Source organism: Artibeus jamaicensis, unplaced genomic scaffold, assembly GCF_021234435.1.
Source record: "Artibeus jamaicensis isolate MK-2021 breed Jamaican fruit bat unplaced genomic scaffold, CSHL_Jam_final contig_1803, whole genome shotgun sequence".
NCBI lineage: Eukaryota > Metazoa > Chordata > Mammalia > Chiroptera > Phyllostomidae > Artibeus > Artibeus jamaicensis.
The window spans coordinates 5,102,195-5,220,451 of record NW_026521356.1 but is presented as its reverse complement, the minus strand read 5'-3'; the positions used below and the strand labels follow the sequence as shown (position 1 = coordinate 5,220,451).

At 48.0% G+C, this 118,257-nt stretch overlaps 3 protein-coding genes and 1 long non-coding RNA gene across 6 annotated transcripts; all 4 read right to left on the bottom strand.

The window, feature by feature from the left end:
* Positions 1 to 6,656: 6,656 nt before the first annotated feature.
* On the bottom strand, positions 6,657 to 27,047 carry BNIP5 (BCL2 interacting protein 5). Its single transcript, XM_037146192.2, has 12 exons — positions 26,812 to 27,047; positions 20,258 to 20,892; positions 19,266 to 19,385; positions 17,652 to 17,716; positions 17,176 to 17,413; positions 16,137 to 16,268; positions 14,881 to 14,942; positions 13,499 to 13,739; positions 12,527 to 12,658; positions 11,455 to 11,519; positions 9,867 to 10,094; positions 6,657 to 8,328 (listed from the first exon to the last, which is right to left on the bottom strand). The coding sequence occupies exons 2-12, from the start codon at positions 20,886 to 20,888 to the stop codon at positions 8,293 to 8,295; spliced, it is 1,950 nt and encodes a 649-aa protein (XP_037002087.2). The 5' UTR covers positions 20,889 to 20,892; positions 26,812 to 27,047; the 3' UTR covers positions 6,657 to 8,292.
* Positions 27,048 to 49,672: 22,625 nt separating this feature from the next.
* Positions 49,673 to 56,338, bottom strand: LOC128628317 (uncharacterized). The gene is made up of 3 exons (XR_008392684.1): positions 56,167 to 56,338; positions 50,928 to 51,043; positions 49,673 to 50,069 (listed from the first exon to the last, which is right to left on the bottom strand). It is a non-coding gene; the product is annotated as an uncharacterized LOC128628317 (long non-coding RNA).
* A 4,942-nt stretch (positions 56,339 to 61,280) lies between these two features.
* ETV7 (ETS variant transcription factor 7) lies at positions 61,281 to 81,445 on the bottom strand. 3 transcript variants are annotated; one of them, XM_037146234.2, is made up of 8 exons: positions 81,356 to 81,445; positions 79,793 to 79,928; positions 69,620 to 69,784; positions 69,093 to 69,218; positions 67,192 to 67,422; positions 65,754 to 65,896; positions 64,101 to 64,201; positions 61,281 to 64,003 (listed from the first exon to the last, which is right to left on the bottom strand). In XM_037146234.2, exons 1-8 carry the CDS (start codon positions 81,359 to 81,361, stop codon positions 63,886 to 63,888), a joined length of 1,026 nt encoding a protein of 341 aa, XP_037002129.2. In that variant the 5' UTR covers positions 81,362 to 81,445; the 3' UTR covers positions 61,281 to 63,885. The 3 variants fall into 3 exon arrangements, with proteins under 3 accessions (XP_037002129.2, XP_053527324.1, XP_053527328.1); XM_053671349.1 differs by lacking the exon at positions 69,093 to 69,218; XM_053671353.1 differs by lacking the exons at positions 79,793 to 79,928; positions 81,356 to 81,445 and having other exon boundaries at positions 69,576 to 69,713.
* Positions 81,446 to 83,651: 2,206 nt separating this feature from the next.
* PXT1 (peroxisomal testis enriched protein 1) lies at positions 83,652 to 108,412 on the bottom strand. Its single transcript, XM_037146190.2, has 3 exons — positions 108,241 to 108,412; positions 91,379 to 91,509; positions 83,652 to 84,069 (listed from the first exon to the last, which is right to left on the bottom strand). Exons 1-3 carry the CDS (start codon positions 108,410 to 108,412, stop codon positions 83,965 to 83,967), a joined length of 408 nt encoding a protein of 135 aa, XP_037002085.2. The 3' UTR covers positions 83,652 to 83,964.
* Positions 108,413 to 118,257: the final 9,845 nt, after the last annotated feature.

Below are 118,257 nucleotides of genomic sequence, written 5' to 3'. Positions count from 1 at the left end.
TACTCAATCGACATTTATTACCTAGTGAGTGCCAAGCACTCTCCTGGGCTCTGGGGAAATCAAAGATGAATTAAACTCGATCCCCAACTCTTAAGAGTTTATCTTGAACTTTGAACTTCAGACCAAAGGCCAGAATAAAACCTACTAATTTGGTGAACTAGGAGCTCCATATAAACCAAGCCTCAATTTTTTTTCTTTTTCTTTTACTGAACCATAACATTGTTAAAGGCACATACCTACATACATACGTACCCGCAAACTCAAAATGCCAGCCTCAAACACAAACCAAGCCGGGTGTCATCTATAATTATTTTCCTGGATTATCAAAGTATTCTTCTAAAGGGACAGAACTACATTGCTATTTAGTTTGCTTCAAGGCTTTATCGTTCAGAAAAATCCCCAATCCTTCTAAGGGACATCCTTCCAGGTTGTTCCTGTGCTGGGTGGGGGTCCCTGGGTGGGTGGGGGAGTGTTAGGTGGACGAGGTCGGAGGCTTGCCCGGGGAAGGTGGGTGCTTTGCAGGTCGGGGGAAGCAGTGCAGTGGGGAGGAGATTCTCAGAGCTGCTACAGGAAGGAGGGCAGACCCACAGGGCACTTTCTGGATTAATGGTTGGGCAGGGAGCATGCTGGTCCAGCAGACAGTCGGGGGTCCCTGGTGGTCACTGTGTCGGTGCAGTCTGGGATTATTCTCATTCTGTTCCTTGGTGTCCATGTCCAAGACCTCCGTGACCTTTGGGTGTCATATCTCTGACCCTAGGTTGTAAGAATGCAGGCTGGTCTACGGTGGGTGTGGGGAAGCCTTCCTGGCTGGGAGCCATCTGGGAGCCAGCTCCCGACTCAGGTGCCCTGATTCCTGGGCCAGCCTCTTCCCACACATCAGGGCAGTGGGAACTATGCAGTTCAACCAGAGCTATTATGGTTGGCAAACTTCTAGGAATCAAGGTGCTTTATAAAAAGCAGACAATGATGAAAACAAATAAAACAGCACTCACAAGCTGTGAGAGACACCGTAGTCAGTGGGTCACATATGCTGTGTCCATTGATTTATAGCACAGGCTGCGAAGCTGCCTGGAGGCGACCCACCGTGGATGATCTTAAGCAACTCTGTACAGATTCACCGCTCTGAGCGTCAAAGACCAGGGTAGGGCGCAGAAAAGAGAAGCTCAAAAATGTTAGACATAGAGAAGGAGGAGTGAATTGCTCATTTCTTCCCAAAATGCAATCTCAGGGACACGGCCACGTCCGTGGGCTAGTCCTGCGTAAACTGCTGGTCCCCAGCTGATATCCCTCACAACAAAGACAAGAGAGGCTGGAATGAGAGCTACAGTGTAGGCGTTCCATACGTTAATGTGTGTGTGAGTGTGTGTGCATGGGCACACACTTTAAATCAGACCTTCAGATTTATACTCTGATGTTGTATTAGTTGGTTATTGCTGCTATGATAATGCTGCACAACAACCGACCTCCCTGCACCCCAGATCTGAGTGCCTTACAAAACAAAACTTTTCTGTTTCTGGCCTATGAGATGCAGGGGGTAGCTCTACTTAGGCAACAGGCTGGGGTCAAGTCCGCTCTCTGGCCCTTTCCTGCCCAGACCAGCAGTTACGCCAGAACTGCCCTTCTCCAGAGCATGGCTACACACATGTGTCAGCATAGTTTTCTCTGTAGGAGGCCAGCCCGTCTGTCCTCCCACAGAGTTCAGTGTTTCCATCTCACTCGGGTGGCCTCAAAGTTGAAAGAGGAGAAATTGAGAGACTGCCTGCAGGCTACGACGGCAAGTGGAGGAAGTCCATCTTGCTGATTGCTACTCAGATCCTCCTAATTGTCAGCCTTTTAAAATATCCACCACTTAGAGCCTCTCCTCTGAGTTACTGTGCAATTTCTAACTATTCAAATGTGAATATAACAACAGCTAAAATGTCTGTAGTATTTACTGCGTCCTAAGCACTGTGGCACAGAGAGGTTAAGTAACATGCTCAAAGTCACACAGTGGGTAGGTGGCGGAGCTAGGATCTGAATCCAGGGGCCTGTCACCAGCATCTGTATGTTGACCACAAAGTGATATAACAACCCAGATTAGCCACCCAGAGCTGGAGTGAGAGTTGGAAGTCACAGGGTCTAGGCAAAGGCCTGGAGTTGCACTGGGAGGTGCACAGGGAGACCTGGCAGGCAGGCCAGGCTGCCGTGCCAAGGAGGCTGGACTTTACCTGTGGTGCTGGGCAGTCGTCATGGGGTGTAAACAACAGAACAACACAGTCAGATTTGAAAATTATCCAGTAATGTGCAAATTACATGCCAGCATTTCTCCAAGATGGGTTCAGCAGGTGTCTTCCTGCAGCTTCCCAGAGAGGGCAAGTGACTTGCCCAGCATCACACAGCAGGGGGAAGAAGGTTTGGAATTCAGGTCTTCCCTTCCCCAGGTTTCGTCTCCTTTCTCCTCACACTTCCCCCATCCAGGTCTGCTCCCTGCCCACTCAACTATTCTGTGCTCTCCACTTCCAAGACTGTTTGGGTCACCGCCGGGCCTCATCCCAGCAGGATCCAGGAATGCAGTTGCCCTGAGGTGTGGACCACCCTGGGTGTGCCTGGAGGCTGGGCACTGCCTGCCTTGTCCCTAGTTGCTGGGGCGACCCTTGAACACCATCAACCCAGTGTCCCTTCTGCCCCCAACCTGCCTCCTCCTGGTCACAGTCAAGGCCAACACTAGTTCATAATGCCTTGTGCCCTAAGAAAACAGCGTGCCTTCCTTGAGAACTTGACTGCCAGCTGCTGGAAGGTTGTTCTAATACACTGATTTCGTTAAAGCAATAGACTACTAATTGCTAGAAATCTGTGTGAATGATATACAAAGCTACAAAATTGTGAAAATAATATATAGAAAGCAATACAAATGACATACAACATAAATATGTCCACAGAGTGCCCGCCCCTTGTGTTGGCGGTGTGACATTGCAAAACTGTGCTCAGCACCCTGGGGCCACTCCGCCTCTTCTCCTTCTGGAAAACCCAAATATTAACTGGACTGTGTAAAGCCAGTAATGTGTCAAACTCTCTTTGTCAGCCCCTGCTGTGCAAATGGGATTCTCCATTTGCAAAAGACCCTTCTAACTGGCTTTTGGTGTGAAAGGGAAGCTCCAATTTGTACGCATCAGGTTGGCTATAGCGGGGCCTGGCTCCTTGCTTGGACTGCCCAGGGGTTATGAATCTGTGAGGAACATTCTGGGTTGGAGACCAGGGGGAGGAAGTCCCAGATGAGGGACTTAGACATGACGAATCTGTGTCTTCCCCCAGGACGCTGTGAGCTGAGAGAGAAAACTTGAGCTGGAGCAGGAGAGAACCTGACGGCCCCAATGCTGAGGCTTCGCCCCTCTGTTCTCAGATGCTGACCGCTCACCTTGGCCTTTTGGGGGCCAGAACAACATCTACTATCAAGCCTGTTGGTGCAGGGGGTCCTGCTTCTCCTGGGAGACCAACTTCTTGTCTGAACATCCTCTTAGCTTCCCTGTGGGCCTTCCAACCCTTCCACTACCCTGCTCTAGACGGACAGACAAGGACAGACATGCATGTGGACTGGAACTGAAGAGCACTCCTGGCTGGCGGGGCTCAGCGCCTCCCTCCCAAGCCCTGCCTGAGTTTGCTTCTTTGAGATGGGCCAGATCAGCCCTAGCCTACAAGTTCTATCTGGCCCGCAGAGTGCAACCCTGGGGGTCAGGCAGGCCTGAGCCACGGGCATTTTCCTGTGGTGTCAAAAAACAGGTTCTTTTGTTTTGTTTTAATTGACACAGCATACTAAGAGCTCAACTTGGAACTCCTGGACTCTGCCTCGGCCACTTGCTGGAATCCCCTGATGGCACTGAGCTGGCGTCAGCCTTCCAAGCTCCCCGGGGACTGTCTGGTGCAGCCGTGTCCAGCTGGCGGCCCTGGACCTTCCTTGAGTTCTGGTGTGGTGCTAGAGGAAACTGAGGGGTCAGACACCTCTGCCCCTCCTGTCCCCGAGCCCGAATGAGGGCAGACTCTGCTGTTCACAACAAAGTGAATATGTTCCACGATAAAGACACCTTCGGCCTCAGTTTTTCCAGCCTGTTGAGAAAAAAATTACTCCCTCTGCTCCCCAGAGTGCACACAACCTCCTGCCCCAGCCAGGCCCAGTATGGGAGCCCAGGCTGTCCCCAGGCCTCAGACGCATTTGCCTAACAAATCCTGGAACACACATCCGAGGGGGCTGGGTGGGAGACAGCCTGGAACTGGGCTGGGGCACCTGGGAGGACTCTTGCAAACTTAGCCGTGGAGGGTGGGGCCGTTAGGGCCAGGAGCCTTAGGGGAGCCTACTTTTATCAAGCAGAGTCAAGGCTCTGGCGTCCTTGGACCCCCTGCCCACTCTGATTCTGTGGTCCAGACCGGTGAAGGGAAGCACCCCAGTTCTGTGGAGTGACCTGCCTGGCCACAGGCCTTTACTCCAGGAGTGGCCTCGCCTTTGGCAGGTGGCCTTGTGCCCAGAGACCTGAGACACAGGAACCAGGGGAGGGAGCGGAACAGTGCCGCACGGCTCAGAAATGCGCGCGGCTTGGCGTGCAAGGGAGGAGCAAACGTGGCGCTAGCCGCTCTTGTGCCCGAAGCCGCCCTCGTGTTGGTTCTAAGTATCAGTAGAGCCCTGGGATGTTTTCCTTCATTTTGCTGAATTTCCTATTTCCCCACTTTGAGGTGATCAAGAGAATTGTTCTTGCGTTAGTTCCAGGGTTGCCAGGTGAAATACCAGAAGCTTTAAGTTTGAATTTCAGATAAACAGTGAATAGTTATTTAGTATAACTATGTCTCCAGTACTACAGCTATTTTTTGTGTGTATCTGAAATTCAAATGAACTGGGCCCCCATATTTTTATTTGCTAAATTTGGCAACCCCTAATTAGTTTCTTTCTCCTTTTTATGCTTAAAAAAAAAACCACTAATGGATTGTTTTTGTTTGGGTTTTTTAAATATTTATTTATTTATTTATTTAGAGAGGGAGAAGGGAGAGAGAAAGAGAGAAACATCACGTGAGACCGGACCCACAACCCAGGCGTGTGCCCTGACAGGGAATCGAACCAGTGACCTTTTGGTTCACAGGCCAGCACTCAACCATCTGAGCCACGCCAGCCAGAGCTCTTGGGTTGTTTTTTTGATGCCATAGTCACCATGCTTTGAAACTGGGATGTCTCACTGGTGCCAAGGCCAAGGCCAGACACTCTCTGGTTTCCCGACAAGCATAACTGAATGACAGCTGTGGTGCTGCTCGCGCTGCGACCCTGCTAACACCCCGCACTCGACCAGCTCCCGGCTGCCCCATTGTCTCTGACTCACCCACTGTGCCTCCTGACCTCTCAGGCTGAGAAATTAGGTTAATTATGTCTTGATGTTACTTGCCGACCTTTTAAGAGCCGTTCAAAGCAGCCAGGTCTGCCACGCACCCCAGGGTTCTGGGAAGCCTCCGTGGTGGGACTTGAAGGATGCCCACTCCCACGTGGTGTCCACTACCCTGTACTCCCACTGACACGAAATTCCCACAGCCAGTGAGGTCCGTCAGCATCCTGCAGGTGGGGTTGTGTCCTTTACATCAGACCCCGCACATGGTACGTGCTCAATAAATCCTGGCTGAATAAATGAACTCATGGACTGTTCTGTCTGTAGCTGACCGTGTGGCCTTGAAGGAGGCTCCCCGCAGGCTGAGCCGTAGCCTCCTCATCTGGGAGATGAGGGTGGTAACACTGCCCCCTGCTGTCCTCAGAGCATCATGGTGAGCCCTCAAGGCTTGGGGAATGGGAATGTGGTTTGAAAAGCAGTCGGGCCGCCACCCCAAAAGGCCGCCTTACCCTGAAAGCCCCTGGAAGAACTCACATGCTATCTGAGGGAGGGCAAGGAGGCCTTTAGTGCATTTCAGTGGAGACCACATTTTCCAGACCCCGAACTAGGCACTATATTCTGTCAATTCTATCCCTCTGTTCTGAGGGATAGAATTTAGGGACTAATAAAACAGATGATAGCGAATCAGGGCTGGCCCATGTTTGCCTGGAAATATAATTAATTGTCACCTTAAGAGTCACCTTAAGAATGAGAGATCTGGAGGGCAAGTATCTTACCCCCAAAGTCATCAGCCAACGGGCGGCGTTAGCCCGGGGAGCACTTATTTTTCACTGGCTCAGCAAGGCGACTCCCCAAGGATGGGGTGCCAGGAAAGCACCCAGAGAGGGTCCCCAGGCGGGGACCAGGAGGCACCTGACAGGCCCAGATGTGGCCGGTGGGCCCCGTCTTGTCCCATTGCGAATAATCCAGGTGAGACCTCTGGGCAAGTCAGTTTCTTTATTTGTGCAAACAACACAGTCCAAACATGAGAGAGAGATGTCAGCCCTGGGAACTCATACCGAACACACGGATCAAAGACCATCATTTCACCAGAGAAACTACATACAGAAGGTTCCTGACCCGCATTTAAAACTGACTCCTATCCTTCACATTCTGGCGCTGTAGCCCTAAACACCGCCTAAAATAAATCCATAAATAGCGCGCCTCTCTCACACTTCTTAGAAGCAACAACACTAAGTGACTTTCAGAATATGCTTAGTTGAAAATCCTGAACTTTGCCTCAGGTTTGAGGTCAGTCCCATCTAAGCACCAAGGCCTGGATTGGTTCCCGGCCCCACAGTGGTCGCCACAGGTTCCACACCCAACACCACGTCCTTCCAGGGTGACAGGACTGAGTTTGCCGTCCAGGTGTTAACTCCCTCTCCCCCATGGCCACGTGCTCCAGGCAGTGTCATGCACGGGGGTAACAGGCACGTGGGAAACACGTGCACTGGAGTCCAGCTCCTGAAACTGTTCAGTGGTAGAAGGCGGAGCCCCCAACAGCCCACACCTCACCTTTGGACAAAAACAAAAAGGAGGCCCTTTCTCAAGACCACTGGCACCGGCTGGAAAACTGTCGCCATAAATCTACAAATCCACAACGTCTAGGAAGAGAACAGCACGTCCTGGGCCGTGGTGCTCTTGAGCGGAGCACGCCGTGCGACCATCCGTGGTCGTCCAGCTCGAAGCCCTCCCCGGTTCCCTGAAAACTACCGGACTGGGCCTGTAATACAAATGACACACGTGGACATGGGGCTACGTAGTTTTCAGACCCTTCACATTCATGTTCTCACTGACTCTTGGCAAACCCCCACAAGATGCGAGAGCTGAAAGGCACCAGCTTCATTTCCCTGGTGATGGAATTACAGGACACGGGTTCGGGAGGTTTCTGAGACCAGAGATCCCCAATCCACAGGTCCTCCCTATAGCTGGGCCTGCAGAGCTCCTGGGGGGATCTACAAATCCTATGGGCAGTAAGCACTGTGAGCTGAATAAGTTGTGTGTTGCCTATGGACGCACACTTTTTTAAACGCATCCGGATGTTCTGATGAGAGATTAAACAAAAACGTACTTTTAAAACTAAAGACTCGTTAAAACCAACATTTGAAAACATGTCAGCAAGTCTTCTATATGATAGTGGCATGTTTTTAGTTCAGTGAATCAAGCAATAGAGACATAAGATTAAGGGTTTAGTAACTCTTAAATAAAAGTAAAAACCTGAGGGCGCGTTAAGTCGGCACTGGGGTTGTCAGAAGAACGCAGGGCCTTCGGGTCCTGGCCTGACTCTCCAGACCATGCTTGTCAAGGCAGCGGCCCTCTTTCCTCCCGCCCCACAGTTTAGGGACGGAATCACTGGCTGTGCAACTCCAGCTGAGGAGCAAGGCCTCCAGTGAACATCGAACACACTGCCCAGATCTTAGGAGTTCTCCACCATTTCACTCATTCATTCATTGGGTGAGTGCCTCCAGCTCAGTGGGGAGGGTATATTTAGTCACAGAGTAAAACACTCACTACCCTATTTAGATAGATTTTAGCAATATAGAACCAGAAGGCATATGATGGGTCACCTCGTCCAGCCCAGAGCCCAAGGTCTGGAGAGGACAGGGGCACACAAGGCCTTGTAGCAAGTTTGAAGCAGGTCAGCAGTTGGATGCTCGAGTCTCCTAACTCCCAGTCCAGTGCTTATTTCTCCCGGCACGGTCTCTGCCTCTGGTCCTCAGGAAGAATGCTTTGTGCATCCTCAGTCTCAATAAGCCCGTGACGACATGAGGATGCAGAATGGTCGTCGACTCTTGTCTGCAGTCATTTCCGAGAAGCCCTGAATCAGGACAACTATGAAGCATCCTCAGGGTGTCCTGGCTAAAGCCACCAGTTGTTTGGATTGTTCAAGAGCATGCTTGAGTGTGAAGCACAGCTTTCAATCTGGACTTTGGGCCTCAGGGCTTGTGATGTTCTGGGAAGAGAAAAAGAATAGAAGTTTTAGCCAGAGCCCGATTATTTGTAAGTTCCACTCTGGTAACAATGGACTTCGCAGTAACCCATCAACACAGCATACCAGTTCCCCCTCTGGGTCTTTGCTCACACAGCACCTTCTGCCTGACATGTCCTTTCCCTACATCTACAGCTTCTCCATCCTCAGAATCAATGCCTGCCACCTCCTGGAAGTCTCCCAGAACCAATTTGATTTATTGGCCTCCATTAACACTAATTGGGCATTTAATTGATATTAAATTTTGTCATCAGTAAACATTCCGTCTTCTCCACTGGCAGAACATTCCATAGACCCTCACAGAGCCTTGTGTACTGTCTACAGGTCGAATGAATGAATGGATGAATGAATGAAACCAGAGGATGGGGTCAGGGCTATTGAGGGTGTCAGAACTCATGTTTCCATGACGTCTCTCCCAAAGAGCTCAGATTGTTCCATAAGCTATTACCTAATCCATCTTAGGGGTCAAACTATCTATGATACACCCATTCTCCAGGAGAAGCAGTGAGGCTGAGAAAAGAGAGGTCTAAGGTCACAAGGAGTTCTCAGCGGAAAACAAGCCAAAGCTGTGCACAGCACTGGAATAACAAGGTACAAGGGTCACAGAGAAAGACCAGCTTTCTTGTAAGGCTCAGCCCGTGGCATCTGAAGCTCATTCCCGGAGGGGAAGACAGCCTGTGAGTGGTGGGGACAGCACTCTGGTTTTCCAGGCTGCAGGAGTTCTGGGTCTGCGCGTCCCACACCAACAAACAGACATTTCTGTCCTTTAAAGTCTCGCACTTGCTCAGTAGCTTCTGCTCTGTAGAGCGGGGTCGGATGTTTGTAAGCAGGTTATCTTCAATGGATTTGAAAGGGGAAGGGAAAATTGTTCATCGGGGTCCTCCAGAAAACACGTGAAAACTCAGACTTTTGAAAAACAGTGATAAGTATTGTTTCTAAAGAGAACATCTCAGAGCCGTGGGCGAGGGAAAAGCATGAAAACAATCAGAAGAGAGTAATTGCAGAGGGGCAGCTACTGTTCATCCTCCCGCCAAAGTCAGGATGCGGCGCCTCCAGGAAGCCCTCCTAAAGCAAACAGCCCATGGGGCCTTCTCATCTACCTTCACCCCTTATTTGAATGTGATCTGACCTTGCTTTGCTATTTAAATTTTATGGCAATTGCAAGTTGGGAAGCCACACAGCAGAATCCATGAAATAACAAGATGGCCAGCTTAGCTAGCAGCCAGCCCAGCGTTCCGTGCTGATGTCAGAGAGCATGAAAACGCGCACGGTTAGACACCGGGGCCAGTAAGGAAAATGCAAGTAAGGCCAGTGAGGGTGTGGGGAAAGAAAACCGTCACCGTGGCGTAGGACGGTCCCAAAAGGCCTCAGCAAGCAGGTGGTCTTTGAGCTGGACCCCAGAAGCCCTGAACTGGGCCGGGCAGAGGGGACAGTAAGCAGATCCTGTCCTGACCACGACCGTGTCCTCGCTGACACCCTTGTGCCTCATCGCTGTTTCTTACCTGCTGGGCCTCCCAGTAGGGGGACTGGGGGTAGCGCAGGCCCATCAGGCTGAGGACATTGTGACAATTGTTGGCCAAGCCAAAGGCGAACTGGTAGGGCCTCTCAGCGTGGTTCCTGTCAGACTGCGGCGAGCGGACGCCCTGTCTACGCAGGGCGGTGGTCAGCTTTAGAAGGGACGAGTCCGGGAGCTGGTAAAAAAACCTCTTAAAGCTGGGGTGCCGCCTGATCTGGAAGCAGAAACGAAGGCAGGCCATCAGTGTTGCTGGCAGGTGGCCCCCCCCCCCGACCCACAGCCAGGCGGGGTGTGCCTCATTATCCCTGGGACGGGCTCCCGGGTTCAGTTTCTCCACCGCCCATAGCCCACAGCCGGTCAGCATCCGTGCTGCAAGGCCCAGCTGCAAATAGCAGGACAAAGTGGGGGGAAGTGCAGGTCTTTGGACCCAGACGACCATGTTTAAATCCCATCCACTCGCTGTGTGACCTCTCTGAGCCTCTGCTTGGTCATGTAGAGAGGGGAGGAATAACACCCCCCACCAACTGTTGTTGGGGGAGGGGATTAGGTGAGGTGGTTTATGTGAAATGTTTTGTCAGCATGCATGTGCATGAGTTTTAGTTCCCACCCTGAACCTCCTCTTCTTCATACTTAAATGTCAGGTTGGGCTCCCCATGAGGCCGACCCAGAGACGAGGTCTGGGGTGAGCTCCTACATGTTGAGAGTGACCCCGGGAAGCACTGGTGGGCAATGCAGACCCAGGAGGAGGGTGGGAAAGCAGCCATGACACAGGCCGGCGACTGCAGCCCCCCCCCGCGGGGAACTCCAGGAACCAGCTCCTCAGAGTTCTCCCCGCCCCGGGGCGAGGAGCCGGGGGCTGTGTGCACAAGCTCCTAGCAGCCATTGGTTGAGGGCTGCTCCTGGGGAGGGAGAGGGTGTCCATTCTAACCTTCGTGTGGTGGCCAAGTGGCTCTGGGGCCAGTGCTCAGGCAAACATGTGCAGGCTCCGGCCGTGGGAGGCGGGCTGAACACCGTCGGGCACCTACAGGTCCTCCGGCTGATCGCTGCGTCAGTGACCTGAGCTCACACCCCTTCATGTGTGACATGTGTTTGTTTCCCCACGTAGAGGGAAAACCTCCCCATGTGAGGTTTTGGGGGACAGGGAACTGTCTGTTGTAGGCTACCTTGCAGGGGAGGGAAATCTAAGAGCTTCAGAGAATTGGAGACCAAATAGATGCTGAAGGGCGTGCCAGGGCTGACCCCAACTCGAATCCCTCCAGACCCAGGGAGGAGGCTTCCCGGAGGAGGGTTTGGGTTGGGGGAGGTCCTGGCTGGCCTGGGAGCCACATGAGCTTCATATTATTTTAAACTAACGTTTATCTCACTGCAGTGTGTGTGGCATTTTCTATATATGCACTAAACTTTGTCAAGTAGGTATTTATCTCCGTTTTGCAAAAGAGGAAACTGAGGCTCAGACAGGTGAACGGACACGCCCAAGGTCAGCCAGATGCAGAAAATGGGGATTGAACACAGGTCTCAGTGGTGGGTTGATGAGGCCCCTGGGGTTGCCCTTGGGGGGACTAGGTAGTTCTTACCTGCTCCCCCAAATGGCCATCCACTTCTTGGAGAAGGGCCACCAGCTTCTGGATGATCAGCTCCTCTGAGGAAAGTGAAGAACGATTGAGAGACTGTTGACAAGTTCTGCAGTAACACATCTACGGGTTACAACTACTGTGTCTCTGAAACAGAGCACACGGATCCGTTGTGAAGGGCACAGAAAAATCTCCCCTCAACGAGAGCTGCAGCATGAGAGCTTCGTTTAGGTTTGCTTTATGGAAGCAGAAGGGACTTCGGGCTGTTGCGCTTCACCTGAAACCATTAGACAGATGGGAAAACTGAGACCTCCCAATGGCCCTTATCCAGGCTACCGAGTAGCACAGTCAGGAATGGGAGCTGGGACCAGGAGCAGCTGATCAGAATTCGGGAAGGGAACTCCATGGCTACCAGTGGAGCGGGAATGTGCCCAGCGGCCAGGGCTACGAGCAGCGCTCTGCAGGTGGTCGCTTGTACCAAGGGCTAAATATTGAGGAAAATTGTTAGCCCACTGTTATGAACTGGCAGCTTGAAATCGGCCCCAGTGAGGATGTTTATGCCACAGAAATCCCCAAAGGCTACAGATCGGGGCTTCCCTTCTTGGCGCAGCACCTCTAAAAACTTGTTTGCCAGTTTGCCACTGATTATGAGACCAGAGCAAGCGAGGGATTTAACGAAACATTCAAGCAAACCACAGGGGTAGGGTGGGGTGAAGTTATATCCCACCTAATAGACGGGTGTTCTCTACCTGAAAAAGGCTCCTCACTCCAGCCCTGTCCCAACAGCCCCAGTTGGCAGGCCAACCCTCTCTCCTCCCCGCCCTCAGAGTCTCCTGGATGTTCGTCAGCAGCCCTCCCAGGTCCCCGCTCAAGTGCGGCCTGTGAGAGAAGCATCAGTCAGTTGCCTCTCGAGCGCCTCCAATGGGGGAACTGGCCCGCAGCCAAGGCACATGCCCTGACTGGGGGTGAAATGAGTGACCCTTGGCTTTGTGGGACAATGCCCACCAGCCAGGGCCTCAGGTCTGGCCTGTGAACTCCACGGAGCACCGTCCCAGGGGACAGAGATGGTACTCACTAGATTCACACGCCCCGTCTGGCAGAGGTCTCCCTTCCAGCTTGTGGCTTCCGGCCTGGGAGGATGCTTCTGAGGAGCCAACTTGTCCCCCTTCTGCAGGCGAAGACTCCTGGTACTCAAGACCCTCCAGCTCTGAGGGCGAAAAGGAGCTGGTGTGAGTGTGTTGGCACCTGTCTCAAGTCCACAAGCACGTCACTGCGCCCAGGGTCTGACAAGCAGCCGTCCACGGGCACTGGCACGAGACAGGGGTCCTGGTTTCCAGGCTCCTGGGGGAGCCCCAGTTCCCTGGACCCACCTCAGAGGAGTTGACTGGACTCTATTTGCCCCTCCAGAAATCTCATTTTTCCTTCCACCAACCCCCTCTGCCTCCTCTCTGCCCAGGAGGAAGACAAGCAGGCCTGCCAACAGGTGAGTGCCCTTCCCTTTAACTCTGCGAGGCTCTGCCGATTCACTTAGCCTGTCGGAACCTCACCGTCTCCATCTGGTCGATGGGAGTAACAAGACTGGCCTCTCAGGTTTGCGAGCTGGTTAAATGAGATGATGTGTGACAGTGGCACGGAGTGGACGCTCCATAAACGTCATGGTGATCACTATAAACCAGTGGGCCTCGTGCTCGGGTGCAGTGAAGGACAACCCAGGGCATGTCCTCCTTCATCAAACCTGGCTCTGTGTTCTATTAGCTTCCCAGGCGATTCTGATGCACTCGTCTAATGTACAGACGCACTGTTCTCATACCACATTCGCTTCTAAATGTGTGTGCGGTGGAATGGGGGAGTGTGTTGTGAGCGGTGGGTCTGGGCAGCAGCCTACTCCTCTCCCCTCCCCACGGTCCTCTCACACCTCCCCACTCTGCTCAGAGCAGAGAGCAAAGTCAGGACTGAATGAGAGGCCACACAGTAGGCCAACCGCTGCCCTAGAGGAAGCCTGGGGTCAGAGGCAGCCTGTTACCATGACAACAGCAGGCCTACTCACCAAGGCTGCTGTCGATAGAGGGCTGATGGCCTCTGACACACAGGGGCAGATAGCTGGGCCTCTTGAGCAGCTGGGACTCCGGGCTGGTGGCACCTGCCGCTCCCCCTCTCTTGGGCTCCTTGGAGCCATGTTTCTTATGAGAAAAGACTTTTATGAAGCTGGACTTTCTCTCTTGGGACTTCTTCCTGTAGGGCGGGGTCAGGTGTTCCGCAGCCGCCTCTGGCTCCTGGACGTGAAGTTGCTGCAGGCCAGAGGAGAGAGATTGAGTTACCGCCCTTGACTTTGAGGAAATTGCAAGTGAGCTGGGGAAAGAAACCCACATCCCCTGAAACCAGAGAGACCCACTGTGGCCTAGAGGGTGTGGCCCAGAAAAAAAAGCCACTGATGCTCAGAGATGGGAAAAGGAGTGTCCGACAGCCTCAGGGAGGAGGGGGGTCAGTGTTGTAGACCACTCTGCCTGGTTTTAGGAATTGTATCTCTACCCCTTGTGGCTAAGGGTGAGGGACAACCTTTGGAATGCCAGCCACAGGAGACAAAGCTTGTCTCTGGTAGCAAACGCTGCCTCGGTTTCCTCTCCCTGCCCCCAAAGCTTGGTTGGAAGTCAATGACAGGTAAGACCCCTCAGAGGAGGGGCAACCTAAGCCAGACTCGATCACTTGGGAGGCCTTCATGGAAGGACTCAAGGGGGCTGCAATGAAGAGCAATAGACTCTCGTGCCCCAGCTTTAAGATAGCCCAAGTCCCCATGTTCTCTGGGAGAAGCGCTTCCTGGCTCTAATCCCCTTAAGCCTGAATACCTGATGGGGAGGGGTGCAGCTCCTTGCCTGGCCAGAGCGTGCCCTGGGGGAAAATCTGGCACCACAAAGACTTGCTGATAAACCTGTGAAATCTGCTCTTCTAAGAGTGCTTTCATTCATATAATAAGGGTCCGAGAGGAAATGAGTGTGTCTCCCAAAGTTTCTGCAACTCTGTTCCTGACAGACACTCACTCAGACTGAAGCCCTCAGATTTCTTTGAAATGTTATCTACTGTTGGATCCTTGCTGCCCTGTATTCCTGTGAATTACAACCCAATAAAAGCCCTGGAGCAGGGGGCTCGGGGCCTTTTTCTTTTCGGAGAAACTGGCTGCTGCTGTCCTTTGTCTCCCCTGAGAAACTGGCCACAGCCCACTTCTCCACCCTAAGCAGAACCCATCATGTCTCTGTCATATTCATTTTCGTCCATGGCACTCAGGGGGACTCACGAGAAAGTTGCTCCCACAGGTCAGGAGCAAGGTTCCAGCAAGACATAGGATTGGGGGAGACGTGGGGAAGTCATTACCCCGGGCAGTGGCCAGGGGGATCCACAGTGAGGGTCAGAGTTAGCGGGGAACATCCTCCTCACCTTCTCTCCCTCCTGTTCCTCCTCATCTTGGAGTAGTGCGATGATCTTCCGGATAAATTTTTCTAAAAAAGAACACAGTAGCTGCTTACACTCTAGTAAAAGAAAAACATTTCATTGGTCAGTCTTCATTTCCTAACGCCCTGGGTGGGTGATTCTCATGGGTCTCTAGAGTGCTAATGAGCTTGCATTTGTGGCCGTCTGGGACCTGACCCCCTGGGGACCCACCATTTCTCAGACCTGGCCTGAGGGCGGGCTGGTTTCACCGGGACACACTCCTTGTCCATTCCCAGTGAGGGCACAGAGGAGCCGCCCTCAGGTGTAAGGAATAGCACAGGGACCCTACTTGGTTCCCCTTCACATTTGTTGTGAAAAGCAAACAAGGCCAAATGGAGTTAGGGGAAAGCAGGTCTTTTTTTTTTTTAATTGATTTGAGAGAGAGAGAGAGAGACATCAATTTGTTGCTCCACTCATTTATGGATCAACTGGTTGATTCTTATGTGTGTTCTGACTGGGGGTCGGACCCACAGCCTTGGCATGTGGGGATGACGCTCTAACCAACTGAACCACCCAGCCAGGGTAGAAGCAGATCTTTAAGAGTGTCTTCAGACACGTGGAGCTGACAGCGAGTACGATTCTACGATGGGCTCCGCCAATGATAAAACAACAATGATGACGGCAGCTACCATTTGTTGAGCTTCTCTCCTACGGCCCCCACCTCATCCTATCCTCTCTACCTCTCCCGGGGCTCTGAGCAACCACAACGATAATAACAATAAGTGACAGCTAACATTTTATTAGCTGATAACAGGTACTGCTCTAAGCACTTTATCTGCATTCATTCATTTAGCTCCTCCAACAGAAGTCAGTACTGTTTGTATCCCCATTATACTGATGAGGAAACTGAGGCCAGAGATGAAGCAATGTGCCCAAGTAAACGTGGTTGGAAGAGGTCAGAGTCCAAATTCAAACTCAGGCCCTGAAGCACACTGTCTGCAGAGCTTGAGCTGGGGGCCAGTGCCTGTGGCTAATGTCGGCCCCACCAAGGAGGGCATTTCACGGGAGGCCAGACAGGGTGAGTAACAGCAGTCTGGCTCCGCACCTGGGCTCAGGGGCCCCACGCCACCTCCCCAGCCCACTGCACTCAGCGGGAGGTCAGGACGAGTCTCTGCCTCTTTCTGGTTGTTCCTCTTCTGCAAGTGGTGGGACGGGCTAAATGTTTTCCAAGGGGCCACTGGGAAAAAGGGAGGGGTACTGACGGCATTCCAAGGCTCTGTCCAGCTGCAAGTTCTCTCTGGGTGCCCGGCTTCCAGCTTGGGTGGAATGTTCGAAGGAATTTGGACCCCCACGATCTGTAGACAAGGCCTCTTGGACTTCAGGTTCTTCCAAGCCTGAGTAGCACAGTGAAATGGTGTGTTTTGTTAGTTCCAAGGCTGTTAGCTACGGCAGAGATGTTAGCGCAGCCGCCACCACCCACTCCGCGGCCGGGTCACGGTGGGGTGAGCCAGGGTGGACGTGAGCTGCTGGGCAGGGCCTTTCACTTCCACACCTGGCCTCCTGGGCTTCACTCCCTCGCCTCCCTCCGTGAACAGCCTCGCCCCTCCATCATCTTGGCTCATCCACTGGTTGGAGAGTAAACGCCACAGAATGAGTTAACACATCTGGCCAGAAGGCCCTGCATGACAGTTCACTCTTTGGTGTCAAATATCACCCCCTGTTTTTTAAAATGTAAGTTACCCTGTCCAGGATGACCTGCTAGGCTGTTCCTCCCTGACCATCTTTTCTCCCAGGCCCTCCTTTCTCCCTGGTCTCTGGCTCCATCACTGATAGACCGTGACCTTGAACACATTGTTTTACCTCCCTTAAGTGTCGGTTCCCTGATCTGTAACATGGGGATACTAAAATGGCTGAGGGCAAGTCCTGTGTTACAGGCCAGGAGACGGAGGCACAGAGACGGAGGATGACACAGAAAGTACAGCTCGGAGCCCAGGTCTCCTGCCTCGCAGTCCCCACTTTCTTCCCGCCTGGGCTCCGCACCGCAGAGAGACGAGGACAATGGGGGTCCTTAAACACAATTGTCATGGGCTTTCGCGAACTTGTCAAGGCAGTGAGGTTCCGTGTGGCCTGCTGGCATCTCCTTCTCCTCCCCAGGGCCCCCCCCCCCCCCCCCCACTGCTCAAGGAAGAGCAAAGGGTCAATTGGCCCTGCTGCTCTTCCAGTGGCTGGTTCCAGCCCTGGGGAAGCTTCCAGAGCTGGAGGCAGCTGCAGTGTTGCTATGGTAACGGTAAGCCTGCTCACCAAGGCTGCTGGAGATGGAAGGCCGATGGCCCCCAACACACAGGTACAGAAAGCTGGGCCTCTTGGACGGCCGGGACTCCGGGCTGGAAACATCTGTGGCCCCCGCTCTCTTGGGCTCCTCAGAGCTATGTTTCTTGTGAGAAAAGCTTTTCTTGAGGTTAAACTTCTCCTGGGATTTCTTCCTGACGGGTGGTGCTGGGTTTTGTGGAGCCGCCTCTGGCTGAAAGGCTAGAAGTTGCTGTGGGGAGATGAGAGGAACTGAGTGCAGCCCCTGACCTTGAGGAGAGAGGAAAGCTCCCTGAGAAGCAACTCGAGACCCCAGGCAAAGGAGGCGACAGAGCCCTCAGCAGGGCAGCTGGGAGGCCTGGAAGGACCCACAGGCTTGAGCAGGAGGAGGAGGGGCAGAGGGAGAAGGAGGGTGGGTGGAGGAGGAGGCAGCAGGCCCCTGGGAATCTTCCAGGCAGTTGGCTCCTCACCTCTTTCTCCCACCGGTCTCCCACTTCTCGGAGCATCTGCACTATCATCTGGATGATAATTTCCTCTGGAAGAAAGTGAATGTACCAGTTAATCTTTCTAGATGCACAGAGAATGCTTTCTAACCGCTCTCTCGGACTTCTGAGACCAACTGGGCCCTTCTGTGTTAAATGAGGGTCCTCCTAAAAGAAGCTCTTCAGGCCACAGAAGTGGCAGAAGCACCATATCCCAGAGGCTGGTCCCTCTGAGGGAGGGCTGGAAGGTCCACAGGAAGGGCTCTAGGCCAAAGAAGGAAATTTCATGTAGGAAATACTAGGTCAGTCCCTCAGACACTGAACTTGTGCCCCACTATTTCCTTAGAACTTCACAGATCTGTGAGTATCTGCTTTGGGTTCAGCAAGCCGTGTGACCTTGGGTAAAGTTCCTAATCTCTCTGGGCCTCTATCTCTTCTCCTGTGAAATGTGGATCAGAATCCTTGTTCTGCTTCCCTTGGAAGACTGTCAGGCCATCCCATGAGGGGCTGTGCTTGGAAACACTTTGCAAGACTAATGCTGACATTCCAACCTGCAATTTGCCGGTGGAAGCCTGGCCTAAGGTGGGGCTGGAGGAAGGCAGGGCTGCAGCCCACGTGACACAGGCAACCTGCCGCAGTGACACCCCTGCCACACCACCGAGTCTTCACAGAGAAGCCACAAGCAACATCAACGCTTTCCCTTCCTACCCCACCCCACCTCTGCAAAGGCAATCGCTCAGAGCGCCCTCTGCCAGCTGCCAGCTAGCTGATGGGTGCACACGGAAGGAGGTGCACATGAGAATCCCTGTTTCCAGGGCGTCTGCGGACCGTTTCACCCCTCACCCGCCCCCCTCACTTCTCTCATCTGTAAATCCTTCCTGGCTTTTACTCCTTGACTCAGTCTACCAGACAATTTCCTCTCATGTCAGAAAACAGCATGTAAAATAAACATCCTTCCCAGTAACCACCTGAGCACCTTTTAGTTATTCTTTGACAGACAAATTTGAATATCCTCTGTTTCATATCTTTAAAAATATGCCTGTTTTTACAGGGAATTAGATTAATGGAACATTATGGATTTTATTAGGGGCAATAACCGGAATGTGGTTGTCTATGAGACTGTCCTATTTCTTGGTGACCCGTGCTTAAGTATTTAAGAATGAAGCATTATTTTACTAAAAATGGTTCAGCAACAAAAGTACATGCAAAAAAGTATGCGTGCACACAAAGCAAATATGGCCAGCTGTTAACTATGAGTGTGCATAGAACTATTCTTTCCATTCTTCAGTATATTCAAATATATATATAAATTCTACATTCCTCTAAATTCCTTTCATACATTTAAAGACACACACAAAAAGTCCCATGCTTATAAACACACAAGCAGGAGCACCTGCCAGTGGCCATTCTAACTCCCAAGTCTCCCTTCTGTGAAACTTGAAAATAAGTAAATGTGGCCAGAAACACCATAAGGGGCAAGATCAGCACGTGCATTCTGAGAGCGGCCACTGAAGCCCTAAGCGGTCGTCCAGAGCAGTCTGTCTCATTGGGCAGGGGCTGCCCCAGCTGCAGGCAAAGAGGACACAGTAGATTCTGACTCACTGTCAAGCTTTTTGAGCTCCTCTTCCTGACAGCAGCCTGTGGCTTGGGAAGAAGGCCCCCAGACGCCAGCATCCTGGCCTTCAGTGAGCAAGGACTGGTGGAGATCAGCAACCTCCCCGCCTGGAATAAAGATGAAAGCAAGTGTGGGTGCGGTGGGGGGCACAGGGGTATGTCAGTAACGTTCTTCTGACACAGGAAACAGCACAGAATTCCCAGGAGGGCACTGCTGTAGCTCTAATCCTGACCAAAACTTCAGAAACACACCAAGATTTCCATCTGAAAAAAGGCTGCCTCAACCCAGACCTCCTTCCCTCCACTTCCCAAAATATCCTGGATCTTCCTTGAGTGTCTTCTCTCCATTTTAACATGCTCACTTTTCGATGCTACAGGGCAAAGCTCCATCTCCCTCCACATGGCTGTGGGCAAGCAACTCCAGGATGCTAGGAGTCAGAAAAGAAGGGCACCTCGGGGACCAGCTCCTTCTTTTTGCAAAGGAGGGATCAAAGGTTCCAGAGACGAGCAGCAACTTGCTCAAGACCACACAGCAAGTTTATTCCCGAGGGAGCCAAGTCTAGCAGCGGCAGCCCAGGAGCTGGCTCTGTCTCCCTCCCTGATGCCCTGCCCCAGCCCTCACAGGGGGACTATGTGGAGGGTTGGGCTTCCATCCTCGCCTCCCTCCCGGCCTTCGGCCTTCGCCTTTCTCCCTGGTCCACATTTAGAGCAATCAACAACGACAGCTATCATTTACAGAGCACTTTCCATGTGCCAGCTCTGGGCCTCGCCCCCTCCCAGAGTTCAGAAAGTTAAGGCTCAGAAAGGAAAGTCACCAGCCCCTAGTCACACAGCTAGTTGGTGGTAGAAATGCCTCAAAGAAGCTACACAGTGCCTTCCAGGTCCCCTCTTTTGAGAGGTTTGAGGACCCAGCTTAGTGCACACTAGCCCTTGGGGGTGGGGCAGTGGGGTTACCATAGAAACAGGCACGTTCTGCTCACCCCTGGGTCCCAGCCCCTGGTCAGCCTCTTCAGAGCCCAAGACAGCAGCTGTCTTGGGCAGCGCTGCCTCTTGGCTTTCAACTTCCTGACCTTGGACCCCCTTGGCTTGCTCATCAACATGTTTCTTGTGACTATGTTTCTTGCGGCTGGCCTTCTTGTCGTGGGCTTTCTTTTTGGGAGCTGGCTCCCCCAGAGACTCAGAGGCTTCTGCGGGCTGGAGGAGGCCCTCCTTCCCCTTCGCTCTCTTGCTGGCCTTTTCTCTGGTCTCCTCAGGGCCCGTCCTCAGGAATAAGTTCACTACAGTCTTCAGCAGCCCCTGCTGCATCCAACTCTGGGCCTTGTCCTTCTTGGAGTCCTTCAGAGGCCTCTGCTCACTGGGGAGAAACTCCTTGGTCCCCTCCTGGCTGAGGGCTGTGCCCGTGGCTCCTGAGGCCTCCGAAGCCCTTCGGCTCTTCGGACGCCTGCTCCCGTCACTGGCATTCCTTGGAAGCTCCTGTCTGGAAAGGGTAGTGGGCAGGGAGGGGCACTGGCAGCCCCACGGCTCCGAGTCCTTCCTGGGGTTCGGTGATCTGTCCAGAGACCTGGCTCTTCTCTCAGACAGGGGCTTCCTGGGGCCCCGTGGACTCTCCATTGTGCTACAACCAAAACAAACAGCTCCCTTAGAAGAGCCACTGAGACCACCCGGGGGGAGGCCCCCCGTGCTGACTGGTGTGCGCGTACACCCTGCCCACCAACCCAGGGATCTCAGCTCTCAAGGCGCTCGCTGGCCCATTTCACTCCTCAACAGCCCTGAGGGGGGGAGGCGTGTCCTTGCCCCCATTTTCCAGGGGAGGAAACTGAGCCACGGGATGTCACACCCCAGGTCTAACTGTGCCCTCCCCCTCCCACCCCTCAGCCCCCAGAAGAAACACAGCCCTGCCAACACCCTGATTCGAGTCCATGGAGACTGGTTTCAGACTTTGGACCAGAACTGTGAGACAGGTACTTCATGTCTCTCTGAAGCCACGGAGTGCGTGCTATTCTGTTCCAGCAGCCGCAGGAAATGCCCTTACCTGAGGCCCAGGCCTGCCTTTACCGGCCTTGGCACTGGGGCAGCTCACACGCATTTCAGGCCCAATAGCCTCAGTTGTCCTGGGCCTGTTACTGGCTTGTCTGTCTCATTATCTGCTAAGAGTATTTCCCAAGACAGCTCAGTAAATGGCAACTCTGTTCTTCCAGTTGCACAAGACAAAAACGTGAAGTCACCCTGGCTCCTTGTTTCTCTCACTCCCCAAATCTGATCCACCAGCAAAGCTGGTCGGCTCCACTTCCAACCGCGTCCAGACCTCAGTCAGCCATGTCCCCTCACCTCCACCACCTCCGACTTACCTAAATATTATGTATGTATTTACATCTTACCTCCTGCACTTACTGATTCATTTATTTTCAAATGTATTCTATTACTATGTCCAGCTTAGAGATGAGAGTAAGAATCTAAAGTTGTGATTTCAGATGTGGAGGAGTTCGTGTGAACGTGAGGCAGATGCATAAAGAGGGAGATACACAGAAGCGTGGTGGGGGGACAAGGGGAAGTCTGAAGGTGACAGTGACATTCACAATGCCTTCTCTCCTTCAAGCACAGGTCTGGGAGGAAGGACCAGGCAGACGGCCAGTGACCAGCAGCCACCGGCCACCGCCAGCACTGCTGAGCGTCCGCGTGTGCACAGCCTCGGAGGAAATGTCAAAATGGGCCAGGGAGAAGGCGGGCGGCTCGGAAGGCTTTATCTGCTGTTTAATGTCCCTTAAGAGGCACCTCTGAGTTACACAAAAACCTGTAGCGATACATGTTGTGCCTTACGTGAGGCGCAGGCTGATGTTCTGGAAAACCTCGGAGCCTGCCTCAGGGTCGTGCCCTGGAAACAGAGTGGAGCAGGATAAGAAGAAATCCTAGGAGAGAATATTTTTCTTTCCTCTCATTTACTTTTTTCAACAAACATTTAATAAGCTCCTATATGTACCAGAACTGTGCCTCGTGCTAGGGAAGTAACAATGACCGAGATGCAGGCAGCCCCTCCAAGAGGCTGTTCTCCAGGCAGGTGGGAGCAGGGCGTGAGGGAGCGGGGCTGTCAGCGTCTCCCTGGTCCGCCTCTCCTTAGTGACGCGTGGTTTAAACAGAAGGAAAATTTAGGTGAAGCTCTATTTGATTTTAAAGTCCAAGGAAGCCGGGCCGGAAAGATTTGCTGAATGGTGTCAGGGCCCTCACTGATTTTCCTGAACGTTCCTGTGACCACACGGTGAACACACCGACACCCTTTTGGACTCAGCCCCTCTCCCTCCCGTGGGAACTTGGCCTGCGGCACACAAAGGGCAGGAGCAGCCCTCCCTGGCTAATGAAAAAAGAGGCGCAGTAATCTTTTCAAAACCTGTCGTTGCTATGGAGACTGTTTTCGCCATTGCTGGTGATGGCAGTGTTCTCCCGCATTCGAAGGACATGCTGCTACTTCTAATCAGAGCATCTCTCATCACCAGCAGTGATGTTTTTTCAAGAACACTGTCTTGATTTGGCCACCGCCTCCCTGGAGCAGCAGTGCTCTGAGCCCAGGAGGAAGTCTGGGAGAGGGGAGGCGCAGCTGCAGCCGCAGAGGCGGGGAAGCAGGACGGTGATGTGAAACCCTGGCCACAAGAGAGTGTTTCCCAGTGAAGAGAGACTCTGGGACCTCCCACGGCCTCCTAATTCCAAATCCGTTCCCCTCCTCCTCTAAGCTGCCGGAGCATTTGCTACCATACACACCCTCTTCTTCCTGCAAACTCTTTCCCCTCTGGGCAGCTGTGACTAAGTTCAGCCTGGCTCCCCTCCCACTTGTCTGATGCTCCTTCTCCTTCAAGTTCAAAGAGTCTGCCTTCCAGCCTTGGGCCCAGGGTTAGGAGAGTGTGGCTGGAGGGCAAGCCCATCCACTGCAGGCAGACCCTCTGGAAGAGCCTCTCTTGCCCACGTGTCCGTGGACTTCAATGCCTCTAAGCCCCGAGAAGTCTGTGTTTTCTCTTACGCACACGCCAGATTCTATGTGTGCTGAAATGAGATCCTTCCAGACTTTTGATGCCTTGTCCAGAATTCATCAACTTGAGACTTTCTCTTTCCTTCCTCTTTTTTCTTGTTCTGTGCCCCTGTTTTGCCTGAGGGGCCACCCACATGCCACCTGGCTGTGGGGGAGGGACACGCTTCCAGACCAGGAACCCCAAGACAGCCGCAGATTCTCACAGCAGGAAAGCCCAGCTGCTCTTGTAAACCTGTTCAGTACCTGGGCAGAGCGTGGGTGCAGAGCGAAGTTCAAGTCTGCTCACAAACACCCAGGTGATCTACAGACCCAGGCCCTCCGATAAGACACGCCCACAGAGCTGCCCCTGAGTCACTGTGGAGCCAAAGTCTGCCGATTTTCCCCAAGCGTGTGCCATTCGGGTTTATTATCTTAGTATACGCTGACCTCATCTGAGCGTGATTCTCTCATTTACTCATCCCGCTGGGTTACTCTGTAACCGCTCTGGCGCCAGGCGGGTTTCCTAGGCTTGCCGCACGGTCCCCACCCCTGCGCCCCACACGGCAGGACCCAGCAGAAAACCAGCTACCGTGTGCGTGGCACACGTGTGGGCCCCGCCGTGTCAGCGCCCTGGGACACCGTGCTCTGCATGGAATGCTTGTGTCCCTCCCCCCAAATTCATCCTTAAATCCTAAGGTCCGGAGAGTCGGTGGGGACCGGAGCAGGTGGGGCCTTTGGCAGGCGACTAGGTCACTGGAGCAGAGCCCCTGTGAACGGATTAGTGCCCTTACAAAGGACACCCCCGGCGGCCCCCTTGCTTCTTCCATTACATGGGGACCCAGAGAGAGGTTGACTGTCTGTGAACCGGGAAACCTGCACCAAGCACTGGACCTGCCGGCACCTCAGTCTTGATCTTCCGGCCTCTATATCTGTGAGAAATACCCCATTTTTCAGAATATAAGACGCACTTCACCCCAGATTTGGGAGGAAAATGGGGGTGTGTCTTATAGTCTGAATGTAGCTTGCCTGGCGCGCTGAGGTGTGGGGGCGGCAGCCTATGTTATTTATGTTATTAAATATTTTACCACATTTTTGCTTCAAAAAAATTTTTCCTCCTCTAAAACCTAGGTGTGTTTTATGGTCCGGTATGTCTTACAATCCAAAAAGTTCAGTGTCTGCGGTTTACAAGCCACATGGTCTGTGGTCATTTTTGTCACACAATCACACTCGCACACACTGCAACCTGCAAGGACTCATATCATAGCACGTAGTATTTTTCCTGCCCCAAGTTCAAAGGAATAATTATCTGAGAATTTGCTTGCCGTCTGCCTTCCTAACTCAGGTTCCTGGGAGAGGACTGGAGCCTGCCTGCTCCCCTGCCTTGTCCTCGCTGTCCGGGAGGTTCTCGGTGATGGAGGAAGGGATGAATTGATACACAGACGGGCGCACACGACCAGCTCACCCGTGTGCGGTCACCCGGCACCCAGAACGCCCTTTCCTCTGCCTTACCTCCTCCCATCCTGGCCCCGCCCCGGCAATCAGACAGGCTGCAGAGGGAAGTGGAGGCTCTAAAGGGTTAAGAGACTTGCCCAACGTCCCACAGCCTGAAGCAGACAGAGTTGGTGCTTGACTCTACTTCTCTGGATCCTAAATTCTTTATTCTCTCTCCTACACCAAGGGGCCTCCAGTAAATGCAGATACACTCACACAGACTTAGAGGTGAGCAAATCTGCTATTTCACACCGATGGAGATAACTACATCTACGCACACACCCACTGTGACCCGAACACGCTGACTCGCAGCACGTGTGCCCCGGAGGCAGAGACTGTGAACTTGGGGCAGGGCTCACTCGTCCCTGGCCTGCAGGGTCAAAGCTACGCCCTGAGCTCAGGTTTGTCTCTCTTCAGCACAGGTGGCCCCACTGACACTCCAAAGCCCTAGAGTGAAAGCCATTCGCTGTGGAGCTCAAAGCCTTCAGCCCTGGCTCCCCCAGTGGTGTGGGTCCCCCCACAGGTCCCACCTCCCCATGTGCAGGGGGCAAGGGGCCTCCTGGGGGAGACACTCAACCCCCACTGGCCTGACTCTCTTGGGGGACAAGGTGGTCACCTCTTCCCTCAACACTGGACGCATCCCGCTCCCAGGTCCGGCTCCCAGGTATTGGATGGTGACAACTCCATGTATTCCTTCTCCTCAGTGGGGTCCCTAGCAGGGTCCTGTGGGACCTGACAAGGACTGGCCCCACCTCCTGCTGTGTAGGACTCCTTTCTGCCCCTTCCCCGGAAGACAGACGTGCGGCCCCCGTTGGAACACCTCCTGCAATGGGAACTCACTGCCCTTGGAGGCAGAACAGTCTGTGGTCAGCCAGCATGGGTTTTAAGGAAAGTTCTCCTCACACCCCTGAGCAGAAGTCACGCCACCCCTCGAGTTCCGCCTGTTCCTGTCCTTAAGCCCTGATTGTCCAGGTCTCTTGAGTCATGTTGCTTCTAGACCCCTTGCCCTTCCCTGGGTCTTTCTGCACCTAAAAACCAGAGGCCCGGATGGAGGCTCCTGGTCCCATGGGGCTCTGCCCATGGAGCCTCGGGTCACGGGGTCATCTGAGCAGCCACGTGACAGCACTGGGGCTGTGGGCTCTGCCCGGGCTGCCCCACGGCTCAGTGTGAAGTGTGGCCTTTGACCATGTGCCTGCTCCTCACTGTTATCACCAAACTACCACCTGATGCCTGGTTTCCAGAAGGTTGGGGATTTGCACTTTTGAGGAGTTTTCAACCCCCCCACCCAAGGATGAACCGCCTAGTGGTGAGCATAGGCACTGTGAGCCAGCAGCGGGCAGACTTGGAGTGAGGCAGTGGGGCGTCACTCACAAAGTTGGAGAAGGTCAGCGCCCACCACCGCCCCCCTCCATCCAGCACTGGGGCTTGTGCTCCGGGGGGCCCACATGCCACCCCACCCGCTGTATATTTTATCCCAGATCCCAGTGTGATGGTTCCCTCCAGTCCCAGTCAGAGCAGCAGGCCCCCAGAATGCTTTTCATAAGATCTCCTGTCCTTGAACTAACTTCCCCAAACCCTAAAATCCAAACCTGGATTCAACCGTAGGCAATGATATCACTTCCCTTTTAGATGTTTTTCTTTAGCACATATCTTCTCAGAAAGTCTGTGCTCTGGCCTGTACAACACCCCACAGAACAATGAGGCATGGGACGCCACCCCACTCTGCAAACGAGAAAACCGCGTCCCAGGAGAGTGTGTGCCTTGCCCAGGGTTTGCTGGGCTAGTGAGCCCGGGGCTGGGACCCGGGTTTGGAGCTTATCGGTCCAGGTGTGTTCAGAGCTCCCCCACGACACCCGACTGAGATCACGTCATCCAGCCCTACTCCGTCTTTCTAGGGATGAAGAAACCCAGGTCTGGGGAGGCCCGGCGAGCTAGAAGCAGTGATGGGACTGGACCCAGGTCTGACTCCTGGCTCTACACTACTTTCAGAACCCCAAATTACTTACACACCGCTCCAGCCCCCTAAGGAAAGAGAATCGTTCAACCAACCTTGGACCCCGAAAGTCACTTCTGTCCCAGGACACCCTTGGTTAGGACCTCCGGACCAGGCGGCTCTGCGTCGGGACACTGAGAGGCTGAGCAACCCCCTGTCTGCCAGAAGTCGTATCCAGTGAAGGGCTGTAGGCCCAGCTCCCCCAGGGAGAAGATGCTGCTATGGACGCTGCCAGTGTCCAGAGTGCCTCAGAGGATGCTCTGGTCACGGTCCTATATAAGCACCTCCCGAGAGCTGAGCTCACGGGCAGCGGACCCAGGAGCCGCCCACTACACCTCGTCCAGTCCTGTCCCCTGGCTGCTTCTCACTCCTCCAAAGATAAGAGGCTTACCTCAGCTGCCCCAGGGGGGAAAAAAAAAATGAAAACCAGTTTCGATTGACAACTTCCTTATTACACTCAAACCCAACAAGAGACCAGGGCTCAGAAAACAACTCTGGCCTGGCTGGAGGCCGGGCCTCGGAATGAAAAAACAAGTGCTGCGGAAAACTCATGTGACTGGAAAAAGGAGGACATAGTTTTATCATGTCCACACCTTCCCTCAGTTCTCTCTGAAGATGCCAAAGAGAGGAGAGTCTAGAAAGAAAAAATGGAACCAATAAGCTCCCTGACCTTGAGACAACACTCAGCTGGAGTGGACGAGGGGCACGTCTACCGAGCCCTGCTGCTCTGAGGGGAGTCGCCAGGAGTCTTGGAGGAACATTCGAACAAGTCTTTCAGAAATCACATTTTCACTTTCTGTGGCACTGGAATTTTTTTGTAGATGGAATACATACATGTTTATTATCAGAAAAGAAGAACTAGTCTTCTTTAAACCAGACCAAAAAGGTCAGAAATTTTATTTTGGTTAACTGAAATTACAAATTACAGCCTCCAGGGTGCAAATGCAGACATATTTACAAAATGATTCAAAAATAAATATTGAAAGTGCTGAGCTTTAGAGTTACCCACAGCTGGAGGCGCTCACCGGCCAGCCGTGGGGACACGCGTCTCTGAGCTTGTTTCCCACTCGAAGATGAGTCCTCTTGTTTATTTGACAAAACTATATATCTGTGTGTCGTCCAACGGTGATTGGAAAGAAAAGAAGACAGTGTGCTCAGTGCGCAGCACAGGGCTGCACACAGTCTCCCAGCAGAGCTCTTCTTGCTCCGTTCACACCGCCACAAACAGGTTTGGGTCCAGCCACGTGCTGGGCACCGTCTCAACGCTGAATTTAGAGACTGTATCAGCTCAAGAGCCCACGTGAGCTTCAAGCAAGGGTTCAATTAGACCCTCCGTTTCATTTATTTAACTGAACTGTGTTTTCCTACCCACCTCCTCTAAGCCCTGTGTGCCTCACAGGGGCCGCTCCGCAGTCACAGCCCTGGCCAGCCCTCGAGGGGCTCACCGTGCAGCCGGGACCGGAGGACACAGAGAGAGTCTGAAAGCGGGTGGAGGGGCAGGGGGAGTAGCTGTTTTGTGGGTACAGAGAATCAGCGTGGGAAGATGTGCACGTTCTAGAGATGATGGTGGAGATGGTTGTACAACAGAGTGAACGAACTTAACACTGCTGGGCTGTAGACTTACCCATGACTAAAGTGGTCAATTCTATGTTATGCCTATTTTACCACAACTTAAAAAAGTCAGATGGAAAGGCGGGCAGAGAGCCACTGGGGGTGGGGAGTGGGAAACCCTGCGCGTGGACCCACCCCAGCCCTGCCCTCCACATCCACAGGTGCTCACAGGAGGGAGCGTCCTCCGGGGCTGTCCTGGGCCTCGGCCGCCCTCTCGAACCAGGCAGAGGGGCAACCTGGCCGGGTGCTTAGTGCCCATCAAAGACCAAGCCTCAGGCATTCGTGAAGAGACACTCGGCCTGTGTCCGGGGCTGGCTCCATGATGGGAGCAGCCTGGAGCCCAGTGAAGAGGAAGGGCCCCACGTTCAAATGTGTGAAGGATTTCCAGACAGAGACCGGGAAGCGTGAAGCCAGGCGGAGGCCCTCCTGAGTGTGGCCCTGTGCAGGCCACGCAGGGGACACTGATGGGGACGGTTCCTAACCAAAAGCTGTGAGGAAGGATGGCCGGAGAAGGAGGAGAGAAAGATTTGAAAGAAAATATTTTTAAAATTTTAATTTGAGTATAACATGTAAAACTGCACAAATTGTAACTATACAATCCAATGAATCTTCACAAAGGGAGCAAACAAACCTGTGTCACTGGGACGCAGACTAAGAACCGAAACATTCCCTGCGCCCCCCACCCTCACGCTTCTCACGGGCACCACTCTCCTGCCTTCCAACAGCTTAGGTCATTTTTGCCGTTTCAGAGTCTTACGGAAATGGAAATCAGAGTCCTTATTTCTGATTTGCCCATTGTTTCTATATGCCCAGCTTTTTCTTCACCGTGTCTCAGGTTAACGAGACCCCCCCACGCTGCTGTGTGGAGCTGTGGCCGGAAATTCTCAGCTGACAACACCAGGGTCGACGAGGCTGTGGGGCGACCAGGGCTCCCATTCCCGACTAGTGGGCGTGGAGATGGTGCAGACACCGCGGAAAATGAAGGGGCGACTTCTACCAAAGCTGAATGGACACCCGCCAATGACCCAGCGCTCCTCTCCCAGATGCACACGCAACACAAGGGCACGCACATGCCCCCAACAACGTTCCCAGGAGCGAGGTGTCAGCACTCTTTGCGACAGCCCAAAACGCAAGAACCTGAAACTACCCAAAAGCCCAGTATCAGTGAAGTGAGCAAATGGTCATATATTCACAAAATGGAGAGTTTCCTTTTCCTGAGAGTCTGTATGTTTGTTTAGAAAGATTATTTTCCCTCTGTGTGACCTGGAAATGCCACATGGGGACATAGAAATAAACTTGGTCTTGAGTGGAAATGAAGGAATCAATAGTGTGGTTCCGAGTGACGCGTTTAAAAGAGAAAGAATTTCCACAAGAAACACTCAACCCGCCCTGGGTTTGGAACCTCTTTTCCCAGAAATCTGCCTCCATCCTGGCAAGAAAATTTGCATTATGGAAATTAGCACCTGCCTTTGGTGACTTCCAGGAGCAAAGAACAAGTGTGTGAACACCCGTCCTTTGCAGGGCCACACCCTCTACTGGGAATCCACCAATTCAAAGTCCAGCCCTGACACTGTGCTTGGGCTTCCCACCACCTGAGCCTCCTGGAGACCTGTCTTCGAGACCAAGGTCCCCTGGCCAGAAGGTGGTCTCAGAATGCTCTTTTGGTTCTTGGGCAAAATGACTGAATTTAGGTCTTATGCCTAAACTGCCCAATGAATCTCAATTTCCATCCACACCCCACTGCCTCAGTGCCTTTTCCTGTCTCTCCAGTGGCTCCCAGAATCTCCCTGTTCTTCAGTTGTCCCCAAGTCCCCACTACAAGTGGGCAACCCAGTTGACCATCATGACATCTAGCAGCTGTGACATCAGATGGAGCCGCACGGTCCCCAGCTCCCAGCCCCAGTGGGCACACTAGTTACAGCATTAACAACAGCAGTCCTTTGTGAAATGTTTACCCCATGTCATGCCCTGTACTAAGACCTTTTCTATTTGTTACCTAGTTTTACCCTCATAATGTTTCTAAAATAGACATTGTTTTATTTACAAATTTGAAAGTGATGCTCAAAAAGGTTAAATGCTTAAGTGACGCTGCTAAATGGCAGATTAAGACCTGTCAGTCAGTCTCCAAAGCATGTCATTAACCATGGCACTCCACTGTTAATCCGAACCTTGGTTTTCACATCTGTGCCTGGGAATAAATGATATCAGACTCACAGGATTGCTCGGAAACTTCAAGGAGTCCCTGCAAGTAGGTAGTGCCAGGTTTGGTGCAGCAGTTTTGTGCTGATGCTCATCTCCTCACGATCACAAGACGGCTGCATATATCCCTCTGCGTCACCCTCACAGTGCCCTTCAGAGGTTGACAAGAAGGGCAAGGTGATAGTGTCGTGGGTGGCTTCACTTTTAAGCTGAAGAGTTTTCCCAGACATTTCTCAGGAGATCTTTCCTGTGTCTGATTGGTCAAAACTAGTTATACGACCGGCCCTAGCTGCAAGGGAGGCTGAGAAAATGAGTGGGTGGCCAGGGAGAAAAGGGTTAGAAACAGAGTGGGCTGTCCCTGACATGGCAGTGTGGGCAATCCTCATACCTGTGGAAATGATTTTTCTATGTTTTCCTCACTAGACCATGAGAACCTTCAAGACCAGGACCTCCTCAAGTTTTCCTGTGTATCCTCAGAACTTAGCCCAGTGCTCAGCATTAAGAAGGTGCTCAACAATTCCCACTGAATGAATGAGTGAATAACTGAGTGAGTGAATCAATCAATATTTGACCTTCCACCTTCCTTGCTTATACCACCAAGAGCCTGTACATAGGCAATTGTTTATTCATATGCGAACTAAATTCGGGCTTATACAAATAAGCCTATAATGCCAATATCTCCCAGTTCTCCCAACAAGCCATTATACCTCTGGCCATTGGACATGCTGTTCTCTTTGCCCAGAACATTCTTCCCTCGCCTCCAAACTCTCTCACCCATCTGCACATGGCTGGCTCCTTCTCGCTGTCCAGGTCCCTGCCTAGATGTCACCACCTCTGAGACGCTTTCCCTGGTCTCCCCAGTGTGGCTGAGAGGCCTCTGCCAGTCCTCCTGACCCCCCACATCCTCGCACTCGCCACCCTGGGTTGTAACTACCTCCTTAGCAGGATAGCAAAGACCCATGGGAACCAGCACAGTACAATCTTCACTGGTAGAGTCTCCATAATCTTCTACTGATTGGATCACTTATACCAGAGGTAAAAAGCAACACTCTTATGTTAGGGGACAGATGGCAAATATTTTCAGCTCTGTGGGCCATATGACTTAAGTTGCAATTATTTAACTCCGCGGCTGGCGTGAGAATGAGGCCTTAGAGAACATGTAAGCAAATGAGTGTGGCTGAGTTCCCACAAAACTTATTTCTGGGCACTGAATTTGCATTTCATATAACTTTCATATGACATGAAGTATTATTCTTTTAAAAATATTTTCGACCAGCTAAAAATGTAAAACCCATTCTCAAAGGCTCTTGGCTCTGAGACATACAAAAGCAAGTGACAAGCCACAATGTGCTGACCCTCATTATCACCAAGCCACAGGCTTCAGATTTCCCGGGTCAGGGCACAGCAAGGTCACCTGGAGCAATGGTACAACAGTATTTCTTAATGTCAAGCAGAAATTCAACTTGAAAAGTACACTAAATAACTTAGCCATCCTCCATGTAGTAGACAATATTTTAAGAAGTCCAGGTAAGTTAAGAGTAAGGAACTGTTACTGTCAGGAAACCATGTCACTAAGTTTAAACAAAACTGTTTGACAATTTTGTCCTGGCTGGTCTGGTTCAGTGGATTGAGTGCTGGCCTGCGAACCGAAAGGTCACGGGTTGGATTCCCAGTCAGGACACATGCCTGGGTTGCTGGCCAGGTCCCCAGTAGGGGGCGTGTGAGAGGCAACCACTCAAAGTACCTCTCACATATCCATGTTTCTCTCCCTCTCTTTCTCCCTCCCTTCTCCTCTAAGAGTAAAATCTTTTAAAGTAATAAAATCTTTTTCGAAAAAACTATTCGACAATTTCCATATGCAATCCCAATGGGGATTTTAAACACTGGGCACAAAAAGATATTTCTTCTTTATGATCAAAATTATTGCTCATAAATAATATCCAAAATATTGTTTAGGTAATGAAAGTAACCACCGGAAAAACTGAAGACAAGTTCACTGAGGCTGGTTGCCTCCAGGGAGTGGGCACGGGGTGGGTTTCCTGCACAGCTAGGTGTGTTGTTAAACTGGGTTTCGTGTGTCACTATGATGCATAAAATGTTAGTGAGGCCATGGAGAAACAGGGACTCCCACACTCTGGTGGGGGCGGGCGGGGGCAGGGGGACCGGCACAGCCATTCCTGACAACAGTCAAGCAGTTAGCCAGACCTGGGTCCCTGTCCTGGACGTAGCAATTCCCCTCCTAGAACGGCTCACACAGCTCCTTCAGGGCATGAGAGCAACGGTGTCTGCCACAACACTCTTCCAGGTACCGGGGAGTTGAAAGATGCTGGGGGAAGGGCAGAAAAAATGTCGTGGGTGCACACCCTGGACAACTGCTTACAAACTGGAGATATCGAACGGGATGAACACACAGCAACGTGGAAGTACCCTAAAAATACAGTGTTCGGTGGAGAAAGCGACAGAGTGAGAGGTACCAAATAATGTTATGTAAATTAAAAATACAGTGACAAAACAACAATACAAGTTGACAAGAACACATACAAAAAGACATTCAACACACAAACTGAGTTGCTTTGGGAGAGAAAGAAATAAATGAAATAAACACATACAAAACTCTTACTAGAGGGGGCCTTGCATAAGTTCATAATTGGTTAACATTGTTCTCAGAACTCCTAACCAATGCAGTAAAACATGAAATATAAATAAACATTACAAACAAAAGGTAAATAGGTAGGTGGATGGGTAGACAGATATGGATGTGGATATAGATGATATAGATATAGATAGAAGCAGCTTCTAACTTGAGCAGCTTCTGACTGCAGAGCTCTTTTAAAAAATCCTTTCAAATATTTTATCAGGTTTCACTAGGACAAACAGTAAATACTCCTGGCAGCACTGAACAACCCCGTGGACCCGAGATGCATCCCTGCCGCGGACCAGCCTCGTCAGGAGAGGGGAGGGGGCGGAAATGAGTCAAGGACGCAGGGAGTCAGGTTGGAGAGGTCTCAGCATCCCGCTGAGCCTCGAACTCCGTTTATTCAAGGCTTTTATTACAATTATGGGGAATAAGCAGGAGGGGGCTGTACCCAAGCTAGTTTTTTTGTCCTTACTGCAAAGCTACTCCACGGAACAACAGGGGGACACAGGGTGCTATCAAAACTTCTCTGTTTATCAAGCACCGGTGCATGACCTACCCTTCTACAGGGAAACAGGCTGTTTAGCTTTCTTGGGAGACCTATTGTCTAGCCACAGCAGGTTCCAGGCAGGGAGCCAAGCAAGGTGGAGAGAAACAGTGCCACAGGCAGCAGCGGCCTTGCCAGCTGGCCCAGGCCCCCCGGCCTTGCCAAGGGGGGCTTACGGTCACGTCTCCACGAGCAGTAGCTATGCCGGCCTGACCCCCTGGCTTTGCCAAGGGGGCTAGTGGCGCCCACACATCCCCAAAGAGGTTGCAAAAGACACTACCCTCCTACTGTGCAGAGCCGCTCCCGAAGATAACCCAAAGAAAGAAAGACTTGGAAATCCCTCTAGGGCCTGACGACAGGCCCTGGCTGCCAGTGGGGTGAGGCCCACATTTCTGCCCAGCCACATTTTGGGGTCTCCCGCCTCATGATTGACAAGCTAGCATCTTGGGATACACAATACGACAAACAAGAAGGTAATAGTTGTCCCTGGGAGAGAAAGGACCAATAATCAGTGGCTCTGGATTTGGAAAAGAACGGACGATATGAAATATTACCTTCGTCTCTCAACTGGGCACTACAGACAGAGATTCGGCAGGAGGGCTGACTCTGGTGCAGACACTCGCCCTTCACTGGCTTCTGCCTGTTTTTCCAGGACCCAGTGTGTAGGCTCCGAAGCAAGTGGGGTTTAAAGTAGGGAGTGCAGCTCTGGTATCTACCAGAACTTAGCAAGGTTCTTCCTTAATTTTAATTTTAGTTTCCCCTTCGTTGTCTAAGGAAATAAGTAGTAGCAGTTTATCAGAAAATTCCTCAGGGTCCTGTCAGCCCTGGGAGGGGCCCATACTTCAAAGGAAGAGATGGATGTCTGCAAGTCCACTAACTTGGTGACTTTTGTTTATGGTCACACAGTCCTTTCCGAGTGGAAAGACAGTTCAGACAGATGACCAGCAGCATGGGAGCTCACGGGGGGGGTGACTGAGAGGGGCAGTAGGAATCACGTCAGTCTTGTAATCTTTCATGGTACCTCTTATATCTTGAGTTTTTCATTAACCTTTGTAATTAATCTTTCAATTAAGCTATTTTGGAATTTTTTAAGTTTTTTGGAGCCTTCTGAATGCCAATTAGAATAGCTATCCCCTTGGGAACCTTTGCTTTCAAGTGCACTTCTTAAATGAATAATCTTGTCTAATTGTAACATTTCCCATAATGGCCACTGTACTTCTAGGTCATGTTCAGTAAGACTGGTCTGTGCACATGAGGAAAGACCATTTTTTTTTTTTATCAGGCAGGGTTTCCAAAGAGGGGCTACCTATAAAGTATTCAGATGACCAGCAATCCCATTTTTTTATAGATTTCCTGGGAGCAAAGGGGAAAAAAATCCTAGATAGCCTAAGGGGTATGTGTAGGGCTGGAATTTGGGTTTTGTTTGATAGTGTGCCTTTTATGAGATTCTACTTTTTCCTAGTGACAGCCTTGTCTAACTCATGACCAATTACTTTCATTGCATGGAATTTTCTTGTGGGTGGTAAGCACCCTACTGTAAAACTTGCTCGTCTGTGACCACGTCTTCCTCATAGAGGAGTCTTCTGCTTCAGAGGTGATCATCTCCCACATGAAGGCGGCAAGTGCTCTAGCAGCAGGTAGGTGCTCAACCTGTGCCCACCAATTTCAGTTTTAGTTTTGCTTTCAGGAAAACCCACAAATTTAAATCTAAACCAAGCACATTCTAATTCAGAAACTAAATGAGTCCTCACCAGTAGGACAATCTGTCCTTACCCAAATCTCTAATAAAGTTGGAGAGTTTGACCAGAAGGAAAGAGCTCAAAACCCAAGAGAAGACTCACCAAACCAAAAGCAAGAGGCAATTCACAGCAGCTCTGTGCTCAGGGAGCTCAGGGCAGGGACCTTCCTCGATTCTGAGGGTCATCTCCTTCACATACCACTTCTGACACTATTGAAAGTCAACCTAGGCAAGGAGGTAAACTAGGGCAAGCTAAAAAAAAACTCAGAAATTTAAGTTTATTTAAAGATAGAAGAAGAATTGCAACTCTAGAAACACATACTGTAGCAAGCTACAGGTGAGTCCATTGAAGGTTTAGGTTGGGCTGTAGTCACAGGTGAGGAGTGGGAAGAAGGGGAAGTCCAGCCAGAGTGCTTGTAAGCACTAAGTTCATTGGCTCGAGGATGGGAAGAGATTTTTGGTGGATACTAAGTAGTCAGGAGATAAGTCTCCATTTTCTGCAGATCAGGCTTTTAATGGAACTCAGTCTTAGTTCTTAAGTTCTATTCTTCTGAAGGTACATACATGAGATTCTCCATTCATATCCTCTGGTGCCATTTTAGATTGAATTCCCTATATAGATATAGATATGGATAGGAAGGAAATATTATCTGCCGCGGACCAGCCTCGTCAGGAGAGGGGAGGGGGCGGAAATGAGTTAAGGACGCAGGGAGTCAGGTTGGAGAGGTCTCAGCATCCCGCTGAGCCCCGAACTCCGTTTATTCAAGGCTTTTATTACAATTTTGGGGAATAAGCAGGAGGGGGGCTGTACCCAAGCCAGTTTCTTTGTCCTTTCTGCAAAGCTACTCCACGGAACAACAGGGGAACACAGGGTGCTATCAAAACTTCTCTGTTTATCAAGCACCGGTGCATGACCTACCCTTCTACAGGGAAACAGGCTCTCTAGCTTTCTTGGGAGACCTATTGTCTAGCCACAGCAGGTTCCAGGCAGGGAGCCAAGCAAGGTGGAGAGGAACTGTGCCACGGGCAGCGGCCTTGCCAGCTGGCCCTGGCCCCCCGGCTTTGCCAAGGGGGGCTTACGGTCACGTCTCCACGAGCAGTAGCTATGCCGGCCTGACCCCCTGGCTTTGCCAAGGGGGCTAGTGGCGCCCACAATTATCACTTGTAAAAATATAATTACATAGCCATAAAATTGGGATCAACTGAATTACTTATGAAAATTGGAATTAATAAAACAAAGGAGGCTGTGTGTCAAATAAATACACAAAACATCAAGTTTTAAAATTTAATGTTATTTACTATATTTTCTATTTACTTTATTTCTATATAATTAGTTAGAAGTTGTGATGACAGAAAATATCTCAGCCACAATAGCAATTAAAAAAAATTTAAATCTTGTTTTGAGGGGATTCTGGTCAAGACAGAGGTATAGATAGACATGCTTTGCCTTCTTGCTCAACCACAAGAAGAATCACAACTAACCTCAAAACAAAAAATACCCAGAACTGCCAGAAAATGAAACTGTATGAAAGTCTGACAACCAAGGATTTAAAGAAGCCATATTCATGCAGCCAGGTAGGAGGGGCAGAGACAGGGACACAGGGTGGAGAAGACACAGCGTGGTACTGGAGAGATGGCGGCAGCAGTGGTGAAATGGGTGGTCCCAGGTTTACATGTAGTGGATAAAAACCAGGAGGCATACCTTGAGAACAAGTGATCCCAACCCCAACCCAGGCCACCGTGCAGCCCAGGGTTCCAGCACTGAACCTCAGAGCCTCATAATTTCTGTCTATAAAAACCAGTGGGAGTTAGGGAGGTGGAAGAAACTGCCGGTTTCTCAGGAGATTCCATATAAAGGACCTGCGTGACCTAGAATGTCTGCAAACCCACCCACTCTGAGAAGCACCACCAGGACCATAGTGAGAAGGGCATCAGGCACATATGGGAAGTGGGTGAAATGACTGGACATGGGGCAGTGCCGGGCAAGCCTCCAGAAGCCAGGCAGCAGCACTGTACCCTTGCTGATCCCTTCACCACATACAGAGCCACAAAGCAGTGAAGTGGTTTCACCACCACGGTGAATACTCAAGGCTTCAACCCATACAACCTAACAGGTGCACTAAGACAGGGAGTCAAAGCAGCCCTACCTAATACACAGAAACAAACACAGGGAGGCTGCCAAACTGAGAAGACAAAGAAACATCACCCAAATGAAAGAACAGAACAAAACCCCAGATAAAGAACTAAACTAAATGGATATAGCCAAGCTATCAGAGGCAGAATTCAAAACACTGGTGATCAGAATGCTCAAAGAACTCATTGACTATGGCAAAAGCATAAGGAAAGAAATGAAGGCTACAGAGAATGAAATAAAGAAAAATTCACAGGAAACGAACAGTGAAGGGAAGGAAGTCAGGCTCAAATCAACAACTTGGAACAAAAGAAAACAAGCATTCAGCCAGAACACAAAGAAGAAACAAGAATTCAAAACAACGAGGAGAGTATAAGAGGAGTCTCCAAATGTGCCAACAACCAAATCATACCAGATATGGGATACCAGAGGGGTACCAGAAGAAGAGGAAGAGCAAGAAATTGAAAACATATTTGAAAAAGTAATGAAAGAAATCTTCCCTGATTTGGCAAAGGAAATAGACATACGAGTTCAGGTAGCACAGAGAGTCCTAAACAATTGAACACAAAGAGGACCACACCAAGACATATCATAACTAGAATATGGCCAAAAGTGAAAGATAAAGAGAAAATCTTAAAAGCAGCCACAGAGAAGCACAGTCACCTACAAAGGAGTTCCCATAAGACTAGCAGCTGATTTAAGGTTTCTCAAAAGAAACCTTACAGGCAAGACTGGATGGGCAAGAAGTATTCAAAGTGATGAAAAGCAAGGACCTACAACCCAGATTACTCTATCCAGCAAAGTTATAATTTAGAATGAAAGGGCAGATAAAGTGCTTCCCAGATAAGATCAAGGTAAAGGAGTTCATCATCACCAAGCCCTTATTACATGAAATGTTAAAGGGACTTATGTAAGAGAAAAGAGAAGATCAAACCTATGAACATTAAAATGACAGCAAAATCCCAACTTGATCTAAAAAGCAACTGAATCTAAAAAATGAAACAAAAACAAACTAAGCAAACAACTAGAACAGGAACAAAATCACAGAAATGGAGATCACATGGAGGGTTATCAGCAGATGGGGGAGGGGGAGAATGAGGAAAAAGGTACAGGGAATAAGAAACATAAATCATAGCTACAAAATAGACAGGGGGATGTTAAGAACAGTATATGAAATGGAGAAGCCAAATAATTTATATGCATGACCCATAGACATGAACTAAGGGAGGGAATTGCTGAACGGAATAGGAGTACTTGGAGAGTGGGGCAAAGGGGGAAAAATTAGGACAAGTGTAATAGCATAATCAATAAAATATGCTTTTTAAAAGTGTTTATTTTAGGCCCTGGCTGGTGTGGCTCAGTGGATTGAGTGTGGGCCTGCAAACCAAATAACCGCGGTTTGATTCTCAGTCAGGGCACATGCCTGGGTTGCAGGCCAGTTCCCAGCAGGGATCGCACAAGAGGCAACCGTACATTGATATTTCTCTCCCTCTCTCCTTCCCTTACCCTCTAAAGATAAATAAATAAAATCTTTTAAAAAGTAGATAAAAACTACTTTTATCTTAGAGGAATCTTTTGGGAAATAAAGTCTAGTAAGGAAAAAATATTTGAGGTTCAACAATTCTTTACATTTCAAATCAGCTTCTTTTTCTTTTTTAAAGCCTATTTTATTGATTATGCTATTACAGTTGTCCCAATTGTTCCCCCTTAGCCCTTCTCCACCTGGTAGCTCTATTCCCTCCAACAATACCCCGCTTAGTTCATATCCATGGGTCATGCATATAAGTTCTTTGGCTTCTTCATTTCCTATACCATTCTTAATATCTCCCGGTCTATTTTGTACCTAACAATTCTGCTTCTTTTTTTAAAGTATATTTTCTTGATTATGCTATTTCAATTGTCCCGTTTTTTTCTCCCTTTTATTCTTCTCCACTTGCATTGCCCCTCCCACCTGCCCTTAGTTCATGTCTATGGGTGGTTATACATATAAATTCTTTGGCTTCTCCATTTCCATAGTATTCTTAACACCCTCCTGTCTATTTTGTACTTACCATTTATGCTTCTTACTCTTGGTAATTTTCCCCCTTGTCCTCCCCCTTCCCTCTTCCCACTGATAACCCTCCATGTGACCTCCATTTCTGTGATTCTGTTTCTATTCTAGTTGTTTGCTTAGTTTATTTTTGTTCTTTTGGTTCAGTTGTTGATAGTTGTGAGTTTGTTGTCATTTTAATGCTCATAGGTTTGATCTTTTCCTTTTTCTTAAATAAGTTCCTTTAACATTTCTTGTAATAAGGGCTTGGTGGTGATGAACTCCTTTAACCTGACCTTATCTGGGAAGCACTTTATCTGCCCTTTCATTCTAAATTATAACTTTTCTGGATAGAGTAATCTGGGTTGTAGGTCCTTGCTTTTCATCACTTTGAATACTTCTTGCAAATCCCTTCTTGCCTGAAAATGTTCTTTTGAGAAATTTGCAGTCATATGGGAACTCCTTTGTAGGTGACTGTGCTTCTCTGTGGCTGCTTTTAAGATTTTCTCTTTATCTTTCACCTTTGGCCATATTCTAGTTATGATGTGTCTTGGTGTGGTCCTCTTTGTGTTCAATTGTTTAGGACTCTCTTTGCTACCTGAACTTGTATGTCTATTTCCTTTGCCAAATCAGGGAAGATTTCTTTCATTACTTTTTCAAATAAGTTTTAATTTCTTGCTCTTCCTCATCTCCTTCTGGCACCCCTGTGATTCAGATGTTGTCATGTTTGGAGATATCCCAGTGGCTCTTCATTCTATCCTGGTTTGTTTGTTTTTTAATCTTTTTTCTTATTACTGTTCTGATTGAATGTTTTTTTCTTCCTCATGTGTTCCAAATTGTTCTAATTCTCTGCTTCATCCCCTGCACTCTTGGTTCCCTGGAGATTTTCTTTACTTCACTTAATGCAACCTTCATTTCTGCCTGGGTCTTTTTTATGCGGTTGCAGTATCCAGTGATTTCAAAACACTGATCACCAGTGTTTTGAACTCCGCCTTTGACAGCTTGGCTATTTCCATTTAGTTTAGTTCTTTATCAGGGTTTTTTTCCTGTTCTTTCATTTGGGCCAGATTTCTTTGTCCCCTCAACTTGACACCCTCCCTGTGTTAGTTTCTGTGTATTAGGTAGAGCTGCTTTGACTCCCTGTAGCATGACTTTTATTTAAAAAAGCACCTATAAATTGCTTGGGGTGGAGCCTTAAGTTATCACCAAGGTGGAGCAATCCGTTTTCCTGCTCCGTGGCTTTGTGTACGGGAGGGCTCGGAGAGGGAATGATGCTCCTGCCTGGCCTTGGGACATTGCCCGGGAGGAAGCTCTCTCCCTGCACTCACCCTCTCGCCAGTCACCTCACTTTCTCTCCATATGCCATTTGTGCCCTTCCAGCTATTTCCCTGGTGCTGAAACCCGGAGAGGGGGGTCTGTGTGGGTCCTAAGGCCATTGCTGGCCCTTGAAGAGGAGTCTTTTGAGAATCCCACAGTTTCTTCTGCTGTCTCACCCTCTCTGATTTTTAAAGCCAGAAGTATGGGGACTTACCTTCCTTGCACTGGAAGCCTGGGCAGGTGGTATGGTCTTGGGTTGGGGTCAGTCTCTCCCACGGTATCCCTCCTGATTTTTACCCACCACACGTAAATATGTGGCTGCCCGTTTTGCCACCCCTCCTACCCATCTGGATGAATGTGGCTTCTTTAAATCTTTGGTTGTTGGACTTCTATACAGCTCCATTTTCTGACAAGTCTGAGTGATATTTGTTTTGCAGTCTAGTTGTAATTTTTCTGCAGTTGTGGGTGGAGGCGAAGTGTGTTTACCTACGCCTCCTTCTTGACTGGAATCTCAATTCAGCATCTTCTTCAAACTGGCCTTCAGCCAATTTCAGTTACTTAATTTAAAATTGTCCTCAATATTGCCCTGGCTGATGTGGCTCATTTGGTTGGAGTATCATCTCATAAACAGAAGGGTTACAGGTTTGCATCTTGGTCAGGACACATAGCTGGGTTGTGGGTTCGGCCCCTGGTTGGAGCCCTTTAACAGTAAACTCCTTTGCGGCCTTGGCTTAATGATTCCAAAGTAATTACTTTGATTTTGGCAGGATTTGAGTTTGGGCTTTTATTTGTTTTGTTAGCATTCAGGTTTACTTTTATAGGAGTATTTGGCTGTGGAAACTCAGACTAAAGAGGCAGCAGACTCTGAAATCACCCTTCAAAAGCTTTTCCACAATAACAATTCAAAGATACTCTCATTGTTCCTAAGAAGAAATGTATGAGGCCTATAAACAACACGAAAACATCCATACACTTGAATGGAAAGCTTATGAAAAAAGTTTTAATTCTCTCCTGGTTATTTCATGGTCTACCCGCAGAGACTGCCCACAAGCTGAACCAGAGAGCAGGTTCTTCGGACCATCCTGAAGTCCCAGAGAATGAGATCCGATGGTAGGATCTCGGGCACCAGGCACCAGGCCCAAGCGGAGAGGAGCCAGTTTCGGGGAAGAGGTGGACCTTTGCACTGGTGAGTGGCAGCCACCCTCCCAGCAGGGAACCAGAAAACAAGATTTTTAAGGTCTTGTCTTATCAAAACAAGAGCCTGCTGACAGGCAGCCCAGCCCATCAGGTGATTTCTACTGCGCTGCAATGGTAAACACAGGTCTGCGCATGACTTACAATACCAGAGGCCCCATAAAACCCCACGCCTTGGAGATCCGTCACTGTTTTGAATAAGCTCTTCAGGTGTCCCTTCTGGAGAAAATAGCATAGCATCATTCATCATCGTCGTCGTCACTTTCAGAGACGGGAACATTCATATATGCTGTTCCACCATTTGCTTTTTTTTTTGTTTTTTGTTCATGTTCTTGTGTTATCGCCACAATAAATGTTGTCTTAAGGGAGTTTTTAGCCAAAGAGCCAGGGAGACTCCCTTCTCCCTTCCAGGCCCTAAATAGTTACTTTTGTTAACTTGGTGAGTGAGAGTCTTCAAATTCTAAGAGACAGTTGATACTCAGGAGGAATGTTCAGCCACATCCCATATTTTATGCAAAGTGACATTAAGAAAATTGCATTTTACCAACACTGGCTTCTCAGCTGTCAGCTGATGACTTCTGTCCTTGAAACTTTCACGCACTGGAGTGGGACTTGCAGCCCCCTCCCCCCTCATCCCAGGCAGGCAGGGAGGAGGCAGGGCCCGAGGAGGTGGACCAGAACCAGCTCGTCCACAGCGAGCCACCTCTTTTAAACCCAAGGCTGTTGACAGCTAGGACATTTCAGGTTCATTTCCCTTTCCTCACTGCGGGCACTGCAACTTAAGTAGAATTCTCATAACTTAATGGAAGACATGGAGACTAGAGAACATCCCATGCCATTAGTCTAATTCCTTGATATAATTAAATTATACGAATTATCTTACAGAACAAAATCGACCTAGGCCTTGCTGTGCCATTCGGTCTGAATCACGGCTTTGCCAGTTCCAAATGTCCATGGACAAGGGTGGCATCACCACCTGGCAAAGGGCCAAGAGACCCAGCTCTGCACCTTCAAGAGTGTCCAGGTGTCCCTGGACGTCAGGACTCACAGATCTACGTCTCTACATTGGCTGTCTAGCATTCCAATGTATTTATTCATCCAAAGCCCACTGCTTATCATTTGGATTTTCCCCAAGATTTTGTAGGAGTCAGTGCTTTGGAGGATACCTTTATAAACATATTTTTCCGTGTCTGTGAAAACATTTTTGAAAGGTGTATTCTCAGAAACAGAGTGGCTAGGTTGCAAGGGAGACACATTTAATTTTCCTTCCAAAAGTTTGCACCTCTATACCTCCAGCTCTAGTCTGTGCGTGGGTCCCAGAGGGGCCTACTGAGCCTGTTCCCTGTTGAGGATTGGATGAGCCACTCTTGTTTTAATTTGCCTTTCTTTGTTAATCTTGAAGATAAGCATCTTCTCAAATGCTTCTTGGCCTCTGAGTTTGTTCTTGAGCGGCTGGGGGGTTTTTGTTTTAATATTCAACTTACCAAGTATATTGTTTCCTCCAGGAAGTGCTCATTGTACACAAGAGAATACACGGAAGTTGTTGCTTCCTACACCACACAGGAGCCAGCGCCTCACGCCCTACGGAGAAAGTGGTTGTTCAGTTCAGGCTCCGCCAATTGTAAAGCACTCAGAGCTGAATACCAGGACTCCTCAAAGGAAACGCCTTCTCGGGCTTCCCAGGGCTTGGATCACAGACAGGGCTTCAGGTGATATATGTATAGACTCCACAAATGGGAAAAAAGTCATTTCACACTGCAAATACAAATTTTATACAAAGAAAAGCATCCTCTGTTGTTTAGCTCAAGTAAGTATTGAACTAAATTAAATGTTAAAAATCTTGATAAATGGAGGCCAGCCTTAATGGATTGACTCCGTTCACTCTGTCTCAATCTCCTCCCAGGGAAGCAGCCCTTCCTTTTACCATTGCAGGGGCCAGAATGGTAAAAAGCTCACTTCCCAGACTCCTTTGCAGCTATAGCTTCAGATGTGAATTTGGATCTGACAATTAGATGTCCTGGCCCAAGACATGGGAGGAGCAAGTGAGATGGGGTTACCTTCTTGTGGATCCAGCTGCTGCTGGGACAAAGTCAGGAGAAGTTATGTATTTTTCAGCATCGTTCCAGCATGTGGGCACCCCCTCATGGAGTAAGGATGGCCCCCACTGTCTGGTGGTGATGTTCCAGAACATTCTTTGAAGGCCCCCTTGGAACCCACTCCTCCAACCCTTCCAATGACTTTGTAAACCCTTGATTCCTTTTCTACTAAAATTAGCTGACAAAGTGTCCATTTCCTTCAACTGAACCTGACTGGTACTTACAAATACTTATCTTGACCGAGCTGTTCAAGATACAAGAAAGGAAAGTCTAGACAAAGGGCAATGATGCCATGAATCATGTTTCCTTTAATCAGATGCCTCTTCCTGGTAGAAAGAAAATTTGGAAAGTACAAAAAAAGGCAGAAAGAAAGAAATGAAATTATCTGTTATTACACAAGAGTCAAATATTGATGAAAAAAAAAGTCAGTCCCTCTGAGATTTGGGTTCTAATTGGCCAGCTGCTGCTGCTCATTTGAAAGCAGAGTCACCAGCCCCGCCAAGGAGAGCCTGGGCTGGCTTTGGCACAAACACTTAACGTCTAACATGAGACTGCTAGGCCTCTTCTTTCCACCTTTTGTCCAAGGCCAAGGTTGCCTTCCATAGGCCTCATTCATCTGTGTCCAGGAGAAAATAATAATTCTAATAGCTGTCATTTATTGAGTACTTTAAGCTACCAAACAGTTCATCCTCATAAGAACCCTACAAGGTAGGAATTAATTTCATTTTAGATGAGAGGCTCAGAGTCCTAACATTCCACGTTTTGTAAGAGGTGAAAGCAGGCAGTTCTAACTCACGACCATCAAGATTCAAAGCCTGCGTTTTCACCCTTATGCTGCATCTCCTGCCCATAGTCCTAGAAAAGTGCCCTTGACCTGCCGTGTCTTCGGGGAAGGTGAAACTCTAGAGAGGCTCAGTTTTTCTCTTTAATAAGTTTTATCGATACCTAATTCATAAAGAGACATGTCATAAAGTTCACCCTTTTAAATTGTACAATTCAATGGTTTTTAATTTATTCACAGAGTTGTGTATCAATCATCACTATCTAATTTTAGAACATTTTCATCACTGCAAAAAGCTATCCCACACCTATTAACTCACTCACCGTTCATCCTGCCTCCACCCCCGGTGGCCACTAATCTGTGGTCTGTCTCTGTGAATTTGCCTGTTCTGTACATTGCACATAGATGGAATCCTGCAATATGTGGGGTTTTGTACAGTATTTGGCTTCTTTCACTTAGCATGTTTTCATGGTTCATTCATAGGATAGCATGTATCAGAACTTTGTTCTTTTTATGGCTAAATAACATTCCACTGTATAACTATACCACCTTTGTTAATCCATTAATTAGTTGATGGACATTTGGGTTGTTTTTTTACCTTCAGCTATTATGAATAATACCACTCTGAACATTTGTTCACAATTCTTTGTGGACATATATGTTCAACTTTCTTGATTGTGTACGTAGGAATGAGGGCACTCGATGCTATGGTAAAGCTACACTAGCTTTTCGAGAAACCACCAAACCATCTGCCACAGCAGCTGCACTATTTTATATTCATCCCTGCAATGTGCGAGGGCTCCAATCTCTCCACATCCCCTCCAACACTTGGTATTGCCCATCTTTTTCATTATAACTATCCCAGTAGATGTGAAGCAGCTTCTCACTGTGGTTTGACCTACATTTACCTCATGACTGAGCATCTCTTCATGGGCTTATCAGCCATTTATTTATCTTCTTTGGGGATGTGTCTATTCAAGTCCTTTGCTCACTTTTAATTTGGGTTATTTGGCTTTTTATTATTGGGTTGTGAGTGTTCTGTATGTATCCTGGATGCCAGTTCCTTGTGAGATGTATGTTTTAGAGCTATGTTCTCCAATGTTTGTGTCGTCTTCTCAGTTTCTTTTAAATGTGATGAAGTCAATTTGTCTATTTTTTTGTTGTTTGTGCTTTTGGTGTCATATTTAAGAAACTATCGCCTAATCCAAGGTCATGAACATTTACTCCTATGTTTTCTTCTAAGAGTTTTATAGTTTCAGTTCTTGGAGTTATGTCTCTGATCCATTTTGAGTTAATTCTTGCACATGGTGTGAGGTGAGGCTGCAGCTTCACTGTTTTCCACATGAATACCAGTTGGTATTCTTTTGAAAGACTATTTTTGAAAGACTATTTTCCCCCCTATCAAAAATCAGTTGCCATACATAAATGGGTTTATTTCCAAATTCTCAGTTTTATTTTACCAATCCGTATCTCTATTCTATGCCAGTTCTACATTGTTTTTAATCACTGCAGCTTTGCAGTGAGCTTTGACATTGGGAAGTGTCGGTCCTCCAACTTTGGTTTTCTTTTCAAGATGGTTTTATGTATCTGGGTCACTTGCAATCCTTTATGAGTATTGGGACCAGCTTTTCTAGTTCTGAAAAAAAAGAAGAAGTTGGAATTTGTGTAGGAATTACACTGAGTCTGTAGATCAGTTTGAAAAGTGTTGCCATCTTCACAATGTTAAGCCTTCTGATACATGAACATGGAATGTCTGCACATTTATTTAGATCTTCCATTTCTTTCAACAGTGGTTTGTAGTTTTCAGAGCCTAGTTTTTGCACTTTAAGTTTATTCCTAAGTATTTTAATTTTTGATACTATTATAAATAAAATTGTTTTAAAATTTTATTTCAGATTGTTCATTGTTAGTGTAGACAAATACAACTGACTTTTATAGATTAATTTTGTATCCTGAAACCTTGCTGAACTCACTCATTAGCTCTAGTAGATTGCTTTCCTTAGGACTTTTTATATACAACATCATGTCCCCTATGAACAATCTGGATGCCTTTTACTGATTCTTAACAAGGTTTATCAGGTCAAGGAAGTTTTCCTCTAATCTTCGTTGGTTGAGTATTTTCATCATAAACGATTTGGACTTTGTCCAATGTTTCTTCTGTGCCTATTGAAAGGACCACGTGGCTTTTGTCTTTCATTTTATGAAGATGGCATACGACTGTGATGCTCACACACTCTTGATCCATGCATGCCTGAGAAAACCAGAATCATATTCAAACCCAGGCCGTTGATCCCGGCAGGTGGAGACCGTACACAATGGGACTGGTGATTATTACTGAGAATCTTTGATTCCACCCAGTTAAAACTCTTGAACTCCAATGCAGAAGTCCCTCTGATTCATCCCAAGGGAGATCCCCTCTCTGCTTGAAAACCTCTAGTGACAAGGAACTCACGTCTCAGGACAGAAATGTGTGCCAGGCCCAGAAGTGACCTTGAAAGGTCCCAAACAACCCTTTGACTAAAAATTACACTTCCTCCTCCAAATGAAGTCAGAGCTTTCTCATCTGCACAAGACAAACCACCTTAAGGGGGAAGACATCTATTAGAAAGCAATTGGGGTTGTAATAAAATTGAAGGGCAATCCACAGGATCAGGACAGCTCAGAAATCCCAAGGATTGGAACTAGGAGGCCAGACCCTGTTGGGACCTCGGCCCACCTTCCCTCTGCTCTGGCTTCCCCTCATGGCAGAGGACATGGCCACCACCAGTCTGGGGATAACTTCCTTGGCAGAAAGTTAGAAAAATTCCAGGGAAGGACTCTAACGGGTCACGTGCCATCTCTGTGCCAATTGCAGTGATCAGGGGGAATGAGCCACTGTCAGTGACCTTGCCTGGGTTACAGGGCCCTCAGCCATTGCCAAGGACAGGATGGAGTGTGAGAGGAGCCATTCCCATATGCAAAATCAAGTATTAGCAGGATGGCAAGAGGAGCTGATACCTGTTTTACTCTCTTAGGGTTTCGGCGTTGAAGATGGATGTTTCAAGTACAGACCTGTTATTGAGGGACATCACAAGTTAACTTATCAAAGTACAAAGATAACGCAGAGAAGCTATAAAGGGCTGGAACCCAGAATAGGACAGGTGTTAGTCTGCTTGGGCTACCATAACAAAGTACTGACGATTGGGTGGTTTTAAGACCAGAAATGTACTTTCTCACAACTCTGGAGGCTGGAAGTTCAAGGTGAAGGTGTTTACTTTCTTCTGAAGCCTCTCTCTGGCTTTCAGACTGCTGCCTTCTCGCTGCGTCCTCACATGGTCTTTCCACTGTGTGAGCACCTACCCCTGGTGTCTCTCTGGGTCCTGATCTCTTCTCTTTATAAAGCACTGGTCCCATTGGATTAGGGCCACACCAAACGGTCTTGTTTTTGCTTAATGACCTCTTTAAAGGCCTCATCGCCAAACACAGTCACATTCTGAGGTACCTGGGGTTGAGCCTTCAACACATGACTTTGGAGGGGACACAATCCAGTGCACGAAAGGAAGTTAGGAGAGGATGCATGACAGGCAATTGATTGTGGGCGTACCTCTCTTCTGGCGCCAGAAAGAGAAAGTTGCGTTTCAGTTCATAGGTAAGGAGCCAAGTAGCTCAGGGCAACTGAGATAATATATGCGGCTGGAGGGGCTACTGAAGGTCAGTTGAATGCACTTCCTGGCCCAGCCCCTCATTTTATGGATGAGAAATTGGGGTGCAGAGAAGAGACATTGCCTAAGGCCACATGCCCAAAGCCATACACACAAACAGCCTATGGGAAGAGGCCCAAAAGCAGAGCCCAGAGGAAAAAGGGCAGAGGCAGCTGGCTGTCACTAAAAAGGCCTTTCTGCACCCTGGGGAGTGTCTGCCTGTCTGTGTGCCCACACGCAGCTGGTCACAGCAGGGGACAGATGGCACACTCATTCTGAGCCACATGTACAGTTAGTAATGAAACCATTTACAAGGGTGAGGGCAGAGTGTAGGGAATAACAAATGACGATGCTTTTTCCTGGACCAGCAGCACTGGGAGTTGTCACCGCTTTGCCTGAAAGGACACATAGAGAAAATGGAGACGCACCAATTGAAGGGAGTGACTGGGGCGTGGGGGGGAGGGGCGGGCGGTGACAGAAGCTGGCCCTTCAGTGGAGGAACATCGCCAGGCGGTGGAAGCTGGCGAGGGACTGCGGGATACTGAGGGGCACTCAGCCACACTGTCCTCTGATCTTCTGCCAGTGGCTTTCTTGACAAACCCCCCTAGAAGCAGAGGACAAGGGAGCCCGCCGGTACAGCCCCACAGGTGAGGAGCCTCCTGGCCGTGGAGCAGGAGGAAAGGGGTGGAGAGCGGTATGAATAAAAATGGCAAACCTTTCAGAAGGAGCAAGGAACATATTTGCTATTGTTACAGAACAAGAGATGGGGGGGCAATATTTGGCCCACCTAGGGATGCCAAAAACTGCTACACAACAGGGGTCCCTCCCAAGGACGGAATACTAATATTTACTGGGCTCTTCTGTCCGCCGCCAATTGGAAAGACATCTCTCAATGCCAGAGATTTGTGAAAAGGAAACAAAATGTTTATTTAATGCTATTTAGGCTTAATGCCTCCACTAAAATATCAAAGTCTTTTAGGGTATACACCTACACCCACACAGCTCTCCCTTCTCCCACTGTTCCAACTCCGGGTGCCGTAAATGAGGAAAAGAGCACACGTCTGTGTTTCAGGCCGCTGGCACCACCTGCTGTGTCACTGTGCAGGCTCTCGAGTTAATCCAAAGTACTGTGGTACCCTTTCATGGTCCACTGGCAAGAGTTCTTTGTACCCATTTTTCCAGTCAAAGTCTCTCCTGCTTCCCAGGCCACGCAGCCAAATGGAGCACCCCAAGGCCGCATGGGCCTCTTTTACCAAAGCTGCAGGGGTTTGCACTCCACCAAAAGCATGTGTCTTTCTTCTTCACCTGGCTGCAGGGATCTCCATTCTGGCAAAGCTGCGTGGTTTTCCCTTTCACCTGGGAAAGAGGGGGTCCGCACTCTGCTGAAACCACGTTGCTCTCTCCTCACCTGAGTTATCCCCTCATGTCCCGGAGCCAATCTTTTCCAAGCTCTCATGCAGGCACTGTAACTTGGGGGAACTGCCCCCAGTTACATCCTGGGTAGAAGCCACTCCCTTCTCCCTGGCTCAAAACTTGGCCATAGCTATTTAACATATCTATGAAACCAGTTAAAGGTTATAGATATGTTAAATAATCATTCCAGAGGTTAGCTGCAAAACTGTTGCAATGCAAAACAGCTCTCAATGACCCTGCTCCATTTGTCCCTTCCCCCTGGGGGAGGGGTGGTGAGGACATCTTATATGTCTCTCCAATATTCCTATACACTTTGAGTTCTGGACACCATTCCAAATCTTTTTTTGCCCCCCCCCCCCGGCTGCACCCTGTATCAGTATTGCAGCTGCCTGATTCTGGCAGTGAAATGTGGGCAGAAATGATGGATGCGTCCCCCCTCAGTCTGGCCCATTCAAACACCTTCCCAGTCCTCTGTGCTGTCTCTTCCCCCACCTGCTGGCTGGAGGTCAACCTCCAACATGGAAACCACATGAGGAAGAGAGTAGCGCCTCCACCGGCCTGGGTCCCCGCCCCACCAACCAGCCCTGGGTGACTGAGAAACAAGCGTCCATCACGCGAAGCCCCAACATTCCCGTTTGTCTGCGGCAGCGGTGAGGCACGCAGTAGCTCCTTCCCTCCCACCGGAGGAGCGGGGTCATCGGGACCGGCTGCCTCAGGAGGGGAGCTCCATTTCCATCCCGGCACCTCTCCCCCGCTGCACGGTCGGGTGAATGAATTCGTATGATCAGAAACGCACTTCACCTTGCTCATGATGACGGTGTAGTTGAGCCTCCAGCCTTCGTTTCTGTTCTGCGTCCCTTTGGGGACCTTCCGCTGTCAGATCTAGGTCAGACCTCCTCCTCTTTTCCTTTTTGTGGCTAAGAAAGTCCCAAGTTGGTGAATTATTCACTGTTCAGCCAGGAAAACATAACCTTTTTTAAAAAATCACTTTAGACTTTCATTGGCGGTGCCCCTTCCACAGTTTGGAAGGGCGTCCGGATGAAAGCCGGCCCCAAGCCCTGCGGGCTGCCCGGCCAAATCTGATTTCCAGCTTCCCTGTCCTGGAAACCGGGTTGCACTGTTGATACAGGGTGCAGCCAGGGGGCCCCCCAAAAAAACAGATTTGGAATGGTGTCCAGAATTCAAAGTGTATAGAAATATTAGAGAGACATATTAAGATGTCCTCACTTCCCCCCCCCCAGGGGGAAGGGATGAATAGAGCCAGGCCATTGAGAGCTATTTTGCATAGCAACAGTTTTGGAGCTAACCTCTGGAGGAATGGTTATTTAACATATCTATAACCTTTAACTGGTTTCATAGATATGTTAAATAGCAGTGGCCAAGTTTGGAGCAGAAGGGAGAAGGGAGAAGGTAGTGGCAGGGACTCAAGATGGGAACTAAGGGCTGCTCTCCTGAGTGAGAAAGGCTTGGACTCAGGAGGATGTAACTAAAGTCTGCACTCCTGAGTGAGAAGGACTGGGACTCAACTTGGGAACTAGGGTCTGCGCTCCGGAGTGAAGAGTGCCTGTGTGGGAGCTTGGAAAAGACTGGCTCCAGGACATGAATGGTCCCCGCTTGGCCAGATGGAGAGAGAGCCAAGCGGTTTCAGCAGAGTGAGGACCCCCTCTAGGTGAGGTGAAAGAGGGAGCCACGTGGTTTTGGCAGGGTGTGGACCCCCTCTTTCCCAGGTGAAAGGGAAGAACCACGCAGCTTTGCCAGAAGGGAGATCCCTGCAGCCAGGTGAAGAAGAAAGCCACATGCTTTTGGTAGAGTGCGGACTCCTGCAGCTTTAGTAGAAGAGGCCCACGCGGCTTTGGGGTGCCCCCTTTGGCCACGGGGCCTGAAAAGCAACAGAGACTTTGACTGGAACTGGGTACAAAGGACTCTTGCCAGTGGACCATGAGAGGGTACCACAGTACTTTGGATTAACTCGAGATCCTGCACAGTGACACAGCTGACGGTGCCAGCGGTCTGCAACACAGACGTGTGCTCTTTTCCTGATTTACGGTACCCGGAGTTGGGACAGTGGGAGAAGGGGAGCGCTGTGTGGGTGTAGGTGTATACATAAAGGACTTTGATATTTTAGTGGTGGCATTAGGCCTGAATAGCATTAAATAAACATTTTGTTTCCTTTTCACAAATCTCTGGCTTTAAGAGATGTCTTTCCAATTGGTGGCGGACAGAAGGGCCCAGTAGATTTTAGTATTTTGGTTTTCGGGAGGGGCCCCTGTTGTATAGCAGTTTTGGGCATCCCTGGATGGGCCAAATATTGTATTGCCCCTCCCTCGGACCTCCTCCTCCTCTTGTTCGGTAACACTGTGATGCCCCGAGGGCTGGTGGGGAGAAAAGGCCTCCTCAGCTGTGTCGGAATTTCTCCGGAGAGTTGCGCCCCACTCCAGCCCCCGCCCCAGGCATCTGGTCCCTGGGATTCTGACGTGCACCCCACCCCACCTACACGTTGAGAACCCGAGCGTGTCACTGGCTGGACAGCGTGACCCTATGACCAAGGGGAATTCCTTTCTGATCGGACTGGCTGGGATTTCAATGTCGTCTGGGGAACGCTGGGGCTTTCCAGCCAGAGCAATTTCAACAATACAAGGCAAGTCCTTGAAGTGGGATGTTTAGATGGGCCTGGCCTGGAGTGTTTAGAGGTCCGGTCAGGAGACTTTAGTGTTGGGAACCGCTCTGCCTGGTTTCAGGAATTGTAACTACTCCCATGGCTAAGACCGAGTGAGCGACCTCCGGAATGTGAGCCACAGGAGACAAAGCTTGTCTCTGGTAGCAAACATTGCCTCAGCTTACCCCTGCCCCCAAAGCATGGTCAATGTCCATGACAGGTAAGACTCCTCACAGCGAGGGTCAACCTAAGCCAGACACGATCACTTGAGAGGCCATCAAGGAAGGACTCAGGGGGCTGCGACAAAGAGGGAGTGATGGACCCTTGTCCCCCCCACCCCGCTATTGGGAGAAGTGCTTCCTGCTCTAATCCACTTAAGCCTAAAAACCATGATAGGGAAGGCGGTGCAGCCCTGTGCTGGAAAGGGCAGGTTCCCCGGGTGATCAGGCCTAAGAAGGAATATGTAAAATCCTGTGAAACCTGCTTCGTTTAGAATGCTCTCATTTAAATGATAAGGGTCCAAGCAAAAAGTTCGTTCCTCAAAGTTTAGTGGTTCTTTAGCTATCTGACCCTGACTGAGAATTAGCCCTCATAGTTCTTTGAATGCTATCTATTGTTTGATCCTGACCTGTATTCTTGTGCAAATGAACCCAATAAAAGCCCCTTGAAGCAGGGGCTTTTGGCCCTTCCCCTTTGAGGGATCGGCCACCTTTCCTCCCAAAGCAGGTCATGTCTTCGTAGTGTCTACTTTCATCCGCGGCAGACAGGGAGACTTTGCGGGCAAAGTTGCCCCCATATCTAGCGCCCGGGACAGGGACCTGATGGTTCGGGACCTGCTTCGAACCAGAGGCTATGAGCCAATGCCATAGACAGCATGCCTAAGGGACAGAAATGAGCACTTCATCCCCAGAGGGACCAGGGGCAACTCTCGGTAAGGCCCCGGGTGGGGGAGGTTACAGATAAGAGGAAAGGTTACTGTTACCGCCCCTTGAGTGGTTTTCTTATCCAGAGGCCAGGAGGCCACGAGCCAACGCCAGGGACAGCACGCCTTAGAGTATGGAAATTGGTGCTTACTTTCATGCGTGGCGGGTGGGGAGGGGGGGGCACTTGAGGGCAAAGTCGCCCCCACACTTTAGGGTTTAGCTGTGGCTCCTCCACAGGCCAAGGACAGGTGTGGAAAGGCAGGGCTCGGGGCAACCGGTATCCCTCCGACCTTCCCGGCCACAGTGCGCCTGCCCGTTCGGGCTGCGTCGCACTGCGCCCAACCTCCGTGACTCTCAGGCAGGACTCCGGCCGTGGGAGCCGAGGCCGCGTGGAAGGGGGACCACGGGAAAAGAGTTGTAGGTGCCAGAGACTCGCTCCTCCTTCACGTGCTCTTCACGTCTCTGGTGGCTCAGGGTGAGGCTGCCCCTTTGCATGACTCTCTCAGTCTCTTCCGGGCACTTGAGCTGCAACTTTCTGTTTATTCCACGGACTTCCTTGCCGCCGTATTCCCCAGTTTCTAGAACGATGCCCAGCATATACGGGGTGGGGCAAAAGTAGGCTACAGTTGTGAGTACCCAAAACACAGTTTGTTCTGGTATTGTTATTTATTAATTATTGTATTATTTTCCATACAAATAACTGTAAACCTTACTGCCCCACCCTGTAGTAGATGCTTAATAAATACTTGTTAAATAAATGAACACATTCTTTCATTTGAGGTTTCTGAACAACTTAATGTGGCACACAGAGCAGAGGGTGCTGGTATTATTTCACAGGTGGGGAAACTGAGGCCCAGAAGTCTGACTTCACTGAAGTCACTAGGGAATGGACAGAGCCTTAGGCCTTCTGATTCCTTCAGGGCCTGCGTGTGTGGGACAAGGGTGGACAGGCTTTTCACACCCTTGGCCTGTGTCCCAGACTTGTCAAAGGTCTTACTGGGAAACGCAATGACCTCACACCTGTCAGGTGGCTGTCATCAATAAATCAACAAACAACAAGTGCTGGCCAGGATGTGGAGGAAAAGGAACCCAGTGCACTGTTGGTGCCCATGTAGACTGGTGCAGCACTGTGGAAAGTAGTATGGAGTTACTAAAAATAAAAATAAAAAATGGAACCGCCTTATGATTCAGCAATTCAACTTCTGGGAATGTATCGGAAGAAACCCAAAACACTAATTTGAAAGACTATAGACACCCTGTGTTTATCACGCAGCATTATTTACAGTAGCTAAGACTTGGAAGCAGCCCAAGTGCCCATCAGTAGATGAGTGGATATAAAAGCTGTGGTACATTTCACAGTGGAATATTACTGAGCTGTAAAAAAGAAGGAAATCTTACCCTTTGCGACAATGTGGTTGGACCTGGAGAACATTATGCTAAGTGAAATAAGCCAGTTAGAGAAAGACAAGTACCATATGATTTCACTCCTATGTGGAATCTAATAAACAAGATAAACTAACAAAATAGAAACAGACTCATAGATACAGAGAACAAACTGATGGCTGTCAGAGGGAGGAGTTTGGGGGGCCGGGTGAAAAAGGTGAAGGGATTAAACAAACAAACAAAAACACCCCATAGACACAGACAACTGTGTGGCGATGCCCAGAGGAAAGGGGTGGGGGGGTAGAAGAGGGTGAAGGGGAGATGAATGGTGAAGGAAGGAGACTGGACTTGGAGTCCCAGGCCCAGGCACCCCCAGGAGTCGGAGAGGTCTCTCATACTGGGAGGAATTATTAACGGGACTCAGGGGCTGCTGAGGAGTGCCCTGGGATTGGAAGGGACACTCCTTCCCAAACTTCCCCAAACGAAGACATCTGAGAGCCCACTTTGAGTGGTGTACACACAATACAATATACAGATGGTGTATCATAGAATTGTACACCTGAAACCTACATAATTTTATTAACCATATCACCTCAATAAATTCAATTTAAAAATTTAGAAAAAGCCCTGGAGAGTGTGGCTTAATGAACTGAGTGCTGGCCCGTGAATCAAAAGTTCGCCAGCTCAATTCCCAGTCAGGGCACAGGCCTGGGTTTCGGGGAGATCCTCAGCTTGGGGCGTGAGAGAGACAACTGATCAGACAAACATCTCTTAAACATCGATGTTTCTCTCCCTCTCTTTTTCCCTCCCTTCCCCGCTCTCTAAATATAAATAAAACCTTAAATTAAGAAAAAAATTGATTTAGAAAAAATAAAAGAGTTCATTGGGGCCTCTGCTCAGAAAGTAAATAAATTACTCAGGGATACAGTGAAAATCAAAAGGCATAAGTGATTCCCAGAAAAGAGACTGGGAAGGTAGTAACTTCAGAAACCATTGACCCGTGGGTTGGGAAAGGGTAACATCATTGAACAGGTGGCTTTCTGGTACCTTCAGTTCCACCCTTACTCATGCTACTTACCCTGCCCCTGGAGGCCCTGGCGGTAAGCTCCCTGTCACTGGAGGTGTTCAGGCAAGGCCTGAATGTCTACTTATGGGTTGTGCCTGAGCTGGAGAGTAGTACTCACATCCCAGTAGAGGCAGGCATGCTGTCTTCGGCAGCGAACAGCAGTCCCCATCACCAGCCCAAGACGTTTTGCGCCACCTGGTGGACATAGGTTTAAACTGCAGACCCTTTCATGGAGAGGGCCTGTTTCCCGGAATCCTAGGCAATGAAGCCAGACTACAGTCTCTTACAGTTTCAGAAGGCGCCCCCGCACGGTTTGTGAGAGCTCCGCTGGGCCGCAGGCACAGGCTGCGGGAGTCGGAGAGGTCTCTCTTACTGGGAGGAATTATTAACAAGACTCAGGGGCTGCTGAGGAGTGCCCTGGGATTGGAAGGGACACTCCTTCCCAAACTTTATTCCAGATTTTTGGGTGACAGCCCGGGAAACTACCTGGAGGAGGGCAGGAGAAGACTCATTTGTTCATTCTGCTCATCTCTGTTCCTCGGGGCGGGGGGGAGGGGGGGTCTGAATTCTCCTTGCCCAGACCTCAAAGTTCCCAGCAGCAGAGTTCATTTCTGCATGAGCCTCTATGAATCACCAAAGAACACACACAAATACCACCTCCCGCCAAAAAATCCTTGTTTTTGCTCCATGCACATCAGATTCTGAAAGATTTTGTCTACCAAAGTGCATATTTTTATATTTGTTTACCATTAATTGTGTTTATTGTTTACTGTATTATTTGTTGTCATCAAAGGCTTTGCACTTGCAGTAGAAGCCGTGACGAGCCTCATGTGTTAGCATTTCCTCATGGAGTTCACAAAATCCGAGCAAAAACGAAGACACCTGAGAGCCCAGTGTGCCGGTGCAGCCCCGCCTACGCTGAGTATGGAACCCTGCTCGGCCCTCCCCGCAGACTAACATGCCCGGGTGGGGCCCTGAGGGGGCACACTCCCTGCCTGTACTGAGCCCCTGTCCCAGGAGAGCTGCTCCTCTCATCATTTCTCGTTCTCAATTCATTTCGTTCTAAGGGCATAGTTTTAATCACCCCAAGCCTAGACCTGGGTGTCAGAGGAAGCCAGGCTCCCATGACGTGCTGTGGGGAAGCCCCCAGCACAGGCCTGGGACCACGCTTCTCCATCAAGTCTGCTGGGTGAACAGCAGGCGCCCCGTGGACTGGCATCAGCAGTGTGGTTTCCTCCTCACAGAGCAGCTGCCCAAGAAGTGGAGCATGTGATGTGGGACTGCTGTTCCCCGTGGGTCATATACAGGACAGCCCCTCCCTCTCCTGAAAGGCTCCTTCCTCTCGCTCGGGAGTCTCGGCCCCACCCTGGTCTACTTCCCCGTCTTAGGGAGCCAAGCTGACCCAAGCACACCCCTGGGGCACCTTGTCCTCCCTCCAGGACAGGCCTCTGCAGTCAGCCTCCTCCCGGTCCCCCCGTACCCGCATTCTCCCTGAGCCCTCGGGATCGGATGACCCACTGCCCTCCCCACCTCCACGCCTCACCCTCCAAAAGGGAAAGCAGAGCAGAAGCCTGATGATCCTCCCTGGGGACGCTTTCCCTGGACCTGCCAAGCAGCATTCACCAGTGCCACTTTGTCACCGCCGGCCCGGGGGCACCCGTCCATTGCCCCTCACTCACAACGTCTGCTCGACAGCTGCCTCCTCAGTGGTGAGGGGACGCCCAAGGGCAGAGCCCTCACCCTCCTCACTCAGGCGGTTAACTCACAAGGGTTTGGGAATTTTTTAAATTAAGGTTATGTCCTGGCCAAGTAGGTCCCGATAAGAACATCATCCCAATAGGCCAAGGCTGTGAGTTCGAGCCCCGGTCAGAGCACATACAAGAGTCAACCAGTAACTGTGTAAATGACTGGGGCAACAAGTCAGTGCCTCTCTCTCTCTCTCTCTGACTCTCCTTCCCCTCTATAAAAATCAATAATTTTTTTAAAAGTTAAGATTATAATTTTAAATGTTTAAAATATGCCTGTTCTGATTTCAGGACAACCCACTTTCAACTCCTCACCCTAACCTTGGGGCCACCCTGGTGGCAGCTTAGCTCAGAGGTCCCAGGAGTGGCCAAGCCAGTGCGGGGAAGGGGACCCGACCCCAGCCTTGGACCAGCTCCAGATGAGCCAGCACCACCTTTGCCTCTGCCACCAGGCACTGAACGGTTCGCAGACACCAAGCCCTTGATCTGCAAATGTATGTGTTTTCTGTGTGTCTCTAAAACTGTTGACCTAATAAACCAGGTCACTCATATGTGGAATATAATCAACAAGATAAACTAACCAACAAAATAGAAACAGACTCATAGATACAGAGAACAGACTGATGGCTGTCAGAGGGAGGGGTTTGGGGGGCCGGGTGAAGAAGGTGAAGGGATTAAACAAGCCAAAAGCACCTCACAGACACAGAGACAGCATGGTGTTTACCAGAGGGAGCAGGGTGGGGGGATGCTGAAAGAACACTTGAGTAGAAAACGTGGATTAGCGGTCACCTCCAGGCAAGGTGGAGACGTAGGCAGACGTGCTTTGCTTCCTCACACAAGTAAAAGAAAGATGACAGAGAAGCAGAAAACAACCAAAACTGTGAAAAATTGAACTGTGTAGAAGTCCAACAAACCAAGGAGTTGAAGAAGAAACATTAATCCAGACTGGTAGGAGGGGCAGAGACAGGAAGCCAGGGCAGAAGGATGTGCAGCCAGGTGGTGGGCCAGGTGGGCAAGGTGGTGGCCGGTGGACAGGGATACCCCACATTCGTGTGCAGATACACCAGGAGGAACAACTGGGCAGTGAGTATACCATGCAACGCAGGGCCTCAGCTCAGGAAACTCAACTTCAAAACTTCTGGCTGTAAAAATCTGTGAGGGTTGCAGAGGCGGGAGAAACTCCCAGACTCACAGGAGAGTCCTAGAACCTACACAAATCCACCCACCCAGGAATCACCACCAGAAGGGCCCAATTTGTTTACGGGTAGCAGGAGAAGTGATTGAAAGCTGGCGAGAGCCGACCAAGCACCACCGTTCCCTCTCTGACTCCTCCCGCCCCACACAGCACCACAACACGGTGAAGTGAGTTTCCCTGCCCTGGTGAATACCTAAGTCTCCTCCCCTTACAACGTAACAGGTGTGCCAAAACAAAGAAATATGGCCCAAATGAAAAATCAGATTAAAACCCCAGAAAAAGAACTAAGTGATAATGAGATAACCAAGCTACCAGATGCAGAGTTCAAAACACTGATAATCCAGATGATCACAGAAATGGTTGAGTACAGACACAAAGTACATGAAGAAGTGAAGGCTGTGCAAAGTAAAATAAAGCACAATTTACAGGGAACCAACAGTGAAGGGAAGAAAACCAGGCCTCAAATCAACAATTTGGAATGGAAGGAAGAAGTAAATATTCAACTGGAACAGAATGAAGAAACAAGAATTCAAGAAAATGAGGAGAGGCTTAGAAATCTCTGGAACAACTTTAAATGTTCTAACATCCAAATAATAGGGGTGTCAGAAGAAGAAGAGGAATAGCAAGAAACTAAAAGCTTATATGAAAAAATAAGGAAGGAAAACTTCCCCAATCTGGAAAAGGAAATAGACTTCCAAGAAGTCCAGGAAGCTCAGAGAGTCCCAAAGAAGGTGGACCCAAGGAAACACACACCAAGGCACATCATCATTACATGAGCCAAGATTAAAGATAAGGAGAGAATCTTAAAAGCAGCAAGAGAAAAGGAGACAGTTACCTACAGAGGAGTTCCCATCAGACTGTCAGCTGATTTCTCAAAAGAGACCTTACAGGCAAGAAGGGGCTGGAAAGAAGTTTTCCACGTCATGAAAGGCGAGGACCTACATCCAAGATTGCTCCATCCAGTAAAGCTTTTATTTAGAATGGAAGGGCAGATAAAGCACTTCTCAGATAAGGTCAAGTTGAAGGAGTTCATCATCACAAAGCCCTTATTATATGAAATGTTAAAGGAACTTATCTAAGAAAAAATCAAAACTATGAATAGTACTATAAATAGAACTATGATATAGTACTATAATAGTACTATATCTATAATACTATATCATAGTACTATTCATAGTTTTGACAACTCACATATTCATAAATGACAGTACCATTCATAAATGACAACTCATGGCTATCAACAACTGAATAAAAAAACAAAAACAAACTAAGCAAACAACTAGAACAGGAAGAGAATCACAGAAATGGAGATCACATGGAGGGTTATCAGCAAGGAGGGGTAGTGGTGGGGGAATGGGGGAAAGGTACAGAGAAAAAGAATCCTAGATGATAGCTACAAAATACACAGGGTGAGGTTAAGAATAGTATGGGAAATGGAAGCCAAAGAACTTATATGTACGACCCATGGACATGAACTAAGGCGGGGGAATGCTAGGGTGGGGTGCAGGGTGGAAGGGGATAAAGGGGAGAAAAATGGGACACCTGTGATAGCATAATCAATAGAATATACTCAAAAACAGAAAAAGAAAATGAGGATTAATGTCATGGGGAGGGACCAGAGGAAGAAGTCGGGAAAGGTTGTCCCCACTAGAATCCTGCACAAGAACAACAGCGGGTCCCCAGCATCAACCCGACTTCCTGCAGTAAGAATGGAAGACCTGGCGGGGCCACCAGGGGTAGAGAAAGTGCTACACAGTGTCCGTCTTACACAGTGTTCTATGTCAGTCCTATCACAGTCCTATGCTGGGGGAAGGCTGGAGTGGAGCTTCTTTGTGAGGGAAAAGGACTTTCTCAATACGAATCGGTGTCGTGCTCATAGATGCAGAGACCGGACGCCAGATGCCAGAGGGGAGAGGGTTGGGAGGACTGGACGAAAAAGGCTAAGGGATTAAACTGGCAGTTACAGAAGAGTCACGGGGATGGAAAGCGCACATAGGGAATTCAGTCAATAATATTGCAGTAACTATTGTGAGTCTGGTGCTAGCGGGTGTGGGAACAGTTATTAGAGTATATTATATGTTCATCTGACCACCACACTGTACACATGAAACGAAATACAAAATAATGTCAAATGTAAACTGTAACTGAAAATTTAAAAATTTTTAATAATTTTTTTTAAGGACCCATGTCAGGGAGAAGATGGAGGAGCATGAAGCCCGTGCTCCTGGGCCGATGCTGTAAACGGCTTAACCGGACGCGCACAGTGACTGGTATCGTCTATTTTGTTAATGACCTTCTTACATTACACTTTTTCCATAAATTCTTTATTTACTGTTGACATTAATGTAATCTGGCAAAAAAAAAGACATGATTGGCTACTTTTTCAAACCATGAAATATATTTTCTGCTTTTAAAAATTATTTGTGAGGGGGCCCTGGCTGGTGTAGCTCAGTGGATTGAGCGCAGGTCTGCGAACCAGAGGATCGAGGTTCAATTCCCAGTCAGGGCACATGCCTGGGTTGCAGGCCAGTTCCCAGCAGGGGATGCACGAGAGGCAACCATACATGGATATTTCTCTCCCTCTCTCCTTCCCCTCAAAAGATAAATAAATAAAATCTTAAAAAAATTATTTGTGAGGAAGTCCATTTTGACATGTACTGTTTTCAGTGACTCATGAGTTTTCAGGAATCTAATTTGTAAAAAAAATGGAGTTAAACGCACAGCCTCACCTGATGCCAGGTACACAGCAGGTGCTCACTTATTGCTCATAGAATGAAGAGCTGAAGAATCCCTATATTCCCGGCAGCCAGGTGTCTAGTGCAGAGCACGGCCTAATGGGCCCCAGAGGTTGGGAGTGGGTGGAGCCGGAGGAGACCCCAAGGACCGGGGACCTGGGGTGCTGAACTCTAGCCAAGCCCACCGCCCACTCCTGGCCCCAAGAGTCCCAGTGCGGGGCGAAGACGCAGTCCCTAGGATACGCAGGTGTTTTCAAACACTGACACACCAGCAGGCAAAAGCCAACATCGTAACTGGCAGAAATGACCTATGATTCTGGTATCTTATTTAAACCTCACATCTTGGACCCATGAAAAAGATGTGAGACAAGAAGGAATGAGGCAACGTCACTGGGCAGCAGGCTATGCTGGACAGTGTGACCTTGGGCAAGTCACTCCCCACCTCTGACCTCAGCTGTGCTGTTTACAAAAGGAGAAGTTGGACAAGTTCATCTGGACAGTCCCTACCACTCGTTACGCAGTTGTGGGTTAGAGATGATGAGAAAGGCTACAGGGTGTGGGTCCACCCTGGACCAAGGTCACGGAGAGAAAACAGTCTCGGGGAAGATGGAAGGGGCAAGGGTCTCCTGCTGAACCTATTTGCTAAGACCCCTGCCTGGCCCCTTTGGATGTGGAATTGCCGAGAACCCCAGATGGGACTCAGCCAGGAGTTTCCCTGCTCACGAGCTGTCACAGTGTTGAGTCCCAAAGTCCAAGAATCTTTATCAGCGTCCCCTGTGCAGTGACTCAGGACAACACAGGTTCAGCCAGACAGGGGTTTTCTGACAATCGGGAGGCAAGAGGCACAGGCGGTTCCTCCTTCCAGGAAAGCAGATGCAAACCCAGGGAGTTCTGTTTTCGATTATGTGAAAACACTCCCTTCGCTTTGTCCCCTCCCAGAGGTGCAGGGGCAGAAGCTCCGCCCCTCGGGATGCCCCAGTCAGGACGTGGGGGTGGGGGGGGAGGGGCAGAGCCATTTTCACACTTTTAGAGCAGCTTTTGGTTGGCAGGGTTTTCTTAGTGTGAGTAAGCGCTCTTACAGAGCAGGCAGGCCCTGAACATGGCACGAGTGTTGTCTTACTGAAGTTTTCTGCTTCTGTGAGGCCGGTCAGGACGGCATCCCCATTTTACAGGTGAGAACCCTGAGGCTCCAGAGAAGTGGAATGACTGGCCCAAAGTCACATGGCAGATTCAGGTGTAGGAGCGTAGGAAGCCACAGGGAGAGACGTGGCCACCTCCACTGGTCACAGTCACAGAGTCACTGAAGGACTGAAAACTGAGGACAAGGGGACTGCTCCTCGAAGATGCCAGGGGCAGAGAGGCAGGGCCATGACCTCTGCTTGAGAAACACCCAAGACACGGGACGTTGCCAACAGAAAACAGGGAGGCAGCACCGGGTTTGGGAGAGACACCCAGCCCTGCAAGTCTGTTTTCCCACCTTTAAACCTCACGGGCTTGGCGTGTGAACTGGACCCGGAGCACAAGGCCTGCACACAGTAAGCACTTCAATGTCAGGTCGAATGATTGTTATTGTTACTAAAGGTTGACAAAGCAATTATCCTTTGTCTGTTTCACACATCAGATCCCTGGGGTGGGTTTTCATGAGCACACCCCTCTGACAGATGAGGCAAGCTGAGGCTCAGTGGGAACACTCTGCTTCCTTCTTCTGTGAACTGAAGCGGTTGGCTGGATGCCCTACCACAGCAGGTAGCCAGGGGTAAGGCAGGGAGGAAGTTCATGCCCGGTGCCCCCACTCAGCCCCAGGGCTTCCCCACCCAAAGACTGGTGCCTCTACCACGTCCTGGGTGTGAGCCTCCCGGTTCTCGGCAGGTCCAGGTCCCCCAGGCAGCGTTACGGTCCGAGACAACAGCTGAGATCCTGTGAGTTGCAAAACCCGCCCGGCGATCCTACTGCCCTGCTGCGTGGCCGCCCTGCCTGCAGGAGGCCATGCAGCTCGATGCTGCCTTCATGGGAGACTCAGTCTCCGGCCCGTCGGTGCCCGGAGTCCACTCGCCCCTCACGGAGAGACTTCTAGCATCTCCTCCTTGAAGTCCACCTTGTCCTGCTCCTGGCTCTCCAGCTGCTCCTGGCGGCTGCCCTTGTCCTCAGTGATCTCCCCAGGTATCTTCAGAAATCTGGAATTCAGGTCCCAGCTGCAAATCAGCCGCTGCCCCAGCTGTGGAGGCTTCCAGCCCTGCTTCCCCTCCACACCTCGACTCCGAAGCTACTCACCTGAACAGAAGTTTCTGCCCGGGCTCCTTCTTAATGATGTTCAGCTTATAGTAGTGGCGGAGGGCACGTGACATCTTCTCATAGGTCATGTTCACCCGGTTCTGGAAGGCAAAGCAGCCCACATCACCCCCCACTCCCCACCCTCAGTTTCCACACCTGGAGGGGAGCAGCCCGGGGTTCTGTGGGGGCACATGACAGTTCTCCTGAGTTTGGAAGGAGGAAGTCAGAGGAAGGTCTGGAAGAAATGGGGTGATTCTCTCGTCTGTCTGGGAACCATGGGGCAGGAGCAAATCACACGTTGCTTTTAAATAGCAAATGCCACAAGCAGTAACAAGTACATACACAATTAGTTGGAAATGTAATCAGAGACACGAGGGGCCACGAGGGCCAGGTCACCTCTCCCTCTCTGAGGGGCCGGCAGGGCAGAGGAGGGGCAAAGCGGCCGGGCTTTGGGGTCGGGTTAAGCCCCAGCTCCACCATTTGGCAGCTCTGCACCCACGGGTGAGTTTCTTTACCTCTCAGAATCTGTGTCTCTGATTATAAAATGAGGATAAGAGCATCTGACTTGCAGGGAAGAATTAAATTGCTGATCCACTGAGCACAGTGCTTGGGATGCACTGTGCACTCACCGGATGGGTTTACTACTCTGAGCCACACACACACCCCGCGCTGCGCGGCGACTGGACCAGGTAGGCGCACCCGAACTTGAGTCGTTTGCACCCTTCCAGCCACCGGCACTACTGGGAGGTGACAAAACAGAGGACAGAGCTACAGTCTGGGTTGGAGACCCCACTCTGCCACCTCCTGGCTACAGACAAGTTGGTAACCGGATCTGTCCCCAGTGGCCCCATCTGATAATGTCTGCTCTCACCAGGCTGGTGCGAGGGTGCCATGCGTTAAGACAGGCAAAGCCCCAGAGCAGTGCCGGCCAATCAAATGCTATACCATCTTAGGAAATGCTACATACCGCAGATTATCATTATTGTTAACAGTTGTCTATAAAAGACTCATTTTTTTACTTAAATGAATTAATTTATAGATAAGGACACTTGCTTTATATCACCACTGTATGTCATGAGATTGACATGATAGTTAAAATTTTAAACCCTAATTCTTACTAAATTTTATCCTAATTTTATTACTAAAGTAAATACTTAGCTATTAGAATCCCCTGGCAGACTCCCATTTAGGAGCGGGCACTCCTTGCGCTGGGAATGCTGGATTCAGGGATTCCCAGGCCTTCTGGGCCCTGACACCGGACGCTCCCACAGGGCCTGGGACTTGGGTTTCTGTCCTGGCTTTTCCCAGGGAACCAGCTTCCTCACCTCGGGGGAGGTGGCCGACCACCCCCACAGCATACAATGTGCAATGCACTTAAACCCGCTTTGAAAGGGTGCAGTGCCAAGCAAAGGTGGGACTAAGCGATTAGAAGACGAGATTCCCAAGTTCCAGGAATAGTTCCCACCATCAGGAAGAAACCTGTCTGTCCCTCAGGATGTCCCAAAATGAAAGGACCCCAACCTTTCCTGGAGCTGCAGGTGAAGCCCCATCAGTTCGGGACTGTGCCCTGGTGCTAAGGGGCCCACTCTGACCGCCTGGCCCTGCCCTCCTCTGGCTATGTGGAGACCGTCCGGCCCGCTGGCTGAAGTTCACCTTGTGGTTTCCCCAGAGTCTGGCGAGCCCATTAGGATCCACAACTCGGAAAATCTTGGCGTTCTTGTCTTCCCACCTGATGTAGGACTTGTACCTGGCGTCAGAGAGCAGCTGGTACACGTAATCCCACAGCAGCCGGCAGTCTGCAATTGAGCACAGGGGTGCGGACAGGGCACTTACCCGGAGCTGTGAGGATGGCCATTAGAAAGGCTCTCTGGGGCCCCTGCCGCTGGGGGCCCCGTGTGCAGCAGGATGGTGAAGATGACGGTATTGACAGAAACGAGGGGCCCCTTACTCATTGTCCCATTCAATCACCCAAACTCTAGGGAGTATCTATCTTTGTCCCCAGGAAGAGATGAGGCAAAGGGCTCAGACAGGTACAGATGCATCCGAGGCACTCAGCTGCTGCGGGCAGAGCAAGGAGTCTAACCCAGCTCTGCAGACCACAAAGCCGATGCCCTCCCCTCAGGCAAAGGCGGCTCCCAGGCCCTTCTCTGCCCCTGGGCCAGTCACTCAGCCCTGTGGGCTCTGCTAGATCAGGCTCCAGCATCCACCTCCATCCTAACAGGGGAGTCAGGAAAGCCAAATGTGCCATTGTGGGGGACAAACAGCAGAGGGAGCCCAGGAGCACCAAGATTTCTCTTCCGCTACCCAGGCCTCCAGGCCGAGGTCCCCACAGGGTGTGCTGCGAGCGTGAAATAACACAGTAGACAACAAAACAACCCTCAGCACAGTGCCTGGGGCGGAGTGAGCATTCAAACAATGTTAAGCATTATCATTTTAAAAAACTCAAATAATTGTGCTTTAGAGATTCCTAGTCATTTCCAACCCAGAAGCCAAGCTCCTTCCCCCTCTATGGTAGCACAGTGGCCCCAGCATGGCTAGAAACCACCCTTTGGTGCTCATCTGTCAGTCTGTCTGCTTGCCTGTCTGTTAGTCAATCCTTTAACAAGAAATGCAGAACGGAAGTGTATCACCTGGTTGGAGCTCGGGCTCTGGACCAGACTGCCTGGGTTCACACCCCGACTCGGCCCTCACTGCCTGTATGAACGTGGAAGGTCACGCCACGCCCCTGTGCCTCGTTACCTGTGACGGGGCTAACAATAACACCAACCTCAAGGGCTGTCGTGGGCTTAAATAAAGAACCACCCCTGGCACATAGCAGGTGCTCAACTATTTAAAAATTGGTAAGGTTTTAAATGCTAATCTGACTGACAGTCTGACTATGACTGGTCTGTCCTGCTCTGGTGACAGAGTGGGCTTGGCAATCCCAGGTGGCACTGCTCATGTGGCCGGATTGTGGCCAGAGCACAGGACAGTCTCCCCACGCCCCTGCCTCCCAGCACAGATGGATCCTCTCGTCCCCAGAGCAAACCCACCCTCCTCCTTGTCACCTGTGACCTGGCCCCAGGCCAGGGGAGCACAGCCTCCTACCCACCTGCGATCCTGCCGTCGACGGGGGCCTTCGGCACCGTGGGGAAGGAGCAGACGCCCTCGGCCCTACAGCCGAGCTCCGCACAGTGAGATAAGTTGAGGGAGTCCTCCCTGCCAAGGGGGCACCTGGCCAGGCCAGAGGCATCCAGGTGACTCAGGCAGTTGGTAAGCCCAAGATCTGGTGGCTGCTGCAGGAGGCCTCTTTGGGGGCCCACCTGGGAAGGCCTGGTCTCCTCTGCAAGCAAACGAGCACCATTGATTCTGTGGAACCAGAGCCTCCCCCAGCCCCGGCCCCCATAGTGAGCTGCCTGGGAGCCCAGTGGGGCAGCACTCCTGCCCATCTTCCTGCATCCAGCCCCCTGTTAGAAGATCAGGGGGGCAGTGGAGGGGAGGGCCAGACAGACCCGGTGCTAACCCCAGCTCCCAGACAAGTAACGGTCTCTCAAGCCTGTTCCCTCATTTGTAAAATTGTGCACAAAGCAAGGGGTGACAGAGCCAGGTCTGGGGCCCAGGTGCCCTGGGTCTCACTCAGTCCAGTGTCTTCTCCATCCACCCAATAAGTATTTATTGAGAACCTTCTATGAACCAGGCATTGTTCTAAGAATCCTGGGGACATATCACTGGACCCCGCAAAAGCCCCTGCCTTCATGGAGCTTATATTCTAGTTGGGTGCGGAAAGAGATAGATGATTAAAATGAAAAAGTAAAACAGTATATAATATGGGGAGTGAAAATAAAGCACCATAACGCAGATAGGGAATCCTGGGAAAGGCGCAGGTGCACGTTGGTCAGGGAAGGTCTCAGTCACACGTTAACGTTTGGACAGACAGCTGAAGGAGGGCGATGTGGGCATCTAGGGAAGGGACTGACAGGCAGAGGGAACAAGTGCAAAGGCCCTCAGGCAGGAGTGTCTCTGGCTTGTTCACTGAGGAGGCCAGTGTGGCTGGAGCAGCGTGAGCAAGGAGGGGGTAGCAGAGGATGGCAGCGTGTCACGAGGTCATTGTAAGGAGTGTAGCCTTGACTCCGAGAGAGGTGGGAGCCACTGGAAGGTTTTGAGCAGAGAAGTCACACGACCTAATGAATCTCCAGCTGCTCTGTTGAGACCAGATCATTGGATATCAAGAGTAAAAGCAAGGAGACCAGCCAGGCAGTTCCAGGCTAGGAGAGAAAGAAGACAAAGAAGACATCCAACATTTTGCCCAGAGCAGCTGGAAGGAGGCAGGACTCAGGTGCCCACTCTAGGAGTTGAGATGCCTGTTCAACGTCCCGGTGGAGGGTGGGGCAGGCGGTGTGTGGTGCTCCAGTCTGGGGCTCAGAGAGGCCCAGGTATACATGGGAGTCACCGGCACTAGATGGCACTCCCGGCCCGACACCCAGTGAGATTCCCCAGGGCTGAGTGGAGATGGAGAACAGGCTCCCTGAGCTCTGCGGTGCCCCAACATGTACAAGTAGCAGAGAGGAGGAGAAGCCAGGAGACTGAGAAGGAATGACCAGTGGGGCGTCCTAGAAGCCAGAGGAACAGGGACGGACGACAGCCTACTGAGTGGGAGGCTGTGAGAAATCACAGTGAGTGGACTAGTCATCCCTAAGTTCAGGTCCCTGGAGACCCCGACAGAGCCGTTTCCATGGAGAGATCAGGAGAAAAAGAAACAGAACCATACAAACAACCCTTTGCTGTGGAGGAGAGCAGAGAAGTGAGAAGAGAGGCAAGGCCTGTTAGCCACAGGACTGCACCACGGGCTGCCTGTCAGAGTATCCCGGGGGGGGGGGGGGGTTGAGGGGCAGGGAGCAGATAGGGAGCTCCCACACCCCTGCCTCTGTCGTGATTTTGCCTGGATGGAGCCCTGCCCTCCCGGTGAGGCCGATTTGGGAGAGGGTCTCAGACTTCCGCTAAGGGCCTCCTCACCTTCCAGGGAGTAGGGGCAGTACCGACTGGGCATCTTCTGCCTAAAGGCCCCTCCAAACAAAGGGCCACATACCAGGGCTTGCCGCTGGGTCTTGATGTACTGGAGCAGCTCATACAGGACATCACCTGGGGTGGGGCAGGAGGGGGCTGCTGACCAGGCTGGGTGGGGAGGCCCTGCCTCACTCCCCCTCAGTCACCTGCCTCTTGGGTGGCTGCATGTCCTGTCACAAGCTTCCTGCTGATGGAGATGGGAGGCAGTAGTGCGGTAGGGGAGACAGGGCCACAGGGAATGGGCTGGAAAGTGAGGGGGCAGGACAGACCCCTGGGGCTGGAAAAACGGCAGCCAAATTGACTCCTCTGCTGCTGGCCAGCTCTGGTGGGAACCAGCAGGCAAACATTTATGGAAAGAGTGGTGTCGGCAGTGCTGGGAGGTGAGCATGATCCTCAGCCAAACGTCCCCTCCTTCTCTCTCCCTGGGCCTACCTGGGTTTCCATCGGTTTAGAGCAAAGCCAGTGAGTTTCCAGACCTGAACCTGGCGCGCGGAACCGGAAGTCGTCCTTGGTGAGGAGGCAGAGGGCGCGGCCGTTCATCTCGAACCCGTGCTCGCTCGTGCGCTGCAGAGAGTACTCCTGCTCCGCCCAGCGCAGCCAGTGCAGCACGTCCTCCCGGCTCCAGAGCGCGGGCTGGATCCCTGCAACCACAGCACACGGCTGGGAGCAGGCCGGGGCGACGCTCTGCCCCAACAATGTCTCATCCTCCCCTTCGGGCCCTTGCTTGAATGCCACCTCCTCGAAGACGCCCACCCTGAACACCCCATCTGAGCAGAGGCTCTCCTGCTCTCCACCGCCGGTCATCGTCTCTGTCACTGTGTCCTGTTCTTTTCCTTCCCTTCCCTTTTTATTTGCACTTTACACGAGATATAATCATATGTTTCTGTTTATCATTATCTATGCATTATGAATGTATTCACTTATTTTATTTGGGGATCCCCTGCCACCCCCTCTTACCCCGGCCTGTCTTCTGATTATCCATTTAGCAAATGCTCACGGAGGACTGCTCTGCGCCAGGCACTGGTCTGGGTGTGCGGGGCAGCCCGTGCATGTGTTCCGGGACAGTGCCCGGTGCCGAGCAGGTGCTCAGTAAACATGTGTCAAATGATCACACGAATGACCAGCAAGTCCTACAAGGAAGGCGTTACTGCTACTGTTTTCCAGATGCGGAAACTGAGGCTCCCAGGGGCTAAGCGACACGGAAGCCTGAGGTACAGGCGGGTCTGGAAGTGGGTCTGTCTGGCCGCTGTTCTCTTCTAGTCCGTCTGCCAGCTCGGATCTGGGTTTGCTCAGGTAATAGCCCAGGGGCAGAGGAGGCTCCACCCACCTTTAGGCGCACGCACATGCGCGCGTGCATGTGTGTGTGTGTTATCTCTGGCAAGGCCCAGACCAGCGGTGGTCTTCTTGTACTCCCCAGGTGCTCCTGCTCTGCCTTGGCTGCCTGCTCCTAAGGCCAACTACGCACCTCCCGAGCCCCGGGCCGTAGCCTGACCCCCCCGCACCCTTGGCACTCGTGCGGTCCTGGACCCCTTCCTCCACTAACAAGATTTTTCAGTTACATTCTATGACTGCATTGATAGGTGAGTACATCATATATATTAAAACTTTTTCTTTTACCTAAAAGTTTTTTTCCTCTGATTTCAAAAGAAACTGGAATATTTTCATGGTCTTCTAAAAGTACTGGGGCCCGGGCACTGAGCTTCCGTGATAAGTCAGCCTGGGGCTTTGCTGTGCGTGGTGCGGCCCCCACAGAGCTCTCCGGCCCTCGCAGCGCCCCCGGCTGTGTGAGAGTGGAAGGAGCCCGGGGCTCCCAGGCCGCGGGGACAGGTAAGAACACCGAGGCAGGGGGAGAAGCAACTGTCCACCCCACACCCTCACAGTGACAGAGGCGGAGCCAACCTCTGGCTGCCTTGCTCCCAAAACAACACACGAGATAAAAGTATTTATGTTTTACAAAAATGTGGGTCATCTGCTGATTCATTCATTCAGCCAGTATCTCCCAAGCACTGGCCGTGTGCCAAACACCATGCCACTGCTGGGGACAGGACACAGATCAAGGCTGGCAGGAGGGTGGGGCCCCGGCAGGCGAGACGAGCCAACAACAGTCTGATCAGCGACACTGAGGAAAAGTGCACCGTGCTCCGGACGCAGGAAGCAGGGCAGCACCGCCCAGCTTGGGAGGAGGACAGGCCTCCCTTACCTTACCTTATTTTGGAACCTGAGAGTGAATAAGGAGAAGAATAAATGTCTGAAATAGACCAAAAAGATATTTAAGAGGGGAAAAAAGAATAGAGGTGACAAATGATCTTTGTGGTACCACATACCACAAAGTCATGTAATTGAGATCTGATACCGTTAAATTAAGAGTGACAAGAAGCATTGGAAAAGAAGGAGGAGCCGGAGGGTTGTGTGTGTGGAGGTTAAAGTGCCCGCGGTGGGGTTTTATAGTTCAGTGGGAGAGGACCGACCATTTAACACGCGGTAAAACCACAGCTGGCTCTCCACGTGGAAGAGCACATTTGAACCCTCACCTCCCCAAAATTCACAAAAATCACAGAAATTGATTCCCAATAAATTAAGGCCTAGTGAAAACCTCACTGGATGTAGAAATAAGGAACCATACACACTACGCAGGGTGAGGAGACCTCAGCCATGACAGGACACTCAGAGGCTGCGATGGCGTTGATTTGTGTGTGTGTGACAAAGATGGCACGCACAAGCTAAAAGGGACAGGTTTCGGGGAGATGCCTGCAGATGACAGATAAAAGACTAATGCCTATCATTGGTCAAGAGCATCTCTAAATATTTTTTAAGACAAAAAAGTCTTACCTCTGCTCAGAGTGGAGTGGGATAGCTTAGCGCTATTGACACTTCAGGCCTGGAATTCCTTGCTGTCAGGCTTGTCCAGAGCGCTGTAGACTGTTTAGCAGCGTCCCTGGCCTCTACCCACTAGGAGTCAGGGGCACACACACACCCACACGCTATGACAACAAAAAATGTCCGCAGACCTTGCCCAGTGTCCCCAGGGGGCAGAGAGCAAAGTCACTGCCGGTGGAGAGCCCTTGCCGTGGGGCAGCCCCACAAATGACATGCGGGAAGACGTGGCCTCACTAGTCAGGGCCAGGCGCAGTCACAGAAGAATGAGATGCCATTTTATGAGCACCTCCATCGGACAGGGATGCACAGAAAGCCATGCCTTGCTGGTGGAAACGGGAATTCAGAGCCTCAGTGGGAGTTCGGCCGCGCGATGGAGGGAGACACGGAAGGCTGGGGGCGTGGCCTGGGAGTCCGCATCCGGGAGGAGTCCAGGCCGAGCTGACCCTGCCAGCCGGGCCTCTGGGGCTCCGGGGGCCAAACGGCAGCTGCGTTTTCTGCCGTGTTGCCTATTTTATAATAGTTGAGGCTGTCAGTCTGAAAATTTGAAACTATGATTCCTGAGTCAGAGGCGCCCATTTCCCTGTGTTTGGCCAGACGTTGGGAATGGACTCCATCCCAACCCTGACACCGCCCTCTGGGCTGTTCTGCCTCTGAAAAACTGACCGGGCAGGAGACATCCCGAGCTCTCTCTGAGGGACCTGAGGTCACACACAGCCCACAGCAGCACCTGCGACTTTGAAGCCTGGCATCTGCCTGCTGTGTAATTTGGTTTTCCTCTCATCATGTCGTGCTCACGTCTACCCTCCCCTTTCATCCCATTGCTGCCAGCATCTCCCATCCAGTAATAAGAAAAGGGACCTTCTGTCCCATGTCTTCAAAGAATACTAAGGTCAAAAGGCTTTTCCAATAGAACTTGCACCAAGGAAAGGGCCAGCTTCCAAAGCAGTGTATCAGCTACCTAGCGTGGGGTCACATCCCCTTGATTTGGGTTCCAGCTCAGCCCCTTACTAACCAAGCCATTGTCAACCTCTGTAAGCCTCAGTTTCCCCCTCTGTGAAGTGGGATCATAGCACTGCCTCTCCAGGCTGCAGTGCTGTATGAGGGGCAGTGTGGTGTGAAGGTTAGGAGCCCAGCATTTCCACTCCTCAGTAAAAAACCTAAGAGACACAGTGACCAAATCTACCAAAACACACATATGCAAATGTCCACTGTGGCTCCATTCACAATAGACAAGAACTGGAAATGTCACACATGCCTATTGGCCAGAGAATGGAAAATTTATGAAGTTTTCATGCAATAAATGCTGCGTGGTAATGAACTAGAGAGTACAACCAAGTGCCACTCACGACGTGTGGACAAAATGTAAACACACCGAGTTGGAGAAGGAAGCCAGACACAAAGCTGTGATCTAGAAGCGGCAGTGGTCCTCCAGGGAGAGAAATCGGAAGTGCGGCTGCCCTTTGGAGGGAAACCGACTGGGAAGAGGGACAAAGAAACTTTCTGGGGCACTGGAAATGGTCTAGATGTTAATGTGCATGGAGGCTACGCAGGTGTACGCATGCATAAAAAACCACGGAGTTGGACACGTATGATTAGTCCACTTGACTGTATGTAAGTTCTACCCCCCAAACCAAGCAGAAGTCAAGACACACAACAAGAAAAAGTGCCCTGATGGTGCCAGGCCAGCGGGGGCCTAAATGGCTGTGTTTCACTTTCCTCCTCTGGACCAGCTTCAGCAAGCAAAGCAAGAACAAACAGTGCCAGCCACACAGGGCTGTCATGAGGGCTCTGTGAGAGTCCATTCAACATACGGTGTCTGGTGCTTTCCGGGGCAGGCGGCCCTCTTAATGTGAGATGAGGTCACACGTGTGAAATGGGTGGCGCAGGGCACAGCACACCTGAGACCTCGAAAGTGCTGGTGAGCGTTACCCAAGGTGTCGACTCCCCCCAGAAGTCTCCCTCACCTGGTGACTGGGATGGGCCCGACTGGGCCTCCCCCACCAATCTAACCAAACCTCGGGTGTCACCTGCAGACCAGCCCCCGGCTTTTCCCTCTCTCGGCAGTGATCCACTGTGTTTTCAGTTCCCTCACACCAAGCCCGTGTCTCTCAAGGCTCCAGTCAGATATCGCCATACTCTCCCTGCCCCAAGATTTGATCACTGGGAATTTCCAGCTTGGCCGGCTCCCAGTTTTTGGACAAATCTGAACAGAGACCCCGCAGGCTGGGGCAGCCGGAGGAGCTGCCTGTCCAGGACACGCTGAGAGGGCTTGGATGTCTCCTTGAAGTGTCAACAGTCCATCCCCCAGCTGCAGAGCAGGGCGGGTGTGGGGGCACCACCCCACAGCTGTGTTGCCCTCACTGCCCTGCCACTGGGCTTAACTGCCTCCTCGTGCAGCCCCCGCACCCCCACCAGGACGTTAGCTCCGTGAGTCACAGCCTTTGTCAGCCTCCAGCACCCACGGCAATGCCTGCCACATAGTAAATGTTCAATAAATAGAAGTTGCCTAAACGAGGGAGCTGAGCACACCAGCAAGGGCCAAAACGGCCTCTGGGCATCCTGACTAACCCCCTCTCCAGCCCCAACCAACCGGGTCTGTCTTCCCAGAGCATCTTTGTCACTGTCTTACTCGAGAAACTCAAGTGGCTCCCAACCATCACCCCCATTAAGTCAAATCCCCTCCGCCCTGTACTCAAGATGCCCTCAAGCTGCCCCTCCCCACAGGATCAGGGCTGTTTCCTGCTACTCCTCACCGCTGCCTGCAGATTACCAGGCCAAGCGACCTCTGGGGGCAACAGAGCTGGACCAACCTGCAGCATTCAAATCAGAGCTGACAACCGGCTTCTACCTACGTGGCAGGGCCTCCAGGACATGTGCAGGACACAGTGTAAGGTGTTTGGCTGGTCCCCTAAAAATGCAGGCTGTGAGTGACAGCTGTAGGGTCTGAAGGATATGGGTTCGAATCCAAGCTTCACCATTGTACTGGTGGTTGACTACGGACAAAATCATTCACCCCCCTCTAAGGCCAGTTTGCACATCTGTAAGGTGGGGGTGATTACAGCCTACTTCCCAGGTCTTACGAGTGCATTTAATCGGAAGGTGTATTTATAGGATATGTCCGGCGCAATACCTGATCAAGAGTGAAAACTTAACAAAGGCCTTGGTTACTATTAGCAACATCTTCAGTGGGGGAGGCTGCCTGAAAACAAAGGGACTAGCTTGTTCCTCTGCCACCAAAACTGAGATTTAGCATCAACATCGTCTTTAGTTTATTTCTTGACACTGTCTGCCTCGGGGCCCCTCTAATCTGTTGCCCCACTGTCAGTGATCACCAGGAAAAGCCGGTATTGCTTTCCTTGGTGATCACACTCAGCTTTATGGCCATCACTTCACTGCAGGGTGGGGGCAGGGCCTGCGTGGACGCTGTGTTGTCCAGCGCGGAGGCACGTCTGCGAGGCACGTCCGAGACGCGGGATGGGAGAATGGAGTGAAGCCCAGCTAGGGCTCAGCTCGGTTGCCTCCCAAAGGAGGGGTCTCTTCCATCTGCACAAAGATTCACTTGGCCGGACCCACGCCCTGAGTTTAGAAGGAAAGGTTCTCTGTCCTCAGATTGTTAGTTCTGGGAATCTCCCATCTGTTGGCTGTTCGCCAGAGTCCTTCTCACTGTCAGATGATGAACGCCACTGTCAACACTCACCGCTTTCAGAACCTTCTCTTCCAGTCTCCACCCTCCCCACTCCAGCCCACCTTTGTGCTTTTACACGCGTACCCATCTAGCTTACCTCCTCTACTACGCCATCATCCAGGTCAGCGTTTCTCAGACCATTCTGACCTCAACCTGAAGCTGAAAACGTCTTACAGCATGACCCACAGACATGGATAAACAAATAGTCTCAACAAAGAGTTCCTGAAATCACAGCTGCCTTACGATGTACTCCGATAAACACTATTTCCTTTTGCGAACATGCTTGTGTTGACCCACTAAGTTGATTTCACCTTCGTTGTGCTCTTGACCGGCACTTTGAAAATCGCTGCTAGGATTTAGATGCATAAATGAGGTCCTCAGACGCCTTTCCAGGAGCAGCAGCACTTGGAGTTCATTAGAGATGCAGAATCCCAGGCCCCACCCAGGACCTACTGAACTCAGGAGATTCACAAGCACATTCAGATTTGAAAAGCCCTGCTCTAGGAGCCAGGACGCCACAGTTGTTAGAATCATATCTATCGAAATAAGTGCCCAGGACTCCACTGGAAGTGAAGGCCGGGAGCTTGAGCAGGGCCATGAACGCTCTGGACGCTCCCCAGGCCCTTTGCCCTCGCTCACCCTGCCAGAGCTGTAGAGCAGGGCTGCCCCTCGGCCCCGCCTGAAAATTGGAGGTGGCGCTCAAGTCTCTTCTTGTGGCTTAACCAGAGCTAGGAGCTTTGAAAGTCAATGTCAAAATACAAAGATGTCTCAATCCCTCTACATCTGAGACTGGGGAAGTCCACAGAGCTTTTTTCCAGGGATAAGCTCCTGGAAAACGAAGAGACCCCAGACCAGGAACTACGAGCCCTGGGTTGGGGCCCCGTCTGACATTTGGCTTTGAAGATGACTCTTGTCTCGAGGAGTCTCAGTTTCTCTGTCATTGAGTGAGGCTATAATGGTGATCACATCTAAACCGCCTCCTCTCAAAATCCCCTGAGTTGTCCCTTCAAGTGGCATCACCTCCTCCCCCCTGTGACCTCAGCCTGGTCCTGGAAGTGGTCAAAGGGCTGGCACTGGCTTCCTGGCTCCAGGCTCCACCTGCCCCGCCCCGCCTCAGGCAGATCTTCTCTCTCTCTACTTGCACAGACAGACACATAGTCACGAACCCCAGCCCTCCTCCCAGCCCACCTCCTGTCACGTCACTTGACATCACAGTCGTCCTCAGAGTGCACTTCCCACTGCCTACTGCCCCTCTTGTCAGGCAAATAAACACAGACAGGGAGCCCGATGGGGCCCTAGCTGGTCTGCCGCGCTGGTGCTGACTCACAAATCTAAATCAGATTTGTTCTGTTTGTTCACCTTCCTGCTGAGGCACATCAGCCCTGATGATTAGAACGGAAGCTGGAGGTGGAGGAGGGAATGGGGTGGGGGAATAAATGTCAGAGAGATGCCCAGCAAGGGAAACCCAATTTCCGGCAATGCAAGAATCGGGCCAACACTGCCCCAGCCATCCGAAAGGTCAAACCCTGATAAGATGTCAGCAGTTTGCTTCTTTGGGATGTTGTTGACAGGAAAATGAGTCATTTAGTGTCCTCTATCTTTTAAGACTGTTAGATATTTGCTAAAGGCCAGAACTGTGTTGCCTGAATATTTGTAGAAGTAATTATGAGTCACAGAATCCACTATGAGAAATGCAGAAGATGCTGCTGGTGCCCCACCCAAGGCCCTTGGCCCTCCCCGCTACACTGTGAGTGCGGCCAGACGCTGCCCTTGACTCTGCTCCCGACTCAGCCAGTGAACAGGGCAGCTTGGAGAGCTGGGGACTCCATACCCCTGGAAGTAGCCATCATCGCATCAGGATGAGAAATGGGTGGATAAAGACCCAGCTTCCTTACCCCTGGGCTGGGATAACTCAGGGTGTGTTCTCACTGTCCCCGAGAGGTCCCCATTGGGACTGAGCTCCGGTTGCCCACAGAGCTAACTGGCCTGAGAGAACACTCTTCTGATTTCCTTATCTCCTCTGTGGAGTATTTCAGGGTCTGCTTCTGGAGAGATCTAACCCAAGGCAACAGGACCAGTACCTTAGGAGCTGTAGTAGGTCACATGACCCTGTGGTCTGAGCTGCGTGCATAACCAGGGAACGGGCTGGCCCAAGAGGGGAGGAAATTTCTATCACTAGAAATGTGCATAAAGGGGGCCCCCCAAAAGGGGGCTTCCAAAAATGAAAAGGCTCTCATAGTTGTATTCACCGAGGTGGTGACTTAAGTTCCAGGCCCCCACTTCTGCCCCCTCTCACCCAGGAGCCTTGAGCTAGGCACAAAACAGGAGGCAGGAGGCTGAAAAGTACTTGACCTTGGGCAGAACAAATCTCCTGGGTCTTGGTTTCCTCATTTGGAACATGAGGGAGTTACCTGAGGTGACATCTGGGGTCTCTACCAGCTTTGACATCCTGGGATTTCAACTGAACCAGTTGAGGGAGTGGTCTTTGAATGAGGTGGGGGCCTTGGGGGACAATCCAGAGGGCCCTGTGGGACCTGCAGAGAAGCCCCTCCCTCTCTGAGGCTCAGTGTCCTCAGCCACCGTGAGGGGACTGGATTAGATAACCTCTAAAGTTCTGTTCAGCAGCAACACCCAGGGTCTTCAGGTCTGTCCCCAAGGTCCTGTTTTTCCTCATCACCATGGCCTGGGCTGGGAATGGAGCCCAAATCCTACCCTCTATGTAACCGTTGCCAAATGTCTCCCTGGAGCATCCCTGAGCCCCAAGCTACAGGCCAGGGCTGGCATCTGGACAAAATGAAACAATAGAGGTTCCTGACAGAAGAGCTCCCGCCCTTCTCCCCACTTCCCTCTTCGCTGCTGGGAGCCTCCCCCACACTCGGGGGTTTGCTCCTGTCCACGTATGCATGTCTTGGTCTCCACCTTCCCTCAGATCGTGGAAGGACAGGCCCTGTCCCCCATTCGAAAAATGCCAGGCAGCAGAGAACAGAGGCAGAGGGGGCAGCAGGGTCTTCCCAAGGTCGGTGAAGTCCCCACCCTACGTTCTGCCCAGTCTTGTCAGCACCTCAGAAAGCACTTTGTGGCCAGGAAATCAGAAGGCGTGACAGCGATGGAGCAGCGTTCCAGCCGAGGGCCAGCCGAGCAGGAAGTGGGCCCGGTGCTTTACAACCCGGGCCAGACGTGCCTTCCCACAGCCGCCCAGACCCGCACCCAGTCAAAGATCCCGCCCGCCCCTCAGCTAGCAGCCTAGCCCAGGATTCCCAGGTTTTAGGAAGTGCATTTAAAAATCTCTTAGAAGATTATCAGCAGGACCAAGGCTTAGCCTTAATGTGGAGAGCCTGTGTGATCCTCAGCACGTCACTCAGCTTTGCCATTTGAAACACCCTGTCCATAGTTATGGGTTTCCTCAGGCAGGACCATTATTTAGAAAATGGAATGAAGGGATGTGGCCATTATATTTCCTGCGGTTATTTTAGGGTGGAATTTTTTGTTTGTTTGATTGGTTGGGTTTTTTTAAAATTGTTTTACAACCTACATTCTTTTCTAAATTTTTTTTCCATCACCATTTATGCCCCTATACACTCTTCCACCTCTACCCTGACCCCAATCACCACAATTTTGGGGGGGAGTTGATTATCTTCTATACATTCTTCTTATGCTTCTCTGTCATTTCCCAACTTTTGACAATAAGAAGCACATGCTACATTTGTAACAATAAAAAGTAGACATAATTATTTAAAAGAGAGTTCTACATACATCTGACTGTTTGCTGTGTAGCCCCTCACTGGCTTCCTCACTGGCCATGTTCCCACCTCTTGGCCTTTACGTTGGAAGGGGTCCCACTGCTCATCGGACCCCAGCCCTCATCTCCCCAGTGAGCGGACGGGCGCCTCCCGCTTGGTCATGCACCTGTATTCTCTGCCAGGAGAATCCCCATTTACCTCCTCTGACTTCCTCACCACGGAGCAGTTAAAGAAAACCCAGCAAAGAAATAGCAAATGGAAGGACGTTAAACCCTTGAACAAGGAAAGTTTATGCATCACACTTATGACCTTTAAAAACATCGCCCTTTCTCCTCCCCTCTACTCACGGAGTCTTCCTGGCAGCTTGCAGATCCCTCCCTCACCCGGCACGTCCACCTGAGCTTCGGGTCTGGCTTGGGCCTCGTTGCCTGGAGGTGGGGTGGCTGCCAGGGGGCTCACAGGAGAACCGGCCACTGCTCCCTCCTAGACAAGAAAAACCAGGGCGTCAAAGGTGAGCATCTTGGTGTAGGCTCAGTCATCCTTAAAGGTATTAAGAATTTTTTTCCAGAGGAAAGAGCATCTATCCCCATGTCTGCCATAGAAGTAGGAACCGTGTGTGTCTTCAGCTTGATACCATTGACATCTTGTACCGAGTGGGCACTTGACAAATTCCATCTTTCCCAGTCAAGCTTTCAGGCGGGTGCCTTAGCCCATCAGAAGGCTGCCCTGCCAAGACTGGACTTGTAAGCTGGAGATCTGAGGCCCTAGTGATACTCAGTGGGAACCTGAGGGGCCAGGATAAAAAAAACCTTAAATCAGACTTAAATGATTAAAAGGTGTTTTCAAAGGAGAAAAAGAAAAGATAAAGTTCTGAGCCCCCAAGTCCCACGATCAGCTTAGCCCACAGAGCTCACTGGGCAGGATGCCAGAAGTGGCAGGATTTGGCAGCAACAGCAGGACCCTGGGGACTCACTCCCAGTCACAGGCTGCCACATTGCAAAAAGTGAAAGTGAAACCGGTCCCAGCCAGAGTCCTTTGCTCACTCTAGGATCTTCAAGAGTGTGACACTCATCTCTTGGCGCCTGAGGAGGGCAATCTGCAGTGAAAGACTGCCAAGTGAAAGATCGCAGTAAAGGCCAGCAAAGCAAACCCCAGAAGCCTTGGTCGCTGCAGGAGAGGATTCCACACCTTTCGGGGTAGTTCCCACTTTGTTTCTGGCTGCTCCCCACCCTGCCCCACTTGGCGCTGTTTCCCAGGTAACCCAGCTTCAGAGGCAGTGGGGGGCTTGCCAAGCTGGAGGAGGGGCTCGAGGCCGAGGACTGGCTCAGGACTTCCAGGAAGATCCCAGCCTTCTCCACCCTCTTCCAAGCAAGAGGAAGGGGCGTCCCAGGGCTGGGACTGCCTGCCTGGGAAAGGCCAGCAGGGAGCTGTGCGCTGGAGCTCTGGGTTTCTGCATGAAAGCTAGGGAGGAGTGCGATAAAATACATATGGATATGGATCTTGGGGAGACCGAGGTACGGAAAGGCCTTGGGCCAGGGATGGGGGGTGCGGGCAGGTTCCCAGGGAAATATGGCAAATGGAGAGGGATTGCTAAGGAGAAGGGCTCTTACGTGGTGGCTGTGTGTGCCAGCCGTGAGGGTCTGGCTTGTTCAGAAACTTCCAGGGACTTCGCATCTGGTTGATGTAGAGGTGAGGAGGACAGAAAGCCCAGCACACAGGGATTTCAAAAAGAGAGTGAGGGGCTGGAGGTGAGTGGGAGGAGAGGAGCCAGGGGCGCTAAGAGATGGATGGTGAAGCTGGGGGAAGTGCTGGAAAGTGAGATCCGAGCCAGGAAAAGAAAGTCCGATACAATGAGTATGGAAAATGAGGTGGCGGAGAAGGGATGGGGGCAGGTGGCTGCTGTCTCTTACCTGCATTACAGGTGGAGGTGAGGGAGCCACCCAGCTGTCCGCCGTGAGCGCTCCGAAGCCTGCCGCTGCTGGGTCCTAGACCAGCGCTTCCAGACCCTCCCTTCCCAAACGCCTAACTCGGCCCGGAAAACCGAAATTTCTCCTGGGAGCAATCTCTTCCGACAAGTGCGGACTAGCGTGCGCTCTGTCCCCCAGACGAGCAGGCGTGCAGGGCGCTCCGGTAATCGCTATCCTTCCGGGAAACGAAAACGAAAGAGCGGGATCCGGCTTCCACTCCCACCCCGACGGGTTTGTGGGAGGGCAGGGGCCGGCCCCTGCAGGAGCGGGGCCGCGGGGCGCTGTGGCTCACCTCCTCCCACCCGGTGGACAGCTCCTCCGGCAGCCTGGCCCTGGCTTCCAGGGAGATGAAGGTGGGATTCTACCGGAGCCTAGGGAACTCCTGGTCCAGGCAGGGCGCAGGACCACGACAGACCAACCTCATGCCGCCTTTGTGCGTCTCTGCAGATGGATAGGAGGGGCCCCCCCTCACGCTGTCCATCTGGGCCAGCTGCCTGCCCTTAGGGGTGGGTGACCTTTGTCCACATGCCATTTGGCTGGGTGGAGGCCCCAAGGCCCTGAGCCTGGGAGCCCCCAACAGCGCCGGCGTGGTGCTCCTCTTGACCTGGACCCTGGTGCTCAGTGATCCCCACTGGCACCTCTGCCGGGCCCCTGGCTGCCCAGGCCTGGTGCTCAGCTGCCCATCACCGTGTGCACCTGCCTCAGCTCCCTCTGTCTTCATAGGAACCCGAGTGAGGCTGTAAGCACTAAACCGACATAGCCACAGAAGAATGGGGGGGGGGGGAGCCCTAATAACCTTCCACAGAAAGGTTGAGGGTGTAGCTACTGTTATTAATATAAAGAAGGCTTAGCACCGATATATCATGAGCTCCTAAAAGCCAATAAGAACAAGGCCAGAAGTGCAACAGAAAAATGAGCAAAGGATATAAATAGGCAGTCCTCATAAAACAAAATGCCCAGTGGTCTCTACACTTAGAAAAAGAGGCTTAGATTCATTATTGTAAAAGCCGTGCAAATCAAAGTTACTCTGAGGTATAATTTTTTACCCATTAACTTAACAAAAATCCAAAAGTTTAGTAACCTAATCTGTTGGAGAGGCAGAGAGCACTTCACTGGACGGAGGAAGTGGTGTGACCACGTGGGGGCAGCACTGTCAGGATGGAGCAAAGTTACAAAAGCGTTCACGCTTCATCCAGCATTACTGCCAATAGTAGTATTACACATTATCTTTTGTGTGTGTATACATATTTGCACAAAGACACTTCTGGTAGGATGTGTAATAAATGACATAGTTGGGATTTAAGATAGAAAATAAGAGTAAGAGTTTTTGTTGCAAATTTTTTAATAATTGTTTTGATGTCATATGATTAAATACCTATTCAAAAGGAAGATGGGGGAGAGGAGAGAGAGAGAGAGGGAAGGAAGGAAGGAAGGAAGGAAGGAAGGAAGGAAGGAAGGAAGGAAGGAAGGAAGGAAGGAAGGAAGGAAGAAAGAAAGAAAGAAAGAAAGAAAGAAAGAAAGAAAGAAAGAAAGAAGGAAAGAAAGAAGGAAAGAAAGAAGGAAAGAAGGAAAGAAAGAAAGAGGCTCTGGTCAGGCAGCTCAGTTAGCTAGAGCACTGTCCCAATATTCCAAGGTTGCAAGTTTGATTCCCAGTCTGGGTACATACAAGAATCAACCAATGAATGCATTAATAAAGTCAATGTTTCTCTCCCTACCTCCATTTCTCTCTCAAATCAGTAAATTTTGCTTAAAATTTTTTTAAAAGAAAAAAAAAAGTTTTAAGGATCTGTTTCATGTCAGCAAGCCAAAACTTGGGAGGTGATGGAAATAAGGAGGTGTTGTGTGAGGCCAACTAAAGAAATGAGAATGTTTCCCTTTGGAAGGACAAAGGCGATGCTACACGCGCTGTAAGTCTATGAAATTGTGCACCCACGTGAGCAAGAGGAGGTGGAATCCCTCCTTCACAAAAGAAATATGCATAGGTTTTCATGCTCAGTAAAATAATGGTTTATTTTTAAATAACACTTTTCTCACAAAGAACTCAAACATATGTAGAATGTATAAATTATAACAACGAACTTTCTTAATACCTGCAATACGTCTACGAGCAGGGAGAGAGGGAATATGAGGCAGACAGGAAGGAAGAAGGAGGGGGCGCTGCGGGTCTGGACTGAGCACTGAGAGCGGGGCCAGCAGGTGCCTGGGAGGCGCCCAGGAGAACACACCCATTTCTGTGATCTCTGGTTTGAGGGTGAGGTTTCCCTTGAGCAAGGAAATGTTCGAGATTTCCTCACAAGGAGCAGTGAGACCATCCGCAGCACCTCCTAAGTGCACCTTGGGCTCTACCACCAGGCAACCACTGACACCTCAGAGCCAGTGCTCTGAGCAGACCGATGGACAGGGAGTCCACAGTTCTCTAAGGGACCAGGCAGAAACCAACAGTGGCGGGTAAAAAGAGAGGGAGACGGGGCAGGGTCTTCTTCCCATCTGTGCCGGTGGGATTCGTGTTTCTCAGAGGGTAGGAGGAAAACAGAACTTGGTGTGCGTTCCTTTCACATCAAATGGTGGTTCCAGAGAAAGTGCAGCAACGCGTGAGCGCCTCCGAAGAAAACTAGGACAAAACGAGCCAGTGCATCTCTGCCTTCCCATTGAAGATCCTGTTTGAAAAGAGAGAGACAATATTTTTTTAAAGGCAGTAGATTGATCCAAAGTGGAAATTCAGGACTAATTCAATCGATGCCCCCAAAACAAGCTTCCTGGGCTGCGTTATGAGCTGTCTGAGCTGAAGGGGAGCATCTCGGGCTGTTCAGTCACTCCCGCATCCTCTGCACTGCCTCGGGACGCTTTCCTCCAGATGTGTTTTCCCATCTCAACCGTCGGCAAATGGGGACCCTCTTTTCAGGGCTAATGACCACTTCCTCCCGCCTCCCCAAGGCACTTTCTTAGCCTTGTCAAAGAAGCAAGGAAGTTAGCTTTGGCATTGGAAGAACTGAGGAGACTTCGATGGGTGGAGAGGGGAGTGAACAGGAGCACAGTTGGAGGTGAGAAAGAGCACAGCAGGTTTGTGGAGCCATAAGTAAACCCCACTGTTTATATAGCAGCACCCAGAGAAGGAGCCTGAGGGTCCTTTGCCAAGGGCTCTCCGGGTCCCTGCCCCTCCTCCTACAGTCTGTTCTCAACACGCAGCCTCAGAAGACTTGCAGCGCGGCTCCCTCAGCTCACTGCTCCCCAGTGGCTCAGCCTCACTCAGAAGAAAAGTCCTCATGGTGATCTGAAGGCGCTGCCTGATCTACCGCCAACCTGCCTGTCTGCCCCCATCTTTTACTACCTTCTCCCTTACTCAGCTTTGGCCACGCTGGCCTCCTGGCTGTTCCTCAAACCTGCCTGTCTCCACTGCTTTCCCCAGAAATCCCCGACTCCCTCCCATGCTGTGTCAGGGTTTTTGCTCAGAAGCCACCTTCTCAGCGGACAAAGGCATCCCTTAAACCCCTCTGCTCAAAATTGCAAATCCGCAACCTTCCTCATCCCTTTCCGTGCTTCATTTTTCTCCAAAATATTTATGATTGCCTCATAAATTATATACTTATTTATTCATATATTACTTGTCTCCCTATTAGAATATGAACTTCATGCGATCAGGAGTTTTGTCCCTTTTGTCATGCCAGGGACTCAGTAAACTCTAGCCCAATAAACGAATGAATGATGAATCATTAGCAGCAGGTTCAGGGATTTAGATCTTGTCTTGTCAGTAACTGGGAATCACTAAAGGATTTTTTTTTCCTTTTATAACTGATATCAGTTAGGAACACTGAATGCATTTGCCTCCAGCAAGGCAGACAAGAAAGTGAGCTGGAGTCAGATGCTCGTAAACCGCAGTGTATATCCAGGAGCACATTTAAACTCCAATTTTGTCACTTAGCTGCTGAGTAACCTGGGACAGGTCACCGAATCTCTCTGAACCTCAACCGCTTGTCCTGAAATACCTGTACCACTAATCGATAGAGTTATTGGGAGAATTAAATTAAAGGGAAAGTTCTGTGTTGAGAGTGTTTTCAAAAAGTACCTGGAAGAAATTATTTAGTAAACATTAGTTTCCCTCCCCTCTTTCTAACAAACTAAGAAGTTCCCTATGTGTTGCTGTATTAGTCAGGGTCCCAAAGAAAACAGATGGCACACTCAAATTAGGGAAATTCAGGGAGGTCCGATAAAGGGACTATCTACAAAGAGGGGAGGGGACCACAGGGGTGGCACAATGCCCAGGGAGGGTGACCACACAACTGTTGCCACTCCTAGCCCTACAGAGACAGGAAGGGGGCAGGTTCTGCAACCCAAAAGGAAAGAGTCCTTCCTGCAGAGAAAACTTCCAAAAACACATTTAAGATCCTGAAAGTGATGGGGAGATTATTATAAAACATACTTATATCTAGGAAAATGACATGCCCTGGATTTTTTTTAAAAGATGAGGTCCTTGAATCAAAACCCTATATAACTAAATAGCAAAACAGAAACTATTTTGAGAATCAGGCCTATTTGAAAAAACAGAATCCTTGCTTAAGTGAAGAGAACCAGAAAGGAGATGCGTGGCAGCTCAAGGGCGATTGGTTCAGCAAACAAAACCACGACCCGGTGAGCCTCTTGTGAGGGTGGCTCGAGAGCAAAACTAAAAGTTCCCCTAAATGTATCAAAAGCAGGGAGGGACCTGGAGAATCAGTGTGGCCACTTGCTGAAACAGAGTTCAAAGAGTGACTAAACAATGACTCTGCAGGAAAGACGTGCACCATGCCGGATCTGAAATTCTGTTAGAGCTGCTCGACTTAAGCCTTGAAGCAGCAGAGTAAAGCTTTCAGCATTTTAGAGCCAGACTTAGGAGAAACTTCTAAAATTATTTTTTAAGTATGATGTGGTCTATTTAAAAATGTTCTAAAGGGCAATTCTGTGGAACTGGACAAGATACCTTTAAAAGTCTAGGTCAGCCCTGGCTGGTGTAGCTCAGTGAATTGAGCGTGGGCCTGCGAACCAAAGGATTGTGGCTTGATTCCCAGTCAGGGCACATGCCTGGGTTGCAGGCCAGTTCCCAGAAGGGGACGCATGAGAGGCAACCATATATTGATATTTCTCTCCCTCTCTCCTTCCCTTCCCTTCCCCTCTAAAGATAAATAAATAAAATCTTAAAAATTAAAAAAAAAAGTCTAGGTCAAAGCCAGCTTTATAAAATGCTGCAAGAAGCAGCAGGGCAGGCATGAGGACAGACACGTAGATCGATGCCACAGAACTGAGTCCAGAAGGGAACTCTCACACCTACAGTCCATTGAGCTTTGCCAGGGAAAGAACAGTCTTTTCAATGAATGGTGCTGGGACAACTGGAAACACACATGCAAAGACTGAAGGTGGACTTTTAACTCGTATCACATACAAAAGTTAACTCCAAATAGATCAAAGACCTAACTTCAAGAGCTGAAACAACAGGTCTCTCAGATGGAAACGTAAGTATAAACCTTCATGCCTTTGGGTGAGGTAATGATTTCTCTTGCATATGACACCAAAAGCACTAGAAACAGAAGAAAAAAGAAATTGAACTTCATCAAATGAAAACCTTTTGTGCCTCAAGGAATACCATCTAGAACGTGAAAAGATAACAATGGAAGACAGTATTTGCAAATGATGTTTCCAATAAGGAACTTACATCAGGAATATATAAAGAACTCTTACAACTCAGTAGTAGAAGACTTTTAAATGGGCAAAAGACCCGAATAAACATTCTCCAAAGACATGCACAAATGACCAAGAAGCACATGAAAAGATGCGCATTAGCCGTCCTGGAAGCGCACATCGACACTGCAAGGAGATGCCCCCTGAACTCACTGGGCTGGCTCTGATCAAACAGACGGTGAGTAGCAAGTGTTGACAAGAATGTGGAGAGACTGGAACCTCGCTTGCTGCTGCCGGGGAGGGAGAGCAGGCCGGCCACTTTGGAAACCAGTCTGGGTGTTCCTCCAAAAGTCAAACACAGGGTTCTCACATAACACAGTAAATTCCATGCCCAGGAATGTACCCAAAAGAACTGAAAATGTATTCTAGACAAAAACATGTATACAAACGCTCATAGCAAAGTGTAAACAACCCAAACGTCCATCGACTGATGAATAAATGTGAAATGTACATACGATAGGATGTTATTGAGCAATAAAAAGAAATGAAGTACAGACATGTGCTACAACATAAATGAACTTTGAAAAACATTATGTTGCTCTGACTGGTGTGGCTCAGTTGGCTGGGTGTCATTCCACAGAGTGAAAGGCTGCTAGTTCAATTCCCTATCAGGGCGCATGCCTGGGTTTCAGGTTCTGTCCCCGAACGGGCATGTGTGAGAGGCCATCAATCGATGTTTCTCTCCCTCTCTTCCTCTCTAAAAATAACTTAGAAAAGTAAAACAGTATGCTAAGTGAAAGAAGCCATTTTCAAAAGGCTGCATATTGTGTGATTCCACTTATATGGAATGTCCAGAACAGGCAAACCCACAGGAAGTAGAGACAGGAAGTAGAGACAGGAAGTAGAGACAGGAAGTGGACTGGTGAGGCTGGAGGGGAAAGGCGGGAAGTGAGCAGTGACTGTGATTGGGTTTGGGGTTTCTTTCTGGGGTGATAAAAATGTCATAACGTTGATTGTGCTGATGGTTATACAACTCTGTGAATACACTAAAATCATTAATTGTACACTTTAAACGGGTGAATTGTATGCAAATTTTATTTCTCAATGAAATTATTTTTTTAAAAAAGAAAGAAAAGCTGATACCATTCATCGTGGATTTATTCAGCTGCAGGGATTAATTTAAGGCTTAGAAGTAAATTACGACTTTAGAAGACAAAGGAAAGGAGGCAAGTGATCGAGGACGTTACATGGGGCGGCGGCCTCTCGATCGAGTTGGGTCAGACGGAGAACAGTGTTGTGGTTTGTCCTACTCCGGCCTCTCCTTTTCAGAGAAAAATATTAGCCAGACCCATAGATATTCAGAATTAGCTGATCAAGCAACAGGAAAGTTGAACTCAGAATTTCCTGGGATGAAAAGTGAAAACTTCCCTACAGAAGAAATTAGCCTAGGAGGGAGATGCTAAATATGAGTATGCTGTAAGAAATGATCATAGCAAAGAGATATTCAACTCCAAATATTGAAAGGGCAAAGACAAAAGTATTGATTTTTTGTTGTTGTTTAGCTAACAGTTATTGATCCTCTTCTGTGGGTCAAGCTCTGTTCTGAGTGATTTATGTAGATTGTCTCCTTGAACTTTCGTAACAGCCATGTAAGGAAGGTACTGTTATTACCTCCATGTTACAGATGAGAGCCAGGGTTAAGTAACTTGCTCAAGTTCACACAGTAAATAGTGGGGAGTCAGACTTTGGGTCCAATACTAGGGCCCTAAAAGCAGCACATTGAACCCCTCCCATCACAGCTGAAGATTCAGGGAGCGGCAAGTCCTGTGGAAGTATGTCTTCCACGTAGGTGAAGATTCTGGTGTAGACTCAGATGTGGTTGTTCATTGAGGCCAGAAGGTGTGGCTTTCAGGTGAGGTCTCTGAAAGGGGTCCTGTACAGAAAATTTATCCAGGTAGGAAGGCACACCCACCTCCCTCTGGGGCTCGGGCTCTTGGGGTGCCCCCAGGAGAAAGAGTCAAAGAGTGGACAGTATTGGAGCTGTGTGTGTTTTGGAACCAGCGGACATGGGTTCGGGTCCTAATTTCGAAACCTACCAGCTGTGTGATTTAGGAGAAGTTACTTGACTTCTCCAAGTCATCAGTTTCCTCATTTGAAATGCGAGAACAGTCATAGTCCCAGCTTCACTGTTGGTTGTAAGAATTAAATAAAATAACGCAAGTGAAACCCTTAGCATGGCCCTTAGCAAACAGCAAGCCCTCACTAAGCACTAGCTGTTATTACATAGCTTTTAGTTTATCCTCCAAATAGAGTTGGGCTGGGAGCGAGGTCATTACTGACCTTGTGAGCCCAGGGAGAGAGCAACACTTAATAATCCAAATTCTTATCTCGCGCTTCAGTGTCTCCTCTAACTCCAGTCTGGTCCTTACGACTCAGCTTCACGTCACCTCAGTCTGTGTATCTAATAGGAACTTCAGACTTGCATTTCCCAGACCGAACTCTGTATTTCCCCCAACTCTGTTCTTCGGTTTTCTCCATCTCAGTAAACGGCACTACCATCCATTCAGATGCTCAGGCCAAAACCACTGAGTCAGCGTAGTCTTTTTCTGTCACTCAGCACATCCAGTTCATTAGCCAATCCTGCAGGCTCTACTTTTAAAATTCATCCTGAATCTGATCATTTCCTACCACCTCCACGGCTACACGCTGGTCTCAGCCTTTGGGAGGGTCTCCTGTGTCCCCAGCCCTGCATACAGCCTACTCTCTGCACCACGCCAGTCTCCATCTAAGTGTATGTCAGTCCCTGACACTCTCCTGCTCCAGATGTTTCCTTATATTTAGCATAAAACCTGAACACCTACCACTGCCTCTAAGACCAAGGCCAACTCCCAGAACTTACCTCCCTCCACTCCATCCATTCCGGCCTCCTTGCTGTTCCTTGAGCCTGTCCCTGTAACAAGGGTTTTGTGTTCGCTGTTCCCTCTGCCTAGCACACTTCCCCTCACGTATTTCATGCCGGGCTCCCTCACTTCCAGCGTCCGCTCAAATACCACCTCCCCAAGAGACATCACCTTCTCCGATCGCCCCTCTAAAATCCGTCTCCATCACTCAGTAGCTTCTAATGCTGCTTGAGTCCAGTCTGACCAGATCGTTTATCAGTTCATCTGCTGCGCTATCTGTTCTCCCTCCTTGACTTTGACATCTAGGAGAGTAGCCTCATCGTCTGTCCTGCTCTCTCCTCCAGCACCAATGGCTGGAACTGAGCCTGCCACAGAGCAGTAAGTATTGTTCTAAAGAAATTGGTCTGTGAAAAGTTTGATTTGATTGTGTATTTATTTTGTCTTTGTTTCCTTCTTGCTTTCAGTAGTGTTTTTGGGACCTGCCATTCATGTTTTGTCTCAGGCAATGTTTCACTTGAGGGAAAGGCTGCTTACTGTCCACATTTGGGCCAGAACGTGAAAGAAGACGTGGCACTTCCTGAAGCCAGTGCGGTGGCTGCAGCAGTGATGAGCCAGACGTTGTCGGGGAGAGGCAAGTGAAAGGGCAAGAGGTTGGGCCCTGAGGGGCAGCTACCCGTCCCGGCACCCTGCCCCACGTGATCATTCTCTCTCTGCTGCCGACTACAGCTTGCTCTGAGGAAAACTAAGTTGGCTACAGATTTCATCACCCCTAACGTTTCAAGTAGTAATCGTTATTGTTTCCTGTTTTCCCTTGTTATCTCTTATCATAATCAGGAGAAACTCAGAGATCAGGCCATGGGCTCAGGCTATGCCTAGTTGGTCGGGAGGATTACCACAGTCAAAGGCACAGGTTGTCCTCCTTGGCTGAGCATCCGATTCACCCAGGAAGCTTGTAAAGTGCCTGATGCCCAGGCCACCCTTCATGCCAGTCAAATCAGAACCTCTCAAGGCAGGGCCCAGGCATCTGTAATTCTTAAAAATCCACAGGTAATTCTCATAGGCATCCCAGCTTAAGGGTGTGGAGCGAAGTCTCACACTTTAATGTGTGCACAGACCCTCTGGGGTGTGTGTAAAGAGGTACAAGATTGTGATTCCAGTGTCATGGATAGGGATTCTGCACACCTGATTGGCTGCTAAGTGATTCTGAGGCTCCTAGCCCATGGGCCACAGTCTGAGTGGCAAGCATGAGGTCAAATAGTGTCAGGTTCACAATTTTCAGAGCTAATATTTGGTGATCTGGACATCACTGATCCATGTGTTCTGCTAATTCCTGGGCATCCCAGCCACTTAGCAGCCATTGCTCTGTCTGCTGTTTCCCCTGCCTGCCAGGCCCTTGCTGGACATATAGAGGTCTCACCTCTGGAACCATCCTGTGGTCAATGCTGTCTCCAATGTTTTTCAGCTGCATGGCCAACTTGTGGATTATTTCCTCCTGGTGATGGTTCTGGCTGATGCTGTTTTCCTTGGGCTCAGAGGGAGAGTCATGATCTGGATTATAAAAGAGTTGGAGATACTCCATTAACCGTCTGTGAAGTTACTCACCACTAGTTACTAAAATCTGTCTTAGACAATGAGAGAATAAAAACCCATTATCATAATGGCTATAAAAAAAAGGCCTTGCTTTGGAATAGGTCAATTCTGTTCAATAGAAATATAGTTCAAGGTATGTACTAATTTTTAATATTCTAGCAATATAATTAGATCAAATTAATTAGTAATATATTTTACTTAAGCCAACGTATCCAAAGCATTATTACAACATATTATCAACATAAAATTATAACTTATATGTTTTGCGTTCTTTTTATTATACCTAAGTCTTCAAAATCTAATGTTGGTCTTATGCCACATCTCAATTCAGAAGCTAACTTTTCATTGGAAAACCCTGACCTGTATTTAGTTTTCACAAAGTTTATGTTTTAAGAAGTAGATTCATATTCAAGTTGTCCCAAATGTACTTGAAAGTTCTCCAAGAGCTAAAGTATCTGTTTTTATTTTTATTTTTATAATTTTTTGAATTTTATAGGGGGGCTGGGGGTGCAGGGCTGCCTCAACTACCTAAGTATCTGTTTTTAAAGTTCATTAAAATTCAATAGAACTTGAAGTTCAGCTCTTTCACTGCACTGGCTGCATTTCAGGTGCTCAGAGACCTGCTGCGACCACCGGTCATTGTGTGGGATGGGTCTGGATCTCCACAGCTTTCCGAAGCTGATTTTTCCATTTTTTAAACCTACTATCCTTGAATGAGTTTTTCCAAATGCTATTTGCTTCCAGCAACCAGTGAGTGTTTTTAAGCAACACTATGGCTGAATTGCAGTTTTGGGTGCTTTGGGGGAACTCATAAAAAGTAAAAAGACACGGTTCCTGTCCTTAAGTTGCTCACAGCATGCTGGGCAGGGATGAAACAATGCCCAGGTGCTTTAAAAATTCAGAGAAGGAAATAAATTTGGACTAAAGTAGACACACATATTTAGGGTTTTTTTTTTTTTCTTTGGGGGTTTGGACATGGCTTCATAAGTACAGCAAGTTTTGCTTTGAACCTATTTGGTTCCAATAAAATTTGAGGACTTTGATTTTTCAGGTTTTATGCCAAGAAAACAAGCCCTGTCTTTGAAGAGGCTGGTGGGAAAGAGAGAAGAACTACAATTCAACATGTTACAGTAAAGACAGGGCCTGCACAGAGGCCAGGGAAGACACCCCAGTGAGGACGACAGTGCAGTCCAGTCCGGAAGGATGAAGGATAAATAAGAGTCAGCCTGGGGAGGAAGACCGAGATGGGGGCCAGAGCCAGCTGGGAGGGAGTGGCAAACAGAACTCTGCAGGCAGAAGGATCACGCGAGCAAAGGCATGGGGATGGCAGAGAGGTTTTGTGCACAAGCTCTAAGCGGTGTTGAAAAGCAGGGAGTAATGGGAAAACCAGTGGAGCAGGCGAGAGCAACGTCATGAAGGCACAGCCAGAGGCCTGGACGTTACCCAGCAGAGCAGGAGACCCAATGAAGGGTTTTAGGAAGGAAATGGTATGGTCAGATTTGCTTTCTGGCTATTTCCCTCTGGGATCAGAGTGGAGAATGGTGAGACAGGCAGGAAAACATTTAGAAGCTACTGCAAAGTCCTGAGGCGGGATAAGGAGCTGCCCGACGATAACTAACATGCTTACCACACGCCAGGCCATACATGCATTATTCTATTGACTACTCCCTCACAGTGACCCCCGCGAGGTCATTTTACCTCCATAGTACAGATGAGAGAGCTGTGGTTTAGAGAGTACTTTTCAGTCTCGGCTCCACCTTAGAGTCCTTGGCAGGAGTGGGCGCAGGGGTGCTTTTAAAACTCCCAGTGCACAAGCCTCACCCCATTCCAAGGAAATCATTTTCCTGGGAGTTGGACCAAGCATCAGTACTTTTTTTTTTAAAAGCTCTCCAGGTGGTTCCCATTTGCAGCCAAGTTTAAAGACAGTGGTTTATAAAATGTTTGAGTGGCTTGCCTGGGGATTGAAAGTCAATGAGTATGAGAGGCAGGACTTAAACCCAGGTCTGAAATAAAGCTGTACTAACAGGGGTGGAGTGGTGAGAACAGATTCTATAAATATTTAGGAAGCAGAATGTTCTGGAATTGGGTAATAGATTAGATGAGAAAGCTGAGGGAGAGGGAAACGCCTACTTTTCCAACCCTGCAGCCTGGAAGGGTGATGGCACCATAAGCCTGTGCAGAGAACAGGGGTCAGGGAAGGCCAGGCGTGGCAGGCGTGGAGATGGGTTGAAAGAGAAAAAAACAAAATGTGAGTTCACTCACAAATTTATGGTACCTGTAGGACATCTTAGCGGGCATCTGGGTAATATTTGAAGCTTGGGATGTCAGAATTTAAAGATTGAAAAGTCATTATTCATTTGTTTATTCAATAAAAATGCAGAAAAGTGAGTGAGATATTTCCGTTTGTATAGCTAAAGACAGAACTTCTGGATAAAGGTCACTGTAAACAAGGTAGGCAGGGAACAAACACCCACAAAAATGGCAGAGAGAATAGAAGGATAAAATGGAATCAGGAAAAATGGTGTTTCCTAACCGTCTTTCAAATCTTGTTGAAAGTTTTCTTCTAAAATGTGTAACCTTAGTGGACATTGTTACTTGGTTAACTACGGTATACAGAATATAACCGAGTGTGTGCCGCTGCTGCTGATCCGGAATCCCGCAACACACCCAAGGATCCCTGGATGGAGGATGCCAGTCCTTGTCTGACTTGCTTACACTCTTTTCCAAGAGAACCTGACCTGTTGCCTAAGCAACCCGTTTCTTCCCTACAGGGCCCCGCCCCACCCCCAGGCCACAGCTGAGTGGATCCGAGGTGGACACCTGACCCAAGAACCAATAATCCTTTTGGCTGGCTGGGTACTCAGAACCTACAGTCAATATGAAGCAGGCTCCCTTTCTCTCTGTTCAACGTCAGCTTCCTCTCAGTTCAATGAAGACTCAGGAAACTGAGAGAAGAGTTAACAGTGGGAGTAGGAATGCCACAGAATTATGTTGGGCTCAAAATAAATCAGTCATTTGCAACTGAAAATTATGAAGTCCAGAAGGAAACAGTTAAGAGAGAGGCAGGGGAAGCTGGCTAATAAAGAAGAATGAAGCAGAGTAGACACTCAGAAACCATGACTAAAAAAAAAAAAAAAAAAAAAAAAAAAAAAAAAGGAGGGCGGGGCGGGTGGTTAGCTCGCACAGCAGCCTCGGAGCCTGAACCCTCCAACTTCTTTTGCATATGCGTCCTCACCAGAAACTACAGCTTTCTGGGGTTAACTAGAATAGTTTTCTCTTCCCTGCAATGAGGCAAATAATCATAAATGCTACATTAGCTATTTTTGTCCAGAACTGTCCATCTCAATAAAATTGTGTAGGAGATTGTGTTGACTATAAATCAACTTCAGGAGAGGCTCTGAAAGTGAAATTTAAAAATTAAGTTCCTGCCCCAACTGGTGTGGCTCAGTGGATTGGGCATTGTCCCACAAACTGAAAGGTCGCCAGTTCAATTCCCAGTCAGGGCACATGCCAGGCTTATGGACCAGATCCGAAATTGAGATGTGAGAGGCAACCAACTGATGTTTCTCTCATACACCAATGTTTCTCTTCCTCTCTCCTTTCTTTCCCCTCTCTCTAAAAAAATTAAAAATAAAAACAAAAATAAATAAATAAAGTCCTTTTTTAAAAAATTAAGTTCCTGATGCGAGTGTTTTCTATGTTTGGTTCTGGTCATTAATCCATTCTTAGTAAAAGTTGAATGCAAAATGGATCGAGCTCTCCTGTACTCAACCTATAGATGGAATTGTTTGCTGACTAAGGAGAGCTGGTGTATCTGTCCCACAGACATTTATACAATAAAATACCATATTTTGACATGTACAATGAGCACCCACATTCTTGCACATTATACATGGAATTATTATACCCATGGTATGTGATCATTATTACATCGGCAAGTGAAAATTATGAAGGGGAAGGAAACAGTTAAAAGAGAGGCAGGGAAGCTGGCTGATAGAGAAGATCGGAGCAGATGCTCAGAAACCAAGACTCAAAAAAAAAAAAAGGAGGGTGGGTGGTTAGCCCTCACAGCAGCCTTGGAACCTGAACCCTGCAAGTTCATGTTTGTAATCATTATTACATATCATATATAATGCACATCCTTATTTTTCCCTCAAAAATTTGGGCAAAAAAGTGAGCATTCTGCACAGCAAAATATGGTAGCTATGCCACCATATTGTAAGATGACAGGAAATAAAGCATTAAATCAAAATTCTAAAGTGATAATATTTGAAGTGAGAAGTCTTGCGATAAAAATCATTAAAATGAGTGAAATAAAAAAACAAAACTATTATTTTTCAAGTATTGAATTTTTAATATCTGAAGGAAAAAAGTATCTCGTTTTATGCTGGAAAGTTGTCTGAATGTGTACATATCCATGCAGAGTTCCAAAAATCAAACCGTAGTCTAAGTGGCCCAGTGGGGACCTTGGTCGTCCTTCTACAATCTTGACTGTGCTCCCTAGAAATAAAGGTCTAGGGGCTTCTGGTTCAAGACTGAGCACATTGGCCTCTCCATTTCTCCTAATCCCTCCCAAACACCACCAAATAGAAAACTATGAAAAAGAATAAAACCACAACAATGCAGAGAATGGAAAGCAAGGCCAACAGCAGATGAGAGATCTGTACATGTTTGTGAAAGGCACAAAGGAGATGAGACAAGACAGGAGCAAAGGAGCCAGGCAGAGAACCTACCACTGAGACTAGAAGCCCATAGAAGCCCATAAGACCCCGAGGCTGGAAGAAGGAGAGGCCACTGACTGGACGTCTGATGGGGAATCAAATGTAGCGCTTCCTGGCGCTGACATCGCAGCCCACTACACTCAGCACAGATATCAGTCACTGAATGAATCGATCAATAAAACCCAGACCACTGTTCTCTAATGGAAGACAGCAGATCTTATGGAGGGAGCTAAAGCTTCTTTACAAATGCTGGTGCCTCAGGTTATATGTCTTTGTATTGTGGTATGTGAGGAATCTGGGGCCAGAAAGTTCACTGCCTAACTCATCTCCCCAAGCCTCCCCTCCCCCAACTCAGGCTCGGGTGCACCAGGCGCTCCATTTGAGTCCCTGCTCACCAGGAAGCCCTGGAGAGGCAGTCGGCACAGTGGTGAATTCTAAAGCTACATCACTTCAGTTCAAATGTAAAATTCACTACAAATAGAACTATGTAACCAGGGGCAAGTTATTTAATCTCTCTATGCCTCAGTTGCCAACTGTAAAATGTAAATAGTAATGTATTATTTCATGAATTCAAAAATTTTTAATGCCTCCAAAATCAGAATGTGATTTATAATCTGTGATATATCATAGTTCAATAGCATCATTTACCTTTTTAGTAGTAAACAAAATAATGGTATGTCTTACAGTTGATGAATATTAAACTTAATGAAATACCACAATAACTGCCTTACACAGAGGTTGTTGAGATGATTGAGTTAATATATTTAACCTGAACAGGACAGTGCCCAGAACATGGATAAACAGATTGTAAATGTTGGCCACTGTGCTACCCGGAAAAACAGTCAGTCCTACTCACATAACAGCAGCCGAACACCTCACCAGCTAACCTGCCCGTGTTTCTTTAAAATTACAAAGTATCACCAGGCTATTGGTAAGAACCACAGAATAAGAAATACCAGATAAACAAGTAAAACAGTAATCCTAAAGAAAACAGACATAACTCAGAGAACAGAATGTGTGCAAATTCTAATGTACATATTTAGAGAGATTTAAGGAAATATCACATCCATGAAACAAAAGAGGATGCTCTGTGAAAAATAATAATCCTGGAGCAAATTCTTTCGGATTTAAAATATATATAATTTCCAAAATTAAAAACATAACTGATGTTCTGGAAAACTAAAGTCAAAGAAATCACTCAGAAAAAAACATCAGAAGTTGAAAAATAGGAGAGAAAAGACAATGATGTAGAGTGCCAATATGGGAAGAACACTGTCTGATTAATGGGCAACCCAGAAAGAGAGAAATAGAGGAAACTATCAGAACAAACTGTCTAAGACAGCTTCCCGGAGCTAAAATACACCAAACTTCAGATTAGAGTCCCACAAAAAGAAGGAAGGGAGGGAGGAAGGGGAAAAAGAAAGAAAAGGAAAGGAAAGAAAAGAAAAGAAAAGAAAAGAAAAGAAAAGAAAAGAAAAGAAAAGAAAAGAAAAGAAAAAGCCCCCACCAAATGCTCAGGACAACAAATGGGGAAATAAAAACTTCACCTGTAGAACATACTGAAATTTCAAAATGCCAAGCATAAAGAGATGCTAAAAATCTCCAAAGAGAAACACAGATTTAGTGGACAACTACCTTCCCATCAACAATGGATCCTAGAAGACAGCAAAACAATTAATATCCTCTAAAAATCATTTTCAGAGTAGAATTCTATGCCTAGCTAAACTCTCAATAACATGTGAGATATAAATAAAGTTATTTGCAGACACGCAAGGAGAAATTTTTCTTCCACACTCAATTTCTTAGGAAGTCTCTTGGGGAAGCAGTGCAGTAAGAAAGAGTTTACTACAGAGTATGACTAAACCAAGACAAAAGACAGAAGACAGAAGCAAAAAGTGGATCAAATCACGCGCAGGGAAGTCCCAGAATGGGGATGGCTCCATAGGCCTGCAGAGTAACTAGACTGGAGCAAGACGACGACCACGGATGGGAAGCCCCTGGGCGATAGGGAGATCTGATAGAAGAGACGCTATGGTTGAAAATTTGGGGAAACTACCAAGCATGTGGGGGAGGGGAGAAAAGGCAAAGAGAAAGTCCAGAAAACAGTAAAAGGTCATATAGGAAGTATATGGTCCACGTGTGAAGCAAATGAAAATGTGCTTAAGTTTAAACTGAAGGAATTGTTTTATGGTTTCTTCTAAAATGATATTCCTCTCTGTTAAACTTTGCAGTACTTTTTAAAAATATTTTTTATTTATTTATTTTTTGACAGAGGGGAAGGGAGGGAGAAAGAAAGAGAAAAACATCAATGTGTGGTTGCTTCTCACACACGCCCCCAACTGGGGACCTGGCCTACAAGCAGGCTTGTGTCCTGACTGGGAAACCGAACCAGCAGCCCTTTGGTTCACAGGCCCGCACTCAATTCACTGAGCCACACCAGCCAGGGCTAAACTTTGCAGTACTTCAACTATATGACTAGAGATCATTTTAACCTATTACAACTTAAATTCTTGTATCATCACTGGGAGGTGATTATTCTCAGGGAAAATCATTCTGGTACATATAGCCTTTAAAAATGATTAGAGAGATAGAGACAGACACACAGAGAGAAACATCAATTTGTTGTTCCACTTATTTATGCCTTCATTCCTTGATTCCTTTATGTGCCTTGACTGGGGATTGAACCTACAACTTTGGTGTCTCAGGACAACACTAACAAACTAAGCCACCTGGCCAGGGCCATACAGTCTTTATTTCTGGTAGCCACTGCCTCTAAATGCCAGAGCGTTTCAGGGAGTTTGCGCAATTTTTTATTTTTGGAATACTGATACAACAGATAGACAAAAATGACGATGAGGGTACTACACATTTTGGCCTCTCCACATCCTGGACCATCATCTTCTTCCAGATTGGAAAACACATGCCTTTGTTCTCCAGAGACAAATTAAAAAAGAAAGAAAGAAAGGTAAGGGAAGAGGAGGGGAGGGGGAAAGAAGGAAAAAACTCAAGGCTTCTTCTCAAGGTCATGTGACTTCTTTTAGTTGAGGAAAGTGGCTTCCTTTAGGAGGACTTCAGGGCATTAGCTAGTGCTTTAAATTTAATCAATTTGACTATTTAAATATTTTAAATACAAAATCAGCAGTAGTGGCCTCATCTCAAAGTTGCCTCTCTCATAATCAATCAAACATTTTGCAGTTGAATGTTCAATTCCTAACAACACCTAATCAGAATAACAATTTCAAAGTACTTTGCTTAAACTTAGCAGAACTACTAATCATCTCAGGAAGGCTCCAAATCTTTTAGCAGGGACAAATTGGCCTTTTAAAAAAGATTGCGGGTATCACCCAGGATTGAAGTATAACAAAAGAGAATATAGTAAAGATAAAAGAAAGTTTGCAGACTTCCAGCCAAGATGGAGGCATAGGTGGAAATACTGTGCCTCCTTGCACAACCAATTTTACGGACAACAAAGATTTAGAAACAAAAAGATAACCAAAATAGACAGAAAGCTGAACTGTACTGAAGTCTGACAACAACGAACCATTCATCCAGATCAGTAAGAGGGTCGAAGTTGGCGGCTGGCAGAGAGGGGTGGCGGCAGGAAAAAGCGGCTGAACCAACCCAGGCACACAGGCGGTGGTTGGAGGATCCCAGGAGTGGGGTGGCAGTGGGCGGACCCAGTGAGGGCGCAAGGGGGCTGGCTGACCGCGGTCACACATTCGCGCGCAGATAAACCAGGAAGGAGCCAACAGTGAGACAGACCATGCAAACCAGGGCCCTAACAACGGGTATTAAAGCCTAAAATCACCAATTGGAAAAACTTTTGGGGGTCAAGGTACCGGGGGAGGCTCCCAGGCTCACAGAGAGTTCATTGGAGAGACTCACAGGGTCCTAGAAAGTACATAAGCCCACCCACCCGGAAACCAGCACCAGAAGGGCCCAATTTGCTTGCAGGAAGTGGCAGAGGGAATCAAAATCTGAAAGAGAGAAGAAAAAACGCCATAGCTCCCTCTCTGACCCCGCCCCCCACATACGGCATCGCAACCCAGCAACCTGGGTCGCCCCGCCCTGGTGAACACGTAAGGCTCCGCCCCTCATATGTAACAGGCACAAACAGACCAAAACATTATAGCTCAAGCAGAAGAACAGCTCAAAGCCCCAGAGCCAATATTTCTAAGAGACCAAGAGATAGCCAATCTATCGGATGCACAGTTCGAAACACTGGTGATCAGGATGCTCACAGAACTGGTTAATTTTAGTCACAAATTAGATGAAAAAATGAAGGCTACACTAAGTGAAATGAAGCAAAATGCATAGGGAACCAATAGTGATGGAAACAAAACAGACTGAAATCAATTGAGTGGACCAGAAGTAAGAAAGAAATGACCAAACAGAAAAGAATGAAGAAACAAGAATTTTAAAAAAAAGAGAAGAGGCTGAGGAACCTCTAGGACATCTTGAAACATTCCAACATCCAAATTATAGGAATACCAGAGGGGGAAGAGGAACAGCAAGTGGAAAAGTTATTTGAACAAATAATGAAGGAGAACTTCCCCAATCTGGCAAAGGAAATAGATTTCCAGGAAGTCCAGGGAGCTCAGAGAGTCCCAAAGAAGTTGGAGCCAAGAAGGAACACACCAAGGCACATCATAATTATATTAGCCAAGATTAAAATGAAGGAGAGAATCCTAGAAGCAGCAAGAGATAAGGGGACAGTCACCTACAAAGGAGTTCCCATCAGACTGTCAGCTTATTTCTCAAAAGAAACTTTACAGGCAAGAAGGGGCTGGAAAGAAGTATTCCAAGTCATGAAATCCAAAGACCTACATCCAAGATTGCTCTAACCAGCCAAGATTTCATTTAGAATAGAAGGGCAGATAAAGCAATTCTCAGATAAGGTCAAGTTAAAGGAGTTCATCATCACCAAGCTCTTATTATATGAAACGTTAAACGGACTTATCTAAGGAAAAGAAGATAAAAAATAGGAATAGTGAAAGGACAGCAAACTCACAGTTATTAACAACCACATGTAAAACAAAAGCAAACTAAGTGGACAGCTAGATCAGGAGCAGAACCATAGAAATGGAGATCACAAGGAGGGTTAGCAATAGGGGAGTGGGAGGAGGAGAAGTGGGGAGAAGATACAGAAAATAAGTAGCATGGACGGTAGGTAGAAAATAGATGGGGGCAAGAATAGTATGGGAAATGTAGAAGCTAAAGAACTTGTGACACACGGACATGAACTAAAGGGGGGAATGGTGGGGAAGAGGTGTGCAGGGTGGAGGGGAATGAAGGGGGGAATGAGACAACTGTAATGGAATAATCAATAAGATATACTTAAAAAAAAGAAGGTTTTCAGGACAATGAAGTGTGAATTTGAGCTGCCAGACTAGATTTGGCATTGGTAAGTACAGACTCCTCTTCCAAGAGGTACCCTGATGGAGGAATGAGAGAGAAAGGCAGTAAGGAGCAAGAAAAGGAGGTATGTTGAAGGAATTTTCTAAGTTGAGAGTTTTGAGCAGGTGTGTAGGTTGAGGAGCAAAATTAGGAGTAATAGAAAGTAGACAACAGTGTAGGTCAAATTGTTGGGGCAAAGTCTCAGAGGTTTAGGAGGAACAAAAAAGAAAACAGGTAGAAGGATGAGCTTTGACAGGAAGGCCATCTCCCCTTCCCTTGAGATGGAACAGAAGGAGATAAGTTGTGATGCTCACATAAGGAAGTCTGCAGCAAAGGGAAAGAGATTCAGGTGTTTGCCTGTGATGACATCAACTTCGTACATGGGGCAGAAAATGAGGCCATCTGCTGAGACAGAGAGGAATGATGAAGTGGCTGAAATTAGTCACTAACAAAAATGCAAAAAAAAGGAAGCTGATGAGAGTTGTATAATAGGAGCTGATGACAACTATCAACCCCTTTAAAAAAAAAGAGCCCTGGCTGGTGTGACTCAATGGACTGAGTGCTGACCTGCGAACCAAAAGGTCCCTAGTACAACTCCCAGTCAGGGCACACGCCTGGGTTTTGGGCCAGGTCCCCAGTAGGGGGTGCATGAGAGGCAACCACACATTGATGATTCTCTCCCTCTCTCCTTCCCTTCCCCTCTGTCTAAAAGTAAAAATAAATAAAATCTTTAAAAAGAGGGAGATAAAAATGTATTTGACCTTGATGTGCCTTCACTTTCCAGCTGGTAAGGGTCCTAAACCTGTACCTACAGAAAAGAAAAATGTATCCTATCCTCCCACACAGGAGGTTCAAGGCTCGGCTCAGCTACTTTCTGATTCTCTGTTCTTAGGCAGGTTACTTAGCTTCTTTATGTCTTCGTTTCCTCATCCGTTAAAAGGGAATTTAATATTATAATGCATATTAAACAATGATGTTCACAAAGTACCTAGTATACAAAAAGCCCTACATTATATGTCTTAGCTACTACTACTGGACTTGGTGTTAGATAGTATTTACATGGATACAATAATGTAAACCAGGGTTATTGGTTTTCAACTTCAGAATCAACTGATGGACAAAGTATGGAAGTGTTGGTTGTGGCTGGAGGTAAAAATGTAAATATTGCCCTGGCCAGGTAGCTCAGTTGGTTAGAGCATCATCCCTACGCACACGGGTTGCAGGTTCAATCCTCCCTCAGGGCACATACAAGAATCAGCCAATGAAGACATAAATAGGTGGAATAATAAATCCATGTTTCTCTTTCTCTACCTCTCTCTCTCCAAAAATCAATTTAAAAAAAGAAAGGAATGTATCCCTGGCCAGTGTGGCTCGGTTGGTTGGCCATTGTCCCGCATACTGAAGGGTTGTGGGTTCAATTCCCAGTCAGGGCACATGCTTGGGTTGTGGGTTCTGTCCCTGATTGGCAATCAATAGATGTTTCTCTATCTGTCTCTCCCTTTCTTTCTCTCTAAAATCAATAAGTATGTCCTTGGGTGAGGATAAATAAATAAGTAATTTTAAAAAATTTTTCAGAGAGAGAAAAAGAGGAGAAAGAGAGGGAAAGAAACATCAATGTGTGGTTGCCTCTTGTGCACCCCCTACTGGGGACCTGGCCCACAGCCCAGGCATGTGCCCTGACTGGGAATTGAACCCGCAACCCTTTGCTCCATGCTGAATCCACTGAGCTACACCAGCCAGGGCTTAAATAAATAATTTTTTAAAGTGTACATATTAACAACTTTGGCCACAGAAAAATAAAAAAATATACAAGTCAAATAGGATGTGGAAGGCTGAGTGAGAAGAAAGCAGGGAAGTTAGTATCTTTATCTGATAAAATGCTGAGTCATCTGATATTGCTGAAAATATATAAAAGAAGAAATAGACATTTAAATTATTTGTTTTAAGTAAAACAGAAGTACTAAAACAATAATTTAACTATCAGTCATGAAAAGAGATGGGTGCTATGGACTAAACCTCACCTGTCATGTCAAGGAACCAATGGGCGGCATAAATAAATGAAGACAGAGGAAAATAAAACAGTTGTTCCCAACTCTGTCTGTATGTGACTATCAGTTTAGAGACCCCCAAAAAAATGAAAATAAAATATTTTTCAATTTTATTTTTCAAATAAAACAAATAAAGTATATTTGTTTTATTTGGAAATAAAACAAAAAATAGGTTTTATGTGTGCGTTTAAGTTCTTTAGGGTGCTTCTAGCATGCAGACAGCATTGAGAATCACCGATCCAGGAAACTGGAAAACATCGCCAATTAAAGAGTTGCCCTTCTGGGAATGGGGCTGCAGGATGGGGGAGAGGTGAAAGGGAGAGGCTGAATCCTAACTTCGTATTTATTCATTCGTTCATTCAACAACTATTTGTTGAAGGCCTTCTGTGTGTCAGGCACTGCTTTAGTCCTTTTCACCACAAGCTCTCCAGTACTGGATGTCTTTCCATAAACATGTAAGTTGTTTTGATAAACTTTTTAAAAAAGATTTTATTTACTTATTTTTAGAGAGGGGAGGGTAGGAAAAAAGAAACTAAGAGAAACATCAATGTGTGGCTGCCTCTCACATGGACCCACTGAGGACTGGAAACCCAGGCATTCGCCCTAGATGGGATCGAACTGGCAACCCCCTGGTTCGCCAGCCACACCAGCCAGGGCTAATTAAATTTTTTAATGCAACAAAAAAGCATCAGCATGACCTGAATCCACACTTTTAAATACATTGGACAACTAGCAGGAACCATTACAGCCCGAGTGGAAAGGGCAGCCACTTGTGCAGGGCGATACACTTGGGAAGACAACCTTTCACAACTGGGCAGCCAGGCGGCAGGCTGCCTGGGAGAAGACAGTGGGAAGGGTATCTAAGGGAAACCATTCCCCAGCACCCCTCTCCTACCACACGATGCCGCTGAGCCAGGGCTGCCAGCTGAGTCTCAAAGTTAAGAGCTCTGAGGAGAACGGCCCCAGGGCTCCAGGACCCCACAACACAGTAGAGTAGGAGGGGGAGGATAGAGTGGGGCAGGAAGGGACAAGGTCTCAATGCGTTCATTCAGCGCAGCCAAGGGTAAGCACCTACACAGGCTGCTTAACCAGTAAGTGAAATATATGACCCCTTGATCAAAATTGCAGCCTTGCTTCAGGCCATTTTGAAATAACATCAATGATTAGTTCAAACTCCGGCAAGGATTATTTGACAATAACCTAATAAAAAGGCACGTGTGAGGGCACCTGTGAGGGCTGGGAGCTCACTCAGGAGAGAAGGTGCCAGAGAGAAGAAAAGGGAACCAAGTGGGGAGACCCTCCAAACAAACGTCACTTACTTCAAAAAGAGTTTAGGGCCACCCCTGCCTGTGCCAATCAACTGCATAATGAGATGCAAAGCTCTTTCACTAATTAACTCATTGTCTCCTGGGAAATATAAAGTCTAGTACATCATCTGCCATTAGGAAGACAGATTACAAGAGGTGCAGAAAAGGAAAGAACTCGACTGAGTATGCTGAAAACAAGAGGTGTGTTTTGCATTCTGGAACTCAACATAATAACTATTTATTATGCTTGACCAACTAAACGATGAAACATTTGAGGTCATGTATCTATTTCATAACTCTGGGCCTTCGCTCAGTGCCCTGCACAGAGAAGGTGCTCAACAGATGTTGTTGATTGTGATTGTAAAGATGCAGTTGCAGGAGAGGGTGGAGAGAATGAAACAGAAAAGAGAGGGTTAGGTGAACCGTTGGCTAGCCTCTAAGTTTAAGGACAGCTCTACCTTTTAGTTTGTTTCGAAAACAGCTCTCCTTTATTTAAAGTTGTAAAATAGCAACAATAAGGCACATCCACATATTTTGAACTCTTGGTATAGAACCTTATCAAGAGCCTGGAGATACTCTCACAATTGGAGGTGAGAATATAAATTCATACAATATCTCTAGAGGGCAACCTATCTATTTACCAAATTTTACAAATCAAGGTTATTTGTTGTAGCGTTGGTTTCAATATTATGTGATGGGAAACAACCCAAATATACATCAATAGGAAACTATTTAAATAAAATGATGGTGTACCCACACAATGAAATACTATGCCACTGTAAGTAAGAATAAGGAAGCTGTTTCCTGGAGGAGGACAGGGAGAGTTGGTAAGCCTTAAAAGAAAAAAAAGAAAAAAAAAGGAAAAATAAACATCCAGGCACTCTCAAGGGAAGAAAGCAGCTAAATCACTAGACTCTCTTCGGACCACTACAATACTGTATTACATTTATGCTTGTTATACACAGACACACCTAAAAATATATTGAAATACATAGATTTTTTTGGAACTTCTTCCCTTTCCTATCAATAGTTATTACATTTTTAGAAGCGGGCAAGGCCATTTTGTTTTTACACATTTTTGTTTTCCCAAGAGTTTCTAATTTCCCTTAAATGACAATTCGGATGGTTTCTCTGGACTTTCCAAGATTCTACCCACCCCCTCAACTTTTCTAAGAAAAATTGGCTTTAGTTCCCTATACAAAAATTCTGTTTTATTTTTCCCCCAGAGTTGTTCCTACATGTAAACTTCCCCAAAGTAATAGATGAATTTTGGCCAAGCCACTTCCCGCTTGTTGGCTAGTGATTCCACTCTGCCAGGTCCCACTGGGAGGTGGGATAACGGGCCTTCTCCATAATCAGTTTCCCAGAGTTTAATGGTCAGTACTTGAACTTGTTTTTAATTAAGGTGTTGTTTTGGTTTATTTTAGAGAGAGAGGGAAAGGGAGGGAGAAAGGGAAACATCAATGTGTAGTTGCCACTCAGGGGCCCCCTGTTGGGGACCTGGCCCACAACCCAGGTATGTACCGTGACACGTGCCCTGACTGGGAATCGAACTGGGACCCTTTGGTTCTCAGGTCTGCACTTAATCCACTAAACCACTCCCCTCCCGCTGCTTTCGTCGTCACGTTGCGCAGCCCTGAGTCAGTTCCGTTCCAGGAAAACGCGCGCTCCAGAGCGAGCGGGGTGGAAGAGGTCACATGGACCTGCTGTGGCCAATGGGGAGGAAGTACATGCGGAGGTCGTCTCCCGCCAGCAGCGGCGGGCGTTTCTGCTTCCATTCACCCCTGGGAGTGGGAGGCAGGAAAACTCGGTACCGGGAATGCACTGCAGGGCGCCTCCGATTAACCTAGCTTCAGCGTTCTCCACGCCAGAATAACAACTCCGTGTCCTTCTCGTACCCCCTCTTTCAGTCTGCACAGCCCACATTTCTTCAACGTTGTCATAAAACGTAAGGGAGAATCGCGCTGCTGCCTTCTGGGCCAGAGAGTATGCAAAGAAGGGGGGGGGGCTGGTGTGTGCTCCCACCTCTAAACTGGGGAGCTGCCGTTGTCTGCACACCGGTGGCCCCCCACGCTAAAATACCCGTCACAAATAAGATTTTGCATATGGCGTAAAACGAGAGTTCTAGGCACGAAAACAAACGTATACATTAGGTTGTAGGCTATTAACTGCATAGACCACAGGTAGTGGCATTATTACTTCACCATTTCTCCTTCTGAGGTGAAATTGGAAAAGCACTTTGGGTAATCGTGGCAACCGCCCACAGAGCACCTGTGGACATCAGCTTCACAGAGGATCACGCGGTACAGGGAGTGTGAAAATATACTGGAAAAGGTTTGCAGTAAAATATAAGTTCTAGAATAGTAATGGTTCAACAGCCTTGTAAATATACTAAAAACTACTGCACTGTGCGCTTTAAAAGGTTGAATTTTATTGTGTGTGTATAGTGTACATCTCAATTTTATAGTGTATAGTGTATACTGTACATCTCAATTAAAAATATATTATTCACAGGTGACAGAATCTCAGGCTCTGAGAATTTTTGGCGCCTGCACAGGTGAAAATTCAATATTTTAGTCAATTGAGTTCTTTCTGAAAAATGGATGCCATCTTTGGTATGGTGACCAGACACAATGCTTGAAATTTCCTCTTTCTCAGTGGCATGTGATTCTTTTAGAGTTGGAGAAGAGTTTAAGATTAGTTTTAATAATACCTTTTATATGTCTTGCATATTTTAATCTATAAGTCTAAAAACCCATAATGCTCTTCAAAACCTAAGACTAATTTTTCAATAGTCTGAGACATTTAGAAATCATACATTTTTGCAAAACAAAACTTCAAGTTTATCTTTCCTTCAATTGTTTTCTGTACTGGCAAAATCAAGAAGGAATCTAAAATGAATTTTTCCTACCTTAAGAATGCAGACATCGTCAGGTCAAATTTAAAGACAAATTTTTCTTAAATTTGACCTATTTAAGTTGCTTTGAGATCATCTTAATTTGTTGTCTTGTCAATCATTCGGGGCTAATAAAAACTAAGAAATTTAATACCATGAAGCAAAAAACAAAGTCAGTTTTAGATTTTTAGCATATGGAACTCTGATGAATAGATTTACCACTAACCTCTTACAGTTCAATGCCCAAGTTTGTGACCTTGATACCAAGAAAAATACATGCTAAGTAGAACATTTCTCTTCGTTCCATACAAATATCTTACCTGGGTTCCTTGACATGGCTGCAACTGGCTGGTTGCCGGCAAGTCTGGTCATGTACGCCTTCTGAAAACTATATTTCACCCACAGTGATTTGCAACAATTTGTTACTTTGGAAGAGGGATTCAGGAGTTCTTTAGGTTCACAAACAATAGTATTACTTTTTATCTTCTTCATGTTTTTTCCCTGTTGAAAAATATATTTTCAGAAGATTTCCCTCATATCTCAGTATTATTGGGTGTGTTAGCAATGCTCTAACAATGCAAGCAGCCTTTCTCCCATACATAAAAGGGTTGTGGATTTGGGTGGAAGATGGAACAGGGTGATCTCTAAGGCTTTGTTCAACTTACGAAAACATCTATGTTGTTTAGATCTTAGATCTGCTACACCACCCCACATCCTCATCACCCAGCAGCTTTCCTTCATCTCTTCAATAGCCACATTCCCCAAATGGAACTGTCAAAATAGTACATGTAAGAAAAGAGACAAACTAGTGTAGCCAAAAGAAGCATAGATCAAAAACCTAGAGAGGTGGTGAGGGTTAGAGATGGAATACATTCCTTGTCCTACACCTGTGCGTGTTCCCTCTCCAGAATGATACTTGTCTTCTCTCTTCAGTCCTCCACGTACACACCGTCCATCTCTACAATCTCCACAGATGCTAATGAAGGCTATTCTCCACGCCCACACCCTTTTTTCCTAATATTATAGTACCAATCCCATAAATTGAAGAATTAAACTAAGACTTTCATTGTCTATCAAGTGTACTTAATTCTCTTGACTTAAAGGTTTGTCAAGAGTTTGATTTTCTATTTTACCTGCTAAATCTAAGCAGTTACTGGAGAGAAAAGGAATGAATAAGACAAGTGTGACCATAAAGAACAAGTAAAGAAGGTAACAGGGGAGGCCTTCAGGAGCCTTAGATCAGTGTATGCAATAAAAATATATGAACCGTGCCCTGGCCAGGTTGCTCAGTGGGTTGGAGCATCATCCTGGACACTAAAAATTTGTGTGTTCAGTTCTCCGTCAGAGTATATACATCTAGGTATTGGGTTCCGACCCTGGTCTGGGTGCGTGTGGGAGGCAACAAATCAATGTTTCTCTCTCACATTGATGTGTTTCTCTCCCTCTTTCTCAAATCAATAAAAACATATCCCTGGGTGAGGATTTACACACACACACACACACACAGAAATATATATCCCTGGCCACTTAGCTCAGTTGTTAGAGTGGGTTCAATCTTCTGGTCATGGCACATATAAAAATCAACCAATAATGTATTAGGCCCTGGCTGGTATAGCTCAGTGAATTGAGCGTGGGCCTGCAAACCAAAGGGCTGCCAGTTCAATTCCCAGTCAGGGCACATGCCTAGGTTGCAGGTGAGGTCCCCAGTTGGAGGCACGTGAGGGGCAACCAACCTCACATTGATGTTTCATTCCCTCTCTTTCTCCTTCCCTTCCCCTCTCTCTAAAAATTAATAAAATCTTTAAAAAAACAGAAGGAAAAAATTTTTTAAATGAACCAATAATGTATCAATATGTGGAACATCAAAACAATGTTTCTCTCTGTTTCTCCCCTTCCTCCTTCTCTTTAAAATCAATAAAAAATAAAAATATATGAATCATGTAATTTTGTTTTCTAGTACACTTAAAAGAAAGGTAAAATTAATTTTAATAATATAGTTTATTTAACTAAATATATCCCAAAATAAATCTTCAACAGGTAATTGATATAAACATTATTAATGAAATATCTTACATTCTCATTAAAGTAAGTCTTCAAAATCTGGTATTTATTTTACACTCACATCTCAATTTGGACTAGCTGCAATTCGGATGCTCAGTAGCTACATGTTGCTAGTGACTGCTGTGTCAGACAGTACAGACAATAAAGCTATATTTCATTTTTAAGTACTTCAGCTTTACAGGAAGAAGCGAGAATTGAAAAGAAATTTGAGAGAAAGGCAATAAGCAACTGTCTTAGCCATACAAGCCAAGGCAAGGGAAATCATCAGGTAGAATTCTGACTCGTCACTTTTCAAATGTATCATGTTTTCCAGTGGAACATGCTACTTCGGTATCTGGATTATTGTAATTTGGGCCGATTAAGGGAGAGGGAGCCACGGAATGATGGGTTGTGAGTTCTCTGGTGCTTGGACACCCTGCCATCTTAACTACACTCGTCAGGCAACTTTCTTACCTTAAATTAATTTCTCAAGTAAACTTTCCATTGGGAAAAGGACACGCTGTCCAGCTAATGCATCAGAGCCAGGTCAGCCCTGAATAAAATTATTAAATTACTAACTGGGCAAAGTTGATAGCCAAGATGCAGTTGCCAGCTGAGGGTCTTATCTGAAAGAGCCAGCTGACAGCTTTACCTATCAGCCCATTGTGACATCTCATTGCTAGGTAACTGAGAATGTAAAATATCAAACCATGGGCTTTCAAAATAAATTATTAAGAATGTTGTACTTGGTTATCCCCAAATAGGTTATTATAATTTTCCCCAAATAATTCTGCAGGATGTTAAGAGGTATTTATTGAAAAAACAACCAATGCTAATTATAATCTATTTTCACCAATTTATTTTTAAATATATGTAATAAAAATACTTTTTATGTAGTTGTTAGTATTCTTGAATAATTGCTTTTAGGAAATGTTAGGTCGGAGTTGCTCAAGAAACTGGATAATGCAGAGAGCTGAGGAGAACAGGGTTTATTAGTGGGAATAAGAGGGAAAGTGGAGCCAACCGAGGGAGGTTGAGGAGCCAACCAAGGGAGGTTGGGACTCACTAGGTTGTTCTTAGGTCAGGGTTTTTAAACACAAAAACCTGCCAAGGGTATCGGAATTTGATTGGCTAGAGCTGGTTGCTGGGTGCAGGCTCAAGTTAAAGCTGCATCCTGTTATACCAAATAGGCCAAGCCCTGACCCGAATTTTCCTGGGTAGGGTCTGCAGGCGGCTTTCCACTGTGCCATTTTCTAGCCTGGTGATTTTCCATTCCTCTTAGGCCTGCCTGGGTCTGTCAAGAAATGGTGTGCCTACCTGAAAACACCCGGAAATCTCAGAATTCATGAAAGCATGATAATGGATTTGCACATGGAAGCCTAGGCTACTGTTGAGTTGATAATGTTGTTTATTTAACAATCATTGGTTTATGTTAGTTTTCTTGTCTTATTATTTCAATGTATATAGATGATATTTTTCACTTACTAAAGTTATTTCTTTCAAAGTTTAGAAAAGTTTCATTTTTCAGATAATGCATTTTTGTAAATTAAATGTATTGTGGTAGCTTTGATTAATGGAATCACATAGTTTCAAGTGTACATTTCTATGATCGAGATCTGTATATTGTTATTTTTATCTATTTGTTTGGAGGGTTTTCAATACAAAGTTTAAAATATTTGAGTGAAGGTTTTATCATTTGTTTCAGCATTTAGTTCACCTGTGTCTGTGTGGTAGGCTAAATGATGGCCCTCCAAAGATGTCCACATCCTAGTGCCCCAAGATGAATGAATAGTTTACCTTACATGGCAAAATGGATTTTGCAGATATGATTAAATTAAGGCTGTAGAAGCAGAGATGATCCTGGATTAATGGGGCCCAACCTGATCCTATGTGTTCTTTTACGAAGAAGGTAAGAGGGCCAGAGCCAGAGAAGGAGGTGTGACAATGGAAGTAAAGGTCAGGGTGATGTGAGAAAGGCTCTATGAGCCAAGGAATGCAGGCGACATCCAGAAGCTAAAACAGGCAAGGAAACTGAGGAGTGCAACCTGCTAACCCAGTTTAGACTTCTGACCTCCAGAAATGTAAGATGATCCATTCATAGTTTTTAGGTCACTCTGTCTGTTGTAATTTACCACTGCAGTAGGAAATGTGTACTCTATGTTAACCTGAGTACATACTAAATTTTAGTTGGTACATTATAATTTTAAATGTGTTCATTGTTAAATAAATTTGGACATAGACAAGAGTCCATATTAGAGTATAGTGCTTCTATAACAATAGCTAGACAATAATAATAACTAGAATTGTTAAATTCTAAATACTTATCGGCAGTAGCAACTATATATTAAGCTACAAATCTTCACAGTAAGCAATTAATGTTGATCAACAATGAAAAATATTTATTGATCCCCTATTGAATAGCGGGCATTGCACTTGAGACACTGGGTATATAGCAGTCAACAAGATAGAAATGGTCCCTTTCCTCATGGAGGTGACAGTCTAGCAGGGGAAATAGGCATATACAAGGTATGTTCAGAATGTATCCAGCCATGTAATATGAAAAATATAGACATTTATTGAAGAAGATATAAGACACAAGAAACATTGTACATAGGGCAATGATGCTGCAGTCCCCTTCAAAGTAGGTACCTTGGAACTTCATACAGTTCTCCCAGTCACCATCAGCTGCCCCATCGTATTTTCCTGAATTTTATTGATAGTCTGAAATCTCCTCCTTTTCAAAGATGACTTGGCTTTGGGAAAAGCTAGAAATCACAGGCTGTCAAATCTGGGCTGTGGTGGGGCTTAGTCACCAGGGTGATTTGATGTTTCCCAAAAAACTCTGCATGAGTTTCGATGCATGAGTGGGCATATTGTTGTGATGAAGCTGCCAATCACCAGTTGCCCATAGCTGCGACCTTCTGAATCATCCAGTTTCTGTGGAGTAGTGTTCAAGCTTAATGCAAAATTTGATGCAGATTCATTGCTCTACTCAGTCATTTTTAATGTGATGGCCACACAGTACATGTACTCACTGACAATGGTGTCTACCATCCCCACTGACTAATACAATGAAGTCATCATTGTTTATACATGCCCATTCCAGTCCACTCTCCTTCACTGCCAGGTTATGTTGATATCACACAAACTGTTCTTGTTATATGAATAATGGTTGGGCTTTTTCTAGACAGACCTTGTATGCTTAATTAGAGTGGTGGTCGGTGCCACTACTCTAGGTGGTAGGTGTTATGAGAACAAATCATGGGGAGTGGACCTAACCTGGTCCAGGTAGTCAGGAAGGACTCGTCTAGGCATGACGTTTAAGCTGAGACCTAAAAGATGACCTGAAACTGTCCGGAATGGTAGTTGAGGAATGGAAAAAGGCTATCAGAGAGCTGGGACACCCGGTGCTCAAAGGCAGTAAGGAATTCAAGGCATTTGAGGAACCAAATTAAAAAAACATTGAATACTCTCCAATGCAAGATAGCTGAGATCTTCTCTCAAAAGTAACAAAGAGGAAAAGAAAAACCAGAGACACAGATTTCATCTTTTTTTTTTAGATTTTATTTATTTTTAGAGAGAGGAAGGGGGAAAGAAAGGGAAGGAGAGAGACATCAATGTGCGAGAGAAACATCAACTGGTTGCCTTTCATAACAGCCCCTGACCAGGAGAGTACCCTGGTCCTGCCCAAGGGATATATCCTCATAAGGAATTGAACCGGTGACCTTAGCTTTGTGGAACAATGCCCATCCAACTGAACCACACCAGTAAGGGCAAACTTTATCTTTACTGAAGTAGGAGTCACTCCAAACCACAACACATGAAAATAGAAAATGGATGGACAATGGTAAACAACTTAGCAGACCCAAAGAAGATCAAGTCCGAGTGCTTGGAGAAGGAGAAACCACGGAGAAGCAAGGCAGGTCACACTAAAGACCCTTGGATAGACCCAGAAATCCAAAGCAGGTCAGTGCAGAGAGAAATTAGAGGAGAGAAGATCTAAGAAGTATAGTGCTGATAGGGAGATTTGCTTGAAACCCTATTTACTACCATATTTTTCAGTCCCTATGATGCACCAAGGCTTTAGAGGAGGAAAATAGGACAAAAAATTTTGAAGTAAAAATTGTGTCCCTGGCTGGCATAGTTCAGTGGATTGAGCGCGGGCCTGCGAACCACATGATTGCGGTTCGATTCCCAGTCAGGGAACATGCCTGAGTTGCAGGCCAGTTCCCGGCAGGGGACTCATGAGAGCCAACCACACATTGATGTTTTTCTCCTTCTCTCCTTCCCTTCCTCTCTAAAGATAAATAAAATCTTTTTAAAAATGTGGTAAAATATTTAATAACATAAATAACATAGTATTTCACCAATGTAAATTTAAACAGAACTCAACAGCAGCATTAACAACCATTATTCCTCCCAAATTTGGGGGTAAAAAGGAGGGTCTTATGGTTCGAAAAGTAGGTAAGTGGTCAGATCCCCACCTCCCCACCCTCACCTAATATAATCAGCCTACTACTTTTACCTCCATAGGAAACAGGAAATGTCACTTGTGGGGAAAGTAAACCAAAGGAGTTCTAGATGTGGAGCCACCAGGCATTGAATAGTGGAAGTGAGACTTATAACAGAGAGATATGATCAGATCACTGGAGAGGAATACAGAGGGGCCACAGAAAGAATAACAACTAGACCTCAAAGCAAAAAACACCCAGCACCATCAGAAAATCAAGCTGTATGGAAGTCTGACAACCAAGGATTTAAAGAAGTACATTTATGTAGATGGAGAGGAGGGGCGGAGATGCAGAGACATGGCGTGGTGCAAAGAGGGGGCAGCAGCAGAAGGGGAGGACCTACATTTATAGGTGGTACACAGAAATCAGGAGGGATACCTTGGGAGCAAGTGACCTCAGCCCCAGGCCAGACTTCACAGCCCAGGGTTCCAGTGCCAGGAAGATAAGTCCCCATAAATCTGGTGGTAAAAACCAGTGGGGGTTGGGGTGGTGGAAGAAACTGCCAGATTTACAGGTGACTCTGATTAAAAGGCCCACATGGACTTAGAATGTACACAGACCCACCCCCATTGGGATTCAGCACCAGGGCAGCAACTGGAATGGCACCAGTTGCATAAAGGGAGTAAGTGAAGTGACTGGAAACAGGGCAAGTGCCAGGTAAATATCCAGAAGCCAGTCAGAGGCATTATCCCCTCTCTGAGTCCTCCACCCACACACAGCCACAAAGCAGTGAAGCAGGTTGCCCCGCCTTAACAATTACCTAAATCTTCGCCCCACAAAATTTACAGGCCATGCTACTAAGACAGGGAGTCAAAGCAGCTCTACCTAATACACAGAAGCAAACATAGGAAGGAGGCCAAATTGAGGAGACAAAGAAATATGGTCCAAATGAAAAAACAGAACAAAACCTCAGAAAAAGAACTAAACAAAATGGAGATAACCAAACTACCAGATGCAAAGTTCAAAACACTAGTGATCAGTATGCTCAAAGAACTTACTGAGTATAGCAACAATATAAAAAAGACCCAGGAAGAAATGAAAGTTACACTAAGTAAAATAAAAATCTACAGGGAACCAATAGTGGAGGGGATGCAGCTGGGATTCAAACTGATGATTTGAAACATAAGCAAGAAATAAGCATTCAACCAGAACAACAAAAACAAAAAAGAATTTAGAAAAACCAAGGAAAGTGTAAGGAACCTCTGGGACACCTTCAAATGTACCAATATCCAAATCATAGGGTTGCTAGAAGGAGAAGAGGAAGAGCAAGAAATTAAAAACTTATTTGAAAAAATAAGTTTTTATAAGAAAAATAAGAAAAAACTTCCCTAATTTGGTGAAGGAAATAGACATACAAGTCCAGGAAGCACAGAGTCCCAAACAAGCTGGACCACACAAAGACACATCAAAATTAAAATGCCAAAGGTTAAAGGTAAAGAGAGAATCTTAAAAGCAGCCAGAGATAGCAGAGTTACCTACAAAGGAGTTCCCATAAAACTATCAGCTGATTTCTCAAAAGAGACCTTGCAGGCAAGAAGGGGCTGGAAAGAACTATTCAAAGTCATGAAAGGCAAGGACCAACACCTAAGATTGCTCTATCCAGCAAAGCTTTCATTTAGAACTGGAGGGCAGAGAAAGTGCTCCCCAGACAAAGTAAAACTAAAGGAGTTAACCATCACCAAGACATTATTATATGAAATTTAAAGAGACTTATATCGAAGAAGATAAAAACTATGAACATTAAAATGGCAATGCAGGACAACTATAATAGAACAATAATAAAATAAAATAAAATAAAATGGCAACCAATTCATAACTATCAACAACTGAATCTAAACAAAACAAAACAAAACTAAGCAAACAACCAGAACAGGAACATAATCATAGATATGGAGATCATTTGGAAGGTTTTCAGCTGAGAGGGGGAAGGGGAAACTGGGGGAAAAGGTGCAGGGATTAAAAAGCATAAGTGGTTGGTACAAAATAGACCAGGGGAGGTTAAGAATAGTATAGAAAATGGAGAGGCCAGAGAACTTATATGTATGACCCATGGGACATGAACTAAGTGGGGAATGCTGGAGGGAAGGGGAGTACTGGCTGGAGGGGAACAAAGGAAAAATTAGGACAACTGTAATAGCATAATCAATAAAATATATATTAAAAACAGTGTTTAGTGTTTAATCGTGTTGATCACAGTATTTCTCTTGACATTTCTCTATATTTGAACTATTCATAATACTTATAAAAATGTTGATTATTGTTGCATTTAGGTAGTGGGTATACTCATGTTGAATATATTATAACCTCAACTTTTCTTTGTTTCAAATTTTTCATAATAAAAACTTAAGGGAGAAAAGTCATGAGAGATATCTAAAATTTTATAGGATTTTATGTTAACGTCTGTTGACCTTAACATAAAAAAAAGAATTGTGGCCTATTTTGAAAAGAATTCAAAACAGAATGAAGCAGTAAATAAATGGTTGGATCTAATCAAGTGAGGTAGCTGTTACAGGCTCTAATCAGATGGGTAATTAATTAATAATATAACTGAAATTCTCCCTAGTTTTGGTGGAGTAGTTTGGGTGTGTAAAAGCCAAGTAAAATCCAAGAGAATTTGGCATATAAGAGAACTAACAATCACTAGTATTTATAAGTTTATTAGGCTTACTATAAATATGTACTTGAAAAGGTCTGTCAGTGGACAATGAAGTTATGTGAAAAAGTAATAAAATATTTTAAAAGCATGCAGTTTGAGAAGATTTGTATTTCATTACTTGGCAAAGGCACATTTTTAATTAATTACTAAAATTTGCTACTTTTAACTAAAATAATAAAATGTATCAGCAGAATGTTATAATTTTCTCTTTATTCTTCTTTCAACGGTTATCCTTGAAGATATTTTTAAAAACCCACTTGTAGAAGACAAACACATGGACAATAGAAGAAAAAGATAAGGCTAGAGGATCTAGAAGGTAGAGTGCCTGAAAAATAGCAAGTCTTGGTGGGGAAAAAAAAAGGAAAGAAAAACCACAAGTCTTTAGAGAAGAAATTATCAAATAAATAAATGAGAGAAAACTTCCCAAAACCAAAGGACATGTGTCTCCAGAATGAAAAGTCCACTGAATTCCTAGAATGACAAATGAAAAGAAGTATGCCAGTGTTCACACACACACACACACACACACACACACACACACACACATCCTGAAATTTCAAACAACAGGAGATCCTAAAAACTTCCAGACTGAAAAAAAATGAATTAAAACAAAGTCAAGAGCACTACTGGACACCAGAAGAAAAAAGAACCTGCAAAAACTTGACAGAAAATATTTTCTAATCTAGGACAATGTAACTATTTAAATTAACCAGCGAGACTAGAATAAGGCCCATTTTCCTGCAACATCTCAAAAAATTATCCTCCAAGCATCCTTTCTCAGGAAATGATGGAAAAAGGGGGAACTCTCCCAAAAGAAAGGAGTAAATTAACAGAGACGAAGGGAGCAATCCTGGAAATTTTTTTGTCAGATCTACTTAGCAACGATTGGTTTTTAAATTATCTGTTCAGATTAGTTTAAAAAAAATTTAAAGAAACAAAGTGAAAGAAAGCCAGTGTGATTGAAGAATAGTGGGTAAGGTCAAAATAAGAAGATACATAGGCAGGGGCCAAATCATGCAGGGTCTTCTATGCCCTGCTAAGGGTTTTAGATTTTATCCTAGAATATGTGAAAACCCCTTTAAAGGATTTAAACAGGGGGGTGACATGATCAGATTCCTGTTTTAAAAGAT

Coding starts and splice junctions, on each gene's coding strand:
- BNIP5 (XM_037146192.2), bottom strand. CDS start 20,888: ATGGAGAGTCCACGGGGCCCCAGGAAGCCCCTGTCTGAGAGAAGAGCC. Junction 10,095..11,454: donor ATGGCCATTTGGGGGAGCAG/GTAAGAACTACC, acceptor TTCTGCTTCCAG/ATCAGGCGGCACCCCAGCTT. Junction 8,329..9,866: donor CCTACTGGGAGGCCCAGCAG/GTAAGAAACAGC, acceptor TTCTCTTCCCAG/AACATCACAAGCCCTGAGGC.
- ETV7 (XM_037146234.2), bottom strand. Junction 67,423..69,092: donor CTGCCCCTACTCCCTGGAAG/GTGAGGAGGCCC, acceptor GTTTGCTTGCAG/AGGAGACCAGGCCTTCCCAG. Junction 64,202..65,753: donor GACTCTGGGGAAACCACAAG/GTGAACTTCAGC, acceptor TTTGCCTTCCAG/AACCGGGTGAACATGACCTA.
- PXT1 (XM_037146190.2), bottom strand. CDS start 108,412: ATGAAGAAGATAAAAAGTAATACTATTGTTTGTGAACCTAAAGAACTC. Junction 91,510..108,240: donor AGCCATGTCAAGGAACCCAG/GTAAGATATTTG, acceptor TTTATAATCCAG/ATCATGACTCTCCCTCTGAG. Junction 84,070..91,378: donor ACCACAGGATGGTTCCAGAG/GTGAGACCTCTA, acceptor CTTTTCAAACAG/GATCTTCAATGGGAAGGCAG.